Source organism: Nomascus leucogenys, chromosome 8 (genome assembly GCF_006542625.1).
Source record: "Nomascus leucogenys isolate Asia chromosome 8, Asia_NLE_v1, whole genome shotgun sequence".
Lineage (NCBI taxonomy): Eukaryota > Metazoa > Chordata > Mammalia > Primates > Hylobatidae > Nomascus > Nomascus leucogenys.
The window spans coordinates 7908228-8052406 of NC_044388.1; the positions used below are offsets into that span (position 1 = coordinate 7908228).

Sequence of the window (144179 nt, forward strand, 5' to 3'; positions counted from 1 at the left end):
TCCTCCACCTGAAATGGCCATTGCTAAGCGCTGGTATTACCCTCCCACCTGCACTGACCTTCTCTGGCTTTGGGAACCTCACAACTCTCCATACTGAGAATCTCTAGCACTCATTGTTTGTCCCATTCTAATGTCCCTCCTTATCTTCTGTATCTAAGTTATTTGGATCTTACTCACATGCCCTTATTTCACTTTAAATTTCTTGAGGACGTGGGTTGTAGCTTACCTAACATTTTGTAAGCTCTTCTTATGCAGTAAGGGATCAATAAATGTGAATAAACAAGTGAATGAATAAAAGTGTCAATTTAAAAAGTCAATATTTAGGGTATAATAAAATCTATTTTTAAAAAAATTCAAATACACAGAGATACAAGGGAAGGCTAAGGGCTGAGGAAGGAGGCAATGGGGGATTTCTATCCCTTGATACAGGTCAAAGGATAGAAAGTAGCATATATGTAGGCTGAACAAGTCTGGGGATGTAATATGCAAGTGAGGACTATAGTTAATAATATTGTATTTAAAATTTTTGCTGAAAGAGCAAATGTAGGTGATCTTGCCACACACACCCAAAATGGGTAATTATGTGAGATGATGGATATGTTTATATTCTTGACTACAGTAACCATTTCACAATGTATATGTATAGCAAAACATCGTGTTGTACACCTAAAAAATATATATATATATACAATAAAATTTTTAAAGTATCAATTATCATGGATCATGGGTGTGTTTCTTTATCATACACAGCTGATGCCTTAGCAAGAGGTAACCCTCACTCCAATCCTGTTCTGGGCCCTTGCATTCTTATTAAATGGTAACTCGCCCATGGAATGACACACATACTGTGTGCCAAGTAGATAATTTGATTTACTCTTCAGTCCAGTGAGGTGGCTACTTTCATTACCCCATTTTATAGATGAGGAAATTAAGGCTTGGAGAAGTTAAGTAATCTCCCCAAGGTCATGCAGCTAGTGAATGGTTGAACCAAGTCTCTAAACACAGGTATGTTGGCCGTTGAAGACTGTGATCTTATCCAGGACACCACACTGCCATGGCTTTCATTGCTGACTTGAAGAATGAAAAAAAATAATAATTTTAGGAAATACTCTAACAGTGCTCTTAGTAGTAGTCATACAAAAGCTTATAAAATATGTTACTTTAGGAAGCTGTCAGATGCGCAGAAAAATCAGTGGATTCTGTCATTTTTCTTTCTTTACATTCAGTAATGAGTAAACAGCATAAACAACAGGAACCTCCTAGAAATAGCCAGGTAGAATATAGTCAATGAAAACATGAAAGGTTGGAATACTAGAGAGAAGCAACTAGATAGGGGAAATATTTACCTTTCTTGGCTTTTACTTGGCAACACTTAATATTTAATAAATTCTGAATGTTCAAGTCTCTGGCATTATTCTGAGAATTTATTTCTTACAAAAATTATACTTATAAGTGATTTTCCTAGGAACATTCTTTCTTAGTAACACAAAATTAGGTGCCTTAGTTCTTCAAATTTATAAAAATGACTTTTTTGTTTACTTTATTCTGTTTTTCCCAGCAGAAAAATATCAAGCATTGCAACTTATCACAGCCTGGAATGAGAACTCTGCCCTCATTCCTAGGTAATGATCCAGGACTTGGACTGTATTTTCTGTTTTCATAAACAGAACGGCCTTTTTCCATTTGTCTAATAACATTACTCATTATTTCTTGACAATGATTATTTGACAACTCACTTGTTTTTCTTTGGGATACTATTTCTAATTAAGTTAAATTAAAATATAGATCAATTTCTGTTAATGGACTGTGGTGTTCTTCATATTAGAAAAAAATTATATCTCTATGGCTTTATAAAGACATTGAGTTCCAGGAATATTCTGAACAAAGTCAGAAACATCCATTAATAGTCCCTGCTTTGGCCAGATTCCCAGTAATGTCATTGTGCCTTTCCCCAACTAGTCTATTAGAATGCCAGCTTCTTGTCTTTAAAAAATGAGTAGTCCATCCTTGCTTAATATGAAAGATTTCTTTTCTGGCCTGACTCCCTTTCTTCTCTCTGACCGCCTGTCTTGCATCAAAAAGTACTCCATGAAACTTCTTTTAAAATAAAAGTGAAGTCAAAATAGCAGTGTTTTGAGGGTTTTTCTTCTCTTCACAGAATTCTGGGTCAGGCCTAGGGAATCCTTTTCTGTCAAGATCATTTTATAACCCTTAGTGAATCCTCTTAGATTCACTAGCATCTGAGAGTTTCATAACTGATTTACGATTTATTCCTTTTTACTTAAATGAACATTTCAAAAGTTGGTTAGAATCATTTTCTTAAATACAGGATCTTAGAGAGGAAGCTACCTTCAGAGGCAGGAGCATTTAATGCCACATTTTCAACCATGCAGCAGCTGTGCTTCATCCGTAGTTCCAGGCCCAGGGTAGAGGGTGGAGAACATCCTCACCTATTCCACTGAGTGACGCCAAACAAGGAATGAAAAGGTGACAGTGTCCTGGAGTGACAGCAACATGGCTTATCTCAGCTGTGTTCTAAATTATAAAAGGCACCAGTTCTGGCATCAGGTAGACCTCAATTCAAATCCTAAAGAGCTACCTCCCAACTCTGTGACCTTGAGGAATTCATTAACCTACATGAGCCTTTGTTTTCTCATTCATAAAATAGAAAAACTATGCTGTATTCATCAGAGTCCAATCAGGAGACAGAAGCCACACCAGTTGTTCACTAGGTAACTGAAAAGATAATAAGAGAAACATCTACCATTCCTAAAGATGGGGGAGGGGGAAGCTGGAAGAGTGACATAGGACATTTGGGGCACCAACAGGTTAGTGTTGACATTTCTAGGGGTTGTGGTGGGGGCTGGAGTGTGTGCAATGAGACTGGTCCTGCAAGTGAGGGAAAAACTGCAAACTGGATCCAGAAGCTGCTGATGTGATGCTCATGGGAACAGGAAGTAGCTACATGTCCATAGGGAAGAGCAAGTCCCCTTCCCTTCCTCCATCCTCACAGCCTCCCTCTGGTTTCCCTATTGACAAAGCCCGACAGGGAACAACTGGTAAAACAGCAATGGGATCTGCAGAGTCCCAGTTCACAAAGCATGGAAGGGTGGGTTTGGAGCTAAGAAACCAAAGTCTGGTAACTGGCACAAATGCCACTTATGGCATATTCACTCCATGCTGGGCACAATACCAAGTGCTTTGCATGCATTCCCTTACTGAATTATCTTAACAAAGTAATGAAGCATCCCCATATCATAGATGACGAAGTAAAGAAGCCAGGTTCATCAAGTTGATGAGAAGATGTTGTCTGCGTCTTGTCTCTGCGAACAGATCTTGTCTTCTCCCACACCTCTCCTCCTCCCGGCTTCAACAAATTCAATACTATTTGCAGAGCTTGGTGGTTCTTGGGGAGAGATAAGGGGAGTGGAGAGTCAGGAAAATTTACAAAGGAGCAGAGGGGAGGAAGTAGACCCATGCTGTGGTTCACAAGTATACAGAATGTGGCCTGACAACGGGCAGATGGGAAGAAAGAACAAGAGGGCTCTGAGGCAATTCACCTCACAGGTAGGCAAAGACTGAACCAACGGCTAGGGTGCCATTACTTCACTGGGGGAACACTGGTACTGGTCACTGAAGCCTTGGCCACTGGCATGGCCTGAGAGTGTTGCCGGGGGAGGGCATATAGAAGTGCCGCAAAGCAGGGGTGGAGCTCCTGAGAGAGTTCCATGGGAAAGAAGCATCACTGTTTGTGTCTTGACTTATCGCTGTGGCATAGGGCAGGGATCTGCACTGGGGCATGATGGCGAGAGCCATTCCCAGCTGCAGGGCTGAACAAGGAGTCCAGCTTTAGTAAGAACAGCAGGGATAAGAGGTGGCATCTTCTTGAACTCCCTGGTTTCAGAGAGGACAGCATAGGTTTTCACAACAGTGTATTTGGGAGCAAGCAGCTGCCATGTTACCTTAAACAGCTTCAGAGAAAGAGCCAGTCTATACAGAGCACTGTTGAGGTGGGAGCCACAAGGCTGTGTGAATAACACATTCCAACTGCCTTGGGTCAGTTTCCCTGGAAACAGACTTTGAGATGGAGACTCATGGGCAAGTGGTTCACGGAGGGGTGTAGTCAGTAATGACACCCATAAAGAAGTGAGGGAAGCAGGGCCAGGCAGAGGGAGAGGCTGAACTCCCATGCAGATGCAACAGATGCCTCTACTGATTCCATCCTCAGCTGGAACTGGGGTGGCCTTTTCAGAGTCCTCCAAAATTGGGACGTATCCTTTATCTCCAGCATAGATCAGTCATTGGGTGTTGTCCTTTGGAAAGGGCTGTAAACTTGTTTTGTGGGAAATTCCTGGACAGATGCCAGGTAAGAGCCTTTAGCAGCTGAGGGAATGAGTGCCTTGGTCCTGAATGCAAGATCAGGGAGGCCCACCACAGGACCCACTCAACCTTCCATCAATTCAATAAACATTTACTAAATAACTGCTATAAGTTAGGCACTGAGGTCAGGTGCGGTGGTTCATGCCTGTAATCCCAGCACTCTGGGAGGCTGAGACAGAAGGATGGGTTGAGGCCAGGAGTTCAAGACCACCCTGGGCAACAGAGTGAGATCCTGTCTCTGTAAAATAAAATAAAATAAAATAACATATAAAAAGTCAGGCACTGAGAGTTCCAGTGTTGAGCACTGGAAATATATCAGTGATTGAGATAGACATATATCTGACAAGGTAGAGTGACATTCACCAAACCTTTCTTTGCCTCAATGACCTCATCTCTAAACGATGGCTAATAATAGCTCCTAACTCACAGTAAAGAGAGAATGAGACAATACGTATATAGTCCTTAAAATTCTGCCTGCCACATAGCAAGATCTCAGTTGGTATTAGATGATGTTAGCATTTATAATGTCCATTCTTCAGTGTTTAAAGACTGCCTGGAGGACCAGCAGAGTGGTCAGCTTCACTGCTACCATCCTTCCCAGGCGTGTGTTTCCTTGAAGAAGAAAGAAGCCCCTGGGAAATACCCACCTAGGGGAGAAAGAGTTGGGACACTGGGCCTGGCCCAAGGACAGTAAAAGCTAGCACTGAAGGAGAGGCATGGTTCTCAGTAGTCTATCACTTGACTCATGGCCAGCCCAGCCTCTGGAACTCATAGTGCAAGAGGGCAGCAAGAAAAAGTTGGTAACAACTCACAAGCCTGTTTTTAACTAAAATATCTGTGGCCAAGTCAATAAGCATAGCCCCTCTTGGAATACTAGCCTACCCACCAGCAGCTCTGGGAGAGAAGCTGTGTGCTACTAATCAGGCAATCAACTCGAGCTCAAGTCCATCTCTCCACCTTGGTGCTCCTCAACCATCTGCTCCCCTCATTCACTACCAGTACTTGGGCTCTGAGCTGGGGTTTGAGCAGGGCACTACATCCAGGAATTGCCCTTGGCTCTAAGGCTCCATACCCTTGTTTTACAATCACAAATAATGGTCTCCTAGCCCCATCTCTTGGCTTACCAGTTGGCTGGGCACACAACTCCTGGCCCCCATCTATCAAGTAAGAGGGAGTGGGTGGCAGAAATGAGAGTGAGGGTACTGTCCTCAAGGCACTTGGAGAAGTGGGAAGATACACCATTTTTTGAAAGGTTTATTCCTTTCAACAATATACACAGTGTCTCTGCTGCTTCTGGAACATTTGAGACAGCGGCAGCAGCACTGGTACTGTGAGCATCTTGGTCTTGGCAGCCACAGAAACATCGCAGGAGACCATAGCAAAGGAAGAGAGTGGTTACAGGTGCTGAGTGTTATCCCAAAGAACTATTGTATAAGTGCACATGAAACTCCTCGTTAGGAGAGCCTCTAGGAGAGCCTCCAGGACAATTTGGGAGGAAGCTGAGGGGCTGGGGTTTCCACACAGCAGGTGGGGATAAAGCCAGAAGAATTCTAGTTTGTATGCTCTTGTAAACCTGTTTGTCCCTCCCATCTGCCTCCTGCCACTACCACCTGCCTTGTGGCCTGAGGTATTAAGAGTTGCATCTGGGTAATGGGCGTCTGTTGTCACTCAGCCTCCATTCGTCCACCTGGTAGCTATGGCATGATTTTCCTCAGGAGGATCAGAAGCTCTACCTGTCTCAGTTCGTAAAATTACGGTGCAGTTGACTCCATACTTGACTTGATGTATGGCATGTGATACAAGCCTAGCCAATTAGAAAGAATATCTTTTCGTTTGGTCACAATGATTGGTTCAGGCATGCGTACATGATCCAAACAAAGCCAATAAAACTCAATGTGGTTTTGCTGGGAATTCTAGGAAAAGGATAATTACTTCTTTGATAATAGATTCAAATGAGGTCTGCTGCTGCTGCGGGCATCTTGTAACCTTGTGGGACAGTAATGTTTGCAAATTGAGCCAGCATGGAGAACAGAGGTAAGAGAGGGAGTGGTTGGATTCCAGTGATATCATCTGAGTCTAGATCTGCCTTTAGATTTTTCAGTTATGAGAGCCAATGCGTCTTGGTTTTGCTTAAGGGTGTTTGTGTTATTTTTCTCTGTCACTCTCAACAAAGAATATCCCGACAGATGCAATCTATGAAACAAGCAGAAAAAGACTAGGAATGTGAAGGCATGCAAGCTAATTTTCATTTCCCTTTTCTCTTTTCATTTACTGCCATTATAACTGTGAGATGCAAGCAGGGACGATGGTTTGATTGTCTCACTGAAGAGGTGCTAAAATTATAACCTTGTTATGTTGAATGACTTGCCTAGTCTTCTAGCTAATAGATAATAGAGCTTGGAGTTGGCCACCTTCTAATTTGGGAAACAGGGAAAGCCAACAAGATCAGTGAGGCAGGAGAATAGGATGTGGAGGCAGGTAACCTAAGGCTAATTCACCCTGACTTCCTAGAACTAAATCGAAAGGAAAACCCCAACTTTCCACCTCTAATTACCAAAAGGACCAGAGGCTACTCCCTTTGCAAAACCCCACCTTTCCTAGCAGCAGATGGAAAATTGAAAACGTTTGCATAGGAATGTAACTTTTTTTTTTTTTTTTTTTGAGACGGAGTCTTGCTCTGTCACCCAGGCTGGAGTGCAATGGCGCGACAGCTCACTGCAACCTCCGCCTCCCAGGTCAAGCGATTCTCCTGCCTCAGCCTCCCCAGTAGCTGGGATTACAGGCATGCGCCACCAAGCCTGGCCAATTTTTTTGTATTTCTAGTAGAGGTGGGGTTTCTCCATGTTGGTCAGGTTGGTCTCGAACTCCCAACCTCAGGTGATCCGCCCGCCTCGACCTCCCGAAGTACTGGGATTACAGGTGTGAGCCACCGCGCCTGGCCAGGCGTGTAACTTTGGAACTTCACTTCAGCCTCTGATTGGTTACTGTCCAATCAGACTGATTGCAGGTCAAGTCTTGGTTTGCACAGAAGTGCAACTTTGTAACTTCACTTTAGCCTCTGATCTGTTGCTTTCCAGACTGATTGCAGGCCACCACTTCTTTTACATGGGGTGAACACCAAGTGGCCAATGGAAAACCTCTAGGGGGTATTTGGACCCCAGAAGATTCTGTACCTGGGGCCCTTGAGCTGCTGCTCAGGCCCACTCCCACACTGAGGAGTGTACTTTCATTTGCAATAACGCTCTGCTTTCGTTGCCTCGTTGTTTCCTTGCTTTGCCATGCATTTTGTGCAATTCTTTCTTCAAAATGCCAAGAACCTGGACAACTTGCAGTCAAGACCTCTACCAGTGACATCAGTAAACCAAAACATAACAGTTAAGAAGGTCTATTTACTGGGATTGACTTAAAGACAATTTTAGAAAATTATGTGGTGCTTCAAACATTTTCTGTTTACATCTATTAATCTAATTTTATTCTGGCAGCGAATCCCTATCTGTACAGGTCTGCAGCAACCTCAATTCTCCTCAGAAGAAAGAATTCGACTGAGGGGCATATGGTGGAAGGAGAGACAGGGTCAAGTTTTAGGGCAGGAGTGAAAGTTTATTAAAAAGCTTTAGAGCAGGAATGAAAGGAAGAAGAGTACACTTGGAAGGGGGCCAAGTAGGCGACTTGAGAGATCAAGAGCCCCGTTTGACTTTTTGATTTGGGGTTTTATATGTCGGCATACTTCCGGGGTCTTGCATTACTTCTCCCCTGAGTCTTCCCTTGGGGTGGGCAGCCCGCATGCTGCCCGCATGTGACACGCTTGGGAGGGGCCACATGCAGTATGTTTACTGGAGTTGTATGCATGCTCACTTGAGGAGCTCTCCCCTTACCAGTCTAGCATTCCTAGAGGAAGGTCATATGCCAGTTAGACTTTGCCATTTTGCCTCCTAATGCGCATGCCTGAGCCCCCTCACTCAACTCCTGAGATCTCATCGGGAAGCCAGTTTCAGGTGTTTTCTGTTAGGAGACTGCCTTCTCCTGGCACTGGCTGTGACCAATTAATATTTTAGAGAGACAGTTAACAAAACTGCCTATCACCGTGGTCACCTGACGTTCCTAGTGTGTGTGTGGGGAGCCCTCTCGTGCCCTACTCACGTCTGACCAGCTGTCTACTGAAACACTATTGGTCATATTTACAACCCTACACAGTTTCTCATATTAATGGAGAGAAAAAAATGCCTATAAGAAACAAATTCAACAGATCAAAAAGAATGTATTAAATGCTTAGAAACTGCTTCATCGGCTCCCATTTCATTTCCTCAGTTCTATGCCTCTGGTTCTCCGGAGCCGCCCACTGAGCTCCCCACCTGGGAGCAGTTCGGCAATAGTTGCTACAAAAATCAGTGCTGGGTACAGGTAGCATTTAAACAGCTCTGAACTTTCTGCTCCTAAGCATGAGTCATTCTACTGGCCTGGGAGTCCCAGTGTTAAGTGATGCCCAAGGACATTGAGACAGACCAACCGACAAGGAGATTGGTTCCTTCCATTATCCATTCCAAGTTCTTCAAGGCCTCACTGTGTTTACCTGCTAAGATGTGAATATCTTTTGTTAAAAAAACTTAGGGGCAGGCTCTTGCCTCATCCATTCATTCATTCATGCAACAAATACTAGTCATAAACCTACCATGTGTCAGACACTGGGCTAGACTCTGAAGACACAAAGCCCACAAATAGCCCCTGCTTTCAACAGATTGACGACCTTATAGAGAGAGACCCATACGCATAGAAACAAGGGCTTTCAAATAATTTAGGTGCTATGATAAAAGTGTGTACAGAGTACAATGGGGGAAAATAAAGGAGGAATCAGTGCCATGAGAGGCAGCGGGCAGGAAAGGCATACAGGCGGTCAGTACTTAAAGTGAGTCTTGAAAGAGATGAAGGTCTTTGCCAGTAGATGGGGATGTGACCACATAGGGGAATTCCAGATAGAGGCAGTAACAGGAACTTGCCAACTTCAGCCTCATGTAACAGAAAATCCGACCCCAATGGGTTTAAGCAAGAAGTAAACTTGTTGGGGAACTGAGTGAGAAAACAACAACAACAACAACAAAACGCCCAAGAGTAGACCTGTCAGGCATGGCTGGTTTCTGTCTCTTATCCATTTCCTCTGAGGTGGCCCCAGTGCTCTCAAGATGGCGACAGCAGATCTGACCCTGTATCGTCTCAAGTCTCAGCTTTAGAGGAAAGAATACTACCACATGCCACTGTTTCAGAAAATGTCTCACAGCATCCCAGTGGCTCTGGGGAGGTGGCAGTCACATGCCCCTGAAGAAATCCCTGTGGCTAGGCGAGGTAAAGCTCTGATTAACTGTGGCCTGAGTCATCGCTCCCACTTAGAGACGGGTGGAGTTGTCCTCACCAGGATAACTTGCTCTAAGAGTCCAAAAGGACAATCTGGGCACTGTTCTTACAAGAAGGGAGTGTTGACAACAAACCTTCGTCTCAGCGCCAGTCTTGCTGTCACCAGGAATCTAGAGCAGCTCAACACCATAGGGCTCCAGGTGACCAGCACCAAGTCAGATTCTCCAGAAGGACTGATTTCTGTCATCTCTCTTGTAAGCAGCCATCTTCTCTGGAGTCCACACTGTGGGAAAATTTGCACTTCCTTTCCACCGGAGAGCCTCAGCCTCTGAAGGAAGCCAGCAAGTGCTTCCTTCAGAGAGCCCTGGCTTACCCACAGACCCAGACGTATTCCCTGCCTCCTTCTCTCCTCTCCTGCTCTACCACCAACTCACCCCTCTGTCCCAGTGTTTAGCAAGGCCAGGCCACAGGTAGGGCCACCTCAGTTATATATGTATATATATGTTTGTTTGTTGTTGTTGTTGTTTTTAAGTTGGGGATCTTGCTCTGTTGCCCAGGCTTGAGTGCAGTGGCACAATCTCAGCTCACTGCAACATCCACCTCCTGGGTTCAAGCAATTCTCCTGCCTCAGCTTCCCAAGTAGCTGAGATGGGATTACAGGTACAGCCACGACACCTGGCTAATTTTTGTATTTTCACTACAGATGGAGTTTCACCATGTTGGTGAGGTTGGTCTCAAACTCCCACCCTCAAGTGATCCACCAGCCTCGGCCTCCCAAAGTGCTGGGATTACAGGCGTAAATCACCTAGCCCAGCCAGCATAATGTTTTCCATTGTATACATATACCACAGCTTGTTTATCTATTCTATTGATAAACACCTGGGCTATTTCAGCTTTTAGCTGTTATGAATAAAGCTACAATCAGCATTTGTGGCCGGGCACGGTGGCTCACGCCTGTAATCCCAACACTTTGGGAGGCCGAGGCGGGTGGATCAGGAGGTCAGGAGATCGAGACCATCCTGGCTAACACAGTGAAACCCCGTCTCTACTAAAAATACAAAAAATTAGCCGGGCGAGGTGGCGGGCACCTATAGTCCCAGCTACTCGGGAGGCTGAGGCAGGAGAATGGCGTGAACCCCAGGGGGCAGAGCCTGCAGTGAGCCAAGATCGCACCACTGCACTCCAGCCTGGGAGACAGCGAGACTCTGTCTCAAAAAAAAAAAAAAATCAGAATTTGTGTACAAGTCTTTGTGTGGACATATGTTTTTATTTCTCTTGGGCAAATTACCTAGGAGTGGGATCTCCAAGTCAAAAGTATATGTTTAACTTTGTAAGAAAGTAGGCAGATGCATATTGACTAGAATAACAGAATATTCACGTATGTCAATACTCTGGGCCATGGCTTCCTCATTATTAAAATAGGAATATAGCAATATCTACCCTGCTTAATTCTTGCCACCTTTGTGATGATCAGAATGGATAATGTACATTAACACATCATAAGGTGCTAAATTGTGCAGTGTGAAGAAAGAGCTATAGAGATTCTGAGGGAAGACAGATAAATGAGGGCTGAAGAAATTACAGAAGACTGACTGGAAAAGGAGCTCACCTTTGGATGTTCAATTAAATCTGCCCAACAGGTGGATGAACGGACAGATGGACAAATGGAATGGATAGATGACACATCCTCAAGGAATAAAAACTTTTTCAAGAATATAAAGAATACATTAGTTCATTTATTTGTGACACATGTTTTTAAAAGTCACATTAACATAAGGGAGGTCTCAAACAACTCTGTGATATGTGTTGTCTTTTTGGGTGCTCAATCAAGGCAAGAAAGACAATGCTCCTATCAAAGAAAAAGGGTCTTCTTGTGTCTTCCTTCAAATTATGCTATCATCAAGCTCTATTTAGACTTTCCTACTACCCTTTTTATTTTCTACTAAAACCCAAAAATAAGAAAGGCAAGGAATGGAAAATAAAGGGTAAGAAATGCACAAGTTTATCAAAGAGTTTTTATTTTTGTATAATATAACTCTAAGATAATGTTGAATTTTTTTCCTAGAATTTTCTAGTTTCCCAGGTCCCTCTCTTATTGAGACCGTGTTGTTCTTTACTCAGGGTCAGGGAGGAGAGGCAGCGTCCCTTTCGCCGGTGGCTGGAGACCTTGCAAGCCTTCAGAAACTTTTTACAAATCAAGCTTTTTCTCACGGTCAACTTGAGTCTTTTTGCTTGCTGTTCCTTCACCTGAAGGGCTCTTTTCCCTTTCTTATTCTTTTATTGTTCAGCTCTCAGTCTAAATACTATCACAGTAAGGACTCCCTGCTCACCCAGGCCTCTTTATCACACCACATTGTTTTAATTCTCGACAGAGTTTTTATCACTGAAGATATTTTTCACGTATTTGTTTGCTCCCTTACTGTCCATCTTCCCATCGGAACATATACTCCTCAAGAGCAAGAATTTTTCTTCTTTACTGCTATACCCCCCACTACTATAGTTCCTGGTGCATAAGTGGAGCTCAATAAATATTTGATGAATGAATAAATGAGATCGCCCCTTGGAGAAGGAGAAGAGAAGGGAAGTGTACCAACCCAGGATATGACTGAATTGCCTGAGTTATTATCCAAAATAAACTGAAAAGACTCTGGAAATTATTCAGTTTAGAGTCAATTGGCAAGAATAGGTTTTCTGCTATCTGGGGCTTGAGAGATGGTTTAGTTTCAGTTATAGAGGAATAAAGAAAGTTCCATTTCTGAGACATCTTGATCTATAACTGTAAGATTCACATATGCTGCACAACCGATAAAGTGAATGAATTTTTTTTTTTAGACGAAGTCTCTCTCTGTCGCCCAGGCTGGAGTGCAGTGGCGCGATCTCTGCTCATTGCAACCTCTGCCTTCCGGGTTCACGCCATTCTCCTGCCTCAGCCTCCCGAGTAGCTGGGACTACAGGCGCCCGCCACCATGCCCAGCTAGTTTTTTGTATTTTCAGTAGAGACGGGGTTTCACCGTGTTAGCCAGGTTGGTCTCGATCTCCTGACCTCGTGATCCATCTGCCTTGGCCTCCCAAAGTGCTGGGATTACAGGCGTGTGCCACCGCGCCCGGCTGTGAATGAATGTTTTTACTCATGTAAAGATTACTTGATTAAAATTAGTATCTGATGTGATGGGTAAGATTCTATTACTATGCATCAGTGTCACTAGTATATATGACATTTGATCATACTAAATATAAAATTATTTCTGAATCTTTAAAATGATCATATTTTTTACATATTGTAAAATTTTAGGAATATGTCTTTAGGAAAAAGTAATTGATTTTTAAAATCTCCTCTGAAAATATAATTAAAGCTATTTTTCTTAACTTTCAAATATATTTTTCATGTTTTGTAACTCTTAAGGTCTTTTTTTTTTACTTGGATAAATAAAATACAGAATTAAGATGATATGATCTTGTTTAATTTTAAAACATTGGATTTAACCTAGGTGAAAGCTCATTTCCAAGAGGAAGGGTATGGATCCCCAGCTGATTACTATTTCTTTTTTCTTTTTCCTTCTTTTCTTTTCTTTTTTTGAGACAAAGTCTCGCTCCGTCGCCCAGGCTGGAGTGCAGTGGCACATTCTTAGCTCACTACAACCTCCGCCTCCCGGGTTCAAGTGATTCTTGTGTCTCAGCCTCCTGAGTAGCTGGGATTACAGGCGCCTGCCACCATGCCCGGCTAATTTGTGTATTTTTATTACAGACCAGGTTTCGCCATGTTGGCCAGGCTGGTCTCGAACTCCTGGCCTCAAGCAATCCACCTGCCTCAGCCTCCCGAAGTGCTGGGACTACAGACATGAGCCACCATGCCCGGCCACTACCTTGAAATTCTAACTGATCTGTCTTTTCCTTTGGGCTTTAAACCCCAAATGTGGGAGGGGAAGGCTAATCTTGTTGTGAATGTTTAGGAGTTTTTTTTGTTTTCTCACCAGACAACAAAAGAATAAACCCAGAAAGGGAAGGAAGGACCAAGGGAAAAAGGAAAGGGGGAAAGGAGTTCTCATAGCAAAGTGAGAAGTTAAAAGCATTTGCTAAGGTCAAACTCATTGTTTAACCATTTATAAGTGAGAAGCTGTTTGACTCTCCAGTATACCAGCTAATTTAGCTTAAAAGTCCAATCCTTCATCTGGATCAGCATTGTCCAGTACCTGTGGCTCTTGGGACATTTGAAATGTGACTAGCACAACTGAGGAACTAATTTTTTAAAAACCTTATTTTAATTAATGTAAGTTTAAATTGAATAGCCACTTGTAGCTAAGAAACAGTAAATTCCAACACTTAGTATAACACAGCTAATTATCTAGATGCTATAGCTACTGTATTGGACAGTATCTAAATAATTAGCTGTGTTATACTTAAGTGTTGGAATTTACTGTTTCTTAGAACAATATTAAAGTAATCATCATTATGTTTCAAAATGAACGTAATGGAGCTAGTATTTTGGGTAAGTGGAGATTCGACTTCAAGAAAAAAAAAACAATTTAGGAAGATCTGATCACCTTCTTGGCTACTTATTGTGTCTAATGTTCTCATAGTTCCTTTTTTGGAAGCCAAGAAAAAAGTTTATTTTGTTACTGTAGTGCTTTTTTGCAGAGATTAAAAAAAAAAAGTCCAACTACCAGATCTTTATCTGAAATACTACCCCACTTGAACATTTACTGATTCCTTTATTTTCCTTATGCCCTGAAAAGTTCAGTTAATTGTTGGTTTTGCTATTACAAAATTTGTTTGGTGGTAATAATTTGGAAGGTAGAGAGTTATTTACCTGGTATGTTTCTGGTTAAGATACTTTGAACTACTTAAGTTTTCAGATCTGCAAGAGCTATCTTTGATGAGATGACAACTTGGAGAAGGGTTCAGTCAAGTGCAGTTGGGTAATTACTCTGGAGATAATCACATGGTTTTGTAGTTTCTCTTTTTAAATTCATTTTTCCTGCTTGGTGCTGCGGTCTGAATGTTTATGTCCCCCCAAAATTCACATGTGAAAATCCTAATCCTCAGGGTATCAGGAGGTGGGTCCTTTCGGTGATTAGGGAATGAGGGTGGAGCCTTCATGAATAGAATTAGTGTCTTTATAAAAGAAGCCCCAGGCCAGGTACAGTGGCTCATGCCTGTAATTCCAGCAGTTTGGGAGGCCAAGGCAGGGGGATTGCTTTAGCTCAGGAGTTCGAGACCACCCTGGGCAACGTGGCAAAACCCTGTCTCTACAAAAAATACAAAAAAAAAAAAAAAATTGCCAGGAGTAGTGGTGTGTGCCTGTAGTCCTAGCTAACTACTTGTGGGGCTGTGGTGGGAGGATTGCATGGGCCTGGGAGGTTGAGGCTGCAGTGAGCAGTGTTCACAACACTGTGCTCCTGGCTGGGTGACAAAGTGAGACCCTGTCTCAAAAACATAATAATAAATAGGGGCCCCAGAGAGCTGCCTTGCCTGTTCCACCATGTGAGGACTCGGTGAGAAGGGGCTGTCTATGAGGAACAGGCCCTCACCAGACACAGAATCTGCCAGCACCTTGATCTGGAACTTCCCAGCCTCTAGAACTGTGAGGGAGATGTGTATTGTTCCTAAGACACTCAATATATGGTATTTTTGTTACAGCAGTCCAAACAGACTAAGACACATCATCTTTATTTTCCTCCGCAACAAGTCTTTTCTTGTTAATAATAGTGTAAGGGGTTTTGTTTTGTTTTAAGAAAAGGAGAAATGCAGTCCAAAGATATCCCTATATTTGTGATACCAGGAAGGACCATGACATCCCACATACACTTTCAATATAGTATTGAAATAACCCAACGTAGTGACCTCCCTCATAAAACCGATAAGCACTCAAGTATAATCTTGTGTGAATGTCACAAAGTTCAATTCTTGATAGCTGTAGTCTTTACATGCGGGCAGCACTCCCACTCTACTTCCACCTATACTGAGAACTTGAAAATAAAGTTGCCTCTGAGAATAAAACCCTAAAATCCAACCATACGACAGCCATGGGAGTGTACCACATAGATCTCCTCCAAGACAGAATCTGCCAAAGGACTGTCATTAGCTGGCAGCCTCCATCTGCCACACTCTTGGGATCTGCTGCATCACACATGCCAAGCCATACTCTAGCCAGGCTGCCCAGCCAATGACTGAGCAAGGCAGGGGAACCACAGCCAGGCAGCTCCTCCCCAACACAGGTCTCCTCTAGCAGGCCATCTTTGCTAGAGCTCCTCATTGCCCTGGCCAATATTTTACTCAGGGCTGCACTATGATCTGAAGCACTTCCAGCCCAAACCCCCTTCTTTCCCTAACTCCTCTCACAGGTGTCAGACCTGCATTGCAGCTCGAGGCTCCCCACCTACTCATTGTTCTCCTTCCCTTTGTCCTCCATAGACGTTTCCCCTGATACGTCTCTTGCACATTGATCTCTTGCAGAATGGAATTCTGTACTGGTGTCTGCTTTTCAGAAGACCCAAATCAACACAATACAAAATGAATGAGATTAATTGAAGAAATAACCTTAAAGAGCATTCTCAACAGTAAGGGCAAGAACCAGGTCTCTTCTAACCAACACTGTTATCTACAGTGCCTAGTGCAGCACTTGGCATAGAGTAGCCTCTTGATAACTTGTGGAAGGAAGGGAGGGAGGGAGGAGCAGAGGGAGGGAGGGAAAAGGAATGATTTTTGGATTAGCTGGGACTTAAAAATCTAATGAAGTCTTAGTGAATGTTCAAAAAAAAAAAAAAAAAGCCATAGCATTAGAAGGAAAACATGTAGGGAGAAAAGGGTGGTCAGTCTGGAATTTAGAGAAAGGAGTTTCAAAGAATGAAAATTTGCGTGTGTCTCCAGCATTGTCTGGGAGAGACACAGATGCATACACACATTTATACATGTATCCATATCTAATATGCGTAAAAGCTAATATGTGGGAAGTAATGCGTATGTGTATATTATACATATATTTATATGCCTGTTATTTTGCTCAGAATACCCAGTACATATAAACAACACCTAAATATACCTCCAAGGTAAAAGGAAAATGAAACAAACAAAAAATTCTCTAGATACTGCCAATGGAAACATTACCGATTGAGAAAACAGAGACAACTGCCAGCTCCAGGCAGAGACAGTGCTTCTGTTGCTCCAACTTCCCATTTGTACAATTAGTCCTACACAGTGGGCCAGGATACTCCTGTCATTAGCATCTGGCAAATATGTCCCTATTAAGAAGCATCAATTCCAGTGGCTCTGAGAAAAAGCTCTAGTCTCGATGAAGAGCTATAATCCTATCAAATTCAATCAAATGGGTAAGTCTCTAGCTGTTTTTAAAAATTAATAACCATTTAATACCAAAATAAATGTACTTTGATATTCAAGCATTTTGGCTTTACTTAGAATTTGCCTAGAATGATGCTTTCCCATATAGATCTTTTGCAACTATCTTAGCAGGGAAAAAAATACATATTCAGGGTTCTACTTATTTCTTAAGAAAATAAAGCTTATGTTCGGATTATTTTAAAAGTGTTTATAGGACTTAAAATGTTTTCAGAATTCTGAGGACAAGACTCAAGGCACATACATTAAACTAGTTTTATTAATATAATGGTTTCAGGACTGTGTTCATAGCCATGATCATGTGTATACATGTGTATATATACAAACATATGTAAATATACACACACGTGTATATGTGTATATATGTAAATTTTGCAGTTACTTCTCTGTTACGCTCAGAACTTTAAAGAATCTATAAATTACACAGTCTCATAGTTCTAAAGACTTTGTTTGCATGTAACATTTATTTGGATAGTGCCTCTTAGGTAGTTAGCTTACTTTTTCAGAAGTACAACCCTTAAGCAATCTTGTAACACAGAACCAACCAGGTTCAGTTGTTTAATGGGTAATGAATGTAAACCTTTTCCTTGAGGAACAAATAAACAGCAATTTGAATTGAGGTAGATGGTTATCTCTGCCTATGATTAGAATGGTGTTCTCCAAATGGCAGTTTAGAAGACCAAGGAGTAAACAGGAAGTTACTTGTGAATGGAGCTAAGATAGAAAAAGATCCACTATCATTCCTCTCATTCTAAGCCAGTCTCTTATTACTCTGTCTCAAAAAAAAAAAAAAAAAGATAAGTACACCTAACAAACGAAAAGATATCTATTACCTGCAGTTGATACAAATCACATTTTTTTTTTTTCTTTGAGACGGAGTCTGGCTCTGTTGCCCAGGCTGGAGTGCAGTGGCGCAATCTCGGCTCACTGCAAGCTCCGCCTCCCGGGTTCACGCCATTCTCCTGCCTCAGCCTCCCGAGTAGCTGGGACTACAGGCGCCCGCCACCGCGCCCGGCTAATTTTTTGTATTTTTAGTAGAGACGGGGTTTCACCATGTTAGCCAGGATGGTCTCGATCTCCTGATCTCGTGATCCACCCACCTCGGCCTCCCAAAGTGCTGGGATTACAGGCTTGAGCCACCGCGCCCGGCCTGTTCTTAGTAGTACTTCTTACTCCATGGTCCTCATTACCATCAATGGCCCACACGTTGAGATTTTTTTTTTTTTTTACTGTCAAGGAGATATATATAGATATATATATGTTTTTTTTCTTTTTTCTTTCTTTCTTTTTTTTTTGAGACGGAGTTTCACTCTTGTTGCCCAGGCTGGAGTGCAATGGCACGATCTTGTCTCACCACAACCTCTGCCTCCCAGGTTGAAATGATTCTCCTGCCTCAGCCTCCCGAGTAGCTGGGATTACAGGCACGCACCGCCATGCCCGGCTAATTTTGTATTTTAGTAGACACGGAGTTTCTCCGTGTTCGGTCAGGCTGGTCTCGAACTCCTGACCTCCTGGCCTCGGCCTCCCAAAGTGCTGGGATTACAGGCGTGAGCCACCGAGCCCGGCCAAGGTAATAGTTTTTAGCACTCGTCCTTACAGCTCTTCTCACACCCAAGTTGTCTCCGTATGACATGGTAGAACCTTGGGTTCTCTCAACAGTCTTTTCCAAATTCTTAAAGGCTTATTGCCACGTGGAAGTGGGGTGACCTGTTGTTCTGCAGCATTCACTTCAGGCTTGGTCCTCCTTTCCCAGGAATATATTTGCTTACATGCTGCTTCCAGAAGAAAGAAAAGCAAAGAACCTCTTAGGCACCATCTCCAGAGTAGTAGGGAGAGCTCGCTGATTGGACAGCCCCTGGTCACATGTCCCACTGGGGGCTGGAGAAGCAGTGAATGGAATCAGTGCTCACAGAAGCACACGGCATAGGGAGGGGTGGCTTCCCAAGGAAGGGATGCTGAGTAGATAAACAGCATATGTCTGTTCACGCCGTCTCCATGGGTACTGAGCATTCCTGAATTCCCAGAAAGGCTCTAATGGATTTGCATGCAGTACTGATGAAAACCTGGAGCTTTCCAGTTAGTCTGGGTTCAGATCCCAGCTTTTTTTCCTTTTTCTTTTTTTGAGAAAGGATCTCGCTCTGTCACTCAGGCTGAAGTGCAGTGGCAGGATTGTAACTCACTGCAGCCTCGACCTCCTGGGCTCAGCTGATCTTCCCATCTCAGCCTCCCAAGTAGCTGGGACTACAGGTGCACACCACCATGCCCTGCTAATTACAATTTTTTTTTTTTAGTAGAGACAGGGTGTCACTGTGTTGTCCAGGCTGGAATCCAACTCCTAGGCTCAAGGGATCCTTCCACCTCTGCCTCCCAAAATGATGGGATAGCAGGCGTAAGCCACTGTGCCCAACCCCCAGCTTTTTTTCCCCCCCAGCTTTTTATTTATATATTGTAGGTCTTAAGGCCAGGCATGTTGGCTCACACTTTTAATCCCAGCACTTTGAGAAGCAGAGTCAAGAGGATCAATTGAGCCCAGGAGTTCAAGACCAGCCTGGGCAACGTAGTGAGACTCTGTCTCTACAAAAATAATAATAATAATAAAAAAATTAGCCCAGGCTGGGCACCGTGGCTCATGCCCGTGATCCCAGCACTTTGGGAGGCCAAGGCAGGTGGATCACTTGAGGTCAGGAGTTTGGGACCAGCCTGGCCAACATGGTGAAACCCCATCTCTACTGAAAATTCAAAAATTAGCTGGGCATGCTGGCAGGTGCCTGTAATCCTAGCTACTTGGGAGGCTGAGGCAGGAGAATCATTTGAACCTGGGAGGCAGAGGTTGCAGTGAGCTGAGATGGTGCCATTGCACTCCAGCCTGGGTGACAGAGTGAGACTTCCTCTCAAGAAAAAAAAAATTAGTCTGGTATGGTGGCACATGCCTGTAGTCCCAGCTACTCAGGAGGCTGAGGTGGGAGGATTGCTTGAGCCCAGGAGGTCCCAGCTGCAGCGAGCCATGATCACACCAGTGCACTCCAGCCTGGGCAACAGAGGAAGATCCTGTCTCAAAAGAAAAAAAAAAGATTTTGGATTATAAATCTCAGAATCTTCACCTGTAAAATGATGATACTCGTTCTTACCTCGTAAATTTGTTTAGAGAATTGTACAAAATATCGTTTGTAAAGCACTTAGCACAGTTCCAGGTGTATAATAAATGCTCAGTGAAAGTCTGAGATGATGATGATAATGACAATTCACTATGGAGGGACTCCACTAAACAAAGTTTCATTCCACACCAACAAGCAGCAGGTTTCCTTGTGTTAAGCTTGGCCCACTTTCATGTGCTTGCCTTTGACTCAAACAAAATGCCTGACCCAGTCCAAGGTGGACAGGTGAGTGGAACTGGTTTCATTCAACACATCCTATTAACTCTGCAACTTCATATATCAAGACCTCCTTGGGGCTGCTTTCCTCAGCAAAGGGATGCAAGGAGACAGGCTAATTGAACTTTGTAGATCCTTATCATGGACATTAATCATACTTGTGCCTGCCCATTTTGTTTTAGTAGCCTTTTAATATTTGGAGATATTTCTATATTATGTAACCTCATCTCCTAATAGTGTTGAATTCCCAGCCTCCCTTGTGGCTGAGACATTGCAAGTCATGTGACATGGACAGTACCAATCATATAGGCTTGCATGCGAGTTTGATCAAGAGATCACCGTGAGCAAAGAGGTTCTGTGATTCTCTTATTCTGTAGGAGGCAACAGGCCGTCTGGCCTTTGGGGCAGGAGTGTGGCAAGGTTGAATTTCCCAGGGCAGAAATGTATCTGAAGTGCTCACAACAGTGGCGATTGCATTAAGTTCAAGTACCTGCATTTAGTGCTTAGTCTTGGTGGCAATAATGGCAATAGATTTCTCACTGGCCATTTCTGAGGCGAGGTTTTGGCTACTATTGTAGGAAAATGAGCTTTGAGACTGTTTCTATGATTCTCTTGATGGTAATGTGAACTTTCTGCTCTGCTTGAACCAGAAGAGGTGACTCATTCTGAGTGGACTCAGTTGTTTGTAGCTAAGAAACCTGACCAGTACAATTCCTAATATCTTATTCTTGGCAGAGGGGTGTGTTGAGTTGGGGCAGGGGAAAGAGGAAGGTCTACATTTGTTCCTAATGTGTGTTTACAGACATCAAAAAACACTGAACTTTTTTTTTTTTTTTTTTTTTTTTTTTTTTTTTTTTTTTTTACACGGAATCCCACTCTGTCGCCCAGGGTGGAGTGCAGTGCTGCGATCTCGGCTCACTGCAACCTCTGCCTCCTGGGTTCAAGCGATTCTTGTGTCTCAGCCTCCAGAGTAGCTGGGATTATAGGCGCCCGTCCGTAAACACGCCCAATTAATGTTTGTATTTTTGGTAGAGACAGGGTTTCACCATGTTGGCCAGGTTGATCTTGAACTCCTGGGCTCAAGTGACCTGTCCACCTCTGCCTCCCAAAGTGCTGGGATTACGGGCCTGAGCCACCGTGCCAAGTGTGAACTAACTTATGAACATTCTGGATTTTTTACAAGATGAGTACCGCACTGTGGAATGAATGTGCACTGGATTTACACGACATTTTCAGATGTTTACAAGGTTGATGAGTGAATCAGAGATTAACTGACAATGATGTTGACATATTGGGCCCAGCTAGATGCTAGTATTATGTAGCAAGGAATGTTTGAGTGGGGCCTAATTTTATAAGTGGTCAGTTCATTGGTGAATATTTTCATATTCCCATGATGTTGATTCTCTGTGCAACCTGGTAACTGCAGAGGCTGGATAATAAGGATCAGTTCACCCACCACTCCACTTTTTGTTTTAAAGAATCTACCCACAGGGCTTTTGTTCTTTTTCTCTCTCCACTTTTCTACTGCCTGTGGGGGTAGCTCTCTGTCCATTATACTAATTGTTATCACAAAAGTCCAGAAACTGGTCTCACAGAGATGGACCTTACACATACCTTCAAAGTGCCCTTGAGTCTTGATATGGTTTGGCTCTGTGGCCCCACCCAAATCTCACCTTGAATTGTAATAATCCCCAGGTGTCAAGGGTGGGACCAGGTGGAGGTAATTGAATCATGGGAACGGTTTCCCCCATGCTGTTCTCCTGATGGTGAGTGAATGCTCATGAGAGCTGATGGTTTTATAAGGGGCTTTCCCCCTTCTCCTATCACCCCGTGAGGAGGTGCTTCTGCCATGATTATAAGTTTCCTGAGGACTCCCCAGCCATGCGAAACTGTGAGTCAATTAAACTTCTTTTCTTTATAAATTACCCAGTCTCAGGTATTTCTTCATAGCAGCATGAGAACAAACTAATAAAAGTCTCTCTCAATTTTAACACATCAACTTCTCAGGATATTTAAGGTTTATAATTTTGGTCAGAACTGTAGTTCCAAGTCAAATATGTGTTTTTAAGAGCAAATAACATGGGTTTTAGTAAATTCTAAAATCGCATGGTAAAATCAATGTCTTTCTTATGAGTGTCAACAACAACAGAATGATTGGTGTTAAAACCCTAACTCTTCAGTGAGCATATGAACACAGCCATCAATCTATAAATTAAGAAATGGTTGTGTATTTTAGTTCAAATAGTTTCCTATTTAGGCACATTTAACACTTTGTTTTTTATTTTAAATTTTGAAAACTTAGCTTAGTCCTGAATGAAGTATTTTCTGGCTTACGAGGACTGCAAATCATTACCAGAAAGTGAATTGAGCAATATTTTCACTTTATAATTTAAAAATATGACTTTTAAATAATCATCTGAAAACACTTATGCTATTAGATAGCATATTCTTGAAATGCGTGCAAAATCAACAAGCATTTATTCTCCTCTTCACTGTTTTAAAGACATTTTTATTGGGTTGAGGGTGTTGCAGGATATAAAGCAGTTTGCCAAATTCTGTCATCCTTTTTTTAATGTCATAAAGGGTGTGGTGCCTGTAGAGAAGTTTTGAAAGTTGTACTTCATGATGTTTTTGCCTTCACTTTTTAAAAAAATGGTAAGATAATCTAAGTCCTGTCCGTATATTCTGGTTCCTAGTATAGGCTTCAGGGTGCCCTCACTATGAAAAGTCAGAATATTTCCTGTAGCCAATTTTACTTACTTCCTTGCCAGGAGTGTTTAGGTTTATTTATTTATGAGTGTTTAGGTTTATTGATTGATTGATTGAGATGGAGTCTCACACTGTCGCCCGGGGCTGGAGTGCAATGGCATGATCTCGGCTCACTGCAACCTCTGCCTCCCGGGTTCACGCGATTCTTCTGCCTCAGCCTCCCAAGTAGCTGGGATTACAGACGCACACCGCAACACCTGGCTAACTTTTTGTATTTTTAGTCGAGACGGGGGGTTTCACCATGTTGGCCAGACTGGTTTCGAACTCCTGACCTCGTGATCCGCCTACCTCGGCCTCCAAAAGTGCTGGGATTACAGGCGTGAGCCATACGCGCCCACCCGTGTTTAGATTCTTAACAGCTCATTATTAGAAATAAAGTCTCTATAAGAACTACTTTAATACTTAATTTTCTTGCTTAGAAAGGTGAAAACAATTTACAAGGAACAACACGAGGCATCAAAGTTAAGTTGTATCTCCCACAGCTGGTGATTATTAAAAATCTCAATGAATCTAGTCTGTTCCTGTCATTCTTTTATTAATCCCTGGTTATTGGGAAGCTCTTAACAAAATGTTTAAAATTATATTTCTGTAATTAAAAGAGAGTATTGATTCCACAAGGCTAGAATTGTTCGTCTAAGAAAAACAAATTCTCCGTAAATTTTAACCCGTTAATACCACAGAAAGATGTTGTTGGAAAGGTTTAAGAACAGAGAGATGCAAGCGGAGAAACACCATTTTCAGAACTTGACATGGGATGGTGAGATTTGCTGATTTGGTTCCGTCTTCATTATTTGACATTTAACGACAGTTCACACAGAAATCGCTCACCTGAGAACCCGTGTTTAAATCCCGGCACAGAGACTGTCTTCCTTGTCATTGTCACACCAGTAAAAAAAGAATAGAATCTAGAGAGAGAGAGAATAAGCACAGAAGTTAAAATACGATAAAATCCCTCTTCTCCTTTTCCCTTTCTTTCCTTGGATCTGGGTTTTGAAGGAGACAAAGAAGGACCCCCAGGCTTTCCTGCAGCCAGCAAGCGCTATTACTTTTTATTTAAAAGCAACTGGGAAAAACATTCCCCAAAGCAAAACCAGAAGCCCTCCCTGAGAATCGTCTCTGGGCGTCGGGGCCCGGGCTGCTGGGGTGCCACTCCGCAAGGGGTACCTCTTCTCCCCGGGGTCCCTGAGGGCTGGATGCGAGAGGAGCCGTCGGTCCCGGGGTGCCGGGAGGAGACGTCCGCCCGCCCCACGAGAGGGGGCGGCTCTGGCCTCGGAGCCGCCCCTCCTGCCGCCGGAGAACAAACGGGATATTCAGCAGTGGCTTGTGGCTGCCAGAGCAACTCCTCAGGGGAAACTAAGCGTAGAGTCAGAAGGCATCATAATCGCCTTTAAAAGCGCCTCCGCCCTGCCGGCCTCGCACCCCCAGGCTACCTGGGCCGCCCCGCAGCGGTGCGCGCGTGAGAGGGAGCGCGCGGGCCGCCGAGCGCCGGTGTGAGCCAGCGCTGCTGCCAGTGTGAGCGGCGGTGTGAGCGCGGTGGGTGCGGAGGGGCGTGTGTGCCGGCGCGCGCGCCGTGGGGTGCAAACCCCGAGCGTCTACGCTGCTATGAGGGGCGCGAACGCCTGGACGCCACTCTGCCTGCTGCTGGCCGCCGCCACCCAGCTCTCGCGGCAGCAGTCCCCAGAGAGGTAATACGACCCCTGCCCGGGCTCCCTCTCTCTCGCCCGCCCCCCGCTTCCTCCACCCCTGCAGCCTCGCCTGCTGCTTTACTTAACCCGCTTCGGCGCGCCTGGGTGACCCAGCGCGCAACCCTGCGCTCCCGCGCGGTGCAGGCGTCCGCCACCCTCGCGTAGGCTGAGCCCCGGACTTCGGGACCTATCCCTGCTCGCGGGGCTCCCTCCTGCGTCCCCAGCCCGGCCTGCCGGATGGCCCTGCAGCGGGCTTGGCCACCACGTGGCGGGGCTTAATCTGACTTGTGTCTCCCCTCTCCTCGTGTCTGTGGGGCCGGAGGGAAGCACTGAGGCCCAAATATGTGGATTTTGGTTTACCGCTGTTTTTTTTTTTTTCTTCCCCGAGAGGCTTTGCCCAGAGACGTAAACTAGGGAACAACCCTAGGGGCGCAGCACCTAGGGAGCCGCTCGGGAAAGTTAACTCTTCGCCAACCTCTGGACGGCCCCAGGAGCTGGGCTGCGGGACCCGCCCGATGGCCAACTTTGGCATCGTCTCCAGCCTCCATCAACATCAGCCTCCCTTTCGATGGGAAGCTCTGCCAATGGCCAGTGATTTTAAGAAAGGGGGAGGAGAACTGGGCATCTCTCCAAATATGGGAACGGCAAACTTTATATTAACCAATTGCTTGCCTATCTTTCTTTAAAACCATGCTCCTCATTCAGCCTGGCTCTTACCTTCTCTCCCACTCCCCCCAGTTAAATTGATGTATTTATCGTTTTCCTACAAGACTTTGCCACAATGCCGAGGACTTGATTATACATATATATAATCTTGTGTTATTATGATGGAGACAGATGGCAGCTGGACTGAATGCTTTATCAGGCTGTAATTTAAATATTCTAAGAGCTAGCAAGTTTTCGGATCCCTTATATGGTGCAAGCATTGATTAATCAACATTAACTTTTATTTATATTAATAGGCTACACCTTTCTGAAGGTAACATCAGATTGTTAGACCATGTTTCAAATTACATTATCTTTTCTTCTTTTATGTTCCCAGACCTGTTTTCACATGTGGTGGCATTCTTACTGGAGAGTCTGGATTTATTGGCAGTGAAGGTTTTCCTGGAGTGTACCCTCCGAATAGCAAATGTACTTGGAAAATCACGGTAAGCATTTTTTAAAAAGGTATTCTCCTGGAAGTGGGTGTTGGAAACAGTGTGAGGCGGCTGCCTTTTTCCTCTGGTGTTAGGATTTGAGTAAGAGGTAAATGCCTGAAATAGTGAAATGTTGGATTTACCCCAACTATTGGGAAGATTTTTATTAATATAATCTAGTCGTGTCCTGCATTAGTGATTACAAAGGGCACAAGATAATGCTTGAAGGAATAAATTCTCAGAGCAGATGTGTTTCTGAAAGCCCAATGTGACTCGGTGGAGTTTTATAGATTCATAATTAAAGCTGTTTTCAGTCAAAGGCCTGTTGTTATGACCTTCAGAAGTTTTTTGTTGCTCGTGCCTTCATAAATTCCCAGTGGGAAATAGAAGATCAAAGATAGTGCTTTGACTACTCTATGCCCATTAGGAAAGGAAAAAGAAAAAAATAAAAAAAGCCCACTTAATGTTCCTGAGTTGAAACCACCTCTAAAGGCAGTCTAAGAATAGAGAATGGGGGGGGGGGGTGGGAATCTAAATAGCAGCCAAGGGCCAATAAAAAGTCCATGCTGATTAGTAATAACATAGATTGTGCTGAGTCAAGATAAGGTGGATTCAGAGACAGCCATATTTTTTTTTAACTGATTTAGAGTCAACTAGAGTGAGTCATCTTTCCAGTCAATGTAGCATTGACTGTTATCTTCTTCACTTTTTTGTTGTTGGGAAGTTGTTTGGTAATTGAATACATTGGTTCACTGAGAGCTGCTTTCAGTCAGATTGTGCCACTGGAGGACTTAGATTTTTTAAAAAGTAGCCCCCACTCACTGTGTAAATTAGCAGTTACTGTGTGCCAGGCATTTACTGTACCAAGTAGTTAACAAGTATAGTCACCTAGAATCCTCAGAACAACTCTATGAGAAAGTATCTATTATCATCCCTATTTTATAGATGGGGAAGCTGAGGCCTGAAACAATTATAGAAATTGACTTGATCAGACAGTTGGTAAGCCCAACTTTATGTAAAGTAAAACCTACTTTGCAATAAGGTATTCCCACTGAGGTCATTTTGCAGGCAGATATGAGAGGTCCCCTTCCATAATATAAAACTCAGCTCTTACGTGCCTTGACAGCCTCTTGTAAAATGCCAACCATGTCACAAACTGGTACAGATTTCATTATGTTATTATAGCACATGTGGCCAGGAGAGAAGTCATAGAAAATAAGTTTGAAATACTATTAACATAAATGTCAAATAAGGCTCTGAAACAAAACTAAAAGCAGCTTGATTTTCATATCATGATTGTGTTTTAAATGTAATTAAATGGCCATAAGTTTTAAATGACCCTAGAAAATCAATGACTCAGAGGCGTCATGTACCCAAGTAGAAATTCATGGTTGGCCGTGTGTTCTGAGTATTGCGGACAGTGTTGATGTGACATTAAACTTTGACTGGGGTTGGGGGACACGTCCAGTGAAAGCTTTCCTTGATAAAGGAATGGTTTGCCTCAGGAGAGGCATGATTTCCTGTATAGGAGTGGGGAAGTTAAATGGATGCTCCATCTGGATGTCCTGTGAAGGGAAAGCCTGTGAGCTCAGCAGTCACTTCCCTGGATTCAAATTCCAGTTTCACCGCCATAAACTGTGTGTCCAGGATCTACCTCCTTTAAACCTTAGGATTACTGTGAAGGCAAAATGAGATAGTGTAAAACGCTTCAACTCAGTGCCTGAGTGGGGAAGAAGCTTGATTTGTCTGAAGAACAAATTAAGGAGGTCGGAGTGGCTGGAATGGAATGAGCAAGGGGACAGTGGGAAGAGAAGCGAAGAAGGTAAACAGGACTCTGTAGGCCACGGTGGGGAGATTGAATTTTGTTTTGAGTAGGAGTCACTGGAAGATCTTAAGCAGAGGAATGAGCTTATCTGGTGTCTGTGTGGAAGATGAACTGTAGGGAGTTAAGAGTAGAAGCAGAGAGACCAATTAGGAAGCTGTTGTGGTATCCAGGAGAGGGAAGATGGTGGAGTAGACAAAGTGGTAGCAGAGAAGATGAAGAAATGCAGAGTCTTCTGCCTACAGTGTTTTCTCAGCAGCTCTGCCTGCAGTTAGGATATAGTGGCACCAGCTAGAAGGATACATGCACCAGGCTCTGTCTCCCTGCTTAGCCATTCCAGACAGTACTGTGCTCTACTATGGCCTTGTCCAAGGCCATCTATTAAAGGTTTTTCCAAAGCTGGTTGGTCCAGCCCATTTTTCTGTTCCTGCAGTCAGTAAACCAAGACTAGTGTTCCCATTGAGTGATTCAGTATCACTTTTATTAAAATATCACAGAGGCCACTGGAGATGGGAAAGCCTCAGAGTGGTCCTTAAACTGTAGTTCCTGTAGTTGGGGGGAAATAATCTTGCTTTCACTCACTGGCCTCCCATTCTGTTTGTCCAAACTGGAGATGTGTCCCAGCATGGTAGCTTTCACCGCTAAATGGTTTTCATTAAACTCTATCATATCAATGGAAGAATGGGAAATGTCTGATTTTAACTTTTGCTTTCAGAAAGGTGAATCCTAGTTGTTACCACCAAACTTCCAGTCCTTCGTGTTGGACTTTCTGATGTGGAAGTACAGCCCGCAGATTGGAAATTTAGATGTGTCCTTACATTATAGTACTTTAAAATTTTTATAGCAGTTTCTTAGACAGCTGCATTGTTCTAACACACTATATTGGCGATTTAAATGTAAATTAAGTTAAATATTCAGTTTCTTAGTCATACTAGCTACATTCAAGTGCTCAATAGCCGCGTGTGGATAGTGGCTGCCTTACTGGACAATATGTAATATGGTATTTCTGTCATCACAATTTTTCTTGTGGACAGTGCTGTGCTATTAATAGAAAAATTTTATGCTTAATTTTACTCACGTAAGGATATGTTGAGGACAGAGGTGCCCTGTGCTGCTTAGTTGTACTTCTGCTTTGCAAATAGGGAAGCTGCTACTGGTTCTTTGTAGTTGTTGGAGCTGTAACTGGAACTCAAGACTCTTGACTCAGCTTTATCACCAAGAGTTGATGGCCTTAACTAGTCTTAGGATTTTTACTTTTACTGTATGTGTTCTCAAAAATGTATGCTTAGAGACTAAATTAGAGAATTTGAGTGTTAAGAAATAGTTGAATATTTTGTAATCCATGATGGGGTTGAGAGTTTCTTAGTTTCCTGTAGGATTGATTCTGGGGACTATAACCTAAAAGGCATCTGCATAAAATCCCCTAATTCTCGTATACGGGGATGTGGGCATGAGTTAAATGTGATTTGACAGCTAAATAATCAGTTAAATGTGATTTGACAGCTATATACTACTTTGGAAAGTAGTGACTGGTCTTCTAAGCAGGCTTGGAAGAACAATAGGATTGGGGTGAGGCATAAGTCACCCTAATCTATTTAAGGACGAGAACCAGTAACTCCCACCTGTATTAAGCCCTGCAGCAAGAAATGAAACTCCAAAAGTTGACATGCCACCACCTGGACCCCTCTATTACAGTGGTTCTTCTGCAGTTTGAGATTGTGTGCAGGAGACAACAGTAAAAAATCTCTGAGATCCATAAAAGAAGTAGGGGAGAGTGGACCACTGTGAACAAAAACACAGCTGGTGTGATGTGTTTCACTGCAACATAGGCAGGACACATTTAGAAGAGCCCACGAAGCATGGTGCTGGGTGCTGGAGACACATAGGTGAATTTAGAGGTGATAAACACATAGGGAGCTACCTGCTAGGATGTGTTCCCAAGGCCCTGAGTGGGAAGTGAGACAAAGCCCACCAGGCATCTTACATTCTGTGCTCCACAGGCACCCCTGGCATAAAGATCACCATTCCATTAATAGCTTCATTATAAATTCATTGCAAACTCGGCAGATCATCAATACTTCTGTTCCTTGATATTTTCATTCATAACTTGTTCATTTTATAATTCCCATAATAGAATTAGAGATACATATTGATGATTCGACACAAATATGTTTTTTTTTTTTTTTTTTTTTTTTTAAAGAAAAATAGACATACGTTGGGAGGCTGAGGCGGGTGGGTCACCTGAGGTAAGGAGTTCAAGACCAGCCTGGCCAATGTGGTGAAACCCCGTCTCTACTAAAAAACACAAAAATTAGCTGGATGTGGTAGTGGGCGCCTGTAATCCCAGCTACTCGGGAGGCTGAGGCAGAGGAATCACTTGAGCCCGGGAAGCAGAGGTTGCAGTGAGCCAAGATCACGCCATTGCACTCCAGCCCGGGCAACAAGAGTGAGACTCCATTTCAAAAAAAAAGAAAAAGACATTAATAGCGAAAATAAGACCTTGTGAAAGCAACTGTATTTAGAGTTTTGACTTTGGCTACATATGGTATGGGCGGCTGAGTGAAACCAGCTGAAGCTTTGTTTATAGTAACTGCAAACCAGAGGAAACTTAAAGCCTAGAATCTTCTGGAAACTCTCCTTGAACAGGTATATAGGAATTTTTGTTTAAAATTGGTTTCCTTTTTTTTTTTTTTTTTTTTTTTTTGAGACAGAGTCTCGCTCTGTCACCCAGGCTGGAGTGCAGTGGCACAATCTCGGCTCACTGCAAGCTCCACCTCGCCTCCCGGATTCACACCATTCTCCTGACTCAGCCTCCGGAGTAGCTGGGACTACAGGCGCCCGCCACTACACCCAGCTAATTTTTTGTATTTTTAGTAGAGACGGGGTTTCACCATGTTAGCCAGGATGGTCTCGATCTCCTGACCTTGTGATCCGCCCACCTCGGCCTCCCAAAGTGCTGGGATTACAGGTGTGAGCCACCGCGCCCGGCCTAAAATTGGTTTCCAAATTTAGAACCAAATATCACATTTGAATGTCTAATGCAATTGCTGTTATATTATCTAACTGAAACAGCAATTGTTATGCAGAGATCGCTGGAATTGATTCTGTTCTTAGATTTAAAACTGGGCATAATTTACAAATCCGTTTTTAAAAGGCGATGATCTGGCCAGGTGCAGTGGCTCATGCCTGTAATCCCAGCACTTTGGAAGGCAGAGGCAGAAGGATTGCTTGAGCCTAGGAGTTCAAGGCTCCTGGAGTGAGCTGTGATCACACCACTGCACTCCAGGCTGGGCGACAGAGTGAGACCTCTTCTCTAAAGTATAATAATAATAATGATAAACGAACATAAAATGAGGCAATCCATGTATGTGGTCCTATTGTTAAAAATCATTAGGTTTTTATTATTTATAATTTAAAAGTACTGAAATTAGCCAATTACTTAAGGTTTCAGTTATTCTCAGCATAAATCTAGCCTGAGAAAAATCAGCAAACATTGAGCAAAGATCTTGGGGTCCACCTAGAATACAACTTTTTATCCCTTTATGAAGAAAATATGGGAGAGGCCAGGCATGGTGGCTCACACCTGTAATCCCAACACTTTGGGAGGCTGAGGAGGAAGATCGCTTGCAGCAAGGTGTTCAAGATCAGAGTTCAAGATCAGCCTGAACAACGTAAAGAGACCCTGTCTCTGCAATTTTTTTTTTTTTAATTAGCCAGGAGTGGTGGTACGCATCTATCCATAGTCCTCGCTACTTGGGTGGCTGAGATGAGACGATCTCTTGAGCCCAGGAGTCAGAGGGTACAATAAGCTATGATTGTGCCACTGCACTCCAGCCTGGGTGACAGAGCAAGACCCTGTCTGATGATGATGATGATGTGGGAGGGCCAGAGAGTCACAGACCTTTGACAGAAATGGTAGGAGAATGTGGCAATGGGTAGAGGCAGTCCCATTAAAGTGAAAAGTATATGGCAGAATTTTCATTATTTAGCTACTCCATGAAGAAAAAGGCGTAAGTTGTCTTACATAGAAAGATCTTCAGATTCTCCAGGTAATTCAAGTATTACCATCTTTATAATTACATCTGTTTTTCTGTTCAGCTAGAGTGAAATACAGTCACATATCCCGTAACAATATTTCAGTCAATGACTGCCACATGTATGACAGTGGTGCCATAAGATTATATTACCATATTTTTATTGTACCTTTTCTGTGTTTAGATACACAAATATTTACCATTGTTTTACATTTGCCTACAGTGTTCAGTACAGGAACATGCTGTACAGTGTCGTAGCTTAGGAGCAATAGGCTATACTATGTAGCCTAGGTGTGTGGTGGGTTATACAATCTAGGTTTGTGTAAATGCACTCTGTGATATTTGCACAACAAAGTCACCTAATGATGCATTTCTCAGAATGTATCTCCATCATTAAACAATGCATGACTGTATACTTGTGATAGAAATCGTGGAACTAAAAATAAGAGTATATATAGTTTTTAGTATACCTTCAAATATATTGAATTATTTTATTTTATTTGCATCCAATTCTCTGGGGTTGGGGTGACAGACCTTAGTATGACCATTTCATAAGTGGGGAAATTGAAGTCTAAAGAACTTGTATCTTAACTAATGTCATACTTGTAAATGGTATGAAAAGGTTAGCACAAAACTTTCTAACTCAGGGATACTATTATACTGTCATGCACTTATTTATCAAATATTCAGCAAGAGTTTTTGAGCACCTCCTGTGTAGTAGGCATTGCATTGGACTGTGAGGGTAGAAAGACAAGGCATAATTTCTGTCCTCAGGGAGTTTATAATCTCGTGGGGAGCAGTTAGATAAGAGAATTGGTAACGGTTATGTATGTAAATTATTATAATGTCCACTGTAAGCAGTTTTAAGTGTTGATAATTTGGAATAAAGCTTATTTTCACTTTTAAAAATTATTGAAGATCTTAAGATTAGTTAAGATGAAAATAATTATTGCTTCGTGCAAAGAGTATGACCTGTTTTACATGTATGCTACTCTAAGACTGGATAAGTTGTTACTGTATCCTTTGTAAGGATTTGTTTGACTTCCCAGGGTTATTTTACATGTGCCTTGATATTTCCAAAGATGCCTAATAAACAATTATGTGAAGGCATTCCTGTAACATTGCCTGGAGGGCAATTTTATAACTTACATATGTTAAAGTCATCATACTTAATCCATCCTCCAGATGCCTGATCAATTTTAAATGGCATTCCTATTTAGTTGAAGGAACTAGTAGATTAAAAATGTGATTGGGATTTATGTCTTCCCAATAACTTTTATATGGCTTCATGAGAAGAAAGTCAGCAGTGGTGAGCAAAGGGTTTGCAAAAATTGAGACATAGTGATAGTCCAGTAAGATCAGTGCTGGGTGTGTAATTTGAGAAAACAAATAGTTAATTTAGGCAGGAACTCAACTTTTAAGTCACTTAATTATACCTAAGGGTATAGCAAGGGGTTCTAAAATTACTGTAACTATTATTTGCCTGGTATAACCACAGCAGGACAGATAGGGGAATGGAATTTTGACTTTAAACACATATTTCTTGGCTTTAAACTACACATAGGATTTAGAATTATATAGAGACTTAAATTCCAATCTTAACTATGGGCTTTTTTTTTTAAATATATATGTATACATTGGTTGCACTAGGCTCATTATTTCAGTTGCCTGAATAGTAATTTAACCCAATGCTTGAGTTAGTATTATTTATATTTAAGAATAGTAAAAATGAGTATAACTAACAGAAAATGTTTGCATATCCAAGACTATATGAATGGGATAAGAGCACTATAGCTTGGTTTTTTTGGCGGGGGTGGGGTGGGGTTGTTTATTTTTTAATCCAGAAAGTATAATTTGGAAACTTTATAATTCTTTTTTTTTTTTTTGAGATGGAGTCTCGCTCTGTCGCTCAGGGTGGAGTGCAGTGGCGTGATCTCAGCTCACTGCAAGCTCCGCCTCCCAGGTTCACACTATTCTCCTGCCTTAGCCTCCCCAGTAGCTGGGACTACAGGCGCCTGCCACCACACCCGCCTAATTTTTTGTATTTTTTAGTAGAGACAGGGTTTCACCGTGTTAGCCAGGATGGTCTTGATCTCCTGACCTCGTGATCCGCCCACCTCGGCCTCCCAAAGTGCTGGGATTACAGGCGTGAGCCACCGCACCTGGCCAAAACTTTACAATTCTTATGGCACATAAGCTGTTCAATTAGATGTCAGTTATTAAGATAGCAGAAAAATTAAAAAGTTTTCATTATTGCCTTAAATTTTTCTGGGAGGCAGGGCAAATATAAATCCTAAATAAATAAGCAAGCACTGTAGGTGATATTTTCCCACTGGGGCCTCAGTCCAGTTTTTCTAAATTTGTTTAGCTTTCTGCCTGCTTTTGAAGGCTTCTGTTGCTTGTTTTTGTTTTCTTTTTCTTTGCTGTTTCACATGGAAATCAAGTCTGTTTTTATTGATTGAAAACTTTGTTTTATAAATATACTTATTTGTACTGCTTGTATTTTTAGTTCTGTGTTCAAGCAGATGCCTTAGAAGAGGTTTAATGAGTAGAAAAGAAAATGAGAAAACATGAAAATGAAGTCTTCATGTATATTTTTTTTTCTGAAAGGGATTCTCTTTAATAACATATTCATACCAAACAAAAATCATTCTTTCCTGAAACATCACTATAAAAATAGAACATAAAGATAACACTTTGTTTTAAAGTAGTATAAATCAAGAAGGCATTTAGTATAATTAAAACACTCAGAAAGGATTTTTAAGAATATATTATTTAAAAGACAGATTAAATTACTTTTATATCCCTTGACCACTCCAGAGTTAAATTTATGATGTGAAATTATGGGCAAATAAGAATTGCACCATAAATTTGAAAATGCCTTAAAATCTCTCAGGTTTTGACAATAAAAAAGGGAATCGTCTCGTTTATTGGTTGCTTAATGCTGAAGACCGAGAAACATTTAGAGGGCTCCTAATTCTAAGCAGTTCTTTCTGGTTTCTTTTTTTTTTTTTTTTTTTTTTTTTTTGAGACAAAGTCTCCCTTTGTCACCCAGTCTGGAGTGCAGTGGCGTGATCTCAGCTCACTGCAACCTCCGCTTCCTGGGTTCAAGAGATTCTCCTGCCTCAGCCTCCCAGTAGCTGGGACTAGAGGCACCCACCATCATGCCCGGCTAATTTTTGTATTTTTAGTAGAGACGGGGTTTTGTCATGTTGACTGGTCTCGAACTCCTGACCTCAAGTCAATCCGCCCGCCTCGGTCTCCCAAAGTGGGATTTCTTTTCCCACCTTGCTCTGCTTAGAGTCAGGAGAGTGCTTTTGTGTGCTGTCGCTTTCCCATGTTTCTTGTACAGAGAAATGTTACGTGTACGGATTGTTCCTCAATCCTACGAAAACTGTAATCACCACTCTCAACTTAGACAGTTGCACCTTAAGAGTTAACAGCTTTATCAAGGGTGGCAATAGCACTTTGGGGGACTCTTGAGTTTCTTACTTTAGGAACTTGGGAGAAAATAAGTGTTTTCCCCAGATACATTATTTGGTGGATCATGAGAGTCAGTATGGCAAGTCTTTAAGAAACAAATATAAACATCCCAAAATAAATGGAACACCCACAGAGAAGTGGGGAGTTGGAATTGTAACTGCCCAAAGCACAAGCCTTGCCACTAAATATCACCTCTCTTTTACCACCTCACCCCCAAGCCGCTCCTGAGTACTGCATATAATAAAATAGTGTTTTCAAAAATGTGAAGGGAGGGAGAGACCATTTAATCAAAGATGGGCTGTTACATGGACCAGACTGACAAGAAGAAAAGCACAGGGAACCCAGGGGCAATTTTACTACTGCTAAATGCTCCTACAAATGAATGATAAGTGTTTGATTGCTAGACACAGACCTTCTGAAATCCCTGGGCTACAGTTGAGCTCCTCCAAATAAATTGTAATTCGTTAATTCATTAAAACTGTAAAGTACCTACCAGAGATCAGGTGCTGGATTGGGCACAGAAACCAGCAATAACTGAAAAATCACATTCCTGAATGGGGCTGGGCGAGGTAAGGAGGCTCTTACTCGTTGGGGAGATGTCCCAGAAACAATGAACGGTGGCACAGGGTGACAGGGATCATGGTTCAGGGTGGTGCGTGTGATATTGCTCAGTTACTAGAAGAATGGGCATTGGAGAGTCAGACTGACATGGGTTCAAATCCCTGTTCAGCCATTTAATTTACTAGGTATGTGATTAAGTTTCTGGAACTTTCTAAAGTTAGTGTCCTGGATATAATGGTCAAACATGCCTTGTAAGGTTAATCTGAAGACTGAAGGAGGCAGTAGATGAAAGGCCCTTGGCACAGTGCTTGGCACAAGCAGGCACTCAATAAATGGTAGTGTTGCTTTATTTATTTTTTAACCTCTCTTCCAGGTCTGTAATAAGGAATAGAAGTGTGGTGTTTGTGTAGAACTTGTCTACAAGCCAACTTGTTTCAAGCTGGATGGTAATCCCTTTGGGGCATGGCGAGTTCCCATTGGAAATACCCATTCCTACTCACTATGTCCTTTCTTCATTTAAAATATGATCTTTCATAAGATCATGGACTTTGTCCACAGAGGCGCTTCCAAACCCTCCCTACTTCAACCAGCCACCGCCTACCCCATCACCAACCAAGGGCATTCCTTAACTGTTAAAACTTTTCGAAGTAGAGAAAAGATTGTCAGTTAAAAATTGCAGATAATTTTCTCTGTTTATACATGGAGACTTTGATTTACCTTTGGAGTCCCAAATCATCAGAATAGGCCCCACTAATTATACAAATTAAGTAAAGATTATATTCATTTATTCCTAATAGAGACACAACATGATATGGTGGTTACGAGTGTATTTTGTAAGAGTGTAGTTTCTGGAGCCAGACAGCCTGGTTCAAATGCCATTTCCACTATTGTGCTGGTGAGTCTCCAAAGATGTCCTCCCCAGTCACCACATCTGGTATTCATGCCTTTTTCTGGTATCCCCCAGCATTGAGTCTGGGCTTGCTCTTGGAACAAATTGGATGGAGCAGAGGTGACATTGCATGACTTCTGGGGCAAGAACATAAGAAGCTGCCATATAAGGACGACCATGCTGTAAGGATGCCCAACATAGCCATGTAGAGAGGCTCTGTGGAGAGAGAGAGGCCCAGAAAGCTCCTAGTAGTTCCAGTCTTCTCAGCTGAGGTGCCAGACATGTGAATGAAGTCATTTTGAAGGGCTAGCCCAGTGAGCCTTCAGATGACTCAAGCCCAAGCTCCCAAGTGATAGTAAATGCATGAGAGAATTCAAGCTAGAACCATCCAGCTGAGACCAGTGACCCACAGAACCATAACAAATAAGAGTACATTATTGTTTTAAGCCACTAAATTTGGGGGTGGTTTGTTGTGCAGCAGGAGATTACTGTAACAATTACAAGCTGTGTGACTTTGGGCTTGCTACTTAACCTCCCTGTGCCTCAGTTTCCTCATCTATAAAATGTGGATAATGATACTCCCTACCTCATAGGATTGCTTTGGGACTGAAATTACTTATTATGTGTACAGCATTAAGAACAGTGCCTAGCACATGGTAAGTACTCAAAAAATATGATTTCTTCACGAAATACTATGCTTATTGAACACTTAAGTGCCATGGCCTGTTTCATATCCCGGGCACACAGTGAAAAGATCCCTGCACTAATGGTGCTTACATTCTAGAAGCAGGAGAGAAACCATAAAACAGGATGGTGATGTAAGAATGACACTGATGAGGTGACATTTGAGTGGAAACCTAGGTGATGCAAAGAGTCTACCCACTGATGGTTCTTTGAGAAACTGTGAGGTCACCACTCCTTTGGGTGCAATGATTTATTATGTGGCATCAGACAGTATCTCTGAGGCTTCTTGCCCATCATAAGTAAAGCACAAAATGTCTCCTGGATGTTTATGAATGGAAAGGCCTTGCTCATGGATTAAGGTTAGTTCCTGTGGTGAGGGTGGTAGGTTTGGTTTGCTTCTTTATGTTTGGTTTGTTTGGTTTTTGACTTTTGAGAGATGCTTTGGGGATGTGAAGCGGGGAGGAGGGAGCTGAAGGGTCTGTTTTTATGAGTAATGTTGCCTTGGGTTCTGGGTGCCAGAACTCTGCACTGTGGTGCAGAGTTGGGAGGAAGCTGTTTTCATCATCTCCATTCACAACTCTCTGCAACCTCTGTTAGGGGGAATCTTAAGAACATCAAGAAAGAGCACCCTTGGAATAGATAGAGATTTCCTCTTCATGGGTCTGTTCAGGGTACTTCCATCAGCAAGGACATTTCATTTGTACCTTCATCTGTTGATTGACACTTGGGTGTGCTTCTACCTTTTGGCTATTTTGAGTATTTTGAACCATGCAGTGCTTTCACTTCCTTTGCATATGTAGTCAGGAGTGGAACTGCTGGATCATGTGATAATTTAGGTTTTGAGGAATTGCCAAACTGTTTTCCAGAAGTAAAAGAGAAAAAACCTGGTGAACACTGTTACCAGGAAGCCAGACTGCTTTCTAGGCCAATGTAGATGTCCCCGGGAGTTGCTGCCAAACAACTGGCATTTTGAAGAGGATGCTGGCACAGTCATCAGCTGCTGGGAGCTGGAGCCATTGTGCTTTAGTGGTTACAACTTACACCTTGTTTAAAGATACATATATTTGTGGTTAAAAAATTTTTTAAACAAGGGGATCATCAGGAGCCAGGCAGCTACTCCAGGAGATGCCCAATATGCTTGTTTTCATTATAATATTGTAATTTTAATGAACTTATTTTATGCCCCATAAATCTTAGATATATGAAAATTTGTTCCTATAAATCTTAGCTGTGTATATATCATTTTATTATTCCCTATCAATCTCAACTATATACATCTGTAAATAAAACTATATTTCTTAGAATAGAAGTAACAGAATTATGAAGTCAGAAGGGAATTATCAGACAGTCTTCCTAACTACCTCGGTGTACCCTAGTTCACACCGGATGTCCACTTCCTCTGTGTTCCCATAGCATTCGGGACATCTTTATTATAGCACTGATCACCCTGTATTATAATCATGTTTATTAATCTGCCTTCCCTACTAAACTATAAATCTCTTAAGGACAAGGCCTTTTTCCTGGTAGCTAACATAGTGGTTGACACATGCAGTAGTAGGTGAGTGAAAGAATGAATTGATTAATCAATTCATAGCTCCATCCACCTGCTTCTGGGCAGAACAGCATAGAAATGATAAATCTCTGAAGAAAAGTGTCAACTTGTTTCCAAAGATTTCTGGAAAAAGGAGATGTATTAGTTCATTTTCACACTGCTATAAAAAACTACCCGAGACTGAGTAATGTATAAAGAGTTTTAATTGACTCACAGTTCTGCATGGCTGGGAAGGCGTCAGAAAACCTACAATCATGGTGGAAGGTGAAGGGGAAACAAGGCACGTCTTACATCATAGCGGAGAGTGAGGGGGGTGTGCCACATTTAAAACCATCAGCTCGGTCAGGTGCGGTGGCTCACGCCTTTAATCCCAACACTTTGGGAGGCCAAGGCAGGCAGATCACGAGGTCAGAAGATCAAGACCATCCTGGCTAACATGGTGAAACCCCATCTCTACTAAAAATACAAAAATTAGCTGGGTGTGGTGGCATGCGCCTGTAGTCCCAACTACTCAGGAGGCTGAGGCAGGAGAATTGCTTGAGCCCGGGAGGTGGAGGTTGCAGGAAGCCAAGATTGTGCCACTGCACTCCAGCCTGGCAACAGAGTGAGACTCTGTCTCAAATAAAATAAAATAAAACCAAACCATCAGCTCTCATGAGAACTCATTCACTTTCACGACAACAGCATGGGGGAACCGCCCCCACGATCCAGTCACCTCCCGCATGATCCAGGCTCCTCCCGCAACATGTGTAAGGATTACAATTTGAGATGAGATTTGGGTGGGGACCCAGAGCCAAACCATATCAGGAGAATTCTAAGTTTTTGTACTCTGCAGAATTCTACATTTGAAAAAGATATTCTCTTCCTGTGTCCTCCCCTGCTGTGTCTGTAGTTGCATTCCAACCCCAAGTGTGTCATTATCTCTCACCACGTGATTGTATTGAGTGACTGTCAGTCAGTCAGTGGACCAACATCGGTGACATGAACAAAGCAGCAGGCCATTTGGATTTATTGTTGGTTTCTGAATACTCACTTTCCAGTATAGGTGAACATTCCAGATACATCATTAACTGAAGCTCCTATGTGCTTTGTCTATTTACATTCCACTAGTCAGTTGAAATATAAATATGTATTATGCTTCTTGTAGATGAAAGAGTATAATGCTGCAATTTTAGTGGTAACTTTGTTAATTATATGTGTAAAACCATTTTGGGTTGAACTTGCAAATCATCAAATAAGGAAATAGATTAACAGTTAATATGAATTAAGAGAGTATATTATATAGGTAGTTAACTTAAAAATTTTTTTTTCTTTTTCTTTTTTTTTTTTTTTTTTGAGATGGAGTTTCGCTCTAGTTGCCCAGGCTGGAGTGCAATGGTGCGATCTTGTCTCACTGCAACCTCTGCCTCTGGGGTTCAAGTGATTTTCCTGCCTCAGCCTCCTGAATAGCTGGGATTACAGGCGCCTGCCACCACACTTGGCTAATTTTTGTATTTTTAGTAGAGACGGAGTTTCACCATGTTGGCCAGGCTGGTCTTGAACTCCTGACCTCAGGGTGATCCCCCTGCCTCAGCCTCCCAAAGTGCTTGGATAACAGGTGTGAGCCACTGCGCCCGGCCAACATTTTCTTTTAGAGTCAACATGTGCTTATGAAAATGTAAGTAATATAAGGTTGAATGATAGAGATGAGGTTATATCATAATTCTAACATTTATAGAATTGAATATTGAACTAACATTTATAACATTAAATAAAATCACCTTTGGTATATATTTAAGTTTTCAGTATTTCTTTCCATTTAGACCATATATCTTTTGGGGGAAAATAAAAGCACTTTTTTGGGGAAATTCTTTATCTATTCTGAGGATAAATTAATAGTAAATCTTATCCTTTTGATGATGATACTTGGCTCTGGCTAAATTGTGATTTTCACACTTGGCCCAAGATATGTATTCAATCACCCTGGAGTAAATATGTGAGGGAAACGGGCATTGTAGCTTTGTGATGTGGAGCCATGTAACAGGAGGCAAGATTTTTTTCCCTTGGGGGTTACTTGGTGAGCTATATGAGGACAGAAGGTGGAACACCTGTTATGGATGCAACAAGGAAGGATGTTGGAATGGGGATCAATGAGATTATTTTATTCGATTTATACAACAAATATTTACTTAGCATGGACTGTTCTAGGCACATGGGATGTTATCAGTGAGCCAAACAGAGACTCTTGCCCTTGAGAAGCTTTACATGCCTGGGATGTTCTAGGAGCAGCAAAGAGGCCTATGGGATGAACAAGCAGGAGGTTGTAGAATCTGAGGTGGTTGAGGAGGAAGTGGGGTAGATCCTGAAGAGCCCAGTGGGCCATTGTGAGTGAAATGGAAAGCCTATCAGTAAGGGCCCCTGTAGAAAATAGCACAGTCAAAATACAGTGATTCAAGGGGGGTTATTTGCAAAGGGACTATCCAGAAAGAGTAGGCAAGCTACAAAGGATAGTACAGTAACACAGAGAAAGTGGCAGACAGGCTGTCACCGCTTCTAGTCCCTAAAGGAGGTGTGGAGGGTGTTGGTACTAGAAGCCAGGAGTCAGCACAAGGTGACCTCACAGAGAAAGAGACAGGAAAGTAAATGCCCTGACCGGACTCTCCTCCCTGTTTTCAGTATCCTGTTGGGGCTTCCCATGGCCAAAAGCAACTGGAAGACAATTGTTGATGCATTCATTTACGTCAACCACCCAAGAAGAGTAGGGTGAAGATGGGAGGAGAGTGGATCTGGAGGGGCAAATGGACAATGTTTGGCACAGGGAGGCTGTATCAGGGTTGTCCAGAAGTAGAACCAATAGGAGATGTAGATATATAAATGTATATGTATACGTATATAAAAATATGTATGTATATATTAATACAGGTACGTATGTATATTGAATATCTATACACACAGCTATATACACATATAAAGAGCTTTAGTTCAAGGAATCTGTTTAGGTGATTGTGGGATTAGGGAGTAGCCAGTCTGAAATTTGTGGTGCAAGTCAGCAGGCTGGAAACTCCCAGTGAGAAGGTACCGCTGTAGTCTTGAGACAGAATTTCTTCTTCCTCAGGGAAACCTCAGTTTTGTTCTTAAGGCCTTCCAACTGATTGGATGAGGGCCACCCACATTATCGAGGATAATCTCTTAAGGTGAACTGATTGTAGATGTTAACCACATCTACAAAACACCTTCACAGCAATACCTAGATTCCTGTTGATTGAATAAGCACTTAACTATAGTCTAGCCAAGTTGGCCCATAAAATGAAACCATCTAAGAGCCACAGCCACTAAAACACACTGCAGGGTTTTAAGCAGAGGAGTGCCATAAGGTGGCTGTGATTTAAAGGGATCATCCTGAATACTGTGCTGAGAACAGATCATGGGGTGCAAGAATGGACGAAGGGAGGGCAGCTGGGAGCCTTTTGTTGTAATTCAGATGAGAGATAATGAGGGCTTGGGCCAGCATGGGAACCATTGAGGTGGTGAGGGAATGGTCCGTTTTCTGGATATATTTTAAAATAGAGCCAATAAAAATTATTAATGGACAAGATGAGGGGTATAAGAGAAAAAAGAGGAGTCAAGAATGACCTCAAAGCAAACTGGAAGGATGAAGATGCAATCAACTGTACAGGGAAGACAGAGGTGGAGCAGCTTTGGCAGGGGAGGCCGGGGGTCTGTCTTCGACAAGTTAAGCTCAGCTATACATTAGACCCCAAGTGATGATGTCACAGCAGATTGCTGTTCCAAATATGACTTTACCATCAGGGAGAACAGGGAGCAGGTAACAGTTTGCTTCTTGGACCAGTACTTTAGGATGTAACAAAAATTGGAAACATCAAATGGCAAGTCCATGTCTTTAAAGCATGCAGTTCAAGGAGCTGGGTAGCTGTATCCAACTATGTGTAGGTGTGCTGGCTGCTGAAGATAAAGCTGCTCATGACTTAGGTTTTGAGAAGAAGAACAGTATATAGTAAAAAAAAAAATAAATAAAAATAAAATTGCCTCATTCACTGATAATGGCAATAAAGACACTTATTCTGTTTCAAATGGCTTGCTCTGGTGTATCACAGGAATAAATCCTATTTCTTGCCTAGCCTGAGCCTATTATTCCGATCCAAAATGCCATGATTTTACATTGAAAATAAGGCATCAGAATCTGTTGAGATTGAACTGTGGTCAAAGGGCTTGGTTGCTGAGAGTTTGGAGTCTTCCCAACTTTTGATGTTTTTCTTCACTCTTCAGAGAAATCAGTAATTTATTATTGCACAGGCCGGGCGCGGTGGCTCATGCCTGTAATCCCAGCACTTTGGGAGGCCGAGGCGGGCGGATCACGAGGTCAGGAGATCGAGACCATCCTGGCTAACACGGTGAAACCCCGTCTCTACTAAAAATACAAAAAATTAGCCGGGCGAGATGGCAGGCGCCTGTAGTCCCAGCTACGCGGGAGGCTGAGGCAGGAGAATGGCGTGAACCCCGGGGGGCGGGGCCTGCAGTGAGCCGAGATTGCGCCACTGCACTTCAGCCTGGGTGAAAGAGCGAGACTCCGTCTCAAAAAAAAAAAAAAAAAAAAAAAAAATTATTATTGCACAAAACCCTACCCAGATGCTGCAGCAAAACATGAAAAATACTTTCTAGAGCTAAGTGCTGTCAGAGGTAGAGTCAGGGGCACATTCATTGCTTTTGCCCAAATTTAAACAGTCCACTTTTTAGATCTTGAGTGTGATCTGTCCGTCAACCTAACATTTTACGTAATACTGGAGTTTGTAATGAAGAATCACTCTGTTGCTTCTGGGTCCTCATTTGATTTGACTATCCAGAACCATCTGATGAAGCTAGCAAGCACTTGCCGCCACCATTGACAGCCTGTTATTTTGAGTTAGGATCTTCTAACTTATAGAGACAGAGAACAAAAAAGTGACTGCCTTTGTGATAATTACCTAACAGATTGACGTATGTTAAAATTATCCCTCATTCATGTGAAAGTAGTATTAAGATAGTATGGTTAATTTTTATTTTTTAAAAACAGGCCTACTATTGATGGTGTTGACAAAAAGAGTAAATCTCTGTAAAATATTTGAAGAGATTTATTCTGAACCAAATAGGACTATGACCCATGCCACAGGCCCAGGAGGCCCTGAGAACATGCGTCCCAGGTGGTTGGGCCACAGCTTGGTTTTATGCATTTTAGGGAGACATAAGGCACCAATCGTTACATGTAAGGTGTACATTGGTTCCGTCCAGAAAGGTGGGAAAACTTGAAGTGCGGGAGCTTCTAGGCCATATGTGGATTCAAAGATTTTTCTGATTGGCAGTTGGCTGAAAGAGTTAAATTATTATCTAAAGACCTGGAATCAATAGAAAGAAGTGTCTGATTAAGATAAAGGGTTGTGGAGACCAAGGTTTTTATCATGCAGATGAAGTCTCCAGATACCAGTGTTCAGAGAGGATAGACTGTTTTTTATCAGATTTCAAAAGGTGCCAGACTCTTAGTTAATTCTCTCCTGGATCAGGGAGAAGATCTGGAAAGGGAAGGAGATTCTCTACAGAATGTAGATTTCCCCCACCAGACAGCTTTGCAAGGCCATTTCAAAATATATGAAAGAAATATATTTTGGGGTAAAATACTTTGATTTCTTTCAGGACCTGCTGTCTATCATGTTGATATCTTATTACTACAAAGAGTCTGTTTTGTCAGTCTTAAGGTCTCTGGTTTTTTTTTTTTTTTTTTTTTTTGTGACAGTCTCACTCTGTCGCCCAGGCTGGAGTGCAGTGGTGCGATCTCGGCTCACTGCAAGCTCTGCCTCCCGGGTTCACACCATTCTCCTGCCTCAGCCTCCCTAGTAGCTGGGACTACAGGCGCCCGCCACCACGCCCGGCTAATTTTTTGTATTTTTAGTAGAGACAGGGTTTCACCGTGTTAGCCAGGATGGTCTCAATCTCCTGACCTCGTGATCCACCTGCCTCAGCCTCCCAAAGTGCTGGGATTACAGGCGTGAGCCACCGCATCCGGCCAAGGTCTCTGTTTTAATATTAATGCTGGTCACCTGTGCCTGGATTCCAACGGGAGGAGGGTATAATGAGGTATGTCTGACCCCCGTTATATATAAAGTTTCGGTGCCACAAAAGAAATAGCATTCGAATATAAAATTTTCTTTTAATTCTCAGCAAGGCAAGTTACTTCTATAGAAGAGTGCGCCCTTACAGATAGAGCAATGGTGAGCACACACTTGGACAAGGGAGGGGAAGGGGTTCTTATCCCTGAGGCACGTGGCCCCTGCTGCTGTGTTGTTCCTGTATTGGCTAGGGTTAGACCGCACAGGCTAAACTAATTCTGATCTGCTAATTTAAAGAGAGTGACGGTGTGAGTGCTTTGGCAGGGGAAAAAAACGGTTATGCAAGGTGGAGAATGAGTCAGGGCGGAGCAGGTAGCAGGTAATCTGAGTTAGGGTGGAGCAGGTGATCAGAATGAGTTAGGGTGGAGCAGGTGATCAGAATGAGTTAGGGTGGAGCAGGTGATCCCAAAAGGTTGCTTTACGAGGAAGTTAAGTTTAAAAGTAGAAGGTAAAGAATTGAACCTACTGACATATTGATTCTTTGAAGAGAAATTTAGAACTTATATCTAACACCCCTTGCCATCATGGCTGAACTAGTTTTTCAGGTTAGCTTTGGAATGCTCTTGGCCAAGAGGAGGGGTCCATTCAGTTGGTTGCGGGCTTAGAATTTTATTTTTGGTTTACAATGGACTGTGTATATTACCAGTATCTATTAAGTGGTCCTTGGAGGCCAAAAGTTTGAACACTATCCTAGACAGTGTTTTCCTTGAGAGCAGAAGCCACAGTTACCTTTATCCTTTCCTTAGAGCCCTGCACATGACCTGACACATAGTAGGTATTTAACAAATATTTGATTATTTTAAAAATTGAATGGCCTTTATGGGAGAAACAAAAGAATTATTGTTTCCTCCTGTTCCTTGCCTTATCCTCAAGTAACATATTCTTTTGGGAAGAGTTTATAACCATTTCATTTCTGAGTTTTACATTCTGCTTCAGTTTTCTCAGACATCTCAGATACTTAGCTGAAACCAAGACGAAGTCACAATCCTCCACAATTCTGCCCTAGCTCCTTTGGAAAGCTACCAAACTAACCACTGATATTTCTAATTTATTTATATATGTAGGTATATGCTTTACTATATGAGAAACTTCCAGACCGGTTTCCAAAGGGGTTAACCATTTTGCACTCCCATTGGCAGTGGTTAGAAGTTCTATTTGCCCCATATTCTGGTATTTGGTATCATCAGTCTTTCTAGTTTTAGCTGTTCTGGTGGGCACAATTCTAGTCATATCACGTTGTGATTTTAGTCGTCCATTTCCTTGATGGCTAATAAGATTGAACTCTTTTTTCATATGCGTATTGGTCTTTGTGAAGTGTACATTAAGTCTTATGTCCATGTTTTTTATTGGGTTGTCTTTTATCATGAAGTTGTAATTCTTTATTCCGAATACAAGTTTGTCAGGTACATGTATTGCAAATTTTTTTTCCATCTGTGGTTTATCTACTCATTAACAGTTACTTTTGATGAGCAGAAATTAAAACACTTGAAATCCAATTTAGTAGTTTTTAACTCTTGCAGTTACTACTTTCTTGCTACCCAAGATTGCAAAGATATTCTTCTGATACGGCTCTCTTGTCTGGGGAAACACCCAGGGTCCTTTATATTGCACCAAGAAAATTAGCGACATGGACACACTCGCGGAGTGGATTAAGGAGCAGAAAGTTTAATAGGCAAGAAAGAAGAGAACAGCTCCCTCTACAGAGGGAGGACTAACTCCCACGTGTGGTGGAAAACAGTCAGTTATACTGGGAGGCTCATGGAGGCAGTGTCTGATTTGCATAGGGCCCAGGGGATTGGTTTGACCAGGCGTGTCATTCACATAGCCCTTGAAAAAACTGGCCCTCCCACTCTAACCTTTTATTATGCAAATGTGGCTTCTACCTGGCTTGTTGCCAAGATACCTGTACACGTGGCTTCTACCTGTCTGGCCACGATGATACCCGCACACAGGGCAACAAAGAAAAGGGAGTGGGAACTGCCCTGTTGGGTGGACCTGGTTCTTAGCTGCCTGCATTTACATATGCAAGCCTGCTTGCTTATCAGTGCTTGCAGGTCTGGTTTTTCAGGCCATTTTCTGTTAGAAAAGAAATGTTTTGGGGACTGCTTTTTTATTAAAAGAAAAAGCCTTACTGAAGATTCTTTTACCCATTCTAGCTGCCTAAAATAATTTCTTAATAACTCCTGTAATATATCTGTGTTTTTTGTAGAAGCTTATAATTTTAGCTTTTACATTTATGTCTGTGATTCATCTCAAATTAATTTATGTATGGTGTGAGATGGGGTTATGATTCATATTTTTCAACATTTTTTGCTGAAAAGACTGTTCTTGTACCCATTATATTAGTCAAGATACTCCAGAGAAACAGTCAAAATATTTTGTTTATTATTGATTGATTGATTATGGGAATTGGCTCATGTAATTATAGAGGCTGAGAAGTCCCACCATCTGCTTTCTGCAAGCTGGTGAACCGGGGAAACTGGTGGTGTAATTCAGTCCAAGTTCAGAGACCTGAGAACCAGGAGGGCCTCTGTGTAAGTCCTGGAGTCCCAAGGCCTGAGAGCCAGGAGCTCTGATATCCGAGGGCAGGAGAAGATGGATGTCCCAGCTCAAGGAAGAAGAGAGAGAATTTGCCCTTCCTCTACCTTTTTGTTCTACTTGGGCCCTCAACAGATTGGAGACGTGCACCCACACTGTTGAGAGTGGATCTGCTTTACTCACTCTACTGATTCAAATGCTAGTCTCTTCCAGACAAACCTTCATACACACTCCCAGAAATCATATTTTATCAACTACCTTGACATTCCTTAGCCCAGTAAGTTGACACATACAAATCAACCATCACACTTACTGAAGAGCATTGACACCTTTGCCAAAGATTATATGTGTGGGTCTATTTCTGGACTCTCTTCTACTCCATTGATCCATTTGCCTATCCTGACTATTTTTCTCTTGCTTACAGGGAGTCTTTTAGACATCGTTATTATGGTGATTCTTAGCAACATATTAAGTGAACTACTTTTTTAAAAAGAGAAAAATAAGCCTTAGATTAAAAGACTGTATCCACATTTCCTTTCTTTCTATCCAGTCTCACAAATTATTCCAAGTTCTCCATACATTGATTTTGTTGACATGTTTATATAATGAGCATGCTGACTACATAATATCTGTATTTGTAGTTATTTCTAAAACTTCATGTGTTTTAATTTTTGCTCTTTCATATTATCCTCTAAAAAGCAGTGAGAGGCCCTCCATCCTTCACAGGATGTTGTTTCTTTTTATATTCTGTAGAAATTATGGCTGAGCCAGAAATTAAAGTGAGAAACCAATGTTCCTAGCCAATGCATTCTTTTAGAGATGTTGTTGTCAACTCACTTATTTTGTATAGGGTAACTTCATTAAACAAGCTTATAAGGGGTTTCTTGCCTCTCACTCTTGGCATGAAATGGATGTATGAAGCCAGATTTTGCAGTATGACTCAGATGTTCATCTTTATTACAAGTTAAATTTTGATGCTTTTCTATTTGTATTTTAAAAGTACTTTAGGGTTGACAATTTAAAAAAAAAAACAGGCAAAAGATTTGAATAGACATTTCACCAGAGAAGATATATAAATGGCCAGTAAGCACATGAAGAGATGCTCAACATCATTAGTCATTAGAGAAATGCAATCAAAACCACAATAAGCTACTATCATACCCATTAGGATGAAAAAAAAAACCACAGAGAATAACAAGTGTTGTTGAGGATGTGAAGAAGTTGAAACTCTCATACACTGCTGGTAGGAATGTAAAATAGTACAGCCACTTTGGAAAACAGTTTCTTTTAAAGTTAAACATTTACCATATGACCCAGCAGTTGTACTTTTAGGTGCAGGAGAAATGAAAATACATCCACATAAAGACTTGTACAAAGATGTTTATGGAAGCATTGTTAATAATAGCCAAAAGTAGATACATTTCAGATACCCATCAACAGGGTAAATGGATAAATATGTGGCATATTCATACAATGGAATATTATTCAGCCATAAAAGGTGTGCAGTACTAATTCATGCTACAACATGGACCTCAGAGACACTATGCTAAGTGAAAGAAGCCAGATGCAATAGACCACATACTGTTTGATTCCATTCATATTAATGTCCAGAAAAGGCAAGTCTATAGAGACAGGAAGTAGATCAGTGCTTGCTTGAGGCTGTGGGTGGGAATAAGCAGTGACTGCAGATGGGCGTGAGAAATCTTTTTGGAGTGATGGAAATATTCTGAAATTGGATTGTAGTGGTGATTGCACAACTCCATACATTTTCTAAGAATCGTTGAAATGTACACTTTAAAATGAGTGGGTTAGTATGGTTTGTAAATCATAGCTCGATAAAGTTGTGTTGTTTTGTTTTTTTAAGGAAAAAAGTGTTGTATGATTGAAAAACTCGGACCTGAATTGGGTCTGAAATATCAAGGAACTATCAGGACCCTGGCCTGAAACTTGTGGCCAGGTGGGAAATGATAAAAGCAGAACTGCTCTATATGGCATTTGAAGACTCTCAATTTTAAGAATCAGCTTCTCCTTGAATTGAAAAACCACAGCATAAGTGCTTCTGATCAACATCAGCCATCTCTTCAGACAGCTGAGGGCTTTGAGGAAAAGGTGCTTGGTGAAACTTGGGTATTCTCATTTTATGAATAACCCTAAGCTTTGCAGTGTGCCAGGTCGCCATGCAGGAAGTATCAGGCATGTTTGAACGTAATTACCCCCACCCTGCCATAACTTTCAAGCCATCTGTGCCAGTTTCACGCAGTCTGGACTAGTAAATTCTTTCTGGGATGCTCCCCAGTCTTCTTTTCCTTGTCTACTAGTGTCTTCTTTTTATGATTTTTTTTTTTCTTAAATGTGTCGTTGTCACAGAACATTTAATTTAAATGCCACACCATCTGAGCAAAATGATTCACTGTCTTTTCTTCTGCTGACTAAACTCTCCTCCGGGAATCATGAGGTTTTTCTTAAATAGCATGCTAGTTTATCCTCTTTTGTTTCGTTTTTAATTTCATTTACATTTTTAAAAAAGCTTTGTGTTTGGAGGAGTCTGGGTGGAAAAGAATTTAGTTAGTTTGAAAATAATTTATAAGCAAAGTTTAGCTAGGTTGTTGGGAGGCTTGGGCACACGGGTGTGGAAATAATGAAAATGCCTCCTCTGTTGATGCTTCTAACCACCATCCCAAGGATGTGCCCTCGGGTTGTTGCTTCTGGCACCTCTGAGCCCTTCCCACACCCTCTTCCTCTCTTACGCGCTATTTGAGGCTACACATTTGTGAGCCATCTGGCTAGAGTAAGACAGTCGTCTGTGGCCTCAGACGTTGTTTTCTCTTGTAAAAGTTTTTCCATGTCCCATCTATCTGATCAAATGTCCTCTTTCCTGAGAGAACTGGACCTTTTGAAAGGTTTTTCCCCCGAAACCATCATTCTAACTGCCTTATGATATTGCAACATTCAGCTCAAATATCTTAACCTTACGTGTTCAAAAGCAAACTTATGACACCCTCTGTCCCTCTGCCCTACTTCTCTCTAAAGCAAAACAACATAAAACCTTTCTCTCCTCCTTGCTGCCTTTGTATTGTGGATGGTACCTGCAGGGCTTGAAACCCTGAAGCTATCTTCAATGTTTTTTGTTTTTTTATTTTTTACCTGCTGTCAGACATCTGGCCTCTGCCACATTAAGTGAACCAAGCTTTCCCATGCAAAAGCCTGCTGTGAAATTAAAACAACGATGGTGTCTTTTTTTTGTTTGCCTGCCAGACTGATAAGTATTGATAGGAGAAGGTGTGAAAAATGGGAACTAATACAACTTTTCTTGGGGGATATTCTGTAATCATCTAAAATGCCCAGCTCCTTGATTTAGCAGGTCCATTTCTAGGAATTTATCCTATAAAAATATTCTCTTAAGCACAAGAATATTTTTATAATTATGTTTATAATAGCATTATTTATATTAATGAAAATTTGGAAACATGCTAAATTTAGAAAAATTTGAGATTTCTTGTATCAATTATGGTGCAAGTGTACATTAGAATAGTATAAAGCCATTACAGATGGTAGTATAGCTGTCTTTCAGTCCTTTGGAGTTCTCTGGATATTTGATAGGTGCTTAACAGATCTGGCTTCCATTTTAAAAATATACTCTTATACATTATTTTATAATGTTATATATGACAGTCTTCTAGATAACCTACAAATACAGCATCTATCATTCTTACTACGTCCTAATAAAAATCACCTCAGTGACTTCTCGTGAAACATGATGAATTAAGCATTTGTTTATGTATTTAAGCATTTATTTAAGTATTTATCTTCCCACCAAAATTACAGTGAGGGAATTGAAAAGTTTAAACTCATAAGACAAATGGAATTGGAACAGAATTAATAGTACATGAGAGATACCAACAAGATTTTGGAAGATAAGAAAGCAGATGGTCAGTGGTGACTGAATTAACAGAAGAGAGAGAACGAACACTCCCCTGCCAGACGAGATGGGAGGTGTCAGTAGGAAACAGCCGATTTGTGCCACAGAATTCTAGAAAGGCTCTGGAGCTGGAGGCACCTGGTTTCTTGGAAGGCAGGAGGGCAGATGAGGTTAGAAGTTGGAGTTCTGTTTGAAGGCCTCTGTAAGAGCGGTTAACCCTACAGGTTCCCTCCTCCACCTCAAGCAGCAAGGGTGCTGTCTCTCTTCCACCTCCCCACCTTCTCCCTCCAGCCTGGCAGGGAGTATGCTCTGGGAACCACAGGGGTTCTGGGCTTCAGAACTGCAAGCCTAGCAGAAGAGGTCAGGCCCAGGTGTGGCACTAAAAACAGGGTAATTACAGTCTGTGTACTAGAATGGTGAGACCCCCGGCCCCACCTCTCCCCCTGCTCCTCCCATGAAAGCTGCAGCAAGGTCTTTACGCCTCAGGCGAGGCACTGAACAATCTTAGAGAAAACGAACAGCCCGTGAGAAAGGATCTCTATCCAGATACTGACATTTGGGAGGCCCAAGGAAAAAGCCAGCTCGTCCCCATCACACTGGTGACAAGCCCTGCCACAGAGCTTCCAGTCGGCCTCACCTCAGTTCTGAATATGAACAGCCAGTTGAGGATTACTAGACATTTGAGGAAAGCCTCTTACGTGAAAAGGCAGAGCCCAAACTGAGGGAAACAGAAACTCCAAGGAAACAGAGACGACACAGAGCAGAAGAAAATGTCAAAATAATGATCATTGTCATCCTCAGGGAGATGTGAAAAGACACTATGCACATGAAATCGAAGCAGGATACTGAAAACAAAGGAAACAACAAGAAAAACGCTGTTGGAAATTAAAAACTTGATAATAGAAATGAAAAAAAATAGTATTAGGGCTGGGAGATAAACTTGACACTCAGCAGGTAGAACAAAATAAGAGGTAGAATATTGAAGAGAAAAGATAAGAAAATTAGAGAATCCTGTCAGGGAAGTCCAAGTCTGACTAACAAGAGTTCTAGAAAGAAAGAACAGGGAATTTGGAGAGGAGGGAATTATCAAAGAAATAGCACTCAGCACAAATGAATGAAGAAAGATAAACACCAAGGTACATCTTTGTTAAATTCGCTCACAAAAATCCTACAAGTCTCTGCAGGGGAGGACAGTCACATAGAAGGGGAAAGAACAGCATCAGCCTATTGCTGGAAGCTAGAAGGCAGTGGAACAAAGCCTTTAGAGTTCTGAGAAAACCGTTTAAAGCTACAATCCTGTACCTTGCCGAACTGGCAGACAAGGGTTGAGTACAGAATAAAGACATTTTCAGAGGTGTACGATCTTAAACTTTTAATCTCTGTACCTCCTTGGTAAGAAAACTAAAGGAGGATGATCTCCAGAAAAATGAGGGAATAAAACCAGCAAGGAAAATGACATAGAAGCCCTGGGAATGCGGGTTCCTGAATTGGTGAAGAAGCGAAGTCCCAGCCCACAGCTGTGCTGCAGGCCTTGAGAGTGGCCAGTCCAGACTGGATAGAGGGTGGGCAGGAGGAAGGAGAGCTCCAGAATGGGTGTTTCCAAGAAGAGAACGGAACTGATAGAATACTGGTGCCTGGCCAGTATTGAGAGGGGTTTTAGTGATAGGCACATAGAAAACTAAGCTAACTTAAAGAACAAGGCATGGGCGGGGGGTGGTGGCTCACACCTATAATCCCAGCACTTTGGGAGGCCGAGACGGGCAGATCAGTTGAGGTCAGGAGTTTGAGACCAGCCTGACCAACATGGTGAAACCTTGTCTCTACTAAAAGTACAAAATTAGCTGGGCATGGTGGCGGGCGCCTGTAATCCCAGCTACTTGCGGGGGGCTGAGGCAGGAGAATAGCTTGAGCCTGGGAGGCGGAGGTTGCAGTGAGCCGAGATTGCGACATTACACTCCAGCCTGGGCAACAAGGGCAAAACTCTATCTCAAACAAAACAAAACAAAACAGCAACAGCAACAAAAGGCAATTATTAGCGCTAGGAAAAATGAAAAAAAAATTAGCCCAGCAGTGAAATATTTAATATTCATGTGGCTATAGTCATGAAAATCTTGAATATGGATTTAACCAGAATTTTTGACAGAGGAATAGGGGGAATAACAGGAAGCAAAGAGGTAAAGTTTAAAAGGGCTAAGTCAAGAAGTAGCAGCATAAGCATATAATATATTAAGCAACAAGGAAATACATTTCACGCAAAATGTCTGAAAGAATTACACCGGTTGCCTCTGAGGAGTGGCTATCAGGGGCAGGAAGAGTGCAAGGACTTATTTCCCATTGCTGTTAAAAACTATGGACATACTTTTATATTGTAAACTGTGCACATACTTTTTAATATAAGAATTGGATTAAAAACAATTTTAGTTCTCTCTTGTAGCAATTTAATGCTACCATGTAAAGCCTGTCTTTTACTCATTTAAGAGAACATTGGATACTCACATATACATCTGTTCTGTTTTAAATGTGCTTACTTCTTTACTCTGATTTCTCTTATCCCAGAAGGGAAGGGCTTTTTGTTTCATTCCTAATAAAATATCAGTATAGCTGGGCGCAGTGGCTCATACCTGTAATCCCAGCACTTTGGGAGGCCAAGATGGTGATCAGAGTACCCTGGCCAACATGGTGAAACCCTGTTTCTACTAAAAATACAAAAAATTAGCTGGGCGTGGTGGCGTGTGCCTGTAGTCCCAGCTACTCAGGAGGCTGAGGCAGGGGAATCGCTTGAAGCCGGGAGGCAGAAGTGCAGTGAGCCGTTATCACGCCACTGCACTCCACACTCCAGCCTGAACGACACAGAGAGACTTCGTCTCAAAAAAAAAAAAAAAGAAAGAAGAAATTAGTGTAATTTTGTGTTCCTGACCCATAAAAGACTTATCAGATGAAATTCTAGATTATGGAGATATTTTCTTGAAAATATTTCAGATTTGTTTCTTAGATTATTGCATAGAAGTCAGTTCTGTCCTATAAATGTTTTTGAAAATATATATATATTCATGTGTCATTGAGAAGAAAACATGGGCCAGGTGTGCTGGCTCATGCCTGTAATCCCAGCACTTTGTGAGGCTGAGGTGGGTGGATCATCTGAGGTCAGGAGTTCGAGAACAGCCTGACCAATATGGTGAAACCCCGTCTCCACTAAAAATACAAAAATTAGCTGGTCGTGATAGTGGGCGCCTGTAGTCCCAGCTACTTGGGAGGCTGAGGCAGGAGAATCATTTGAACCTGGGAGGAGGAGGTTGCAATGAGCTGAGATCACGCCACTGTACTCCAGCCTGGGCGACAGAGCCAGACTCTGTCTCAAAAAAAAAAAAAACATGGGTGTTGTATGACAAAAAGGCTCCTAGCTATAATGGCAAAAGTCTCCCTCAGCTTTTATGTCTGTTACCTTTAAGAATATCTGCCAGACAATATGTACTAGTGGTTTAGCCTAGGGACACTTTTTCTCCAGGAATCTCCACCTATCATGTCTATCTTCCGTATTAATTTATGTTGACAACTTCTGGAGAATTGAAAGAATGCCCTAAAATGACTTAAGTACTTTGTTTCAGTTTTCAAAGGTGTAAAGAAATTGGCTGGGTGACAGAACAAGACCTGTCTCTCTCTCTGTCTCTCTCTTACACACACACACACACACACACACACACACACACACACACAATCCTGTATACATGGACTGAGGGAATATAACAAAGCAGACTGCTTGGGACGGGCATATGAACAAACTGTTGGTGCCATCTCTCACATGTCTTAGTGGGACCCCCCACTTACCCAGGGAGGCACTGCCAGGTTCTGGGTCACATGAACCCTTGGATTTTATGTTTTATCCTAGTTTGATATACACACGCACACACATGCACACACATATATGTGTGTGTGTGTATATGTTGCTGTGCCAGCAGCTGGTATTTGATTAATACTTGTTGATTTGCAAAACAAATAAATAGCAAAGAAAATCCCAAAACTATTCACAGATCTGAGACCAAAATATGTGAAGACAGGAAACTTTTTTCCATCTCCATCTTCACCTTCATTGTGCGTTTTGGATGCCTGGCTGCCAGGTGCATCTGAGTTCAATTACTCAGACAAAGATGACTAGAACACTCCTGTCTGTGCAAGGTTCACAGTCAGCTGCAAGGCCAGGTGCACACTGCAGACACCTGCGAGACCTGTGGATGCCGAGGAGGCACCAAAGGGGAGAGGGAACAGTGGGCTCTGGTTCTGGGAGGTGAAAGAGGGAAGATAACATCCCCCCAGGTCTAGGAATTGGATGGGAGAGGATGAGTTCCTAGAGAAGGTGTATTTGGCCCCAATTTTGAAATGGGAGTGGAAGTCAATAGTCTGGGAAGGGAAGAAAGAATATTCCAGGCAGGGAATTTACATACGACCTCACAGAGGTGGGAAAGAAAAGGGGCCAGGTGTGTTTGAGGATGGACAGAATGATACCCAAGACACAAAGGGCTGGGGGGTAGATGAGGCCAGAATGTTAGCCTGGGGTGGGCCTAGTACCCTGTGATTCTGAGGAGTTTGGACTTCATTCTGCAGGTAATAGGAAGCTCCTCTGTTATTCTTTCATTCTTTTATTCCTTCAACAGCTATTCATTCATTCAACCTGTGGTTGTTGGGATTCAGCGGGGCAGCTTCAAACATTAGAGGAGAGGCCTAGATGTTCTGAGGCCAGGGTGGCCCTGTGTCCACATTTGTCCTGGACAGTTCTGATGTGTACCTGTCATCCAGGGCGTCACATATGATTTACCATTTGTCATGGATTTTTCATTATTTTAAAAGAAATATTACCTTTTTTCCTTCTTTTATAGTCATTTTAAGGACTTTAGAAATATTGCTCTTTTTTTTTTTTTTTTTTTTTTTGTGAGACAGAATCTCGCTCTTTTGCCCAGGCCGGAGTGCAGTGGCGCGATCTCGGCTCACTGCAAGCTCCGCCTCCCGGGTTCACGCCATTTTCCTGCCTCAGCCTCCCGAGTAGCTGGGACAACAGGTGCCGGCCACCGCACCTGGCTAATTTTTTGTATTTTTTTAGTAGAGACAGGGTTTCACCGTGTTAGCCAGGATGGTCTCGATCTCCTGACCTCGTGATCCCCCTGCCTCGGCCTCCCAAAGTGCTGGGATTACAGGCATGAGCCACTGCGCCCGGCCAGAAATATTACTCTTAATAGTTGCTTTAAAATAATCTAGGATGGGCTTGGTAGAGCTTCACTTAGTACTTCCACCTTTTGCTGTAGTCTTGTCTGGAAGTGTATCACGCACGTATGCAGTGCCCAGAGTTCTCCCTGAACACATGGCTAAATGTGAAAGACAACCAGTGATAACCTGTCTCTCCTTTCCAAACCCTTTCTGACACAACTAACAGCTTTCAAGGACAGCAGGCAGGGCGCACACTGATCACATGAAACAGCTTGGGCTTCAGCCACTGGGTGCTGTTACTCCTTCCAGTCCTGGGTTGTGGAGGGCCAAGCATTTGCTGCTGCTGCTCCTCGCAGCCACAGGAGGTGCCAGTGCTGTGGTTGATGCCAGACCTGGTAAGGCACCCGAAGCACCAGGCTCGCACCAGGTGGTTCAGTAGGAAGCATGGGAAAGTACAGGTTCATTGCACACGTATGATAGATTGGGAAATGGAGACTCTTACTTACTACAGAGTATATAGAATATCCTGGATGCTCTTGCCTAGAGTGTTTCTGAAATTTATTGCTCAGTGTGTATCTACAGCTCTTTATCTTATCATTTGGTAAAGCTTTTTAAAAATTTTTTGCTGTAAACCTTTTAGGAGCAAATGGCTAAAAAAAAAAAAAGCTCCTGTTTAGAGAAAAACTGAGTAGTGAATTTCCAGTTTTCTCAAGAACATGGATGAGTAATTTATAACTTGCTCAGAAGATTTGCCACCACTTATGTCCACAGTAGGATCTCAGGGTCTCACTGGCCAAAGGAAAACAGCAAGACAAATGTCTGTGAAAAGGAATACTCTTCGTTTTCAATGTTGTCTCTTTCCCCAACCAAAACCTAACGCGACAGCTCTTGGCACGATTGCTTGTCTCCTCATCCTGCTGCATCTACCTTAGCCTTCCTGCTTCTGTGGGTTCGGCTTTGTTGTCCCTTCACATTTTTCCCATTTGCCTTTCCACTTGGCAGACTTGAGTCTGAACACCCTCCCAGTGCCGAAGGGCCTGGTCACAGCCGGGATCTTTCAGACATATTCATGCTTAGGCAGCATTTGCACAAGAGGCATAACCTGAAGTCCTGTCTCGTTCATTTTGTAGCCAAGTCTTCATTCAGCTTAAGAAGTACTGGTGGCTGCTGGTTGCCTCTCACCCCAGCTGACCAGCCACAGGTAAAGGACTCAGCGGTGATAACTCAGAGGTGATAACAGGGGCTCGAGGGCCTAGTTACACTTTTGCAGGGGCCGTGGAAATTACAGCATGTGCCTCGATGATTCTGAATTTTCTCACCTTTGTGGTTGCTCCAAATCATCCACGTCTACTCAAAAGTGAGGTGCTTTGACCTGAATTCAGCCCATGGTACTCCAAGCAATCTACAGTTAGGCAAAGCTGGTGTCTCCCTTACTATTCACACAGCCTGTGTCGGCTTCCTGGGTGGCCACGTCACACTGTTGATTCCTAGAGAGCCTGTAGGCACCCCAAACAACAAAGATGTCTATACAGTTACCTGCCACAGAAGTGCTGGGTAAGGACACTTGGTGAATGTCACTATCCATTTGTTAATCAGGGTAATTAACACAAAGTGCAAAACTGCTCTAACAAACAACTCCCCCAGTCTCAGTGGCCTAACCCAATAAATGGCTGTTTCTTGTTCCCTTCACTGTCCAGTGCAGTGGGAGGGCTGTTCTGGGCAGCTCTCCTTTAAGCACTGACTCCTTCTCCCATGTGGCTCTGTTGTCTTCTAACACCTCCACGTTTCTTCTCCTGAATCCCCTCCTTAGAGCAAAAAGAGAACTCCAAAAGGATTGCACGGGGTGTATTATGGCTAGGCCTGGAGGGAATGGGTGCATCACTTCCATCTACATTCCATTGACCAGGACCCAGACTCATGGCCCCAACTTAACTGCAAGAGAGGCTGGGAAATGTCGACTCCATGTGTGACCTGAGAAGAAACAAGGTTTGAGAGCATCTCCTCAGCCTCTGCCATAGTCAGGTCATGGAAAAACACAGCAAAGAGGAAGTCAGGTGACCTGAGTTCTGCCATTGTCTTTCTGGGTGGCCTTAGGTAAGTCGTCATAACAGCTGTCAGCCATTTCTTCCTCCCCGTAAGGATCTTAACCATGCTTGCCCTGTGCTTGTGAGTTTACATTGTTATATAAAAGTGTATGCTAGTAATAGGAGTCATGGCCTGCACTATTTTTTTTAAGATTATAAGGATCGCAGCATTTATTCAATGAATGTTTTCTGAGCACTTACAGTAGCCAAAGCATTGGACAAACTGTAGACCCACAGACCAACTGTTCTCTGTAGCTGACATTCTGATGGTGAGACAGATGATAAATAATCTGTGAAGAAATAAGAGGGCTGTGTGATCTAAGTGACCAGGGGTGCTCAGGATAGGCTTCTCTGAGACAGCGACTCTTGAGCTGACCTAGATGATGAGGTGGAGTCAGACCCATGTATATCAGGGAGAAGGCTGTGCCAGGCAGAGGACCAGGCTGTGCAAAGGCCCTTAGGTGGAAACCAGCTCGGAGGGCTCCTTGAACAGAAAAGTGGCATGACTGCCAAGTTGTTGCTTGAAGGAGAAAGATGAGAGATAAGGGGATATATCATGCAGTTTCTTAACCTCTCTGTGCCTTAGTTTCCTCATCTGTAAACTGTAAAGTTAGACCAATAATAATATCAACTTCATAGGGTTGCTGTAAGGGATTAAATAAAATGATACATATATAGTGCATAGAAAAATACCTAGCACCTGATGTTCACGAAGTGTGTGAACTATAATTAAGGTGAAGATTTTATTCTAAGTGCAGTGGGAAAGTTTTGGGTGGTTTTCAGCAGTTATCTCCACTGGTGTCTTCAGGCTGGGCTCAAGGTGGATGGGAGTTTCCATGCTCCTTCTAGACATCCAGGGGTAAAGTTTTTTTAGCGAAATCCCCCAAAACAAAAGAAAATGTTCAAAACATCTCGTTATTTCTACTAATCAAAATATGTTTTATTTTTTAAACATGTATAAGATTTACCTTTAAAAGAGTAGTATTGAAATATACCCAGAATATAGATGAATAAGATCTTGTAAGCTTCTGATTTATCCCCCTCTAGAAAGACTGCCAAATATTTGTACGTAATTTGTCTATAGATCTTTCTGGACTACCTTTGGAGGTACATGGGAGAGGTGACACTGAGTGGCTGTGCTCAAGCTTTACGTGGATAAACTGTGGTCTGCATTTTAGAATGCACATTCCCAAAGGTTTGTTTGTGGAAGAGGGAAATCGTAGATGATTAGAATGATGGCTTAAAAAAAAATCACATGTGCTGCAAAAACAGTTCTTTTTGATCAAAGTAGTAAATGATATGTTTGGGGAGGAAAAGCTGCAGACACAAAGGAGCATTCCCATTTCTGCAGAAATGCACTCCTTCACACAGAAGAAGCTGTCCTCCTATTTGCATTTTGCTCATAGTATCCTAAAAATGCAAACCATCAGCTTAAAATGCAGTTCCTCTGTCCTCTGGCAGGAGCCCTGGCATCGAGAGCCTTGGCACGTTTGCCTGTGACAATGAGGACATCCCAGGAGCTGTGGGGTGAGTTGAGGTCACTGTGGAAGCTCTAGGCTTTGGCCCACACAGGACTTTGCTGTTGATAGGAAACAACACTAACATCAAATTGTTTTTCTGCAAGCAGTTAATGAATCCCCAAATCAATATAATCTCACAAAACAGTAGCTTCATCTAATTGCCACCAAAAAAGCACCTTGAGTTTCTGCATTAAGTGTTAGCATTTACAGGAGATTTGAAATATAAAGTTTCCAAAAAGATATTCATCTTCTTTTTGCAAAGAATGGCTTAGAAAAGAGAGTGGCCTTTTGGAGCTCTGCTGCCAGGCAAGGTAGGAAATATTAGAATGAAAAAGGTGGAGCCAGCAGTAGGTATATTGTCTGTGATTTGTGCAAGGAAGCCGGTGATCCATTGAGTACCTAATGGATTATTCATTTAACAAATATTTTTGATGTTAAGCTTCAACTTGGGGCCATGCCAGATCCTGGGGATGCAACAGTGAACAAGGCAGGAAGGATCCTTGCCTCCTTGGGGTTGAGCTTTATAACATACAGTGAGTGGGCTGAGCCATCCCATGCTCACAGACCTGTGGGGTGCACTGCTAATTGGCCAGAGCCCACCTTGGGGTTTGGGGGTGTCTAGGCATGTCTCCAGGAGGGAGTGACCTTGAAACTGTGACCCTAAGCATGAGTGAGAGAAGGGCAGAAGTGGGAACATGTTCCAGGTAGAAGGAATAGCTTGTGAAGGTCCTACGTATTTTTATGTTTCCTTCTTCTCTTCTTCTTCAGCCAGAAAATTCAAGGATGCCCAGGTTGTGGAGTGATATGTAAACATTATCCCATTTTCTCTCTCTCTCTCTCTCTTTTTTTTTTTAAACACGGTCTCTCTCTGTCCTCCAGGCTAGAGTACAGTGTGATCATGGCTCGTTGGAGCTTTGATGTCCCAGGCTCAAGTAATCCTCACACTTCAGCCTCCTAAGTAGCTGGGACTACAGGCATGCACCACCACATCCAGCTAATTTTTAAAATTTTTTTGTAGAGACACAATCTCCCTATGTTGCCCAGGCTGGTCTTGAACTCCTGGACTCAAGCAATCCTCCTGCCTCGGCCTCCCGAGGTATTAAGATTACAAGCATGAGTCTGGCACCATTTTTGTTAATTTTTAAAACAACACAAAAATGTCACTGTGCATTTTGCATGGATACATATATATTATATATAATATAAAAATATAATATATTAAAATATATATTATATACACATAAATATACATACTTATGTGTGTATATGTATATGCACACATACATAAATAAATGTAAATACACACACACACACACACACACACATATTTTGATCAGCATGGAAGGAAACCCACTAAATTTATAACAGTGCTTGCTTCTGAGGAAGGAGGAGGAAATGGGGCCTGGGATGAAGACAAAGGAAATCTCATTTTTATCTGAAATGTTTTATTTTAAAAAGGAGACTTTAAAAATATATTAACAAAATGTTAACAAAAGTCAATTTCGCGGTTGGTATCCAGGTGTTATATTATTCTGTGTATCTTTCTATATTTTTTATTTTTTATTTTTTTGCTATTCTTAACAAAGAAAATTCAAAGATACGGACTATAGATTCTCCCAAGTGGAAAGGCCATCTTCAGAGAATATGCTCTCTAAAGTCCTTTAGAATGACAATCAAGCGCTCTTATCAAAGCTTGCATCAGAGGGCATCAGACAGTCTTGATCACTCATAAAAAAATGAAGAACAGATGTTGTATTATACTGAAAAGGCTCACAGCAGTATGCTTCTCATTTGCAATAGAATTTCTCTCTGGCCTTCAGTGCAAGATGACTTTTGTTTCTGGTTATAGGAGACTCACACTGGTACAGATCACTTCTGCATCCTTCTTTCAAAAGAAGCTTTGCCAGGGTTGTTCGGGTCAGCATGTGTTCAAAATTGCAATGATGTAACCCAGTTTCTATTGCTGATCATATTTGTGTCTCATTCTCAAATTTTCATTGCCATGGGAATAGGTACAAAACTTTTGGGAACAAATGATTTATTTTATTGGGAATGAGCATTCAAGTCCTGTAGTTAATTTCAACACCTGTCTACAGGAGAGAGTCAACAGAATTGTCTACGTAGTGTCAGAGAACCAAGAACCTGCCAATGAAACATGATTATACCTCTCTATTCCTCTCCTTGGTGAAATCATCTAAAAGTCTCCTGGACAGTCTTCCTCGCTTCTTGCAAATTTTAACTCCTGGTTCACTGTCGTCTTCAACACTCTTCCTTGTCCTAATCAACTGTAATTTCAATATCTATATGGGTGATCTTCTCAGGTCTTTAACCTCTTCTCCGCCAAAGAACTTATCCTCCATAGTTCCTCAGCCTCCCACTTCCACTGTTATTTTGTCCTTACTCCACCACAGTCTTGGTTGTTACTGTCCTCACCCCACAGGGTCCTGATTTCCATCCTAACCCAGTTTGGATTCCATGGCACATCATCATGGTCACTCCCTTGTCTGTGTCTTCAACTCGCTTGTCCCTCTCTCCTGCCACATCCTCCCTTGGCAAACCTCACCACTCTCCCCTACTGCTTACATCCAACTCTCCACCTTCCCTGTACCTCCGCCTATGGAGCTGAATGTGGCTGGGGAAGAAGACCACGAGCAAACAAAAACAAATACCTCCACCATGCAGAGAGGTCTTAATTTTAATTCATTTACTTCAAGTGGGCCCCAGCAGTCCTAGTACTCCTGCTGCATTTCCTTAATCCATTTCCTCACTTTTCTGTTATCAGATTCCCAGTAGCACCTCTCTCTTCCACATTTGCTGCTGATGACCTTGTTTTCTATTTTACTAAGAAAAGCAATCCAGAAAAAAAATTCTATATGCTTTCACCACCTCATTTACTGACCTACCTACATCTGCCTTCCCTCCTCTCATTGGGCAAAACATGCTCCTACTAAGGCCAACTCCACCCAGCTGTTCCTTCTGTAGATCAGATCCCCCTTTGCCTGCTCAAGGACATCTGTTAACCAATCCTCCCTCTCTCTTGCTTCATCAGTTTTGCCCTCTCTGCAGAATCCTTCCCATCAGCATGCAAACGTGCCTTAGGAAACACCCACTGCAAAAACTCTGCCTAGACCCCATATCCCCTTCCAGCTACCCCCATATTACTCTGTTCATCTTTACAGCAAAACTCCTTGAAAAGCTTGTCTATATTTATTGTCACCATTTCCTCTCACCCCATTTTCTCATGATCCTTCTCTTATCCAGTTTTCTCCCCATGGTGCCACCAAAACAGCTTTGTCAGCATTACCAGTGACTTCTGGTTGCTAAACTTCTGTGTTGCTAAATCCACTGGTCTTTCTCAGCAGCAGCACTTAACTCAGTTGCCCATTCATTCCTCCTTGACATACTCTCTTCGCCTGGCTTCCAGACACCACACACTTTGGTTGCCTCCTGCTTGCTGACTCAGTCTCTATTGTGATTTGACCTCTTCACAGACTTGATGACATTGGAGTGTTCCAGGCCTCTGTACTTAGACCTCTTCCTTTTTCTGTCCACATTCACTCTGCGAGTGACTTCATCAAGTTTCATAGCTTTGAATTGCCCTCTATACATTTATACAAATAGTCACTATTCATGCAAGAAAAAAACAAATTAGTTTGAGATTCTTTTCATGGCTAGGACTTTTTCGGTGATTCATAGAGAGCCTGCTTATATTTAAGATTACAGATGTGGCATCATATTTTGATAACTTTCTGATCATTGTACAAATAGGGGTGTGCAAAACAAAAAACAAAGCAAAAGACAGGAAGTTCTACAACAGACATCTTGGTGATAATGTTTAAAATTTAAATTGTTCTTTCTGTTATTAGCTTCTTAAGCTGTTCTAAGTTCTTTGGAACTCTGATATTCACACCACTGAGATAAGCTTCTAGGAATTAGAATGCAACGATGGCAAAGCCAAACGTGTCCCTTTTGCGGGGACTACGCCATTATAATTTCTACGATGAAGTGTGTAGATGTGTTTGACACAAAAAGCAAATAGCACTGAAAACACTTCATCTTACCATAGGAAAATAAAATGTATGGCACTGTACTTACAACATGGGGAAGCCGTATTAATGTCAAAGCATCTATTGACCCTTGAGTCTGAAATAGTTAATTATGATGAATATAAACCAACCACTTTTGATTGTGTGTATTTGATTTTTTTAATCACTGAGTTTTGTTATATGTAAGTTTTTACAGAATGGAATTCTCCACTATTCAGTGGAGACCTCATCTGATTAAAGGAGTAAAACAATTATGATCAAGACTTTATGACTGAACAACTTGAATGAAGAAATTAAAAGGTGGTATGAACTGGGAAAGAAATGGGGCTTTTGTAACCTGAGAATCCTACCAAATGCTTCTATAGCCATTTTTTTCTACCTACTCAGGGAATAGGGAAGGAACCATCATTAAGAATTTTATGGGGAAATTATGATGAATAAAATATTATGAGAAAATGAAAGCTTATCTTTTTCTTCATCAGCGCATTGTGTTTCAAGGCTTCCTGACATGTAAAGTCTTCACCTGGAAAACAAATGAACAAAAAACTTAGTGACATTTAGAAGAGATGAGTCAGCAATTACTCAGTTCGTTTAGTCAGTATAGTTCATCTGGATGTCTCAGGACCCAAAATGAATTATCTGTAAATTAACTACACAATTGCCAAAGAAATCCTTTATTTTGAACTTCATAGATACATTCTATACACAGGCATTGAGTGCATCCTACTGTATTATTTGTAAGAAGTGATTTTTTTTTTTTTGAGGCGGAGTCTCGCACTGTCGCCCAGGCTGGAGTGCAGTGGTGCGATCTCGGCTCACTGCAAGCTCTGCCTTCCAGGTTCATGCCATTCTCCTGCCTCAGCCTCCCAAGTAGCTGGGACTATAGGCGCCCGCCACCACGCCTGGCAAATTTTTTGTATTTTTAGTAGAGACGGGGTTTCACCGTGTTAGCCAGGATGGTCTCGATCTCCTGACCTTGTGATCCGTCCGCCTCGGCCTCCCAAAGTGCTGGAATTACAGACGTGAGCCACCGTGCCTGGCCAAGAAATGATATTTTTAAATGTTTCTTTGCTAAGCAATATCTCTAGGTATTAGAATATGCAAATATGTGCTAAGGTCCAATCAGGACTGGTATTCATTCTAAGTAATGACTCACCCATTAATAATACTGATCTAATATCTTGCAGCTTTGTTAAGGTAAGTTCTTAAGGAATAAGATTGTGAATCCTGGAGAATTGCGAGATTTGTCAAAAGAAAATAAGTACTTACATTTTTTAGGAATGCAATATGCTAGAAAACTTCCCTTGGGTTAGTTCAGATATGAGAGAGGAAAAAGCATTATCTTGGATATTATACTTTACACACTTAAGTAAGTGACTGGTGTCAAAGCCTCGGATATTGTTTTCATGACAGTTTTCTAATTGGCCCTTTTCTTGGCAGGTTCCCGAAGGAAAAGTAGTCGTTCTTAATTTCCGATTCATAGACCTCGAGAGTGACAACCTGTGCCGCTATGACTTTGTGGATGTGTACAATGGCCATGCCAATGGCCAGCGCATTGGCCGCTTCTGTGGCACTTTCCGGCCTGGAGCCCTTGTGTCCAGTGGCAACAAGATGATGGTGCAGATGATTTCTGATGCCAACACAGCTGGCAATGGCTTCATGGCCATGTTCTCTGCTGCTGAACCAAACGAAAGAGGTACTGTTTCCACGTAATGGCAATAACAACAGTAATGTTGGTTCACTATTCTTGGCACTTGATATTTATTTACTCCTTTAAAGCTTAAGAGTGGTTCTCAAAGAGCTAGTGAATGCCATCAAACCATGACGAGACCAATACAAAAAATCAGACTTTTAATTTAAGTCCACATGCATTCTTGTAAAAAATCGAATATAGAAATTCATAGAGTAAAAATGTGGAGCTTGCATACATAAGCATACATGCAAATATGCAAACACACCCCTTCACCACTCCATAGTCCCTTCTCCAGAAATAGCCATGGCCAGTGGTTCCCATACCTTTCTGTGTGTGCTTGCTTTTATTTGAGTACTTATACAATAGGTTTTAAAAAATAAAAGTGGAGGCCAGGCACAGTGGCTCATGCCTGTAATCCCAACACTGGGGCACCAAGGGCAGGTGGATCTCTTGAGCTCTGGAGTTCAAGACCAGCCTGGGCAAAATGGTGAAACCCCATCTCTACAAAAAATACAAAAATTATCTGGGTGTGGTAGCACACACCTGTTGTCCTAGCTACTCAGGAGGCTGAGGAAGAGAATCACCTGAGCCCAGGGAGGTCACGGCTGCAGTGAGCTGTGGTCATGCCACTGTGCTGCAGCCTGGATGGCAGAGTGAGACCCTGTCTCAAACAACAACAAATATATATATATACACACACATATATACACATATATACATATATATATAGTGAGCTCCCAAGGGTAGAAATCTCTGCTTTTGAAAGATCACTGCAGTGGGCAATATTTGTATGTTTTCAGCCTTTTACCTAAGAGCAGTCCATAATCTGCTTTTGGATTGGACTGTGGTGCAACATTTTTACTTGAAAGGTCAGAGGACAGAATCTGGGGCTGAAAGAGCAGCCAGAATGTTGGGGAGGAAATCCAGGCAGGGAGTTACAGAATTGAGGCACAAAATATTCATATAAAATCTACTGAAATCTTTGTCTGACAGCTAAACTCTACATGTGTGGAGGAGAGCCCAGTTGGCCTGGCACAAAAGCATCAGCTGAAAAATGAAAGAACTGAAAAGAGATTACAGCTGCTGCCTGCTGCCAGGGAAACAGACTTTAAGTTTGAGTCTAGCCAAGTTAAATGCCTGCTAGAACAAAATTATTTTTATCAGAACACAGCAGAATCTAGAGTATAATGTATCATGCATAATGTCCAGTCTGTAGTTATGTAATGAAACAGGAAAAATGTGTCCCTATTCAAGGACAAAAGCAGTCAATAAGAATTGATCTCAAGGTAACTCACATGTTGCAATTAGCAAACAAGTACTTTAAAGCTGCTCTTACATGTTTGTTTCAGGATTTATAAAGGGAAATATGTGCATAATAAATAAACAAATTGAGAATCTCAGAAGAAAAACAGGAACTATTAAAAAATAAAGTAATAATTCTAGAGATAAAAGAAACAGGATCTGAAATTTTAAAATTTACCTGTCGTGCTCACAAGTAGATTGGAGATGGCAGAAAAAAAGAGTCAGTGAACTTAAATAGAAGTTACTCAATCTGAAGAAAATGGAGGAAAAAGATTGAAGAAAAAGAGCTCGAGAAACCAGTGAGACAATATCAAGTGGTCTAACATCTGTAATTTTTGTCCCAGAAAGTGATAATAAAGTGAAAAAAATATTTAAAGATATAATGACTTGACTCTGCTCAAATACAGTGAAAAACATCAACTTACAGAGTCAAGAGGGGCCGAGCACGGTGGCTCATGCCTGTAATCCCAGCATTTTGGGAGGCCGAGGCAGGCAGATCACCTGAGATCAGGAGTTCAAGACCAGCCTGGCCAACATGGTGAAACCCCGTCTCTGCTAAAAATACAAAAAAATTAGCCAGGCATGGTGGTGCACTCCTGTAATCCCAGCTACTTGGGAAGCTGAGGCAGGAGAATCGCTTGAACCTGGGAGGCGGAGGTTGCAGGGAGCCGAGATTGCGCCACTGCACTCCGGCCTGGGCAACAGAGTGAGATTCCATCTAAAAAATAAACAATGAAAATAAGAAAAATAGAGTCAAGTGGGTCAACAAACTCCACAGGACAAATAAAAATGAAGCACCCCCATGCACATTATAATTAAATTACAGAAATTTAAAGACAGAGAAAATCTTGAAATCAGTCAGATGAAACTAAATTCCAGACAGAAGAACAGTGATAAGAATGATGGCTTCCATTTCCTCAGAAACATTGGAAGCCAGAAGGCAGTGTCATAGTATTTTTTTTTGAGACTGAGTTTCACTCTTGTTGACCAGACTGGAGTGTGGTGGTGCTATCTCAGCTCACTGCAACCTCCACCTCCCAGGTTCAAGCGATTCTCGTGCCTCTACCTCTCAAGCAGCTGGGATTACAGGCATGCGCCACCGTGCCTGGCTAATTTTTCTATTTTTAGTAGAGATGGGGTTTCACCATGTTGGCCAGGCTGGTTTCGAACTCCTGACCTCAGGTTGATCTGCCCACTTCGGCCTCCCAAAGTGTTAGGATTACAGGTGTGAGCCACCACCCCTGGCCTGTCATAGTATTTTTAAAGCACTGGAATAAAACTGTCAACCGCTATTCTATAGCCAGCCTTCAAGAATGTAAGTAAAATAAAGACATTTTCAGATAAACACTAAAAATCTCTGAAAGACATTTTTATACTTGCACTGGTAGAAATACTGAAGAGAATTCCTCAGGTTGAGGGAAATGACCTTGTAAAATGAAAGTAACAGAAGGAATGAAGGTCATTGGAAATAGTAAATATAAAAGGGCATATGTTATTTTCTTTTCTTCTCTTAATTTCTTTACATGTTATCTGTTCAAAACAAAAAAAACCTTAGCACTGTGTGGTGGAATATATAGTGTATGATGTAATATGTTTGACAACCAAAGGATGGACACATAAATGTAATTACACTGTTGCACATACATATATAACACATGAAGTACAATATTAACTCTAAGTAAATTTTGATAAGTTAAACATGCATATTATAATCCCTAGAGAACCCATTAAAAAATGCAGGAGTTATCACTAAAAGCCAAAAGATTAAAATAGAATACTAAAATTATCCAACTAACCCAAAGAAGGCTAGAAGGAAAAATAGATGGAATAAAAGAAAGGTAAAGCAAATAGAAAAAAGTAGTAAATGGCACATTAAATCCAAGAAGATCAATAAATATATTAAATGTAAATTATTAAATACTCCGATTAGAAGACAGTTATTGTTAGAATGGATTGAAAAGCCGGACCCAACTATATGTTGTCTACAAGAAAGCACTTGAAATACAAAGACCAAGTTGGTTGAAAGTAAAAGGAAAAATACAAAACTTCATTAAAATTAACACTAATACTTATAAAAAGACATGGTTATACACAAATAGACAGCCTACAGAAGGGGAGAAAATATTCACAAAAATATCTGGTGAAGAACTTGTATTCAGAATATACAAAGAACTCATACAGCTCAACGATAAAAAGGTAAAGATTCCAGTAAGTATAAAAATTGGCAAAACACTTGGACACTTTACAGAGGAAAATATGAATGGCCAATAAGTGCATGAAAAACTACTCAGTATCTCTCATTAGTCTTCAGGGAAATGCAAATTAAAATGACAGTGAGATGCCATTACTTACCCACCATGTTGGCTAAAAACACTGACACCACCAAATGGTAACAAGGATGTAAAGCAACCGAGGTGTTCATACTCAAGAGAGGTGTAAAATGATACAACCATTTGGAGAAAAGTTCCAGTAGTTTTTTATGAAGTTAAATATTTACATCGACTCTTGGCCCAGCAGTTGCAGTCCTGGGTATTTATATAAGAGAAATGAAGATACATGTACAAACAAATGTGTACAAAACTGTTCATAGCAGCTTCATTCACAATAGTCCAGACTAGAAACCACCCATCAGCAGGAGAATGGGTAAACAAATTTATATGGAGCTCTAAAATTAAACTCATCTAATGGGAAGTTTTTCAGAAAAGTAATGTAGAGAACTGGCAGGATGGGAAGGGATGCACAAATTTAGTGGGAAATGGATTCTGTGTCATCATAGGAGTGTGGTTTACACAGGTATATCCATTTTTCTTATTTGTACAGCTAAGATTTGTGCATTTCAGAGTATGTGAATTTATCTCCCCAAAACCTGTAAAATAATAATAAAAACAATGAAGCAGGTCGTGGGGATTAGATAGCAATATAGATAGACTAATAGAATGATGACCATTATTGTAACTGGGTAATGGATATGTAGGACGTCATTGTATTATTCTACTTACTTTGTGTATACTTGAAATTTTTTATTAAATGGAGATTTAGAAATTATTCCAAACTCCATTTTTATAATACATTTTCTTAAATTTAGAAGTTTGATTTAAGAATGGTTATATTCTGTGTCAAAGAAATATTCCATTGAAGTATAATTATTTTAGTTTCAGTTCAGTTTTTATTTGTTATTTACATTCAAGTAAAATTAAATTTAGAACTTCGTATTAAAATAATTCTTACATTATTTCTGCCAACCTGCAGGTACATATGCAACTTATGAGTACAGATGCCTGAAATGATATTTGTCACCTATTAATTTTGATTAGTTTTTGGTGGCTAAAACTAGGGATTTGGGGGTAGATTTTTACTTTCTTCCTTATGCCTTTCTGTGTTGCTGAAAATTTATAAATATTATTTTTACAAACAAAATTTATTCTTAAAACATATATATATATATATATATCATGGGAAGTTTTCTAGTAATGAGAGCTGTCTATATCAACTAATTCACATTTTGTCCCTGGGTATTTACTGAATACCAATGCCTTGAGGAGCCTTAACATCTCTGTGATTTTTTGAGCCTGCAAGCTTTCTGAATGAGTGCATATTCAAATGTTTTGTCTTCCTTGTCTAAGGAAAAAAAAAAAAAAAAGAAAAGAGGCCCTGAGTCCACTTCTCCCCTCTCTTGTGTTGATATGCTATGTCAGGTAACAGAGATCATTCATTGTGTGTGTTGGGAGGTTATGTATGTAACCACATTTTTAAGAGAAAATGTCAGCGCTTCTGCGGTTGCCTTTATTTACTGTGCTCTCACCAAAGATCCCACATTCCTAATCTCCACGTGGTTGTATTGCTGTCACCTACATAAACTTGTGGCTTTTTTCCTTGTTTAATACTTGAAGGGGATCAGTATTGTGGAGGACGCCTCGACAGACCTTCCGGCTCTTTTAAAACCCCCAACTGGCCAGACCGGGATTACCCTGCAGGAGTCACTTGTGTGTGGCACATTGTAGCCCCAAAGAATCAGGTGAGATTCCCTGGAAGTGTGAAGAAAGCATGCATGTGTGAATTGCCCAGACAATGTGGGGGGCCCACCAACTCTCAAGAGCCTCCGGTTGTGGGGGCTATTCGAGAGCTAAGGGATACAAGAAGAGGAAGGCTCCTGGACACAGGTATTTCTTCATGCGAAGACCCCAGATTTTTTTTTTTTTTTTTTTTTGAGACAGAGTTTCACTCTTGTCGCCCTGTCTGGAGTGCAATGGTGCAATCTCAGCTCACTGCAACCTCCCGGGTTCAAGCGATTCTCCCGCCTCAGCCTCATGAGTAGCTGAGATTACAGTCATATGCCACCACGCCCGGCTAATTTTATATTTTTTTAGTAGAGATGGAGTTTCTCCATGTTGGTCAGGCTGGTCTCGAACTCCCGACCTCAGGTGATCCGCCTGCCTTAGCCTCCCAAAATGCTGGGATTACAGATGTGAGCCACCGTGCCTGGCCTAGCCTTTGCATTTTTTTTGAGTTGCAAATTCATGGATTTAATTTCCTGCTATATAATGACAATTTTCAAAACAGTTTTAAAAATACAAATGGTAAGCAAATCCCACATAGGATTGTTTAACCCTGCAGTGGATGTTATAAGCAGCAGCGACTAACTGTGGGAGGATAAAAATCCCCAGGTCCATGGACATTTCAGGTTACCATTTGCTCACATCACAAACCCATCATGTCCTGATAATAGTTATTCTAGTAACTAAATAAAAAAGTGTGGATGCTTTGCCTCAACAAAGCCAACAAAAGCAAGCCACATTATCTCTTCAAAGAACAAGTTGGTCTGCTTTAGGGTGTTTTTGGTTGTCATTTAAAATAAAATATGTGCAGGTTCCCCACAAAAGGCTTTATTCATTGTTCTGAAATAATCAACAGAGAAGGTCGACTTTTCCAGTATTTATTAATTTGTGGTTACATATACAACTTTTTACCCTTTCTGGGAACCAGTGTCACATATTAATTGCAGGAAAGAACTTAGCATAGAAACAGATGAAATCTACTTTGTGGACCTTTAAAGATAACTTTATAAAAATTATTACTATTAGAAACACTATAGACTTTAACCCAAACACTATGAGGTAAACATTATGGTACTGTTTTTAAAAAAAAAACTTTTCTAAATTGACCTTTCATATAGCTTGAACAGATACCATTTGTCATATATTTCTTTTTTTCATAGAAAATTATTTAAGCTAATATACCATGCAAGTTAGTGATTTGAACATATACACATAAATACAGACATAAACACTGATCATAATTCCAAAACTTGGTTTTATTTTTAAGAAGAAATATATGGCCATTTATTTAATAATGGAAGATTTTATAAGTCTGTTGAATGTTTTATAGTTTAAAGTAACTTTAAAAATTGTGTTTCTGAAACGTTTAAACCATTATGTAATTCTTGAAATTGTAGTGATCATTTTCTCTGTGACATTTGTAAATATATTTGACCAAATAATTCCAACTTAATTATACTTGCAGATTACAGTTAAGCATCTCTTTTCCATTGTTCTTCCCTTTGATCATTTAAATGTTAAGTTTGATTTTTATTTTATTAATGTGATTTTTGGCTTCAGTCAATTGAGTTCTTAATCACTGTGTTTGAAATCACTGGCAGTTTCTCAAAGGAGAAAAATATAATGGGAAAATTAAGTCCTAAATAGTTTCTATGCAAGGGAATTATTGTATTGAAGGAATTTTATTGGAATTTTCTTCTATTAAAGAATTACGTTACCTTCATTTGTTACCACAGTTCTTTTCCTTTATCTTCTTCTTCACTTTTTTTAATCTTCTCTGCAAAAGTTTTTGTGACTAATTTCTTTTTTTTTTTTTGAGACGGAGTCTTGCTGTGTCGCCCAGGCTGGAGTGCAGTGGCGCAATCTCGGCTCACTGCAACTTCCACCTCCTGAGTTCGGTCCATTCTGCTGCCTCAGCCTCCTGAGTAGTTGGGACTACAGGCACCCGCCACCGCGCCCGGCTGATTTTTTGTATTTTTAGTGGAGACGGAGTTTCACCGTGTTGGCCAGAATGGTCTCAATTTCCTGACCTCATGATCTGCCTCCCTCGGCCTCCCAAAGTGCTGGGATTACAGGCGTGAGCCACCACGCCCAGCCTTTGTGACTAATTTCTAAGTAGAAAAAGTTCACCAATTTTTTTAATAACCTAGAAAGCATTTTATTAGTAAGTGGTGAGAAGTCACTGGACCCAAAGAGGAAATATTTTAATACAATTTAAAGCCATGTTAAGTATGAACAAGCATTATTCACCTATCACTGGCACTGACTTTTTAAAAGGTAGTTCAGTATGAAGATGTGTAGCAATTATGTTCAAAGTCAAAATTACCTTTGTGTCCATCTGTGATGCTGTTGCTATTATCATCTTCACCTGGATTACTGTGTTTGAGTCTTCTCTAGCTAATAGGAATTAATGCCCTTTATCTTCCCTGAAGTAGCAAGGAGGGTTCTTGCCCACTTGCTGCCCAGCAAGATTGGATACCAGCTGTCATAGGTAATAATAAATCCAGTGAGATTTCCTTTCATTCACATGTTGGAAATGTTCTTTTAAACATTTGCTTGTATGGGGAATGATTGATTGCCTATTTAATCAAAATTTCCTATTCACTTGAATAATTTAGGACACTATTATTGGTACTAGTGCAAAAAATTGAGAAATACGAAAAACCTAACACTGACATTGTAGATCAGTGCTTCTGTGCAACCTCTTCAAAAATAACCACACCCTGATTAGGCCGTGCACGGTATCATACGTTTCAAACATACTTCAAGAAGACACTGCCATCAATTCCACTTCCCTGAATAACTGGTCCTGAAAATTTGACTTCTTTTCATCTGATAGAAATGTCAGTCTCCTTCCCTCAAAAGGGGAACAACTCTATCCACTCAGCTCACCCTCCTACACATATCTGCACACACACTGCTACTCCCTGACATACAGTAATATAAGGAGCTTCTTAGATAATACTTTTTATTTCTGTTAGCTTCTATTAAGGTATATAGCCCCTTTTCCCACTATAACACACATCCAGTTATCCAATTACAATCTTGTTTTTCTCTTTCTTTTTCTTTTTCTCTGCAGCTTTATTGAGGTATAGTTGACAAGTGAAAATTATATATATTTACTGTGTGCAACATTATATTTTGATATATGTATACATTGTGAAATGATTACCACAATCAAAGTAATTAACATATCCACCTCACCTAGTTATTATTTTGTTTGTGTGTGGAAGGTGGTGTTAACATTTAAGATTTACTCTCGGCTGGGCGTGGTGGCTCATGCCTGTAATCCCAGCACTTTGGGAGGCCAAGGCAGGTGGATTACTTGAGGTCAGGAGTTTGAGAGCAGACTGGCCAACATGCTGAAATCCCGTCTCTACTAAAAATACAAAAATTAGCCGAGTGTGGTGGTGGGCACCTGTAACTCCAGCTACTCAGGAGGGTGAGGCAGGATAATTGCTTGAACCCAGGAGGCAGAGGTTGCAGTGAGCTGAGATCGCACCATTGCACTCCAGCCTGGGCAACAAGAGTGAAACTCTGTCTCAAAAAAAAAAAAAAATTTACTCTCAGCAATTTTGAAGTTTATTATACGTTGTTATTAACCATAGTTACCATGCTGTACAATAGATCTCCAAAACCAATTATAGTCTTAAAGTAGGTTGCTAGTGTTACATAATGTTCCCATACTTCTATAGCTGTAAGTGAACAGAATTCTTAAGTTGAATATCCTAACTAGAGTTGATCTGAGTTTGAGATGATCTTTTGGAAAGATTACAATTAAAAGCAAAAGAATACCACAGTTTTTTTTTTAACTAAATAAGAAATATGCAACAAAAAGCACTTAAACATAATTTTCCTTTTTTTACAAGGGAAAATCGTAGTATCCTCCAAATCTGGGGAGAGGAAGAATTCCATTTGAGGTTATTCAACAACGCTGTTAATATTTGATACTTCTATTGTGCTTTCTCTAAAGCTCATAGAATTAAAGTTTGAGAAGTTTGATGTGGAGCGAGATAACTACTGCCGATATGATTATGTGGCTGTGTTTAACGGCGGGGAAGTCAATGATGCTAGAAGAATTGGAAAGTATTGTGGTGATAGCCCACCTGCGTAAGTAGCACCTATTTATGTCTTTAATAGTTTTATGGCTCTAAACTTGTTTCTTGTTCAGTTTCCCAATCACATTTGTTTTCTGGAAGATTTTATGTTGTTGTTGTTTTGTTAAATTCTTGGGTCCTCTATTAGTTCTCGCACTGCTATAAAGAAATACCTGAGACTGGGTAATTTATTTAAAAAAAGAGGTTTAATTGGCTCAGGATTCTGCATGCTGTACAGGAAGCATGAGGCTTCTGCTTCTGGGGAGGCCTCAGGAAATGTACAATCATGGTGGAAAGGAAAGAGGGAGCACACACATCACATGGCCAGAGTAGAAGCAAGGTCGGGGGGAGGTGCCACATGCTTTTAAACGACCAGAGAGCAGAGAGCTCACTATCGCCAAGGTGGATGGTGTTAAACCATGAGAAACTGCCCTGAAGATCCAATCATCTCCGCCAAATATTACATTTGGGCGGGGACACAGATCCAAACCACTAGAAGTCCCATAACCATGGAGTCAGCACCACCAAAAATGAATAGCCAACCCAGACCGTGAGGTAACATTAACAGGAGTGTCAACAGCCAAACAGAAACAAGTAGAGCTGGTGATACCCCAGGGTCAGATGCAGAGCCAGGTACCTGGATACATCACTGCCCTGTAAGAATGAGATCAAGCATCAGAGTGGAATGGGAAAATTCTGAAAACAAAATAAAATAAAACAAAAACAACCAAGAGGCTTAATACTGGGGATCCAGACAAGGAAACCCAGAAGTTTACGACAAACCCAAATGATTTTACCTTATCAGAGATCTGTCCTGGACTGTTTGAGGCCTTACGCCTCCCCCTCACGTTGCTATCCAAATTTTTGCTAAGTGAACCTTGAAGGCACCATGTATTTATTCAACAAACATTTATGGAGCCAAGAGTTCTGCCACTTAATAACTGTGTGACATTGAGCAAGTTACTTAACTCTGCTGTATTCTGGTGCAATATATAACTGTATTTTGGTGCAAGATATTTCATACCTTCGCTTACAATATTAGTAAAAGCAACAGCTGAAATTACTGCAGCTTGCCTTCAAGTCACCGTTATGCCAATTTAAATACCCTTTTCTACTCTGTTGCTTAAACATAATTAGATTATATGCATCACTTGATTTTATATGCATTACTATGATTTTTCATTGACATATTTGAGTTAAAGGAGGATATTTTCTATTCATTTACATTTACATTGATAATATTAAGAATGTTTTAATACATACAAGATAGTAGTTATAATTTAAGCATAACCATACCCAAATTTGGTTTACAGATGAATATATTGGAGAAGGGCCTATTTCTAAGCTCCTAGATAATTCTTTTCCCATTGCTGCTGTAACAAATTGCCACACATGCAGCAACTTAAAACGGCACAAATGTATTCTCTTACAGTTCTGGAAGCCAGAAGTCTGAAGTCAGTTTCACTGGACTAAAGTCAAGATGTCGGCAGGGCTGTTTCCTTCTGAAAGCTCTGAGAGAGAATCTGTTTCCTTGGCTTTTTCCGCTTCTAGAGTCTGCCTGCATGCCTTGGCTTGTAGCCCTCTTCCTTCATCGGCAAAGCGTGTCACTTCAGTCGCGGCTTCTGTCTCCTCTTCTTAGTCAAATCTCTGTCTTATAAGGACACTTGTGGTTACATTTAGGGCCTACCTAGGTAATAAAGGACACTCTCCCCTTCTGAAGAGTCTTACTCACATCTGCAAAGCCCCTTTGCCATAGGAAAGAAACATATTTACAGGGTCCAGGGATTAGGATGTGGACATTCTTGGGGACTACACACCCTGTTGAAAGCTAACACATTCATCTATGTCTTCCTTTAGACCTCCTCCTTTTTTCCCTTGAAACTTTCCTCCATTTATTAACCCTCCTCTTTTTCTTCGTGTTTATCCTCTAACTCCCTTTTTATTCCTTCCCCATAGCCTATAAACCTAAGTTCTCCCAAATTAGAAAAAAAAAAAATTATAAACTCTGTTGACTCTGTCCTGCTCTAACTTTTCTTCCATGTCTCTCCTCTTCATACCCAAATACCTTTAAAAAGTAATTTCAAGCTTCATTTTCTAGCAATATGCAAGATAAGATATCCTTAAAAACTTTATAGAATAAACACTAAACAACATTCCTAAAGTTTAAGAAAAAAGTTTGAAAGCATCGCTGAGTTGTCAAAAAATAAGAGAAGTCATCAGAGGTCAAAAGTAGTAAGAAGCCCAAAGCCAGAGAGAGAAGCACATGCTGAAGGTGGCAGCTCCCTTGGGGCATGTGCCAGTTCCTGGAGGCCTAGCACTTCATTCTAACAGACCGTGCTTGCAGATAAGAGACAAAGCTCAGGGTCCAGGCCAGGGGGGTTGGAGCAAAGACCACTGCATGTATAGAAAAGGGACCCAGAGAAGGTGACACCAATATAAGTAAGCTAACTTTCTCCCTTCCCTAAGGGAGATAGTAAGGAAAACTGGCTGGTTTTGCCTTGGCTTTTGGTGAAGGAAAGGATAGTCTCCGATGAGAATTTCTAACAAAAACCAGCCAACATTTGGGGTTAGAATTTACACTACCTGACTGTCCCCAAAAAAACAGGTCAAGAATTTAGTTTAAAGCTTCCAAGTTGATAATGCCCGCAGGAGCTAACAGATGGAAACACAAATCTCTGGAAGAATGCATCTGAACTTAAGCTTCAGAATCCTTATAAAGTTTCAAGGAACATAAGCTCCCAATCAAAAAATCACAAAACTGAAAGGAAAGCCAAGATAAACAGAGTCAGTAGAAACAAACAGTATAATCAGACCCATAGAGGTTATATATCTTAAAATTACTAGATGCAGAATGTAAAATCAGTATGCTTAAAGAAATTCGTTCAGTAGCCTACAAAGTGCGGGCCATTGAAAGTATGACTAAGAAACAAGAATCTTTCAGAAATGATCGAACAGATTTAACAAGGAACCAAATAGAATTCCCAGAACTCAGACATAATAATTTAAAACAAAAAACTTAATACATGTGTCAAATAGGTGATAAGACAGTTACAGAAAGAATTAGGGAATTGAGAAATGTAAGTCTTGAATGAATTCAGACTAGAGATTCTGAAGGAAATCTGATAATATTATTTACCAGCAGACCCTCACTGCATCCTCATGTACTGGATGCAGAAAGATAATGATCACAGAATAAAGGACTGACATGCAAAAGGAAGCATTCCAAAGAACAGTTGAGCATAGAGTGAAGATAATAACTTTATAATATGCTAAAGAAAATGTTGATGTTAAATTTGGAATGACCTCTGAGAAAAGTAGAAATAAAGTCTTTAACTTGCAAAACAGTGGAAGGAAACATGAAGTGACAAAAAATTCAGTGCGATTGATATCAGGAAAAAATCAATTTTAGGCAGAAAGCATTACCAGAAATAGTTGCTATGTAAATGATAAATGATGCAATTTATCAGGCAGATGTAATAATTGTAAAATTGTAAACTTGTACGTAAGATTATATGAGGCAAAAAAATTAAAAAATTAAAGGCAGATCTACAAAGTTCATTATTATAGTAGAGATTTTTAACACATCTCTTTCAATAATTAACAGTTAATGAGAGAAAGATGGGAAATTAGGAGGTAGAAGATTTGAAAAACAATGAACAGGCTTGGTCTAATAGACAAATAGAGAACACTACATCCAGCAACTGGAGAAACTCTATTTTTTTTTCAAGCAAAAATGGACACAGGAGAAAGAAAAAGCCATATTTGCCAAATGATCACTAAAGGAATTTAATCAGTAATTAAAGGTTTTCCTGTCAAGGAAGGAAAAGTTCTGACAGATATTTGAGGTACAGACATTTCTAATACTGCACAGAATCTTCCAGAGAAAAATAGGGATTGTTCCACAACTAATTTTATAAAGCTAATATGAACCTGACACAAAAACAAGGTAAGGACAGTACAAGAAAATAATATTAGAGACCAATCTCATTTATCAGTATGATAAAAAAGAAACCCTGAAACAAAAAACTTGGCAAGCCAAATTTAGCAATGTATAAAAAAATACTCTATGACCAGGAATTCAAGGTTGGTTTGAATTTAGAAACTTTATTAATTTAACTTTATACCTTACCAGATTAAAGTGTGACTTGTGGACTTCTGTTATTTAATGGAAAAATCATTTTATTCACAAATATCTTTTCTTAGATAGCTTGAACTTAAAAGTTTATATTTAAAAAAAATTATTTTAAAAGCAATAAAAATATTGCTCAGGAATAAGTATAAAAATGTGCATTAATAGAGAAAATTATAAAACCTTGCTAAAATATATTTTAAAAGAGCTAAATAAATGGAGCTATATACAATGCTCATGAATAGGAAGACTCAGTATCATTTAAAAATATTAAAACTGGTTTTCCATTAAGCCTAGCAGTCTAATTCTAAAATGTGTGTGGGATTGCAAGGGGATAGGAAGAAGGGGGCAAAAGTAAGACAGTTCTGAAGGAGAAGAACCTGGCAGGAAGACTTGCTTTACCATGTATGGAACCTTATCAGAAAGCTGTTGTAATTAAGACAGTGTGGTTTTAAAAGAGTGATGGGTAGATGGCTAATTAAACAACAAGGAGAGGCCAGAAACATATCCACTTGTATCTGCAGATTGGGCCTGTCACAGAGAACCATCAGTCAGCAGGAAAAGGATGGCCTCATTGAAAAATGGGGCCTAGACTATTTTTATTCATATGGAAAAATGAAATTATATTCATAGTTAATATCACACAAAAAATCAATGACAGATGGATTAGAAACTTAAATGAGAAACTTAGATGAGAATTTCTGTTCATCAGAATATACCTGAGAGGGAAAAGAAAAGGCACAAATGGAAACATATTTATAACATATATTTGACAAAGGCCTAGGTTCCAGAATGTATTAAGAAATCCTAAAAATAAGGAAAAGATAACCACCCAGTAGGAAAAAAAAGGGGGTAAAAGACATGAAAAGGCATTCCCAAAAGAAGAAAGCTGCATAGTGAAAAACCTTTGAAAGGTGTGTGAATTGGTATGACCACTTTTGCACTGCAAGACATATACAAGAACGTTCTCAGCGATATGGTTTGTGGGAGAGAGTAAATGGCCCAATGTTTATCAACAAGAGAAGTCTTAAAATTGTGTTATAGCACACTGTAAAGCAATGAAAACAGTGGATGAATCTCATAATGTTGAGGGTTAAAAAAAAAAAAAGGCTGAGCGTGGTGCCTCATGCCTGTAATCCCAGCACTTTGGGAGCCCGAGGCAGGTGGATCATTTGAGCTCAGGAGTTCGAGACCAGCCTGGGCAACATGGTAAAATCCTATCTCTAAAAATACAAAACAATTAATGTCGCCTGCTAGTGCATGTCTGCCTGTAATCCCTGCTACTTGGGAGGCTGAGGTGGGAGGTTCCCTTGAACCCAGAAGATGGAAGTTGCAGTGAGCCAAGACCATGTCACTGCACTCCAGCCTGGGTGACAGAGTAAGACCTTGTCTCAAAAACACAAAAAAGAAAAGAAAAATGCACACCATACCCTTACATTTATAACGTTTAAAAACATGTAGACCTATACAATATATCGCATAGTGATGCATGTGTGTGTGATAAACCTATAGCTAAAAACAAGAAAATGATAAGCACAAAATTCAGGGTAGTGGCTGCCTCCATGAGGGTGGAGGAGGGGCAGCCCCGGTGGCGGCTCTTGAGCATCACTCATTTACCAGGGGTTTGACTGGAAGAGCTTGGCTGCCAGCTCACCGACTAACACTTTTATCCAGAGGAATATTTTTCATAGTCAGGATACTTCTGGGTTAGAGCAGTGGAGAAAATGAGAAAACCTGTTTGGGGAGCTTTTCCCTGTTAAAAAGTGAACAGGAGGAGCACTGGGGATAGGTAGACAGCACCCCATCATACTTGGTTTGATTCAGTGTAGATCAATGCCATTGAATTCTGTTCAGAAACATTGATTCCTCCCCGGCTATGTGCTGGGCACCTGGAATACAAAGATAAAACTGCAAAGAAAAGTACTGGGAGGGAACAAAATAAGGCAGATAAGTAAATTGGCTAATGAATGTCCTGGGTGGGTTTCTGAGTTCTTTGGCCCAGTCTGGACAAGTGATCAGGGAAAGCTTTTGAAAGGAGATTGTGCCTCTCGAAGACGAGTCTTGAAGGAAGAGTTGGAGTTAGAGACAGCAGGGAGGACAAGCTCATCCCAAGCAGAGGTAACTCCATTAATAAAGATACACAGGAGAGATGTGTGTGATTTCTGCAGCGAAAACCTTGAGTTGGGGCCTCTATACAGATGAGGCAGGAGGGTTGAGTTGGCTTCCATGTGCTGCAGAGATGGTAACGCCCGACTGAATTTAGGCCACGAGTGACAGGACCAGAGGCTCTGGAACCCCCGTCCTAGACAAGGTGAGCAGGGAGCCTAGTTCAGAGACTGTTGCAATGGTCCAGGTAAAGTCGAGGAGGTGGAGAAGGGTGGTAGAAATGAAGAGGAGGGTGTGGATCAAGAAATACTTAGGAGGCAAAAATGGCAGGACATCGTGTTTGGTTGGCTGTAGTGACTGAAGGACAGGAAGACTATGGAATGATAACTAGAGACAGCTAACAGTAAGTGGCTCTATACCACATGAAACAGCATCTCAGTCCATTCTTGGGATTTGCCCATGCAGAGTGGATCTAAGTGAAATTTCCTCTTGTCTACCTAGTGATTTATATCAATTTGCAGATGTAACATGGCCCCCAGTATATTTGTGGCACTGTGATTCTGTCACATTTATCCTAAAGCTCAGTTGCAGCAGAACAAAAATATGTCTTTGTTCCTAAAATACTCTTCCTTGAGAAAATTCAGTTTCCAATATAGTACCTCCAAGGTTAATTCATAGAAAGGCAGTGAATGATCATATAATTATAACATCATGTCTGGAAGGCTGACCTGATTGAGTCTTTCCTTTGCTGCTTATAAGTGCTTTTTTTTGTAATTTTATCATTTAAACAAAATTAACATGCTTTATTTGTAATCGTAGGTGAGAATTGTGTTTAGTGCATTGTTTTTATTTATTTAATGCGAGTGTTTTACAAAAGCATGATAGAATATTTTCGTGAAAGGCTTGAATCTCAGAAGCGTTATTTAAGTAACCTGATCACTTTTGTGGCTGGAAGTGTCTTAGTCCGTTTTGTGTTGCCTATAACAGAATACCTGAAACTGAGTAATTTATAAAGAAAAAGAATTTCTTATAGTTACGGAGGCTGAAAAGTCCAAGGTCAAGGGACCACATCTAGGGAGAGCCTTCTTGCTGGTGGGAACTCTCTGCAAAGTCCCCACGTAGCACAGGGCATCACATGGCAAGGGGAGCAGAGCATGCTAACTCAGGTCTCTCGTCTTATAAAGCCATCAGTCCTACTCCTGTGATTACCCATTAATCCATTAACCCACTTATCCATTAATCTATGAATGGATGAATCCATTCTTGAGGGCAGAGCCCTCATGACCCAATCACCTCTTAAAGGTTCCATTTCTCAATACTGCCCCACTGGGCATTAAATTTCAACATGAGTTTTGGAGGGGATAAATATTCAACCCATAGTAAATTATAAATGTAGATCACAAAGCTCACTTTTTGATTCATCTCATCCCCTGGCTCAGAAGGTTATATTCAGGACGGAAAAGATCACGCAGTTTTCCTAACTGTTTGGGTCAGGTAGAGCTACCCTCTCTGCCACCCAACCCCACTCAGCACAGCTGACAGTAGGAGGGGGGGAAAAAAGAGGTGCCTTATTATTTGCTGTCCACGATGTGTAAGAAGTGATTGGCTGAGAAGATGTCTCAAAAAGGTGTTCAGTCAAACCACTGGTTAATTCATTTAAATAACTTGTTAAATTTTTTCTACTTCTGAATTAGTTTTTAAACAGAATCAGACAGCATTTTTTAACCATTGTGTAAATAACAATAGCAAAATTTAAATGAAACTGTCTTGTGGAATATAGTAATCCCCTAAGATTTTAGAGAGCTTTTGGGCCTCACTTATCGTCTCCCCTAAATCTTTAGTGCCAGCTAACCAGGAAGCTCCTAAAATTAGAGCTCTTAATCAGTGATGCCGTTCATGAACACCAAAACAGATTCATCACCTTCTTTTTTTTCCTTTACAGCATTTTGCTAATGGAGATTATAATAGAAATGTTTCCATTTCAGGCATACTGAAGAACTGCCATTGAAAATGAAATGGAAGTCCTTTGCATGGCTTTCTTAGCCCAGAGTGGATAGAAAAGATAATCAGTCCACAGAGATAATCCCTCTGGCTGCATCTTTACAGGGTGTGGGAATTTGTTCACCAGATTTGTCCATTTTGTGCTCTGTAGCCAACATGGCAAACCCAGGCCAGCTTGAACGCAAGAGTCTTAGTTCAAAGAATCTGCCTTTTCCCAATCAGGCAAATCATGAGGTGCTTTTTGAAAACCAGCCATGTCCCAACGTCTGCCACAGTCTCTAGAGTTATCTGGTCCTGGGTTCAAGTTCTGACTCTCCCAACATACTAGCTATAGGGCCTTGAGTAAATCACTTGAACTCTCTGAACTTCAGTTGCCTATTCCATAAAAAAAGAGATAAAAATAGAGTTGTTGTGAAGGTGGAATGTGACAATTCACATAAAGCACAGTGCCTAGCTGAGCAAACACTCGGTAAATGTTAGCTATTAGAATTGGTATTTTTAAACGTTTTAAGTTTAAACAACTGGTCATCTATTGTCAGAAGTTAATGGAAAACTAGAAAATTTTACATTTTCAGAGAGGCACCACTTTTAAGTATTCATAAAAAAACACGTTTTTCTTTTTTTAGGCCAATTGTATCTGAGAGAAATGAACTTCTTATTCAGTTTTTATCAGACTTAAGTTTAACTGCAGATGGGTTTATTGGTCACTACAAATTCAGGCCAAAAAAACTGCCTACAACTACAGCGCAGCCTGTCACCACCACATTCCCTGTAACCACGGGTAAGTTTTCCTGTTTGGAAGTTTGTGCAAAAACTTTAGGAGTATAAGAAGAATTCTTTTAAAGTAGAAAAAAAATAAGAGGAAGATACTTGAAATTAAAGTTAAATAGGATGAAAGCTTTGGTAAGAGAATAATATGACTGCATTAATGAAAGAAAGGTATAGGGTGTAAGAATGCTTATAAGCTAATAGTTTTTAAGTATCAGGTAAGAAAATTATGACCATTGAACAATGACTAGGAAGCCTATTAGAAGCACAGATCATTCTAAGCCTAAGTTTCTATTTCTGGAACTGACAAAATTGTCATTTGCTTTTTATTACATAGAATTGTGATATTTTAGGTTGAAGTTCTAGGGCCTTGCTATCTGCGTTTTCATATTCGGCCAATGTTTGTTTGTTGTTTTTGGGTTTTTTTTTTGCTTCTCAGTGAAATGTCATATAAAATGTTTATTTATTTATTTATTTATTTTCAAATCGGAGTAAATTAAACAACAATATTCAACGAAGTACAGAGGCTGGTTGGGAAACTGGCCTGGGGGCTGAGGCATGTATGTAGGGAGTGGAGAGGCAGGGTCTCTGTAGCTAGTACCTGGCCTATCAGCTCCACCCCCTGGGATTTCAGGCCTCAGATCTAAAAATCCAAACCCAGGGAGGAGGGGGAAAATCGGGAAGGAAAGACTGAAGGTTAAGATGTAAAATAGGCTGAAATAAGCCCAGCTTTATTGCCCACATTTTCCATGTACACCCAGGCTGGGGCTGAGTACAGGCAGGCACCTCTGGGTCTAACGTTTCCTTGCACTCTGCAAGTGTGCCACTGTGTGGTGTGGATGTGTACTGCCTCACGTAACTGCTGTATTTCTCCAGCTCAGCTCAGTAAGCCTTGGTGTCCATGTTCTTTCCAGTGAATTATCTGGTCACACCCATTGAGCTAGTGGTTCCCTTGCTTTTATCTCCATCCTCAACTTTCTCTGAAGTCGCAAGCATGGATTTGTAATTCTCTCCTGGACACGATGTGACTGTAGCTATTTAAATGAAAGCATATACAAACTTGTTTTTATCACACTGTTTTCTGCCTCAAACCTACTTCTCCACCTATTTTCCCAAGCACGTCCACAGCATCAGTAGCCTCACTCATAGGGTCATCTTTGATATCCTCTATCTTTTCTCCTGACCGCATGCCCTACCCCGCTCCCACCGTACTGAGTAGACCATGTTGTTCTCCCATTAAATTTGTAGGCTGCAGCTACGCTATCCAATATGGCAGCCGCTGTGAGCACTTAAAATGTGGCTAATGATATTGAGGAACTGAACTTTTAATTTAATTTTAATGAATTTAAAATTGAAAAGCTTCATGTGACTAGTGACTGCCACATTGGACCACATGGGAGCCCAAACCCCTTCCCGTGGTATGTCAGACCCTTCACACTTTGTCCCCAGCCTCCCTTTCTAGTTTCGTCTTCAGGCCTTGCAAACTGTCTCCTATGCTCTAAGTATTTTTGTGTTTATCCTGTTGTGGGGGAAGCTGTTGATGGGTTTAAGCAAAGTTCAGGATTAGTTTCACATTTTACAAAGATCACTGTGGCCACTGGCAGGTGAATGAATTGTAGAAATCCAGGGGGTCACCAGAGTCGCGTGCTGGTCCAGGTGAACTGTGCTATGGCACAGTTTCAGAGAGAGTCAAGAGATGAGAGAGAAACAGTGACAGGCCTTGGTGATTCATTGGACTAGGGAGGTCAGGGAGGTGTCAGGAATGCCTCCCAGGTCCCGGGCTTGCACAGCTTGGGGGATACTGCCACTGTTCACAGATGTAGAGAACTGGATTCGGAGGTGGATTTAAAAATTAGGCTGTGGCCTTGTTGGGTTTGAGGTATCTGTGAGATTTTCCAGTGGATATGCCATGCGTAGGGGTACACGGGTCCCCAGACTAAAAGAGAGATTTAAGCCAGATTTAAATTTAAGAGTCACCCATCATCCACAACCCGGGCCACAGCGTGCCCCTCCCCAAGGAGGTCTTCCGGGATCCGTACTGGTTTAAGAAGCGGATGGAGCTTTTCATTGCTGCCGAGGGCATTCATACGGGCCAGTTTGTGTATTGCGGCAAGAAGGCCCAGCTCAACGTTGGCAGTGTGCTCCCTGTGGGCACCGTGCCTGAGGGTATGATCGTGGGCTGCCTGGAGGAGAAACCTGGAGGCCGTAGCAAGCTGTCCTGGGCATCAGGGAACTATGGCACTGCTATCTCCCACAACCCTGAGACCAAGAAGACCCGTGTGAAGCTGCCCCCTGGCTCCAAGAAGGTTATCTCCTCAGCCAACAGAGCTGTGGTTGGTGTGGTGGCTGGAGGTGGCCGAACTGACAAACCCATCTTGAAGGCTTGCCAAGCCTACCACAAATATAAGGCAAAGAGGAACTGGTGGCCACGAGTATGGGATGTGGCCATGAACCCTATGGAGCATCCTTTTGGAGGTGCAACCACCAGCACGTCGGCATCCCCTCCACCATCTCAGAGATGACCCTGCTGGCTGCAAAATGGGTCTCATTGCTGCCTGCCAGATTGGACGTCTCTGGGGAACCAAGACTGTGCAGGAGAAAGAGAACTAGTGCTCAGGGGCTCAATAAAGTTTGTCTTTATGCCAAAAAAAAATTAAGAGTCATCAATGTATAGATAGTTGAAACAATGATCAAGAACGAGATGACCTAGAGAGAGATTGAGGGCAGGAGGAGGAGGAGAGGCACTGAGATTAACCCTCTAGAAACTTCCATCTTTTTGAAGAGAAGGTTACACTGGCAAAGGTGACTGAAAAGGAGTGGCGAGGGAGGAGAACTGGGAGGATGTGTGGTGAAAGCCATGGAAGGGAATGTTTCAAAAGGGAGTGGTAAGTGAGTCAAGCGTTGATGAGACTTCCAATAAGGGAGGACTACAATGTTTCTGTTTGGTTTCATGACATGGAGTCTAGCGGAGATGCCAGCACAATCTATGTAAGTGGCTTTGTGCCACCGGCAGAACCCGGACAGTGTGTGCTGAGGGGAGTGTGGAACATGGCAAATTGAGATAATTTCAGTAGCTCATTCCCCAAGTTTGGCCTTAAAGAAGAAGGAGAGGCTTTGAGAGTCTTGAACCTGCTTATGTTGATGGGAGTAACTAGCAAAGAAGAAGGCAATGGTAGACAGAAGGAATAAACTGAGAAGGAAAGTTTCTATAAAGGTGAGAGGGGCTGGCTCCAGAGGACTCAGAAGGCATGACTCCAGGTCGGAGGGAGTGACCCCTCTCTCAGAGGAGGAAAAGAAGAGAGATGGTATAAAGATGACTTGGAGGTTTGGTAGGGATCTTGAGAACATTTTCTGCTATGCTTGTCTTCTTCCTAGAAAATAGGCAGGGTCGGCTAGGCGCAGTGGCTTACGCCTGTAATCCCAGCACTTTGGGAGGCTGAGGCGGGCGGATCACGAGGTCAGGAGATCGAGACCATCCTGGCTAACACGGTGAAACCCGTGTCTACTAAAAAAAATACAAAAATATTAGCCGGGTGTGGTGATGGGCGCCTGTAGTCCCAGCTACTCGGGAGGCTGAGGCAGGAGAATGGCGTGGATCCAGGAGGCAGAGTTTGCAGTGAGCTGAGATTGCGCCACTGCACTCCAGCCTGGGCGACAGAGTGAGACTCTGTCTCAAAAAGAAAAAAAAAAAGGCAGGGTCACCTCTGAGAGGGAGAAGGGAGTGGCAGCACGGGAGGTTAGGAGAATGAGAAAGAATTTGAAAAACAGCTGTAGAAATTGGAGAGTAGGCTGAACTCCAGCCTGTCACTCTGCTGAAGGCCCATTTGTGTACTCAGTTGTCTGAGGGCAGGCACAGGAAAAACAGATTTCTCTGCAGATTCATACAGAGCTGAAGGGCAGAGGGGAAGGCACCTTAAGGCATTGTGTAGAAAATGATTGAAATAATGGACCATGGAAATGAAATAGAATTGCTAAGGAAGTAAAGACAGGCCAGGGTTGATTGGTTGGGAAAAATGAGAGCAGCCAATATATTGAACCATCAAAATGGAAGAAAACATAGTCGTAGAGTGATTAAATAATAAGCTTGGAGGGGAGAACGCTGCCCTGGATGCCAGCAGGTCTAAATTTGACAGACTAGCAATGAACAGCCATAGCATGAAGACATCCGAGCTCAGAACTGAGTGTCTAGGAAAGTCCCTGGTGAAGATGAGGCCACGGGACTGTGGGATCAGGCATGGGAGGGTGGACCCACAGAAACGATCGCGGTAACACAGCCAGGGAGGGTCGAGAACCGGGACCAGCTTTGTGAGTGAAGGGCAAGGAGACAGATGACAGTTAAGATGAGGAGGGGAAGGAGAGAGCCAGTGACTTGCAGGCCAGACAGCAGGCCTCACCAAAGCAGGAGAAGGGCATGTGGGACACCCACCCCACTTCCAGACTGACCTTCTGAGGCTGAGAAGCAGCCGGTTCCCAATGCGCCCGGGAAAGGGCGCTCACCATCAGAGACACCACAACTTTTGGACTCAGTTAACTGAGTACATTTAATTCCGTAAATTTACAGCTGAAGTGAGGTTCCCAACTTCTGAAACAATGGTATGTCTCTCCCTTCCAAACAGCTTCTGAGCTCTTTCTCTCTCTCCCTTTTTTAAAAATGCATATTTAAGCTATTATGTGTATTTTAACATTAAATTACATATGTTTTAATATGAGCATATATGAGCATAATATGAACATAAAAAGAATCTGCTTCAGATTCTTTTTGGAGTTAAGTAGGGGGTACACATTAAGAGTACATAAATAAATAGGCTGGGCGCGGTGGCTTACACCTGTAATCCCAGCACTTTAGGAGGCCAAGACAGGCAAATCACCTGAGGTCAGGAGTTTGAGACCAGCCTGGCCAACATGACGAAACCAAGTCTCTACTAAAAATAGAAAAATTGGCCAAGCATCTGTAGTCCCAGCTACTCAGGAGGCTGAGGCAGGAGAGTTGCTTGAACCTGGGAGGCGGAGCTTGCAGTGAGCCAAGATCACACCATTGTACTCCAGCCTGGGCGACAGAGCGAGAGACTCCGTCTCAAAAATAAATAAATAAATAGGTAAATAATAAATTAACAGAGGAGTTGGTAGGGCCTGTTGGAAGAGCAATATTACAATTGTGGATATTCACCCAACAAGGGCAATTCTGTTACCGTGGTTCTGTTTAGTTCTTCCTAGCATATTGTCACACAGAAACAAATAATTAGCAAGTATTTCTGAAACATTTTTAAGATGATTATGAGGATGAACTATTTTCACGTTGTTAACCCAGGGTTTGTCTGCCTCAGCACTATTTGTATTTTGGGCCAGATCCTTCTGTGTTGCGGGGACTGTCCTTTTTCCTGTGGGATGTCAGCGGCGTCTCGGCATCTACCCACTAGATGCTAGCAGCACCCTCTCGTTGTGATAACCAGAAATGTTTCTAGATATTGCCAAATGCCTGCTGGGGGCAACGTCTATTTGGTTTACTTTTAAATTTGTCTACTTCTTAGTTCTTAAGATCCTTATAGCCAGTGCCAGGCTCAAAATAAATATTTAGTGATTGGTTGCATCTAATTACAGATGTAACATGCTTTACACATGAGCAATATTTCTAAAAACCTATACTAATGTTTAGGCAATTGCATATTTTAAGGATGTCCTCAAGGGAACACCCTATGATTCCTTTTGTAAAGTGAGGGATTAACCTACATTCTGTGAGTTCCAATTTGTTCTGGGTTTTTCTAAACAGGGCACACACTCAAGAGTATGTCTGTATTTTCTTATATGTTCATTTTATACAAAGGAAGAAGAGAACAGGGCTAAATTTGTGCTATCTTTGATCTCAGGTTTAAAATTCAGTAGAGGGTATTGAGTTGCCCTGGTGAGATTAGAGCAGTAGTGGGTAGCATGGAGAATTTATTTTGCATGGTTTTAAATTTTTTCTTTGTAGTGATACATTGGTGGCTCAGGGAAATAAATGATAATTTTAAATGGGTAGATTCAGAACTAAAGACCAATTATGCTTGAATTCATTTTTCCTGCAACTTATGTCTTCTTTGAATTAAGGTTTAAAACCCACCGTGGCCTTGTGTCAACAAAAGTGTAGACGGACGGGGACTCTGGAGGGCAATTATTGTTCAAGTGACTTTGGTAAGAAATAAAAGCCAGTCTTTTTCTCTTTAACCAGAAACTTGAGGCTGCATGCTTAATCTCAAAGGAATTCCTATGAATTTATGGTGAAGGGTCAGTAACGCTGCTCATTTATCCAAGAAAATACTTGCCTATACACCAGAATGGTCAAATTGTGAGATTTCACAACTGAGAAAAATATGGATTTAGAAAATATACTTTTTTCATATATGCTTAGTAATTTGACTCGGTACATGGCACTGCCACACTGTGTATTCTGGCTGACTATTCCTGCAAAAAACCTATATGCTTTTTTCCTTATATATTTTTCATATACAGAGTATTTTTTCACACATCTGTAACTCAACTTAAGTAAATTAGAAACATACCCAAGCTTATATTCAGAAGCTGGCCTCTCTCAGAAGAAATTCAAGTATTTCCCCTGTACTGCCCTTCCAAAGCACTGAAGTAAAAGTTGGAAATCTGGAGTCCATTTGGAAACTCTTACAAACTGGAACCTGAGGAGGTGTTCTTTAATGATTTAGAATTTTTAAGAGCTTTTTCCAATGGAAAAATTGAACCATCTATGATAGCTACTTAAGAGCAAAAGATACAACATTTTATCTTGGTTATTTTTTCAGTGGCTTAAAAGGAACATTTAAGACAAATCTGATCAGGAAGAGCAAGTTGCTATGGCCTAAATACGTTTCCCCAAACCAAACTTCCCCAGAGAGGCTCTGCTTGCTTTTTCTGTGCCTTGAAAGTGACTTCTGTATTCCAGACGAGCTGTATCGTAGTGAAGGTGTGAAGACACTGAAGACTCTGGGACCCTAAACCTTACTAGAGTTCACATGCTGAAATTCAAATAACTGGCATAAAAGTGAAAACAACACCACATGTAATTGCTACCACATCCAGTTTACTCTTCTGTAGGAGGTGCTTCAGGAAGTCTCCCTCCCTGTGTCTTGGGAGCCACTGATTTCACTTGACTATACACTGAATTTTGCAGTGAACACTCATCACGCAGGATCAAAGTAAAGCATCATAGGAATTCTGATTTTATGAACATTGCACACAGCCTAAGCAGTGAGTGTTCACTTTATTCTGAAGGAGTCGGATTAACCAAGTCCAAAACTTGATTTATTCCATTAATGTGACCACTTACATGGCAAAATGACCAAAACTATCATCAGTCACTGGTTCTCAACCTGGGCTGATAATGCTCCCCTGGGGAGTGGTAGAGATGTTAGATTACTGCATTTTTTTTGGTTGTCACAATAACTAGGAACTGCTACTGATTTTTCTAGGAAGGACAAGGCTGATAAAAAATGTATTCAGCCCGGGTTCAGTGGCTCACACCCGTAATCCCAGTACTTTGGAGGCCAAGGCAGGCGGATCACCTGAGGTTGGGAGTTCGAGACCAGCCTGACCAACATGGAGAAACCCCATCTCTACTAAAAATACAAAATTAGCTGGGTGTGGTGGCACATGCCTGTAATCCCAGCTACTTGGGAGGCTGAGGCAGGAGAATCGCTTGAACCTGGGAGGTGGAGGTTGCAGTGAGCTGAGATTGTGCCATTGCACTCCAGCCTGGGCAACAAGAGCGAAACTCCATCTCATAAGACAACAACAACAAAAAACACACACACAAAAAAAACTGTATTCAGTGCAAGTCCTACACCACAAGGAACCGTCCTTGCTCAAGCCCCCAGAATGCCAGACGCACCCCCGTGAGAAAGACGGCATCTTTCCTTCTGTGGCTTTAAAGAGAGACTCTTTTCTCGGAGTGTCATAATGGAAAAAAAAGGGGATTACATAATGAAAATCAACTGATTTTTACTAGAGGTTTTTTTTTTAAAGAAAAAAAAAGTTTAATACCTCAGTTCTATATTTCAGCTTGTTAAATGAGATAAACAGAGTGGATAAGAGAATATGAAAGACCATAGAAGACAGAGCTTTACTGATAATTAGACAGAGGTGAGGACCCAGGGAACGAACAAAAGTTCAGGAAGAAAGGACAGCTGCAGAGAAGGGTGAGGAGAGACACAGGAAGGTGGCCACACACCCACACCGACACAAAGACTCACATCTTAGTGGCCCAAACCCCCATCACGCAGTCTTTTAGCATGGTATTGCCTCTAAAGATACAAGATCTTTTTGAGTATTCACAGGTAGAGCCTCATAAGCCAGACTATCCCCTATCTGACAATCAATCCACAAGTTGGATAAAACATTTTAAAGAGTTTCAACCTTGGCAATGGACCACAGTGTGGCAGGTATTTAGGCTTCTCTTCTAGTTATCAATCCCCAACAAGCAGCGTAACATTACAGCTCTAACCTGAATTTTGGTGACAAATGTACAGAAGCAAATGTGAAACCTCTATGAGGGCCTTTTCTTTAACATTAAAATGTTTCGTATCTGAACCTTAGAAGAATGTAAACTTGTTTTTCAGTTCTGCTTGCATTTGCCTTCACTGTCACATCACTTCAAAATGTTTTCTTCTGCAGTATTGGCCGGCACTGTTATCACAACCATCACTCGCGATGGGAGTTTGCACGCCACAGTCTCCATCATCAACATCTACAAAGAGGGAAATTTGGCGATTCAGCAGGCGGGCAAGAACATGAGTGCTAGGCTCACTGTCGTCTGCAAGCAGTGCCCTCTCCTCAGAAGAGGTGAGTAGGGAGAAAACTGGGTCTCTCTGAGCAACCCATGGATTCTCCATGCTGTGGTTGCTCTAGGGAAGTAAAATCAGGGCTAATATGTTGCCCACTTCTTGCAGAGCAGGAAGGCCTCTGGAGTCAGGCAGAATTGGGCTCTCATCCAAGTCCTTGTAACCTATGGCAGAAGAAGGGGTAGTGGACGTGATGAACAAGTGAAAGAAGCATTTGAAGTTGAGTCAATAGGCAACAGACACACAGAGCAGTGCAGGGTGGAGAGATTTTAGATTATTGCACTTAAGGTACCAGTACTGTCTAGGTTTAAAGAAAAATATCCAGCAGCCAACAGGAAATGCAGACCCGAAGTTCAGAAGAGGGAGGTATATCCAGGTTAGAATCAAAGATCTGGGAATCATTTGCAGAGATAGGACTATTAAGTCCACGGATGGGAATGAGTTTATTGAAAGAAATTACGAAAAACGGAAAGTTACTCCAGAGCTAGAGGCACGTGACTTTTTAAGAATATATATTTAACAACTTATAAAAGTAACATGTTTCATGGTTTTTAAAAAGTTGAAATAAGTAGGTAAGAGTATGTTTAAAAGTGAAACCCTTTTCCTTTCCCTAGAAGTACTGTGAAAAGTTCCTTCCAGCCAGACACGGTAGCTCATGCCTGTAATCCCAGCACTTTGGGAGGCCGAGGTAGGAGGATTGCTTGAGCCCAGAAGTTCAAGACCAGTCTGGGTGTTGTAGTGAGACCCTATTTCTACAAAAAAAAAAAAAAAAATTTTAAATTCCTTCCAGAAAGTTTCTATCCATATAAAGCATGGGCGTATACACTTAGGGAATCATACCACACACAAGTTCTGCAATTTTTCCCCTACATAAGCTCTAGACATCTTTCCACACACACACACACACACACACACAGAGAGAGAGAGAGAGAGAGAGAGAGAGAGAAAGATACAGAATATCCACTTCAAGAAAGCTTTACTGTCCCAGCACTTCAGGAGGCTGAGACGGGAGGATTGCTTCAGCCTGAGTTTGAGACCAGCCTGGGCAACATAGTGAGACCTCTGCTGTACTAAAAATAAAAAAATATAGCCGGATGTGGTGGTGCGCACCTGTGTTCCCAGCTACTCGTGAGGCTGAAGCAGGAGGATGCCTTGAACCTAAGAGGTCGAGGCTGCAGTGAGTCATGATCACACTACTGCACTCCAGCCTGGGTGACAGAGCAAGACTGTCTAAAAAAAGAAAAAAATTTAAAAATAAAGCAAGCTTTACTGTGAATTCAGATTGTTCAGAAAAGTCAGGAGGGTAGTAGCCTCATGTTGACTCTCTGGAGAGAATCACAAAGGCTCTGTAAAAGAGAAACATTTCTTTCCAGAACTGCCGGCAGCAGCAGATATTGCACCTCAAGATTCTATAAGGTCTCATAATGCTGCTGGCACTTCAGTCTTGAGGCAGCATTACCTGCCCAGACTCTCAGGCTCTCACAGACCACTGTGATGACAAAGTCAACCCACACAGGAAAATGCGAGAGAAAAAGGACACATTTTCTCTGTGACACACCAGGGAAAAGGGGAACTAAGGGAGGAATTAACACATACCTTTTTTTCTGATTTATTTCTGAGGTAATATAAATATTCAGAGTTACCCAACACCTCAGGCCCCAGTCTAGGCCTAACTTAGCCAGTCACACCAATGTATAAAAACGTAGTATAACCAATGGAAGTACTCTTGACACCAATGTTTTGCAAGAAGCTGTACAAGTGCAAGTAGTATATGATCCATCTGTGCCCTCAAGAAGCTTGCACAGCACACATGTTGGAGATGTTGATTAAAGTTCAAGACAACAGCAATATAAGGGTGTGGATCATTGGTTGCCGAATGCCAGGAAAATCCAGACACGTGATGGGATTGAGAAGCCATCTGAGGATGGCCCATCACGGAGCCCTGGAGGCCCCTCGAGAAAGGAGAGTCTTTCACGTTAACACGGTGCGTTCTTCATAGCAGGCATTTGAAACCACAACAGACCTACAGCACTGCAGAGCGGGACATGGCTGGATCTAACCACTCAGTCCAGCTTCCTGGTGTTAGCGTAGCCAAAATACCTTACTAGTGGAATTTGGCTTTTTGCTGATGAGAGTCTTAAACCAGATTTTATCATCCAGGCACAGTGGCGTGTGCCTGTAGTCCCAGCTACTTTGGAGTCTGAGGCAGGAGAATCACTTAAGCTCAGTAGTTTAAGACCAGCCTGGGGAACATGGCAAGACCCCCATCTCTAAAAAGCAAAAACAAGAAAACCCAGATTTTATCATAGATGGAATACATGTATAATCTTACCATTTGCAGAAGAGAACATTTATCTAGAGGTAACTTACAGTCTAAGTTGTTTCACACATGATACATAGAGAAAAAGATTAATTTCTATATCCTCTTTCTTTAGGTCTAAATTACATTATTATGGGCCAAGTAGGTGAAGATGGGCGAGGCAAAATCATGCCAAACAGCTTTATCATGATGTTCAAGACCAAGAATCAGAAGCTCCTGGATGCCTTAAAAAACAAGCAATGTTAACGGTGAACTGTGTCCATTTAAGCTGTATTCTGCCATTGCCTTTGAAAGATCTATTTTCTCTCAGTAGAAAAAAAATACGTATAAAATTACATATTCTGAAAGAGCATTCTGAAAGATGGGACTGATTGGCTCTTCACATGATGGAGGTATGAGGCCTCCGAGATAGCTGAGGGAAGTTCTTTGCCTGCTGTCAGAGGAGCAGCTATCTGATTGGAAACCTGTCGACTTAGTGCGGTGATAGGAAGCTAAAAGTGTCAAGCGTTGACAGCTTGGAAGCGTTTATTTATACATCTCTGTAAAAGATATTTTAGAATTGAGTTGTGTGAAGATGTCAAAAAAAGATTTTAGAAGTGCAATATTTATAGTGACATTTGTTTCACCTCAAGCCTTTGCCCTGAGGTGTTACAGTCTTGTCTTGCGTTTTCTAAATCAATGCTTAATAAAATATTTTTAAAGGATTACAGAACAACCACTAAACTTCTTTTTATAGATAGTGGGACACTGTAGAAGGAATATTCCCTTTTAGCAATAAGAATAGTGTTATTTATGCATAAGATTGCCTTTGTATCAAGTTACACTTTGCTAAAAGAGCATTCCAAGAATTTCAGGGACTAAATGGATCCAGTAATGTCAATAGACTATAATTCTCTCTGCAGAAACAGAATGGTAGTGCTAGAATAACATCTCTCAGGGATCTAGTCTACACTGTTTCATTTTGTAATTGAAACGGAAGCTCAGGTATGTTTAGTGACTTGCCAGAGCACATGTCTCCTAAGAGACAAAACAATCAAGCTAAAGAGTCCTAATTCCAAACCCTTTGCCCTCACTGCCACTAGAAGAGCCTTCCCTACCCCCAGAGGAAAGCCCTCTTATCCTGTTTTGAAGAGTGAAGTACTAAATATTAGTACTTAGGCTAGTATTTACTAGCCTATATAATTGGTCATTTTACAGAACTTGAAATTAGAGGTGAGCTTGACACTGCTGCCCTGTTTATCCCCAGTTAACTGGATCAGGCTGTATCAGCTAAGAGCCTTTGAGAAATCTATTTTCACTCATTAGTGGAAGAACAGCAAAAGGACCTTCATTCACACAGCGCTGCTTAAGGCACAACTATATGAGTGCAGCAACCAGCCCTGTAGGAGGTTACCAGCCAGGGGCTGTGGGAGAGCGGATAACCATCCCTATCCAAAGAAGGCTGAAAGAACATTAGGGATGAACAAAGACGTGGGTCACAAACTCTTCCACGGTAGAAGCAAAGTTTTGGAAATAAGGGAAAATACTCTTTTAGATGAAAACAATAATTCCCAGCCCTAGGATGACCAGACATTTAAAGGGTGGCAAAATAGAAGTTCAAATGGAACTCTGTTCCCTCTGTTACGGCAGCTGGGTGAGCCTAAGGAAATGACGAAATTGGGCTGGCAGGCAGGTCAGAAACTGCTCCTATACTTTCTCACTGAGGAGCTGTCAGCACCAGGGAATTCTGCAGTTGAGGAAGTAGATGAACTAGAAGACCCTGATGATGGTGGGTTACTGGCTTCCCTGGCCAGTGTCAGCTTTTAGAAAGTTCTCTTAGCCAGCTGAACTTCGCAGACCAGCTGCGCCCAGCCAGGATGTAACTGTGGACTCCTAATTGATTCCAGCCTTCTTAAAGTAAGTTGCTTCCCTTCAAGAATACATGTTCTGGGACTTAGGAGGGAATCCTAAAGATTTCAGTATTTCTTCTTTCTGAATAGAATCTCCTATTGGTGAATTACAAGCAGCATGCTGGCAGGTATCAACCTTCTGCATGACCAGCGGAAAGACTTCTTTAGGTGAGTGGGGGCTTGAGTCACAGTGGGGTAAAAACTGAGAAGAGTAATCTAAACTATTCATACTGTTGACATCTCTGACACAGTATTTTATAACTGCTTAGGGGATTCATGGTTAACAGTGTGTGGCACTGGTTTGTCTTTTACTTCAGTTATTCAAAACATAGAGATAATCAAGATGAATCGTGAAGCTGCTCTTTCTGGAATAACAACTACTTTGGAACTTCTTTCCTTTTTAAAAAATAATTTTTCTATGGTTTGACTGTATCCTCTAAAGTTTATTCGTTGGAAAGTAAATCCTCAATGCAACAGAGTTGAGAGGTGGGCTCTTTTATGAGGCAGAGCCCTCACGAATGGATTAATGCCATTATCACGGGAGTAAGTTAGTTATCGTGAGAATGGGTCCTTGGTAAAAGGATGAATTTGGCCCCCTGCGTCCCCACTCCATCCTTCTCTTTCTCTTTTGGGCATGCACATGTGTTGATGTGTTCATGTGCTCTCTTGCATTTCCGCCTTCTGCCATGGGATGATGCTGCGAGAAGGCCGTCACCAGATGTGGGCCATTGACTTTGGACTTCCCAGCCTCCAGAACTGTAAGAAACAAATATCTGTTCTTTATAAATTACCCAGTCTCAGATATTCTGTTATAGCAGCACAGAACGGACTAAGACACCTTTATTTTGACTGAAGTTTAGTTTCCTTAGTTATAATTTGAGGGAGTTAGACTACATAACTTCTGGGATCCCATACTATTTTCTCTTTTAGGAATTGTTTATTTTTCAAGAATAGTTGGTAAGGTTTTGTTTTTGTTTTTCAGTATTTATACTTGGGGAATCAAATACACATGAAGAATGAATAGGTGACCATACTAACATATCACAAAACATTTCAAAATTATAAATAAATCTCACTGTTTCAGAGCATCTTGCTAGCTTGATTTTCATCCTTTGAATTCCTGTAAATGAACATTTAAGATTTTTGCCAAGTTCCCAAGGCTTAAATTCTGTTATTTATTTACTTGCAAGTTAACCTTAATTGGAAGACATTTACCTTCTTTTCTTTCATGTATTAATAGACTACTGCTACCAGGCTCCCATTTATTTCTGGACTATTTAAATGGTATCAACTAATGACAAAAAAAAACTCCCTTAAAGAAAAGCCCTATAATTAAACAGCCACTAATCAGAAAGTTCTAACGTGAGTTAAGTAATATTAATCAGAAACACCTTTTGCTTGAGTTCATGGATTCAAGCAAACAAATTTATATTTTTTTATATAAATGGAAACAAAAAATTTGCAATTAAATTCAATTAGCAAGCAAACGTTTTTTAAAAATATTTGACCTAAGTATTCTAAAGACCTCATATTGAGAGAGAGAAAGATAAAAATATTAACTTAGGACTTTGATAATTTAAGTATTTACATTAATTTTTCTAGGGTAATATAAAATAATAATATAAATAGAACATAAATAATATAAATAGAGCACCAACATTTAAAACCAGCAGAGGAAAAAACAAGAAGAAATTAAAGAAAGTGAAACCAGGAAAAATACAACAAAATAAGGTAAAAATAAAAACATATCAATAATTTCAGTAAACACCTAAACTAAGTACTGAAAGTTATATGTCAAAATGGTCAGTCTAGCTTAGAAAAAGAAATACAACTATGTGCTATTTGAAAGAGACATCTAAAACATGAGGACATGGAAAAGTTGAGAGGAAAGGGATAGAAAAAGATAAATACAGTACACTAGGCAAACATTAACCAAAACAAAAATGGTATGGTTTTATTAATACTAGAAAAAAAATACTTCAAGGCATTACTCAAGATGAAGAGAGTTACAAGGAGATGTAACAATTCTAAATTTGCACACAGCTAATAACATCCTTCAAAATATATAACTAAATCTGATATAGTATAAATAGAAATGGACAAGTTTACCATCATAATGGGAGGTTTTAACATGTTTCTCTCAGTAATTGACAGATTTAAAAGGGAAAACACTAAAAATGTGGAAGTGTTGAACCACAGAATTAGCTAGATTTACCTAACACACATAGGTAGAACAGAACCAAGGGCACATTATTTTGAGCTCATATGGAACAATTTCAGCACTTGCCATGCACCATGAAGCAAATTCCAACAAATTTCAAACAACTGGTATCAAACAGCCTTCTCTAACAACAGTAAACAACTAGAAATTAATAACAAAAAGTAAACAACAAAAAACATAAGAAAAAAATTGGAAATTAAGAAATGTACTTTCAACTCATGATAAAAAGGAAACCATAATGGAAAACAAAATATTAAAAACTGAACAATAGAAAAACTGCATTTACATTTGGGTTGGTTCCAACTCTTTGCTATTGTGAATAGTGCCGCAATAAACATACGTGTGCATGTGTCTTTATAGCAGCATGATTTATAGTCCTTTGGGTATATACCCAGTAATGGGATGGCTGGGTCAAATGGTATTTCTAGTTCTAGATCCCTGAGGAATCGCCACACTGACTTCCACAATGGTTGAACTAGTTTACAGTCCCACCAACAGTGTAAAAGTGTTCCTATTTCTCCACATCCTCTCCAGCACCTGTTGTTTCCTGACTTTTTAATGATCGCCATTCTAACTGGTGTGAGATGGTATCTCACTGCGGTTTTGATTTGCAGTTCTCTGATGGTCAGTGATGATGAGCATTTTTTCATATATTTTTTGGCTGCATAAATGTCTTCTTTTGAGAAGTGTCTGTTCATGTCCTTTGCCCACTTTTTGATGGGGTTGTTTGTTTTTTTCTTGTAAATTTGTTTGAGTTCATTGTAGATTCTTCATATTAGCCCTTTGTCAGATGAGTAGGTTGCAAAAATTTTCTCCCATTCTGTAGGTTGCCTGTTCACTCTGATGGTAGTTTCTTTTGCTGTGCAGAAGCTCTTTAGTTTAATTTGATCCCATTTGTCAATTTTGGCTTTTGTTGCCATTGCTTTTGGTGTTTTAGACATGAAGTCCTTGCCCACGCCTATGTCCTGAATGGTATTGCCTAGGTTTTCTTGTAGGATTTTAGTGGTTTTAGGTCTAACATTTAAGTCTTTAATCCATCTTGAATGAATTTTTGTATAAGGGTAAGGAAGGGATCCAGTTTCAGCTTTCTACATATGGCTAGCCAGTTTTCCCAGCACCATTTATTAAATAGGGAGTCCTTTCCCCATTTCTTGTTTTTGTCAGGTTTGTCAAAGATCAGATAGTTGTAGATATGCAGCATTATTTCTGAGGACTCTGTTCTGTTCCATTGATCTATGTCTCTGTTGTGGTACCAGTACCATGCTGTTTTGGTTACTGTAGCCTTGTAGTACAGTTTGAAGTCAGGTAGCATGATGCCTCCAGCTTTGTTCTTTTGGCTTAGGATTGACTTGGCGATGCGGGCTCTTTTTTGGTTCCATATGAACTTTAAAGTAGTTTTTTCCAATTCTGTGAAGAAAGTCATTGGTAGCTTGATGGGGATGGCATTGAATCTATAAATTACCTTGGGCAGTATGGCCATTTTCACGATATTGATTCTTCCAACCCATGAGCATGGAATGTTCTTCCATTTGTTTGTACAACCCAAATGTCCAACAACGATAGACTGGATTAAGAAAATATGGCACATATACACCATGGAATACTATGCAGCCATAAAAAATGATGAGTTCATGTCCTTTGTAGGGACATGGATGAAGCTGGAAACCATCATTCTCAGTAAATTATCGCAAGGACAAAAAACCAAACACTGCATGTTCTCACTCATAGGTGGGAACTGAACAATGAGAACTCATGGACACAGGAAGGGGAACATCACACTCTGGGGACTGTTGTGGGGTTGGGGGAGGGGGGAGGGACTGCATTAGGAGATATACCTAATGCTAAATGATGAGTTAATGGGAGCAGCAAAACAACATGGCACATGGATACATATGTAACAAACCTGCACATTGTGCACATGTACCCTAAAACCTAAAGTATAATAATAAAAAATAAAAAAATAAAAAAAAAGAAAAACTGCATTTAAAAATGTGTGAAATGCAGCTTAAACAACACTTTAAAATTTATAATCTTACATGTTTACATTATAAAAGAAAGGGTGGAAATTGTGAATGATACAAATTGGGAACTTAGTAAAAGGAAAACACCATAAAACGCTTAAAAGGTAGGATAAAATAGCATAGAGCAGAAATTGAATAAAGCTGTCATCTTAAATAATAGAAAAAAGGAAAGCCAAATGTTGGTTCTTTAAAATGACTAATATAATTGACAAAACTCTGACCAAATTAAGCAAGAAAAGAAGTAAAACAGATTAATAAACCAATTTTGTATTGAAAGAGGACTTTACTGCAGATTTTTTAGAATCTTAAAAGATGATAAGATACTACGAACCACTTTATGCTCATAGATTTGAAAACTTAGATAAAGTGGACAAAATCCGAGGAGGGGAGGTGAAGCTGGGCTTTGAGAACTTAACACTGACTCTAGTAGAAATGGAATACCTAAATAGTCCTATAATCATTAAAGAAATTTAATCTGTAGTTTAAAATACTTCCTCAAATAAAACTTGGGGCCTAGATAGCTTTACCTGGAAGGCCTACCAAACATTTAAGTGGTAAATACTATCAATGTAACATAAACTATTCCAGAGTACGCATAAAGAAGGAGCACTCAGCAATTCTTTTTATGAGATTAATATAATCTTAATACCAAAACTTTAGAGACAGTAGGAACCAGGAAAATCTCCAGTCTGCTTGCATCCACCTAGGAACACAGGTGCAAAAACTCTAAACAAAACATTGTCAAACAAAATTCAGCAAATAAAACAGATCATGATCAAGTTGGCTTTATCCCAGGGATGCATGGTTGATTTAACATTAGAAAATCAATGAACATACTTTACAGAATAAATAGATCCGCAATACTAACTAGGGAGACTAAGGTGCAATGAAACGTTCAGGCTCTTAAAAACACCACGGATCTTTCTTGGTACTAATGTCCTAAGAAGGATATAGCACAGGGATGAGAGTTCAACAGCAGGACAGTGTCAGAATTTCTTTTTCTGTGAGAATCCTTGTAGCAGTCTGGCAGAAGTTCACACAGCAAAACATTAGCTGTTTTCTTTTGCCTCCCTAGATGATGTCTCAGAATCAAGGAGAAAAAAAAGATTCAGTCAGGTGAACACAAGTGGGTGTAGACACACCAGCTGAAAGGTCACATCTCCACAGAAGCCAGTATCTCTTACAACTCCATAAGCACAGCGTCCTGACTCCTCACAGATGACGTGCCGAGTTCTTAAGAGTTAGGCACTCAGGAAAGCGCAGCCGATGTCTCACCATCAGGTATTCGTAGTTCAAGGATCATTCCTCCCAATCCAGATGCAGTTTACCTATCAGGGCTCATTTTTACCATAAGCAAGTATGCCTAGCAACATAGCTGACATACTGTATTATCAGATTACTAGGTAACCTAAACTACAGTTAAAGGTCAAATTCTTAACAGAATGGGGAAAGGTACTGTTGAGCCCTATTCACAATAGATGGAGAATGTTCATTTTATTTTAATAATGCAGAAAAATCATTAATCTAATTCAACATTTATTCCTGACAAAAAATTAACCCTGAGAAAACTATGAATAGAAAAAAATATCCTTAAGTTGACAAGAAAATCTGCAGCAAAGCTTATACTTAATGGTGAAATATTGAAAGCATTTCTGTTAAGATCAGTGGTAAGACAAGAATGCCTGAAATTGTCATATCTATTAGAAATTGTACTGAGGGATCTAGACAGCATGGTAAGGCAAGAAAATGAAATACATGATATAAGGATTGGAAAGGGAGAAACAAGACTATTACAGTAGAGAGATGTTATGCTTATCCAGATAGAAAACCCAAGGTAACCTGCAGGTGATTCAAATACAAAATTTTCCATGCTTATCTCTTAGGTGTGTAAATAAGCCCTAGTCTAAGGACAAAACATTGAATATTTTTTTCCTTTTATAATTAAGAGCCTTGATTAAGGACCCTGCACACAAAAAGCCTCTTTTTCCCCCCCTTGGAGATGAAATTTCCCTCTTTTGCCCAGGGTGGAGTGAAGTGGCACAATCTTGGCTCACTGCAACCTCCACCCCTCGGGTTCAAGCGATTCTTCTGCCTTAGCCTCCTGAGTAGCTGGGATTACAGGTGCCCACCACCACGCCCAGCTAATTTTTGTATTTTTAGTAGAGATGGGGTTTCGCCATGTTGGCCAGGCTGGTCTTGAACTCCTGACCTCAGGTGATCCATCTGCCTTGGCCTCCCAAAGTGCTGGGATTATAGGCGTGAGCCACAGCACTGGGCCATGAATAGCCTCTTTTTGACAAAGGCTCTCTGGATGTACAAATGTGGGATTGCCCATGAATGCATGGAATCGGGTGTTCTGGGTGAGTAGCTCTGGGATATACATAAAAATTGGTTCTGAAGTATTCTAAAGTTATTATTAAAAATCCTGGTTTTGATTTTTTTGTCATTTGCTTCTCCCTTTTAAAAACAAAGTCAACAATTGAGTTTAAAAGGCTAAAATTTGATTAGATATAAATGAAACATCTTTGAATGATGTCCCTGTAGCATTCTAATACTAAGATTGGGTTAGATTTCCACAATGAGATGAAGCTTTTAAGTATAGAAACCTATTAAGAAAATTTACAAGCTGAAAGTAAGACTTCATACATCTGATTAATTCATCTCACACAAAAAACCTGATATTAATAGTAACATAATGCAGGTAAGAGCCTCCCGGGTGAAAAGGAAAAAGACTTGGATTCTCATTCACAGTGTGGCAATGGGAGAACTTTAGTTTCCTTATCTGTAACATGAAGTTGAATTGGATCCTTTCTGAGATCCCTTATGGTCTTAAGTGGTTTTCTGGATCCTTGAATATTTAATTTTTTTTTTTTTTTTTTTTTTTTTTTTTTGACATGGAGTTTCACTCTGTTGACCAGGCTGGAGTGCAGTGGCATGATTTTGGCTCACTGCAACCTCTGCCTCCCAGGTTCAAACTATTCTCCTGCCTCAGCCTCCTGAGTAGCTGGGATTACAGCTGCACACCACCACGCCCAGCTAATGTTTCACTATGTTGGCCAGGCTGGTCTCGAACTCCTGACCTCAGGTGATCCACCTGCCTTGGCCTCCTAAAGTGCTGAGATTACAGGCATGAGCCACCATGCCTGGCTGAGTATTCAAATTGATTAGGATAGAAAGTGGCACAGAAATGAAATTCACCAGTCTGTCTGCTTTAAACACTCTGGTCCCTTCTGGTCTGGCTGTTACTTTCTGAGGCTAACTCCCCCTTTCCTATGATGTTCACTACCTGCCTGTCCATCCTCTTCCTCCAACTCTTGCTCATCTTGCTGGTCTCTGCTTGACCCTCGTCATGAAAGTTTTTAACAAATTAGTTATTTAGAAAAGTAGGAACTTAAGTTCTGTTTGCTGACCAAGATGAACCTACAATGAGAAGCTAATTCAAAAATGGAAAGCTTTTGGATATATATTGACTGACAGGAAAAATCAATTGAATTAAGTATCTCCAGTCAGTATATAAACTTGGACAAATTACTCAAAATGCTAGTTTTCCTGTGTATTAAATTAGAAGGTTGAAGCAGGGAATCTAAGCTTTCTTTTAATCCAGTTTGAGAAAATAGGATCTGGAGCACACAATTGTTAAGAGTATTTAATAAACTAGATGCCATTCCTAGAATATTTACACTAACAGATAATGGCTAAATTTTTATTCAATAACTTTGTGCCATTCAACATTAATACCATACTTAGAGTGAGGATGCAAAAGAGAATGAGAGAACTGTTCCTTCTGTGTCTGGTCTTGTTTTACAGCTTTTCAAAAGAAAGAGGCTGGGTGTGGTAGCACACTCCTGTAGTCCCAGCTACTTGGGAGGCTGAGGTAGGAGGTTCTCTTTAGCCCAGGAGTTGGAGGCTGTAGTGTGCTATGATGGCACCTGTGAATAGCCACTGTACTTCCAGCTTGGGAAATATTGTGAGACTCTGTCACTGGGGTCAGTGGGGGTGGATGGGAGAAGAAAACATCTGCATTCAAGCAAACACAGAAAATATTGTGATTGCTTTTTCCGTTGAAATAAAATTGGAGGAAATGAATTTTAAAATGAGAAGCTGAATGACCTCACAGAATTAATTCAGTTTCTGAATGAGTTACTGAGGCAGCTTGTGTATTTTCCTCCTTAAAATTTTTAAAACAGCACTCAATCATTTTATCTTTTTTTTTTTTTTTTTTTTTGAGACGGAGTTTCACTCTTGTTGCCCAGGCTGGAGTGCAATGGCACAATCTCGGCCCACCACAACCTCCACCTCCCGGGTTCAAGCTATTCTCCTGCCTCAGCCTCCGGAGTAGCTGGGATTACAGGCATGCGCCACCACCACACCAGGCTAATTTTGTATTTTTAGTAGAGACAGGGTTTCTCCATGTTGGTCACGCTGGTCTCAAACTACCATCCTCAGGTGATCCACCCACTTTGGCCTCCCAAAGTGCTGGGATTACAGGCGTGAGCCACCATGCCCGGCCCATTTTATCTTTCAATAAGAATAAATTTGCCTAAAATTGAAGGATGGATTAAATAACCTTTCTAATGGGGAGAGAGAGAGGGAGAAATAATTTTCCAGATTCCTGGTAGCAGGATGAAAAAAAAGGAACTTACTTGTCACATATTGGATTGGCTGGGATAGTAGTTTTTTTGTTTTTTTTTTTTTAAACATACATTTACCTCCCACACAAACCTGCTGTTTTGCCTCTTTTATTACTATAATTTAATTTATATCAGAAATCATGTCTCTTAAAGATGGTTTTTTTTTTTTGTTTTTATGTTTTTTTGAGACAGAGTGTTGCTCCGTCGCCCAGGCTGGAGTGCAGTGGCGTGATCTCGACTCACTGTAAGCTCCGCCTTCCGGGTTCACGCCATTCTCCTGCCCCAGCCTCCCGAGTAGCTGGTACTACGGGCACCTGCCACCACGCCTGGCTAATTTTTTTGTATTCTTAGTAGAGATGGGGTTTCACTGTGTTAGCCAGGATGGTCTCGATCTCCTGACCTTGTGATCCACCCGCCTCAGTCTCCCAAAGTGCTGGGATTACAGAAGATGGTTATTTTTAAAGCATCAACTAGTATATAAAAATTTTCCTAATTTATGTGTTACATATCTGAAGTATTTATTTCAGTCTGGGGGTAGGGAGAGCAGAATAGGAAAAAACAATGTGAAATTATCAAATGAAGAGAAGCAGTGTAATGGGAAATTCTTCTAAGTATATCCTCCAGAAATACAGCTTGTTTACGAATGGGGCCGTGATGCCAGAAAACTAATAAATTAACTTACAAATGAGAAATTCAGAGCAGTGATTATTCCTGATACTATTACTAATTTCGTAGTGTAATCTGAATAACTAGACCCAGTTGGTTTACTCCCAGGACCTATACCTTCAATTTGTTTGGTATTTTATACATGTATTTTCTGAGGAAAACAAAAATTTTGAAGTCTAAGGAATCAAAGTTTATCAGGTAGAAAAGAGATAATAAGTATTTATTAATAAGATTAAGAGCACTTCCACTTTTATCATTTTTAAAGAAAGACTGTCAATGATTAGCAGTTGGTTTGTATCCTTCAAACAATTAATAACAACAACCTGTAGTTACTTTAAGGAAAGATGTTAAGCTTTGAAATCTGAACACATAACTAAATGATAAGCAAACTGGTCTTCATTGGGATTGCATGTGAGTAGAATCTCATTCTATTTTTTTAGTTATTAATATATAATGCTATTAGATTTCAATGCTAAAAACTATAAAACATTGCTCAGGGAAATTAAGGAAGACTTAAATAAATGAGAAGCTACATCATGCTGATAGTTTAGACAATACTGTTAAGATGTCAATTCTTCCCAAAGTGGTCTCTAGTTTCAATGCAATTCCAATAAAAATCCCAAGGTTTTTTTTTTTTAAGAAATTGATAGATTCCAAAATTTAAATGAAAAATCATAGAATCTAAATAGCAAAAATAATTTTGAAAAAGTAATACGAAGTTATTCACCTTGGCATTTATTACTGTACCCCACTGTGCTGTGTGAGTGATGGGCTACCAACTTGCAGATGCAAGCACTGCTTTCTTTGGCAGTGGTAATGAATTTTAAGATTCCACTGTTATTTTCTTATTTATTTTAGTATGTTGTAGCATTGTATTTTAGATTTTTTTGTCTGGGTTATTAAGGCATAATTTCTATACATTAAAATTCACTCTATTTAAGCATACAGTTTGATGAGCTGTGCAGTCCGTCGTCTCCTAGACCACTAGACCCTGGTACTCAATGATCTGATTTCAGTTCCTATAGTTTTGTCTTTTCGAGAATGTCATCTAAATGGAACCAGAAAGTATTGTAGCCTTTTGTGACTGGCTTCTTTCACTTACTTTTAAAATCCATCCATGCTATTACATATATCAGCAGTTTGTTCCTGTGGTGGCTTTATAATGTATCAACTTGGCTAGGCCTAATTATGTTTCCCAAAATTCCCTTTCTTGTATGCTTCCAGTTACAAGAGACATTTTAGTGCGAGACTGGAGAGCAGAAGTGAAGCAGCAGCCATTTTGTTCTTGATGCGGGCACTTCTGCAGCTCACACGTGCTGTAACTTATCTGCTGGTTCACTTTGCTAATGTGGGGCAGCAGCCAGGCCTACAGTTGACCCACCTTTCCTTGGATCTTCCTTCAGCTTCTCTGATTCCTGGGCCAAGTGAGTGTTTAGCAACATACTTGCAAAAGCAAGTGGCAAAGGGCAACACTTCTCCAACAGGGTACCACATCATAAGGCTGGAGATGTGAGGAGTCACATGGGACTTGGTCTGTCTTCATGGGTTTTAGCTTGTCCCTGATCTCTCCCACTTGACATCCATCTTTTCCTCCCACCTGCCTACCCTGTGGACGTCCAGCTCTGCTCCAGCATTAGATAAAAAAACAGAGACTTACAGAGACTGCTTACCAACTCCAACAGTTGTGTAATGTCAGATCCCTGTAAACAAATCACTATACACACACATACATGTGTGCCTGCAAATATCCTAGTAGCTCTGTTTCTCTGATTGTGACTGATACAATTCCTTTTTACTGCTGAATAAATTGTCATTGTATGGATGTACAATTTGCTGATCCAGTCACTAGTTAATGGACATTTGTTTTTTTTTTAGTTTGACACCATGAATACAGCTTCTATAAATGTTCACATACAGGTCTTTGACAGATTATTTCAAAACATGGTAGAGTAGTCCCCCCTTATCCACAGGGGCTATATTCCAACACCCCAGCGGATGCCTGAAACCACAGATACTACTGAGCCCAATTGCCGTCAACTGGAATACGTTTCTGTTCATACCGTCCACCCACAAATTTAACGCCTTTTCCATCTTAACTAGGCACTTCCCACACTGTGGCTGTAACTTTTGCAGTTTCAGGTGTAACAGCAAAATTAGCACAGATTTTTTTCTTTTTCACAATTTCCCAGACAAAAGATTCGTTCTTACTGTAAATGTTACCATAGATACATTTTTTCTCTTTCCTGAAGTTCCTTAAGTCAAGAGCTTTCACCTTTGCACTTAAAGGAAGCAGGCTACAGCTTCTCTTTGACGTATTCCAATTGCCTGCGTCACAACTCTTGCACTTTGGGGCCATTATAAAATAAAATTAGGGTTACACATAAAGCAAGGGTTACACAAGCAGTGGGATGCCATGACCGTCAATCTGATAACAGAGAATGATACTAAGTGATTAAGTGGTGGATAGTATATACTGTGTGAATATGCTGAACAAAGGGATGATTCACGCCCAGGCAGGATGGCATGAGATTTCATCATGTGACTCAGAACAGTGAACAACTTAGAACTTAAGAATTGTCTGAGCATGGAGACTCACACTTGTAATCCCAGAAATTTGGGAGGCTGAGGCAGGAGGATTGCTTGAGCCCAGGAGTTCAAGGCTGCAGTGAGGTATGATCATGCCACTGCAGAGTAAGCCGGGGCAAAGAGAGCTTCTGTCTCTAAAAAGTAAACAAACAAAAACTTCAAGAATTAGTTCTGGAATTTTTCATTCAATATTTTTGGATTATGATTGACTGTGGGTAACTGAAACCATGGAAAGTGAAACTACAGGTAAAGGGGGACTACTGTATATCTCAACTTTTTAAAATTGGTAATACAATGAACAGACTCTATCCATTTATAATTTAATGTCAAATTTTATTCACCTTTTTTCTTACAATATGCTGTCATTCAAAATGTACCTCAGAAGCAACTCGACTCATGCATACAGTAGGCACTCTATAAATGTTTTAATAATTAGGTATTTTTTAGAATGACAAAAAATCCAGATGTAAAATCCCAATTGGGAAGTGCATAATCCCATCGTAGACAAAATATATAACTTTACGATAAACATTTTTATAAGAATTTGCCCCAAAGAGGGAACACTTAAAATTTGGAAATTAAAAAATAAAAATGCAAAAGCAGGATGAAACATAATAGTAACCTATTTAGATAATGATCCCTGGATTGGTGGTGCTTACAGACCAAGGGTTACCTGCACCCTGTGGCGTAAGACCATCTGACATTCAGTTAAGAAGAGAATTATATACCTAATATCCTCTTAACTGGAAATGCTGCGAGAATATACAATAGCCTATGAAAACATTTTAGCTACATCCCTTTATGTGAACACACAAAAAATTTAAATACATATTTTATTCTCTAATTTTAAAAAACCAATGCTTTTCATCTTAAGCAGCAAGAATGATCCACAAGAAAGCATGAAGTCACTTTTATAGAAGCTGTGTTAAATTATGGAAAGTACCTTGGGAGATAAGCTCAAGAACCTTAGTCCAAATATAAAACAAATCACTGCATTAAAGAGACTTCCTATGTTTTACAAAAACAAAACAGGTTGTGACTACATGTGATAAAAAAGTGTCTCCTATCTTAAAACTATAAATATTCACTCCAACTTGAAAAAAAATTGGACTATTATGATACAAAAAAATTAAAACCAACCAAATGTCTAGAAGTAGCTATGCAAACTTATAAACATAATTGAATAGCTAAAAAATAAAACATCTACTGACTGTATTTTTGAAAAACTATATAATTCTATAAAAATTTAAATGTGGACTAACTACATCAATACATGGAAATGTATATAGAAAATATTAAGTGAAAAAAACATTAAAAATATAAAGTGATTATAACCATGTAAAAGTAAATATATCACAATAACAAAAACTGAAGTGAATTTAAATTGAAAGACATAAATAGATTCAAATATTAGGGTTTTTTCTTTGTTGCTTAAGATTATAACAAAATACAAAAAAAAGACTATTATTTTAGATAAAATAAAATTATACTCCTAAACAATAAATACTGAACTATATGTGAACTCCTAAAACAGAGATATTTAAAACATAACTTCTATATTTCAAGTGTATCCTATGAAGCAGATCAGCCCACATTTGCTGGTCTTCATTTTACAAAACCTTCTGGGCAATGTGTCCATTTATAACTGCCCCTCTTAAACATAAAAAGAAAACATTTTAAAGCACTAAGTAAGAAAACCAAGCAGCATGCTAACAAAATCTATCTACTTAATCTGTTTTGCTTCTGCAAAAAGCCACTAACAGAAGGTTTAAAAAACTAATTCTATATACACACTTTACATAACATATATTTATGCTATAAATATTTTAAAGAATGGCTTTTACATAATTCTTTATTTCAATATATATCTCATTAATTTCATTGCAAGTTATGCAATATAGTCTTCTGGATCTGTTATTGAAAATTATTCTCTTCAGGATTTAGAAAATGGTTAATTTCTTGGATAAAACATAGCATATTTAGAAGTCCGAAAGCCAAGTAAATCCCTTATTTCATTTCGGAATTTTGACAGATCTTGGCGCAGTTCGTTTAGATTTTCCACAGTTGCCTGATCTGTACTTTGCATCTTCTGTCTCATGGAAGTCAAGTAACGATGCACTAGGCAGCACATCACTTTTTGATAATTTTCATCTCTCTTCTGTTTCAAATTTCTCCATTCCTTCAAAACAACAATATGATACTAAGGATATGCAGAAATGATATTTAAATGAGGTAGAGTTTAAAAATATATTCACAGACACAAACACATCTTTAAATGCTTTATTAGACTATAGTTTTGCTACTACATGGTATAATATTCAACACTTGTTTAAAACAAATATAGCCTGCATATTTGTTTAATGAATTTAATTTTATGTTTATCTTGATTGAAAAAAATTAGTCTTAGGAATCCTTAGTTTATAGCAGGGATTGGCAAACTACAACCCACAAGCCAAATATGGTCATATCCTGACTTTACAGCCTGTGAGCTAAGAATAGATTTTACAGATGAACATTTATCATCAATTGATAGTAACACTAATTTTAAACTCTAGTTAAGTGAAATTTTATCCCCTCCCAAAAGGAATTCCATTTTTTTCACTAGTAGACCTGTTTTTAAAAAATTATTACTGTTATTGTTATATTTTGACTTTTATCAATAAAAGTTTTGTGAAAATTTGTTTTCTCTCTTATTGTATCACTGCTTACATTATCTCTGATTTTGTCTCAGCTTGAAAAGTGTAAAGTATTTACCATCTGGACCTTTACAGAAAAAATGTCCCAACCTCTGGTTTATAGTAACATATATTGAATTATTGATGTATCGAATAACTTTCAAGAAGAACCAGAAAAATATGAGCTGATTCTAGTAGTCATTCTTTAGCTACAGTGACAGAATAGGTATTTCGAATATTTCCCATGTTTTAAAACTATGAGATGAAATTTTATATATTGGAGGGATCTGAAAAGTAAAAAAAAAATCTCGGTACTATCTTTCATTCTTAATAATTATGTGTGTGTGTGTGTATATATATATATATATATATATATATATATATATACAAACAAATATATATATATATATTTGTTTGTTTGTTTGTTTTGAGGTGGAGTCTCGCTCTGTCACCCAGGCTGGAGTGCAGTAGCGTGATCCTGGCTCACTGCAACCTCCACCTCCTGGGTTCAAGCGACTCTCCTGCCTCAGCCTCCTGAGTAGCTGGGACTACAGGCACACGCCACCACACCCGGCTAATTTTTTTATTTTATTATTATTATACTTTTAAGTAAGTTTTAGGGTACATGTGCACAATGTGCAGGTTTGTTACATATGTATACATGTGCCATGTTGGTGTGCTGCACCCATTAACTCATCATTTAGCATTAGGTATATCTCCTAATGCTATCCCTCCCCCCTCCCCCCACCCCACAACAGTCCCTGGAGTGTGATGTTCCCCTTCCTGTGTCCATGTGTTCTCATTGTTCAGTTCCCACCTATGAGTGAGAACATGCGGTGTTTGGTTTTTTGTCCTTGCAATAGTTTACTGAGAATGATGATTTCCAGTTTCATCCATGTCCCTACAAAGGACATGAACTCGTCATTTTTTATGGCTGCATAGTATTCCATGGTGTATATGTGCCACATTTTCTTAATCCAGTCTATCGTTGTTGGACATTTGGGTTGGTTCCAAGTCTTTGCTATTGTGAATAGTGCCGCAATAAACATACATGTGCATGTGTCTTTATAGCAGCATGATTTATAGTCCTTTGGGTATATACCCAGTAATGGGATGGCTGGGTCAAATGGTATTTCTAGTTCTAGATCCCTGAGGAATTGCCACACTGACTTCCACAATGGTTGAACTAGTTTACAGTCCCACCAACAGTGTAAGAGTGTTCCGATTTCTCCACATCCTTTCCAGCACCTGTTGTTTCCTGACTTTTTAATGATGGCCATTCTAACTGGTGTGAGATGGTATCTCATTGTGGTTTTGATTTGCATTTCTCTGATGGTCAGTGATGATGAGCATTTTTTCATGTGTTTTTTGGCTGCATAAATGTTTTCTTTTGAGAAGTGTCTGTTCATATCCTTCACCCACTTTTTGATGGGGTTGTTTGTTTTTTTCTTGTAAATTTGTTTGAGTTCATTGTAGATTCTGGATATTAGCCCTTTGTCAGATGAGTAGGTTGCGAAAATTTTCTCCTATTTTGTAGGTTGCCTGTTCACTGTATCGTGAAAATGGCCATACTGCCCAAGGTAATTTATAGATTCAATGCCATCCCCATCAAGCTACCAATGACTTTCTTCACAGAATTGGAAAAATCTACTTTAAAGTTCATATGGAACCAAAAAAGAGCCCACATCACCAAGTCAATCCTAAGCCAAAAGAACAAAGCTGGAGGCATCACACTACCTGACTTCAAACTATACTGCAAGGCTACAGTAACCAAAACAGCATGGTACTGGTACCAAAACAGAGATATAGATCAATGGAACAGAACAGAGCCCTCAGAAGTAATGCTGCATATCTGCAACCATCTGATATTTGACAAACCTGACAAAAACAAGCAATGGGGAAAGAATTCCCTATTTAATAAATGGTGCTGGGAAAACTGGCTAGCCATATGTAGAAAGCTGAAACTGGTTCCCTTCCTTACATGTTATACAAAAGTTAATTCAAGATGGATTAAAGACTTACGTGTTAGACCTAAAACCATAAAAACCCTAGAAGAAAACCTAGGCAATACCATTCAGGACATAGGCATGGGCAAGGACTTCATGTCTAAAACACCAAAAGCAATGGCAACAAAAGCCAAAATTGACAAATAGGATCTAATTAAACTAAAGAGCTTCTGCAAAGCAAAAGAAACACACCCGGCTAATTTTTGTGTTTTCAGTAGAGACGGGGTTTCACCAGGCTGGTCTCAAACTCCTGACCTCAAGTGATGTGCTTGCCTCAGCCTCCCAAAGTGCTGGGATTACAAGCGTGAGCCCTCTCACTCTCAATAGTATTTATTGAATCCTTGCTTTATGTTGGATGCGATGTCGTACATTAGGGAATATAGCAGTGAAAAAAAGTCAGACAGTCACAGCCCTTAGGGAACTTGCATACTTATGCTTTCAGAAATATCTGAGATTAGGAATTGTTAAAACTTTTATGTTGCCATTCAAGCTTCTAATTTCTTACCTTTAAACTGTTTTGCCGTTTGACCTTGCCTTTTGATGTATGAGAGCAAATCCACTTACTGAGGCTACTAATCATATAGCAGATAGTCTTTGGTGAGGGAATGATGTTGAAAGGTGGAGGTAATGTACATTTGTCATCAAAGTAGCTAAGCCATAACTTCGCTCGAGCAAACTTCCATTCTTTGTCTTCATGATTCTATATAAATGGCAAATTAAAAAGCAAACTAGAATATTAATACACACACAAATATGGGGGATGTTTCCACACCTTGCAGAAAAAATTTTGTTCAACATTTGCAATTATTATACGTTACTTACATTTTAAAAATCTATATTTAATTTAAAAATACTATTTTTCAATTCTTATAATCTTTGGCTATCTTATTTATTGTATGCATTTAGTATGGTGTGAGGAGAGTATAAAGTTTTTAAAAGATGAACTTACTGCTATCAACTGAAAGCTTTTATGAAGCATTGCCACCAGCAGTTTGGTAAGCACAATCACAACCACGACATTGTATGTACCAACAATGACAGCTCCCACAAAGGACTGCAGTTCTTCTCCATAGCTAAATCTTGTGACAAAGATTGCCACATGCGCTAAGGAGAAAATATACCAGAACAAAGCAAAGCAGGTGCCAATGAACCTGTAAAGACAATTGCATTTCTGTTTAAAAGGCAATTAAAGAAATTAGCAAAAATGAATCATTTGTTTATATCAAAATTATTTAAATAAAACACTGATAGTCCATGAACAATTCTTTATTTAAAAATGATGTTGACTTCTATCCACAGATAGATATGCCTTACTTTAAACAAAGAGACCCTAAGGAAGATAAATTATTCGTAACTGTTTAACCCCTTGCTGCCTTTCTGTTCTCAACAAGGCAGCCTATATGATTTGTTAACATCTAATTAGATTTTGTCACACCTCTGCTCAAAACCTTCAAATGACTCTCAATCTCAATAACTCAAAATCCTTGCAAGGGCAGAAACGTCCTACATGATCCCCATTACCTTTCTGACTTCATTTCTGTCTGTTCTCAACAGGGCAACCTATATGATTTGTTAATATCTAATTAGATTTTGTCACACCTCTGCTCAAAACCTTCAAATAACTCTCAATCTCAATAACTCAAAATCCTTACAAGGGCAAAAGAGTCCTACATGATCCCCATTACCTTTCTGACTTCATTTCCTACAACTCCCTTTCCGATTCAACACATTCCATCCACACTGGCTGCCTGGCTTTTTCTTGAACATATCAGTCATGCTCCTACTTCTGGACACTTGCCTTTGCCATTCTCTCTCTCTGTAAATGCTCTTCCCCCAGAAATCTTCATGGCTTGCTCCTTCACCAGCTTTAGATCCTCACATGAATGTCATCTCTTCTCGGGCACTCCCTAGCTCCTTAGTTAAAACTGAACTCTGACACACAGACACTCTTTTGCTCATGCTTTATTTGTCTTTGTAGCCCTGACCACTGTGTAACACAATGAATATTTTACTCCTCTTTTTATTGCCTGTTATCACCTCCCTAGAATGTAAGCTTCATCAGGGTAGTTTTGTTTACTAATACTTCATTTGCTCAGCACTTAGAACATTGTCTGGTATATAGTAAATGCTACACTGACACATACTCATTAATCTTATTCTTTTTTTTTTTTCTTTTTTGTTTGTTTTTTTTTGAGACGGAGTCTCGCTCCGTCGCCCAGACTGGAGTGCGGTGGCGCGATCTCGGCTCACTGCAAGGCTCCGCCTCCCGGGTTCACGCCATTCTCCTGCTTTAGCCTCCTGAGTAGCTGGGACTACAGGCGCCCGCCATCATGCCCGGCTAATTTTTTGTATTTTTAGTAGAGACGGGGTTTCACCGTGTTAGCCAGGATGGTCTCGATCTCCTGACCTCATGATCCACCCGCCTTGGCCTCCCAAAGTGCTGGGATTACAGGCGTGAGCCACGGCGCCCGGCCTCATTAATCTTATTCTTTACATAAAATGACACAAAATAACTAAAGAATAGTTGACACATAATAAGAACACGACAAATGTGTCCTTCCACACCTCTTCTCCATTGTTTTATTTAAAAATGAGGGGAGGTATTTTGTTTACCTCAGAACAGGTTATTCAAATCCTTATGATACATTAGAGAAAAAAATGTTCATGAAGTTCTAATGATTCTCAATTCTAATGACCTCTTAAAAAGTGTTGAAGCTGTGAGCGTTTTTGGCTGTAACAATGACTGAGAGTTGCTACTGACATTTAATACCTGAAGGACAGAGATGCTGAACATCTTGCAATACATGGGACTGACAAAGAACTGCTCAAAATGCTAAGAACACACAAAATGCCAAGAATTCATCTGTTAAGATAGACTGCAGTAGGGAAGACAAGGTAATAACTTGGACCCACTATTTAAGATGCTGTATGTAAAGATGACTATAGTGATTCATGAAAAATAAGTATTTATTAAAGTTTATGAACATTACTAAGGAATTTCTTAAAGAAAATGTGAAGTTCCATTTCTATAGATACTAATTCATATAGAAGATGGTAAAAAAAAAGACAAATATATTTACTAAAACATTTAAAAGACACTCACGAATGGAAGGTATCATTGCTTTGCTGTTCACAGAAGATGCCTACACAGTCCTTCTGCTCCTTTGAAGTATATCCTTTATCATACAGTTGTGTCAGTCCAATTGTGAAAGAAAACAAAACAAGAAGAAACATCCCAAGAAATTTTCCAAAATCTTGCAACATCTGTCCCATTGAAATCTGTGGAATATATTACACAGGTGTTCATTAAGATTATCAGAAAAACAAAATATTAAATATAAATGACCCAGCAACAAAAGGAAGACAAACACATAATCCATAGGCCACCCCTTCTATTGCATCTGGTTGAGACAGATCAGCATTTTAAAAACATCGAAAATCCAGCTGCCTAACAAAAAGTCATTCTAATTATACCAACACTATCAGTGTTAGATGGCACGTTCCTAGAACCTGGATCAGGGTTTCAGAGGACATTTTTGCTATGGACATAGAGGCAGAGATATGGAGATTTAAGAAAAGGCCTAATTTGCAAGGGATAAAAGGAAAATACCCTGCTCAAACTTAAAGAGAAATAAATGCTTATATTTACATGGCTTCTTAAATTTTACAAATATAAAATCATGATGAGGCAAAGTATTTCACCTGATTTTTGAAACCAATTCTAAACCAATTCCTACAATCAGCATTTCCTCCTATGAGATGCCCTAATTTCTTCTGCTGAAGTGATAGATTTTCTTTCCCTTTGGGTCCATTTTAAGAAAATATTATGTGTGCAAGCCAAATGAGGGTGTCCAGTATTAGTAGTGAGTATCTTTTGTAGTTTAGACATGTATAGTGCATATGGAAGCTTTAATCCTAATTTCATTCTTCAAAATTTAGAGATTAGGTACTTGTCATAAATTCTTGGTTTTTAAATTGGCATATAAATTTGAGGAATAATGTGATAGTACTTTTTTGACCCAGCAATTCTATCCCTAGAAATTTAACCAATAGATAGGAACTACACAAAGATGCATGTATATACAAGGATTTACATTGCAGCACTGTTAGAGGTAGCAAAAAAATTTTAGAAAATCCTCAATATTGTTTTTATTTTTTATTTTTTAATATTTTTTGGGGGGGACTTTCCCGCAAAAACCGGAAAGCCTGCTAGACAAATTCTAAAAGAGCTGTAACATTACTCAACATTGTTTTTAAAAAGAGTGAAGAACATCTACATGTGCTAGCATACAAAGATGGCTGTAAGACAGTAAGTCCAAAAAGCAGGGCATAAAACAGTATGTGTATGTAGAATGGCTCCCATTTCTATTTTGTTAAAGGATAAACAAGATACATACTTTAATATAGATATGATTTAATATGCATAGGAAATTTCTGGAAGTTTACACAAGAAATTGTTAACCATGTCTATCTATGGAAGGGCATATATCTAAGGGTATAGAGGGCAGACTTTTTTTTTTTTTTTTTTTTTTAAGACAGTCTGTCACCCAGGCTGGAATGCAGTGGCGCGATCTCAGCTTACTACAAACCTCCACCTCCCAGGTTCAAGCGATTCTCCTGCCTCAGCCTCCCAAGTAGCTGGGATTGCAGATGCCCACCACCATGCCCGGCTAATTTTTTGTATTTTTAGTAGAGATGGAGTTTCACTATGTTGTCCAGAATGGTCTCGAATTCCTGGCCTCAAGTGATCTGCCCACCTCAGCTTCCCAAAGTGTTGGGATTACAGGTGTGAGCCACTGTGCCCAGCCTCATTATTTTTAATGTACAAAAATTAGTGTTTTGAAACAACCCTTCCTCAAATTCAACAGGTCAAATTTATATAATTAATTATATCAAGCTTTAAATAAAATTCCTAATTGGCCCAAGTCTGCTAGCATAGCACATCCCCGCTTTCAGTGATACAAAATGGTAGCCACAGGCAACTGGCCAGATGCTTCCAGCCCACTAAAGTGGACCAGCTACTCAAGCAGAAGAGGTGAGTTTAGTTACCCAGACTCTGCCATAGTGGAGAGGTCCAATATGCCTGACTTGTGCTTTTGATTAGACCATGCGGTACTCTTCAAGGCCTATGCTTCCCTCACTTGGCCCCCTTACAAAATTCTGACACAAGAAGCAGGGGACACTTAGAATCAGAAAACTCAAAATATGTAAGAAGGACAAGAAATGCATTTTCCTCTTGATGACAGCTTTATTGGATCACCTTGAGAAAGAAAAGCATCCATTCAGCTTGTGATTGCTTAGAATAAAGCTATACCATCTCAGTAGAGAACTCAATCCCTTATGACAGTAAGAATACAGTAACTGCTCTTGATAACTACAGAAAAGATTACCTTGAGGAAAGTCTGGACACTGTAAGCTTACAGGTAAATCAGATTTTCCAATAGTGACCATGTATGATATCATTTTAATTTTAAAACATGTAGTCAAAGTAGCTTTAATTTAACATAAGTTTTAAATAAATGTAATCGAGTTCAATATCAAGGTAAGCAATTCTGAATGAGAACACCACAAACTTCATGACTTGCTTAAATTTTAAATTTAAAAAGAAAAATTTTTTTTTTTTTTTTTTTTTTTTTTTTTGAGACGGAGTCTCGCTGTCACCCAGGCTGGAGTGCAGTGGCACGATCTCGGCTCACTGCAAGCTCCACCCTCCCGGGTTCACGCCATTCTCCTGCCTCAGCCTCACCGAGTAGCTGGGACTACAGGCGCCCGCCACCACGCCCGGCTAATTAAAAAGAAATTTTTAATAGACAGAGTTTCACTCTGTTTCCCAGGCTGGAGTATGGTGGTACAGTCATGACTCACTGTAGCCTTAACCTCCTAGGCTTCAGCAATCCTCCCCACTCAAGCCTCATGAGAAACTAGGCACATACCACCATACCTGGCTAATTTTTATTTATTTTTTTGTAGACAAGGTCTTGCTATGTTGCCCAGGCTGGTCTTGAACTCCTGGCCTCAAGCTATCCTCCCACCTTAGCCTCCCAAAGTGCTGCAATTAGAAGTGTGTTCCACCATGTCTGGCCTGACTTGTCATGATATTGGTTCTTAATACAAGAAGAACTAAAAGTAGAACAGTGGATACCACTGAGGAGAACACTGGCTTGAAGACACTAATGAAATATTCATGTGAAAGGCAAATATTAAAAACAGTAAATTTATTTTAGACTGAGAGATTAAAAGGTTTATGTATTTGTAAAAGTAATAATGCTTTCTCAAATATTTACTTTTTAAAAAGTACTTGGCGGTTTAACTTGAGAAATATGAAAACTTGTGAAATGAAAAGAGAAAGGTAATTAAAATATTAATACTGAAATTTACATAGAGTTAATACTAGTACACACAGAGGAAAAAAATCCTTCTTGCTAATCAGAAAAAGGGAAATTAAAGCAAACTACTAAATTAGCATAACTTTAAAAAAGCACCAAATGCTATTAATGTAGTGAAACTATTTTTATACTGCTTGTATTGCAGAAAATTAACACACTATTGTAAAAAAAATAAAAATACTGAGGTTTTAGGTGGATCATATCTTTTGATCTGTTAATACTATTTTTGGAGACTTACCCTTAGAAATAACAGAGTCAAAAAGCCTCATACACAGAGTACTATGCAGAACAACAAAAACAACCTAAATCCCTGATAAGGGAAAGGTTGCTATCATTAGGCTCATTAAATTACAAAAGTTGCTAACAAAAGAAAGCAAGAATAATGACAACTTCTAGTCACTGTCTTTCCAAATCTCCCTCCAGAATAAAGCTGTAATTGTCTGTCCAAAAGTTCTATCTAAACAAGCCACCTAGGCTCAAAAACCTCCTTTGCACATGTGATACTAAAATTCCTGGCACAGAGACCTTCAGTGTCCAGCCCAGCCTGTCTTTTTCAGCCTCATCTCCCCAACTCCAATCCACGGTCCAACTATAAAGGATATGCTGTCTTCTCTAAGCACACCATGCTTTATGACTCCACGCTTCTGCGTGTTACTCTCCCTTTGTCCTTCACCAGGCAGGCTTCTCATCCCTTCAAGGCTCAGCTCAAATGCCATCTCCTCTAAGGAGCCTTCCTGACTCTCTCCAGCTACTTCCTCAGTCATGCTTCCAAAGTAACTTTGTTTGTGATTGCTAAAACAGTATTTTTGACTTCATACTAGTATTTATGTTATGTCTGTCTCCTCTAGCAGTCTTTAAGAGCAGGCACCATGTCTTAGTAAGCTCCAGAGCCTAGTGCATTAATTAAAATGTTGAATAATTCTTTACCACTTTCTTAGTTTCTTAATTAACTTAGTTAATTAACACCAACTCCTGGTTCTAACACTGTGTGAGCTGGGCCTTAGTTTCCTGATCTATACAAGGGATATAGTCAAATGCTGCATCAGACTCATCTGCATGTCATTTTCCAGCTTTAACCCAATCAATTTAATCAGTATCTCTGAGGGCAGGACTTGAGAATCTAGGTTGAACATGCTCCCCAGGTGATTCTGCAGCCCCACCAGTTTGGGAACCTCTGGACTACATGACTCCTCGGTTTCTCTAACTCTAACATACACCAAAACGCAAAACACCTGAAACAGCTCTTTACTCGTTAGAAGCAGCACCAACATGCCACTTATATTATACAGGCTACTAAATTAAATCTGATAATTATCCAGTAAAACCAAATAATTCACTAGAAATAAAATACACACGCATGTCTCAAGTACTAAGCTTTCCAAGTTTTCTTGTATTATTTTTCAGGTCTGCCATAGTTAACTATAAAAGGAATGGAAAAAATGGACCTAAACATTTATGTAAAGCCCACCATGTGTCAAGTACTGTGGTATGCATCTTACATACACTGACCCATTTAATCCTCACAATAACGGATAAAGAAACTGAGGCTCACAGACACTAAACAGTAAGTGATGGAGCAAGATTTTGAACCAACCTGTCAAAACCCAAGGGGATGTTCATTCATTTGTAATATTAGTAATTCTAATAATTAGACCAAACAGAAAAGCAAGACAGTTAGACACAAGCACTTTCAAGTACCATAAATGTTGAGGCCTAGGAATGCATGCATAGACCCTCAAGGGCTCCCCTCCTTTGGTCTGATTTGCTCATCACCACCACTCCAGAACTAATCCTTGCCAGAGACTTCTGCTTTGGGGCTCCTCCTCAGAGAAACTTAATCAGTGTATGTGGTGCCTTTAAACTGTTTACAATCACATGATATGGCAGATTTCCCTAGGAAACATTTCAACCTCTGGGAAAGAAATGCACCTCCTATCCTAAATGAAGTAGGAAGAGGAGGAACTTTAGGGAAGAAAAGGGATTAATATTTGAGAAAATTGCCAAATAATTTATTCCCCTCCAAAAAAAACAAAAACAAAAACCTTGTTTCCACTTAGTTTCTCTAGATGTGAGGCCTGAAAGCATGAGGTCAAAACCAGAAGCTGAAGTGGGAGACTTGTTGCTTTTGTAAGGACTTCTTATCATAGCACTGAAGAAAAGGTGGTGATGTTTTACAGTGCGAAGGGGAAGAAAAAAAGAGGAAGAGCAAACAGGCCCACTCGACTTTATGTCTGGGTCCTATCAAATATGACAATCATAATAAACCTTAGCTTTCTCTTTGGATAGATTTTGGATTTGACAGGCCCTTGGACAGCAGGAGTAAAACTCTTTGAAGGGTTGCTTTCTCTGAAGGCCTTGCCTCTTTCTCTTGTATCCTCCTCAATCCACTCCACCCTGCACTTTAAATGCCAGATTCAGTTAGAACCCCCTCACTACTTAGTACCAGTAACTGCCCTCAAAATACAAGCATACCTCGTTTTATTACACTTAACTTTGTGGTGCTCCACAGATACTGTGTTGTTTGTGGCAACCTTGTTTTGAGTAAGTCTACGGGTGCCATTTTTCCAACAGTATGTGCTACAGATGGGTAAGAATCAGGGACCCACGCAGCAGAGTCTTGGAGGAGGAGGAACTGATAATAATCACATCTTTTGTACTAAGGTACAAGAATAAAGACAGGAAGCATGTGGGACCTGAGAGAGGTCCCTACCCTGGGACCAGGTAAGGAAAAAAGGAAATAAGGAAATAAGGAAAAAAGGGTAGAGTGCTGTGTGGCCATGGGTTGTTCCTTCTGTCTAAATTATCCAACTGTCAGTGTAAAAGGTTGTTTAATTCATTTGAAACATGTGACTTGAATAAATTTTTTAAAAACTGTAAATTATTAAAGCCTGCCCACAGAAGTTATACAATAAGAGTTAATGAGGGAATCATATTATTCTGTAGTATTATACAACCTGGGGGGCGATTTAGTATAGTGATTAAGACCACTGGCTCTGGAGCCGAACCACCTAGGCGGAATCCCAGTTCTGCTACTTACCAACCATGTGACCTTGCGCAAGTTACTTAATGTCTCTATGCCTCAGATTCTTCCTCTGTAAAATGGAAATAAAAGAGTCTGCCTCTTAGAATGGTTGTGAGGATTAAATGAGGTAATAAATGTGAATAAAGACTTTAGAACAGTATCTGGCACATAGTAAGGGCTCAATAAATGTCTGCTGTTATTACTATTATTACCACAATGATGTACAGATTCTATCTTCATGTCTTTTTTTCTTTAAAATATAAAGCATTACTGATTTATGCCCAATCATGTTTCTTTTATCTGCTGAAGTGGATTAGCTGGCATCCTTCATAAAAGCAAAAGAAACAACAACAAAAAAGCCTATTTAGCTTTGTAGTTACCATTCCCTTTGGGTATATTTGTATTTTGTTCATTCTTCTGTTTAGATCCATATTCCCCTATGTTATTGTAGTCCTTCCACCTGAAGGACTTCTATTAACGTTCCTTGTAGTGCTGGTCTCCGTGATGTATTCTTTTAGCTTTTGTGTGTCTGGAAAAGTCTACATTTTACCTTCATTTTTGAATGATATTTTGCTAGGTAGAGAACTCCAGATTGACAGTTGTTTTTTTTGCTTTCAGTGCTTTACAAATGTCACTCCACTGCCTCCTTGCTTGCATTGTTTCTGACAAGAAATCTGTCATCTTTACCTTTCTTTCTCTGTATATGATGGCCTGCTATTCTCTGCTTGCTTTGAAGATTTTTTTCTTTATCACTGATTTTCAGCAGTGATATACTGAATATCATGTCCCTTGGTGTGATTTTCGTCATGTTTCTTGTGTTTGCAGGTTTATTGAACTTCTTGGATCTGTGGGTTTATAGTTTTCTTCAAATTTGGAAAATGTCTGCTATTATTTTTTCAAAAATTGTTTTGGTCTCTCCTTTTTTCAGGGATTCCAATTACATTAGTATTAATATTAGGCCGCCTGAAGTTGTCCCAAAGTTCACAGATACTCTTTTCATTTTTAAAAATTCTTTCTTCTCCATTTTATTTTGAATAGTTTCTATTGTTACCTATTCGAGTTTACTAATGTGTTTTTCTACAATGTCTAATCTGTCATTAATCACATCCAGTGCATGTTTCAGGTCACAGTGAAAATTTCATCTCTGAAAGTTTAATTTGTGTTTTTTTGTTTTTTACATCTTCCATGTCTCTACTAAACTTTAAACCTTTTGTACGTATGGAACACAATAATAATAACTGTTGAAGAGTCCTTATCTGATAATTCTAACATCTGTGTTGCTTTTGGATAGGTTTTGATGAACACATTTAAGTTACTTGGAAAAAATTTAATCCTTTCACATCTTGCTTTTAATATTTGTTCGTTGAAACCAGAGCAGTGTGTAGGCTAGAGGTAACTATTGAGGCAAGACCCTTCTGAGTATTCTCCCCAGTGATCAATGTGTTAAACAGGCATTCTCCTCTGTGTGAGCTCTAAGTACCGTTTCCGCTAATCCAGTCGGATGAGATGGTTCTTTCCCTGCCCCAGGTAGTGTCCTCACATGCATATGCTAATCAGTACTCTGCTGAATACTCAAGGGAGACAACTGCAGATCTCCAGAATTTTCTTTCTGTGCTGCTGTGTCCTCTCCAGTATCCTTCCTGCAAACTCTAGTCTTTTGGGTCTCACTGGCCTCTCATATCGGTCTCCTAAATCCAGAATTCTGCCAGGCTCTGACTGCACTGACCCACTCTGCACAATAGCCTAAAAATTCTCACAAAGCAGTAAGCTGGAGTGATCTTTGTTTCTTGTTTCTTAGAGATCACTGTTGTTTATTGCCTGATATCTAGTTTCTTATAAGCTGTTGTTTCATATATTTTGTTTTTTCCTTTTTGATTGCTTTAGATAGAAGGGTAAATCCAATCCTTATTACTCCATGTTGACTGGAAACAGAAGTCAGAAATTGACTCTTCATTCCTAAACAATATTATACTTCTCCTTTTTAACCCTTTATAGGAGTCCATAAAGAAATTTCCAGTATAGAAACCCAGTTCTGTCATCCATTTTCAGTTAAAAAAAAAAAAAAAATCAGTGTGCATGTAAAAACACTGTAGACTCTTGATTAAAGCATTCATAGATGATATTAGTGGAAAAATAAATCAAAAGGACAGATAGTTTAAGCCAGTGTTTCTATGGCTTACTGTGTTTTGGAAAAATACAGAGACTTGCACGTATTTCATGAAAAACAGGTATGAGGTTAAATGACTTTAGGTAATGATGATTTGAACAAGGTCAAACAAATTTCTTCCTCAGAGGCTTTAATGTGATAACATGCACTGTTAATTCCCAAGAGGTATACAGTATGCAGTGTGTCCCAAACTTACTTAATTCAGAGCATCTCACAGGACTTGGTTAAGAGAGCCACACTTCAGGAGACACTGTTGCTGGATGACAGCACAAGCCTAATCAAATCAGGTTTTTCCTATATATTTTATTTTCATATCCCTGTTTGGAGAAGGTAATTATGCCTTTTATTTAAAATATCGCCTTTAAAAATATGAGACAATCTAAATTGTTAGTAAATTTTGACTTAAGGAAAAATGAATATTGTTCAGATTTTCAGAAATAATAAGCTATAGTATTACATAGAGCTAGCAGAGTTGACCCCACCTTCTGAAAACAACCAGTTACTAAATTCTGTGGGGTAAATGCAACCAATTATGAGTCTTTCTTTGGTGCAAAGAGACTGAGAATTTAGTCTTGAACTCTCGTACATAATAATCATACTACTTTGGACAAATCAAATCTCATCTCAAAAGCTCAATTTCTTTAACCATAAAGTATGATAAAATATAAAGCTGAACTACATAGCCTCTGTAAACTTTTTAGCTCTCAGTATGCTACTTTCCAACTTATTACATTTAATATTTATTAAACAAAAGTGTAAATATTCTTTTAAATATAGCTTATTCAAAAATCATCAAATATGATTATTTTTGTTTGCACAGGTCCTCCTTTATACTTATAACCTAAAATATTTAAAACTTTAAATGTGAGATTCATTTTGATAAAAAGCAGATTTTTATGTTACTCTACTGTCTGAAGTGTAATTATATTTTAAACATATCTATGTCTATGGAGTGGGGGGAGGAGGCTAATGGACCACAGCGTAATTAACTTGGAATACCTGAAAGCAAAGGATTATCACTGAGCCAGAAGCAAAGTAGATAAACATGCTGTGTCCTTCTAATTGCTACTTATTCTCAAAAGCAAAGTTTAGCTTTAATATCATGAGAGAACAGTATTCCAGTGGACAAGTAGAAAGATGTAACAATAATGACATCTAACAAATGTTCTTTAAGAAATTTTAATTATTTACCTGTAATGGACCCAAGATAGAGCTGGTTGTATACATAAAAAAGAGACGAAGATAACTTAGAACATTTGCAAATGCAAAAAGCCCTTCTGCCACCAGTGTAGGATGGAATGCATCCCAATCCTTCCGATCAGCAAAATCATGAAACTAAGGTTAGGAAGAAAAAGCCAAAGGTAAATAAGCTCTCTCAATTTAGGAAAATAAAAGCAAATATTCTGACTGTTGAAAGAAAGCCATTTTAATTTTGTCTTCTTATAGGGGATCTCCACTTACGTTTTATAGGGTTTTTTTAAATAGAAATAATATTTTAATGAAATAAAAGATTATTATGTATGTGAGGCATTATCACTCTATATGAAGAGGTTTTTCCAGAAACTCTTAAATTTTAGAAAATTAAAAAAATTTTTAAATGATCATTAAGCTCTTTATTAATGAAATGTTGGCTAGTTTTCTTAAATTCCACAACACAAACGTTAAGTACATGTGCTTTCAATTAATTCCCTATCATATTACATTAACCTACTCCTTTGACTTGGAATTCAGAGTTTTTTCCCCCCCTTTTAAATACAAAATAAAAAAGAGGGCATTATTGTACCTAGACATAGTGGTCGAATGTCCCCATTGCCTGGGATAGTTTAAGATGCTGCACCAGTTGTCCTGGCATAATTATTAATAGTGCTCCCTTTCACTCTCAAAATGTTCTGATTTGGATAAAAAATTATATGGGTACTCCACTTATAGAACTAAAGAGATCAATCTGAAAAAGCAATGTCTCTCAATCCCTTTATCAAACCATTTATCTATATATGACCAATTTTTATTTTCTTAGTAATTTCACACTCTAGACACTGAATGTACCTAACATATTCCATACTACTGATCAATAGAATTTTTTAATAAAGTAAAATGATGTAAAATAATGAGCTTGCCTTTTCAATAATCTATAAACTAATAAAAAACAGAGAATATTATATATTTTAGTTCCTTGAATGTGACACCCCAGAAGAATTCTAAACTCAGGGTTTAAACAAAGATAGTTAACACACAATTTATTACCCTCTCTGGGCTTGGGGGAGCTTAAATTTTGATGAAAGTAAAATTGTAAGTTATCTATACGGGTAGATTTTTGTCAAATTCTAAATAAAAATATATAGTTATTAGAAAAATAATAATATTTAACATCACTTTTAAAGCTGTTAAAGATAATCATGATTTGAAATGTGTAAAATATTACATAACCAATTTCATTCATTATGAAATGGAATGGAATGGAAACTTTTTCTGGCAGATATAAAGATATCTAAAACTAATAATTTTAAGTTACTTTGTTCTCATTTTAAGTATATACAGGTTAATAAGCTAAGAACCTAGGTCAGATATAAGGAATTGGCATGTAGTAGAAAGAAAATGCCTAGACAGAGCAGGATTTAAATCCAGTCTTGGTTTCTTATTGTGTGGTTTTGGACAAGTTGTTTAATATTTTTAGGCTTCATTTTTCTTATTTGCAAAATGGGAATAAGGAAATAAGGACTTCAGTCTCAAAGAATCCCAGTGTAGATAAAAAGAGATAAAGTATACCAAATGTCAACTATGGTCCCTGTTATATAATAAATAACCATAATGTAAAGGTAAGTAACACCCTGTAAACTACTGGAAAAATAGGAAACTATGCGCACACAGATAGGCTTAAAATGAAAACACACCAGACACTGATCTGGCTCAATGTAACTCTGAGTTACATAGCTAAATATCTTAGCTATTTCCAAAATAAACTTAATTTGTGCCTTCAATGACATAGTAAATAGTCACCTTGTTGTGAGCAACCACTTTGAGGGCAAAGGTTGCCAAATAAAGAGAATTCATGACAAAACTGAGTTGATTACGAGATTCTTCTAAAAAGTCTTCCAACCCTTCATACCAGAGTCTTTTAATGTCTGACCAAATCATCCCTGAGAAAAGGAAGAAAAAAATCAGATAACACTTTCTTAATTCAATAATAAACTAAATAATACTTTAAGACTCAAAATATTAAATAAATAATCCTTGGGCCACCTATAGCCTTATTCAAAAGAAAACAAAAACAAAAACATTTTAGTGAAAAGTTCTTAAAATCTGAAAGAAAATAACCTTAACTTTCATATGACTTGAAGAAAATAACCTTAAGTTTCATCTTTGGATGTGGAACAAACGTAAGAAACCAAATAAATTGATGCCAAACACACATGGGCACAAACACACACACACGGATACATACACATGGATGCATACACAGGGATACGTACATACACGGAGACACACACGGATACACACATGGACATGCACACACACACATACACACACCCCCACGCAAGGGGCTCAGTCCCTGATCCTTTTCTTTTCTCTACCTATACTTACTACTTTAATAATCTCACCCAATCTAATGGCTTTAAATATCCATCTACATGGCAAAGGCTCTCAAGTTTATATATTTAAGTTCAAATCTTTTACTTCTACAAATTTAAGTAAACCTAGTACCAGGTTTCAGCCTGTTTTGTTCTGTGAGTGCAAATGTCAAAAAAATGCAAAACCACTGCTGCTGATTGTGCATAGTGGGCATTGCACCCTCCCTTAAATCCCATTTTACTCAGAATCAAAACCAGTCTTTACAAAGGCCTGCAAGGCTCCAAATGACCTATGCTCTCTGACCTCATCTCCTACTAATCTTTCCTTGTACTATTCTAGTCACGCTGGCCTCCTTGCTTCCTTGCTGTTCTTTGAACACATGACTCCTGCCTTTAGGGCCTTTATACTGGCTCTTCCTTCTGGCTGGACCCTCCTCACCCAGAGATCCATTTGACTAACTACCTCACTTTTTCATGTCTTTGCTCATTACTCTTCCTGACTACCCTATTTAAAATTGCAAACTCTTTGCAACTTTAAAATTGTCCCCCACTCCCAATTCTCCTAACTCTGCTTTTACCTTTCTTTTGTAGTACTTATCTGTTTTCTAACACTGAATATAATTTACTTATTAGGTCTATTATTAATTGATTATCTTTCCCCCACTTTGGGTAAGCTCTTCAAGGGTAAGAATCTTTGTTTTATTTATCGATGTTTCCAAATGTCCTGAAAAGTACCTGATAACAAACAAGGTGCTAAAAAATATTGCTAAATGAATAAATATACAAAAATAAAAACCAAAGCAAACAAACAGAAAAACTTTCCCTTTTTTGGCCAGAAGCTCCTCTATAACTACATATTTTTAGGAGTACCAGACTTCGGTAACATAATTCAGGATCATGTTATGGTACATTCCTTCATTAAGTCATTTTTGGGGAGAATACAGAGTAACAAAAGAATAGAGTGCTGTAGCATCACACATGGGTGGAGATCAAATTAGGCCAATCAGAATCATTCTCTGGCTTATCAGTAGGCAAAATAATTCCCCTGGGAAACACAAGAAACATTCTTGCAGATCTTTTTTCAAAACATCTTAATTATGCAGTACCCATATTTTATACAGAAAAAAAGTGTTTAAAACATTTGCAGATTTGACAGGAAAAACATTTTTAACAATTCCACCTCAGTATGTTTTTACTCAAAATGAATAGATGAAAACTGTCTAAAAATGTTAAATGAAATAGTCTAGCAGGTAACATTTTATTAACTCAAATATTGTTTTATTTGGGGAAGGAGTAGGGATGAAAGCTTTCTGATATTTCTCTTGTTCAACCTTCACCTACCACTCAGCGCTGTGGAGCAGAAACATATTAAACAAATCCTCCATGACCATACTTTCTTGAAAACTCAAAATTATTGTCTAATCCTGATGTGTGCAAATCCTTATTTATGAAACATCTTCAAACAAAAACCCTTATATTTAAACTTTAGATACACTCCTGTTAATATTAAAACATCAAACTAAGAAAGATGTTTACAGAAATGTGTTTATTTCTGTGAAATGCAATATTTTACCTAAAAGAAACTCTTAACAAAAACTTACAACATGAATTGGAGAAAACTGTTGATCAAAAAAGACAGACATGAAAGTACAGTGAAGACCAACTGGTTAGTTTCCCAGCTCCTCTGCAATACCCCCACAAAAATGAAGCTAATACACTTGATGTATTGCATGTTTCCAAGCTGGATCAAAAAGAACAAAGTAAGTTGAAACTAATCCAAGCAATGCAAACACTACATAACCAACATTCTATATTTTAGAGTCTTTTTTTTTTTTAGAATTAATGTTAATAATAACATTAGAAGGCAGCAATCCCAGCCATCCTGGGATTTCTCAAGGGCTTGATCTTAGGTCCTCTCTTTTTCTCAATTTATCTTTCTCCTTGTGTCTCACCTATGCCTATAGTTTCATATACCACCTATTTTCAGATATTCATACCTTTCTAACTCAAGCTCCAGACCAACTGGCTGCTTGACATCCCTTTTAAATATCTCAAAGCCTTTTCAAACTCAACATATCCAAAACTGTACTCAGGCTCTACCCCTCAACACACAAATCCCCAAGCCTAGTACTTTTCCAAAAGACCAATATTGCTTAATAATCTCCCTTTCCTTCACCTCTCATATACTATGTATTTCGATGTCCTACTGGCCTTACAGTATAAATATCTCTGAAGTCTGTTCCCTTCTTTCTTTCTCTATCACAATCACCCTAAGTCCAAGGTGCCATCAGCTCTCATCTGGATTAGTGCAACAGCCTTGATATTGGTCTTCCTCCATCTACTCCTGCCACAGCACTATCCTCCCAGCTCATCCTCCACACTGTAGATAGAATGATCTTTTCGAAAGGCAAAACTGATCATGTCACCTGCCTACTTCAGGTAGGCAATGGTTTCCCCTTGTTCTTAATATAAAGTCAAAATTACTTAACCTGACCTACAAGGCCATGCATGGTCTGATACAATATGTTTCTATAGCTTCCTCTTGAATCAAACTCTCCTGGTTCTCCCTGCTCCAGTAATGTTAGCCTTTACTCAGACCCTTCTTTGTACCATTCTCTCTCTTGCCACTGAGCTTCTGAATGTGCTTTTATCTCAGCCTAGTTTCCTCTCCCAATTCTCTCAGTTGACATCTATTTATCTTTTAGATCTTAGCTCACTTATTACTTCCTCAAAGTGTCTTTCCCAACCTCCCTGACTAGGGCAAATGCCTCTATAATATGCTTACTCTCCTAACACTATGACCTTCAACCAATAGCACTTAATCCATTTTTGATTTTTCATTTATCTGTATGATTCTCAAGTCAAGTTTTTGATGGTTTTATTTGGCTTTTATTAGATCATAAGCTCCATGAGTGTATGGGCCATATCTGCTTTTGCCTGTGCTTAGACAAAGTAGGTATATGACATTTAAAAAATACATTTCTATAATAGCCATTCTATTATGTTTAATAGCAAAAATTAAGTAAAAGGATACCATTAATATTCTGTGCATTCCTCAACAAATTATTCTCTTTTTACCTACCTTGCTTTTTATAACCTAACCCTACTTTTTTCTGAAAAGCTAATGAAAGCAAACAAAACAAATATACAAAAATTGGTCATGATGAGTTAAAAAGTCACTGTGTTCATGGCTTGAAATAGTAAGTTGAACCAAGCAATGCAAGCAAGCAAAACACTCCTCCATGCTCACTTAGAGCAGGTTTGGATCTATATACTGAAAAAACAGCCCAGAGTGACCTACATAAAAGGCTTAAGAAGACTTCCTTGGCAAGGCTTATTCAGATCAAACTGTTTCAAAGCAGAAGCTGTGCTGAGGAAAGTAAGATACTTCCAGGAATTTTACTGGCTTAATGCACATGCATTCTTCTAGTGAGGTAAAATATGGTTAGAAAATTAATCATATTATGTGTGTAAGGGGGTACTCGTGTATATACATGTAATATCATTGAAAACAGCATCATATAAAAGGGAAGAGCCATAGTTTTACCATTATTATGAAAATCGGGGACAGCAGTAATATTTATGCTATTCAAAGAGTGGTATGACTATTTTAGTTCAGTGAGTTTTTACTCATTGCTAAGACATATAAACTTTGATTCTTATACAGACGGGGGTAAACTGAATCTAACAAAACACAGAAAATATTCTTTCTTACTATTACTTAAACAATAGGTTATAGATAAATGTTATAAAATTTCATCTGTTTAAGACTAAGGAATATATAACAATCAGAAATAGTTTAAATGAATATAGGGAAAGTGCTCCTTAGCGATTCTCTTCAAACTAATGTGTAAAATACTTCCAGGAAATTTTTAACTACTCAACTAGCAATACAAACATATTTCACATTGAAAGAGTCCCACAATCCAATATAAAACCATATATGGTAAAGTTTAAATTATTTCCTAAAAGATTAAATTTTAGATAAGAGCAAAACTACAGGAAATAAAAATATTAACAAGAAGGAATTATTTAATTCTCTTTAACCTAGAGTTTAGATGTGTATTATTTTTACTTTACCTAATTTTAAACATTAATGCATCATAGATTAAATACTGTTAAAAGCAAAACTCTAATTACAATCTAGTTACCTGAAATTAAATGATTTTCAAATAAACATTCTAAAATATAAAAAGTATTTGTATAGCTAAAGAACTAAAATTGAACATTGTGAAATAACTTATCAAAGTATTACATAATTGAAACAATCAGGAATATATTAATCAAAAGATAAATACAATCAATACTCTGTGCCACAGATAAGACTAAATTTTATTATCCTTTTACTCTATAGCAAATAGTAGATAGACGGGAAGTGCTGAGGTTAAAAACAAGGTAGAAGATACAGAGGGAAATAAAGAAAATATCTTTAAAATACCATAAACAGATAATGTGATTCTACCTCAACTCTCCACACGCACCCTGACACACAGAGGGCAAGATGAGTACACAGTGTAATACTTATAAAAATAATTTTCAGAAATAAAATGTCTTATACTTTTTAAAAAACTATCATTTCTAAAGAGATCTGGCTATCACTACAAAGAAATGATTTATGGAATGAGTCACCAGGGACTCCTTTAAATCTAAATTTAAATAATGTTTCCAAAATAGAGATAAAGCAAGATATATCTGCAAAAGTTCATAGGTTCTAGGCCGGGCATGGTGGCTCATGCCTGTAATCCCAGCATTTTGGGAGGCTGAGGCAGGGGGATCACGAGGTCAGGAGTTCGAGACCAGCCTGGCCAACAATAGTGAAACCCCATCTCTACTAAAAATACAAAAATTAGCCAGGTGTGGTGGCACGCACCTGTAATCCCAGCTACTGGGAGGCTAAGGCAGGAGAATCGTTTGAACCTGGGAGGCAGAGGTTGCAGTGAGCCAAGACTACGCCGTTGCACTCCAGCCTGGGCGACAGAGCGAGACTCTGTCTCAAACAAAACAAAATAAAATAAAAACCAAAAAGATCATAGGTTCTTAAAAGGAAAACTAATGTTATAAATGAAATAGAATAGTTAACTTTTAAAATGCAGAACAGTGCAAAATAGATTGTTTCAAAATACCTAAGAAAACTTCATATTCTTACACCAAAAAAGCATTCATGTGTTAAAGCTGATTTTCTGTTTTACAATCATGAATAACTGTAGAGTTTGAGAATAAATAATTTTAAAATTCCATGTATTTAAGAAATATTAAATAAGAGATATGCTTCCTTATCATCAAGTTCAGGAACATTTATCTTTACAGACGTGTTAGTTAAGTCTTCAGTGATCATGGAAGTGTTCAAATTCTTGTGGTGTGAACAGTGTAAAATTGCAAATTGAACCCAATATTCACAATGCCATCAAGCAAGAAAGAATTAGTGGGCTAAATAAAGACAAAACCTTTCAAACTAACTTGATACTTACCAATAATCCACAGTATAAGAAGATAGTCTATTCTTTCAAGGGCTGGCCCCATCGTGTTTTTCTTATCCTCATTGTAGACAAGAGAGTATAGATTAAGCAACAGCAGGAATGTGAAATATGATGCTCCATGAATGATAAATTTCATAAAAGGTGTATGAATGATTCTGCCAAACTGAGATTTGGGAGCTATCAAATAACAAAGTGACAAAACTGGCCAAAAGATGCCTACTGTCAAAACAGTCATTATCTTCTTACAGGTGGGCTTGCGTCGGTAACCTGACATCTGTCCAAACCAAACAGTGTTCAGGAACTGCTGGCAGTTAGACTGGGAGACAAACTGAAAAGGACATACACACACATTAAAAAGAAAAAAAGTAAAAGGAAACCTTTAAATACCGATTGGTTGATATTCAAAGTTTACTGAATAAGAGTTTAAAAATCAATTCTATACATTCAACATAGTTTTGTTTTTTTCCCTTTTTCTAACAAGTAATAAAAGCATGTAGAGGTTAAGAAGATAGACTATGGAGCCAGATTACCTAGATTCAAATCTGGGCTCTGCTACTTGGTAAATGACCTTTACCAAGTTTTTAAATTTCTCTAAGCCTCAACTTCCCCATCTGTAAAATGGGAACAATAATAGTATCTACTAATAAAGTTGTGAAGATTAAAGGTAAAGCCCTTAGAATAGTGCCTGGTTCACAGCATGCACTCTGTAAGTATTAACTATTATTATTAGCTTACTTAGCCATTTTGTCATGTTTAATATATAAAAACTCTTATAATAATATTTATGAAATTTCAAAGTTAGCATGTACAATCCATAGAAAAAGATACCACTAACTAATGTTGGACATCTTCAGTCTAGAGAAACTATTGATTTTAGTTACAAGAAGCCAAGAAGTCAAGATAGCAAAAACAATAAAAAGCTAAATATTAGACCTATTCTTGCTCCAAGAAAGCACTGCGGATTTCTTAAAAGGTATTAAAGACACTCTTAAGCCTGATTAAAACTGAATTTCATGTGAGAAGAAAAGGAAAAATATTCCCAAATATGAGAAAAATTTTAGTTCCGGTACAGAAACTAATTTACCAACGTCTACAAATCTTCTTAGTTGACAAATTTCATAGGCAATATTTTTCCAATATAATGCTCATGTTGTGAAGTATAACTTAAGGGTCCTGATAATTCTATATATACTCATGTGATCAGGTTTGAAATTATTATAAAATGATATTATTCAGGTAATCCACAATAATATTTGGTCAACCTTCTGTTGTAAAATGATTTATCTCAAAACAGAATTTGTAGAATTAACACTGTAGTAAAAAAAGAATTGGACAGAGTTTTGTTGTTTATTGTGCTTTCAAGAAAATTTCTAATATACTATACAGTTGGCCCTCTGTATCTGTGGGTCCTACATCTGTGGATTAAACCAACCATGGATCAATAATATTTGGAAGAAAAAATCCACAAAGTTCCAAATAAGCAAAACTTGAATATTCTTCACAGCAAGTACTATGCTGAATCCACATGAATGAAATGATGTGTAGGCACTGTATTAGGTGTTATAAGTAATTGAAAGATACTTTAAAGTATACAGGAAGATGTATGTTATATGCAAATACTTATTTTTGGCAATTAAGTCTTACTTCATTCTTTACTCTTCTGCTCAGATTCCAATGTTCTTGGGAAATCTTAATTTGTCCGTCAAGGTGAAATGCCTGGGAGAGAAACAGCTTTTCCTCTCACCAATGACCAGGTTTAGTAAATCTCAAATTTAGTAGTTTCACCTTTCCTCCAAATATCAAAGCAATCTCAGGACTGATAACTGTCCTTGCTATCCCTCTATACAATGATGATTTAATTCGCAGTAATGTTAACTATGTATTTGGAATAAAAAGTTTAACTAGAAATGTTCTAAGTCTGCAGTGAAAGATGGACATGCTTTCTTCCCATCATCAAGAGGTGGGGAAGGGGGAGGTCAAAATTTCCTACTCTTCAATTCAACAGGCTTGTGATTGATTTAACTAGCAGACTCTAACAGAGGTGATGCTATGTGACTTCTGAAGGTAGGTCCTAAAAGGCCATGCATCTTCCACCTTGCTCACTGGAACACCTACTCTTGGAGCCATGAACTGCCATGTAAAAAGCCACTCTGAAGCCACCATGCTGTGAGGAAGCCCAGGCTACACATAGAGGTCACATGTATGCACCCCAGCCAGCGCGCAGAGGCTTCTCAGACCACATCCTCAAAGTCTGCCCACTGTGATGGCCTTGGTTCCTGTTGTGAGTTCTGAGGAGCCCCACCTTCTGTGGACTCACCCATCTGAGCACCCTGTTCCTGAGGCCCAGCTGCTGCTCAGACACCAGACATGTGAGTGGAGAAGCTTCCAGCTGATTATAGCCCTGTCATTTATCTCCAGATGAGTTCCCAGATATGGAGAAGCAGAGAAAAATCATGATTGCCATGCCCTTTCCTAATTCCTGCCCCAAGAATCCAAGAGCATAATACAATGATTATGAAATTATTATAAAATAACTATGAAGTGTTTTATGCCACTAAGTTTCAGGGTAGTTTGCTATTCAAGATTGATAACCTAGACAAGGCTTACCAACTATTTGAGAAAATATCTTCCCCATTGATCGTATTTAGAAATCTAGTTTTAAAAACTACTTTACATTTTCATTCATCTTTAAAATTGCAAAATATCTTCCTTTCAACTAACAAACATTACTATTACTTCTTGTCTTTTCTTTCATCTTCTTTAGAACGGTACATTTGGTTCCATTTTGACTTCACTCTGTGAGTCCTTCAGGGATATAGCTATCATTAGAAAATTACCTCTTAAGATTTTTTTTCCTAACCAGGATAATTTTAGTTCTTTACGCCTTTCTTTGAGGTTCTTTTTTTAAATCACTTTAATTGATTTTATAACTTGTAATCCCCTTATTCTATCATTTTCTAGGACTTCATGTCCCTTTTAGGTTGTGGAACACAGAAGCAAATATATTAACCAGTAAACATCCTCCATCAATTCCTCCATCAATTTCCTAATAGCTTTGTGAGGCTCAAATTTTTAACCAAGGTAAGAAAAAATTCTGCCCTTAGCACCAAAGGTCCTGTATCTGGCCTTCTATCATTATATATTTCAGGCCCTATTTTTGTAATAATATAAATTTGATAAGCAAGTTTTATTTAAACATCTATGTTAATAATGAAAAGTCTTAGAAGTAATACCTAATAAATACCATTTACCAACATCCCATACTATCAATTAGATATTATTATCTACATATGAATATCACTGTTTAGTTAATTATCTCAAAAATGAAATTTAAAATGCATATTTTCCTGATTCAAGTTCCTGGATCATGTGTATATGTATGCATGGGGAGTAGAAATGGGCATTTCTCTTAATAGAAAGGGATGATGCCAGAAAAGTCAGATTCAACTTAGTTATCATATCATGTACCTCTCCACTTTTGAGTTTCACAATGAATTATAAATAAGAGGAATCAGGAAATATAATATCTGATACTTTATTTTTAAATAGAAATCACTATTACTATAGAGGGGGCTATTTATAACCAGATCAATGAAAACCAACCTGTGACAGACAAAACACAAGATGGAAACTTCACTATAAAGTTTGTACCTACTACAAAGGATCTTACCTGTGTAGCAACTATTTAGCAAAAACATTAAATCAACATCCATGTTATAATTATAATCAATATTACTAAAAATAATAAAAACTACCATTTATTGCATACTTGCTTAATGCTAATACTTACTGTGCTAAACCCTTTTAGTATATATTCTTAATTAATTATCAAAACAAAAGCTCAGACAGATTCAATAACTATCCCAAGACACACAATTTTTAGGAAGCAGAACTAGGATCTCAACCCAGATGAGCTGCTCCAAAGCCCTTGCCCTGAGCCACTAGACTACTGTAGAGACAATAATTTAAATATATTACAGAAAGCCTCATACCTCTTTTTGGTTATATTTGATAGCAAGTTTTAGACGACTTAAATTCATTCTTTCTTCTAATAATCCCCGTTTGTCAAGAGGCTCGTCACTAGATGTATGGTTTAGAATAACTTCCAATTCACGGGAATTCCGGGCTTGCGCGAGTAAATCCTTAGCAAACATTTTACATTGCCGGGCTAGTTCCTCATAATCATTCCTACAAAATGCAGCATTCTGTTATCAGAAACGTCATTTCCATCTTCCAATTAAGCTATATTCACTAAAAACGTTCTTACTCAGCAACATTTTAATTCTGACATGTTACACAAAATCTGAAGTCATTTTCTGTGGATAATCAAAGGAAACTACTGGTGCAAGAATTTTCCACAGCTTTGGGGAAAACCATAACACAATTATGTTCCCTGTGTTCATACTAATAATCTTAGATGAGCACAGTGTTCATTTATATATACTGATGTTATTCCCAAAAATTCTAATAATATTTGTCAACCAGTTCTTCACTTAACTCATTTTCCCTTATTCTCTGTAAGCTTGGCTAAAACTTCCTTTTATATTACTCACCTTAACAATAGACATAATGTCTTAATGCTATCCAATCATTATCATAAAATTTTTAACTAGAGCTTTTTCAATAATAGTCATCTAAAATATGTTTGTTACTTCTAATATTAAAATAGCATTTTGATTCATATTTAAAGTGCTCATTTGAGTGAAATTCAAATTAGAAAGAAAGGTATTAAAATGCGCCTAACAAAAACCTCTCTTACAGAATCCCTATTCCTTGAATCTTGGGTTTGAACTGCTTATTAAAGTCAGGCCTAAACTAATTTGTGAGAAATGAAGAAGTTTTAGTATATAATTCTTTTAAAAAATATCAATTATGGCTGGGTGCGGTGGCTCACGCCTGTAATGCCAGCACTTCGGGAGGCCAAGGTGGGTGGATCACCTGAGGTCAGGAGTGCAAGACCAGCCTGGCCAACATGGCAAAACCCTGTCTCTACTAAAAAATACAAAAATTCGTCAGGCGTGGTGGCAGGCGCCTGTAATCCCAGCTACTCAGGAGGCTGAGGCAGGAAGAATTGCTTGAATCCAGGAGGGGGAGGTTGCAGTGAGCCGAAATGGTGCCACTGCACTCCAGCCTGGGTCTCCAAAAAAAAAAAAAAAAATTACATTAACTTTATGTCTAAGCTTAATAATAACTTAAGAATGAAGTCAGACATAAATAATTATGAGTCATGGTCTTGAGGTTGGGCTTCAGAAAATAATGTTTTTATTCAGTTTTTTCCCAAACAGAAAGGAGGGAGAAACAGGAAGATTTCCCACTGGTCAGTCTTTCTATATAATGGGGTTTTCCATGAACTGGCTATATAAAAATTATAACTTAAGAATAAAAACTTCTTTGCCTTAATTTCTCTCATCATTCTTTATACATTCTATGTAGTCAAAACTCCTGAGAATAAGTAATTGGATTTATTTAACAAATGCAGCACTCCCTGCTTCTTGATTTAGGAATCTAACTGCAGATTGAAATGTTTATCAGAAGTATATACTATTACAAAAATATTCCATCTTTGGATAAACATTTGATGGACTACAAGATTCAAAAGTGAAATTTATACATCTTATTAATATATAATAAATTAATAACATTATATAATTTGTATTCATTCCCACCTGAATTCCACCTCCACAAGACTTAGTTCTTTTAAATCAGCACTAAGTTCAAATGCTCTCAGAATAGGATCCTCCTCTGTTAACATTATTAGAGCTGGACTGGCCAAACATCGATATATATCAAGACGAAACCTGCGATAAAATTGGATTCCATAATGTAAAATAAACTTATACACATATAATTAGTATTTTAATCTATAATTTTCATAAATGTATACTTAAAATACTTTAAAATTAAAAGAAAAACTACAGATATATTTATTATAAGATAACCTCCATAAAAAGACTTAAAACAAATATTTTGAGATATAAATATTGAAAAACCTTGCTATCTGTTGCTTTTAGAAAATTGTTTTACTGTCTCTTTTCATAGATTCAAAATGCCTTTGGTATAATAGATTTTTGTTTAATCCAATTGAATTAAATTCATATTTCTGGACCAACTTTTTTTTAATTTAAAAGACAGGGTCTCGCTCTGTCACCCAGGCCAGAGTGCAGTGGAGTGATCACAGCTTGCCTTCGCCTCGAACACCTGGGCCAAGGGATCCTCCCACTTCAGCCTTGTGATTACAGGTGCATGCCACTACACCAGGCTAATTTTTAAAATTTTTATAGAGACAGGGTCATGCTATGTTGCCCAGGCTAGTTTGAGCTCCTGGCCTCAAGTAATCCTCCCATCTTGGCCTCCCAAAGTGCTGGGATTATAGGTATGAGCCACTGTGCCTGGTTTGAACCCAACATAATTTTAAATAAAATATGCTAATAACATAAATTTTTAATATGATGTGGATTTGATGACTAATAAATTTTTTTTTTCTCAGTAATAAAAATACTTTTTTTTTTTTTTTTTTGAGATGGAGTCTCACTCTGTCACCAGACTGGAGTGCGATGGCAAGATCTTGGCTCACCGCAACCTCTGACTCCCTGGTTCAAGCGATTCTCCTGCCTCAGCCTCCCAAGTAGCTGGGATTACAGGTGCGTGCCACCACACCTGGCTAATTTTTGTATTTTTAGTAGAGACGGGGTTTTGCCATATTGCCCAGGCTGGTCTTGAACTCCTAGGCTCAAGTGATCCACCCACCTCGGCCTCCCAAAGTGCTGGGATTACAGGCAACTTAAATACTTTTAATCCAGTTTGTTGTTTATCTTTCTACTTTGTTGTAATGAATTTTTCTATATGGAAATTCCAAATCTTTATTTAAACAAGTTTATTGATATATTCCTTATTTAGCTTATAGGTTTAATGTCTGACTTAGATACAAAAGTAATCCCATATAATGCATTTTTAAGAAAACAATATTTATGAAATTCAGTTATGATCTAGTTATTCAATTAATAAGTATATTAAGGAAGGATTTCTGAAGAGGTATTTGCCTATACTATACTGTCAAAAAACTGAGAAAAAATATGTAATTGTGCAACTTATCCTTCTGTTTCCAACAATGTCTACATTAATTAATTTTATCACAGTGTTTCAAAAATAGGCGTTTGTATTAACCTACTTTATCATGTCTCAAGATATAGTAAGGATTAATCACAAAATGCACAGCAAGAGTAACTTCCAATAATGGTGGAATGAAAAGATTGGTAACCATTTGTATTAGACTTATAATGAAGCACCATGTGTGGAAAGCATTTGATATAATCTGACAAATAATGAAGCCACTTCTTTCATAAGATCTATCAATTTTGGTACTCAAAACACCATTAAAATAATAACAGTATGAAGAGGTCAGTAATTCCCCTCCACAAAAAAAAAATACATAAAACTGAACAAAATTATCCAAAAAGACCAACCATTTCAGGCCATGGAAACTGTTTATTGAGAATTGTTGATTGTTGAAAAACTGCCAGTGCTTCAGGCAGGAATAGCCTTGCCTAGAACTGCCTCCATCACCCCTGCCCCCAGTTCAGTCAATGAGGTTTGTAGTTTTGCCATCTTGTAGCTGGTATACTTGTAGTTTTATGCCAGGGTGCCAAAATCAATTCAATGAGAGGCAAAAGCCTATGGCTCTACTGGCTGAAAGTAATGGACTTGGTGGACATGGATAGAGAAAACTTGCAGTTTTGCAAGACTGAGGTTGCAAACCAAGTTGAGGCAAGCAGTGGACCAACCAGAAACTTAACAGGGAGAACTTGGAAATAAGAAAGCCATAAATGGATTCACATAAGGTCTCCACAAATTCCTGGCTGACTAGAAAATTACATATGTGTGGGGAACATCAGAGAGTTGGTAAAAAGAAAAGACCAAGGAAAAATTAATAAATGCCCACAACTTCAAATGCATTCCCCACCCAACTAACCCACAGATTGATCAGCAGATAGTACAAACTTTATGGGCTGAAGGTGCATTAGCAGAACCTCAGCCCAAATCTTTGGCTGACATACGTAGACACTAAAAAGAGTCCTTAGGAATCAAACCTAAACAATGAAAATGAGGATAAAACACAAACAAAGCACAGACATGAATAAATGTACAACACAAGGAGACAAATTCTGTAGGCTAGGCAAGTAATGTAAAAAATATAAAAAACAACAAAACAGGAAAAAAGTATGCAGAGTTGCTATAATACATACAAAACTGTCCAGTTTTCAAAGAAAGAAATACTAGATGTTCAAGGAAAAGGTGCCTCCCTGAGGAGCAACAGGGACAATTTGACTTCCTCTTTTCCTAATTGAATACCCTTTATTTCCTTCTCCTGCCTGATTGCTCTGGCCAGAACTTCCAGCACTATGTTGAATAGGGGTGGTGAGAGAGGGCATCCCTGTCTCACCAGGGGCGGGGATAGACTTCATTAAAATAATCCAATCCATCACTAAAAAACTAAACAAATAACAATAACAAGCCCCAGGAAAGAGGGTGGGTGGGGACTAGCACACGGAGTTGCTACCATGTTATCTAGAATGCCCAGTTTCCAACCAAAAAATTAAGGGACATGCAAAGAAATGGGAAAAGTATGACTCATACCCCCAAAAGGAAAAAAAAAAAAACAAAAAAACTGCCTGCAGAGCAACCAGATGTCAGGATGCTGGGATACAGGCATGAGCCACTGCATCCGGCCTGTATTCCTTTTCAATATTTCTCCCTTTATGGATATTCTCTATTTGACATGACATTGTCCTCCTACCCTGCTTTACTTCCGCAATCATGCTGTCCTTTTAGTACTGTGAGCATATTTATAATGGCTAGTTTGAAATCTTTTTCTCTTGAATCTGACATCTGGTTACTCTGCATGCAGATTTTTTTTCCTGGGGCAGGAGAATTGCTTGAACCCAGGAGGTTAGGGTTGCAGTGAGCTGAGATTGCGCCACCGCACTCCAGCATGGGCGACACAGCGAGACTCCATCTCAAAAAAAAAGAATATAATGGAAATTATGGAATTAAAAAGCACAATG

At 39.7% G+C, this 144179-nt stretch overlaps 2 protein-coding genes, 1 non-coding gene and 1 pseudogene across 6 annotated transcripts in view; 2 read left to right on the plus strand and 2 right to left on the minus strand.

Moving 5' to 3' along the window:
- The first annotated feature begins 24518 nt into the window (after positions 1 to 24518).
- PCOLCE2 (procollagen C-endopeptidase enhancer 2) lies at positions 24519 to 96510 on the plus strand. Its single transcript, XM_003265339.4, has 9 exons — positions 24519 to 24904; positions 25947 to 26055; positions 65949 to 66204; positions 71394 to 71518; positions 75532 to 75668; positions 84518 to 84672; positions 90744 to 90827; positions 93315 to 93482; positions 95917 to 96510. Exons 1-9 carry the CDS (start codon positions 24822 to 24824, stop codon positions 96045 to 96047), a joined length of 1248 nt encoding a protein of 415 aa, XP_003265387.1. The 5' UTR covers positions 24519 to 24821; the 3' UTR covers positions 96048 to 96510.
- LOC115836298 lies at positions 86268 to 87312 on the plus strand (annotated as a pseudogene). Its single transcript, XR_004031241.1, has 2 exons — positions 86268 to 86382; positions 86631 to 87312. The product of XR_004031241.1 is annotated as a 60S ribosomal protein L8-like (transcript).
- Positions 96511 to 110127: 13617 nt separating the features above from the next.
- TRPC1 (transient receptor potential cation channel subfamily C member 1) overlaps positions 110128 to 144179 on the minus strand; it is an 85952-nt gene continuing 51900 nt past the window's right edge. For all 3 annotated transcript variants that reach the window (XM_030816706.1, XM_030816707.1, XM_030816708.1), the window contains 9 exons: positions 140784 to 140915; positions 139110 to 139305; positions 135109 to 135445; positions 129069 to 129208; positions 127263 to 127406; positions 117600 to 117775; positions 115446 to 115647; positions 115002 to 115196; positions 110128 to 111994 (listed from right to left, as the gene is read on the minus strand). In XM_030816706.1, coding sequence (XP_030672566.1) covers positions 111767 to 111994; positions 115002 to 115196; positions 115446 to 115647; positions 117600 to 117775; positions 127263 to 127406; positions 129069 to 129208; positions 135109 to 135445; positions 139110 to 139305; positions 140784 to 140915 — 1750 coding nt within the window. In that variant the 3' untranslated portion in view covers positions 110128 to 111766. The remainder of the gene's footprint in view (positions 111995 to 115001; positions 115197 to 115445; positions 115648 to 117599; positions 117776 to 127262; positions 127407 to 129068; positions 129209 to 135108; positions 135446 to 139109; positions 139306 to 140783; positions 140916 to 144179) is intronic.
- LOC115836479 lies at positions 118675 to 118736 on the minus strand. Its single transcript, XR_004031557.1, has one exon. It is a non-coding gene; the product is annotated as a U7 small nuclear RNA (small nuclear RNA).

Excerpts from the sequence above, each read along its gene's own strand:
- PCOLCE2 (XM_003265339.4), top strand. The coding sequence starts at position 24,822 with ATGAGGGGCGCGAACGCCTGGACGCCACTCTGCCTGCTGCTGGCCGCC. Across the intron at positions 24,905-25,946 it reads CGGCAGCAGTCCCCAGAGAG|ACCTGTTTTCACATGTGGTG; the intron begins GTAATACGACCC and ends TTATGTTCCCAG. Across the intron at positions 66,205-71,393 it reads TGCTGAACCAAACGAAAGAG|GGGATCAGTATTGTGGAGGA; the intron begins GTACTGTTTCCA and ends TAATACTTGAAG.